Here is a 144,179-nt window from a genome sequence, read left to right as displayed (position 1 = left end):
CACTGTTCTGTACCTCTCAAGGAACTCATTCGACGATTTGTCATGCCTCACCAAAGCCAATTCTAATCACACTTTTCCACGTTTACAATATTTAGGATTGTCTTCTCTCAACTTAACAAAGTTCCCGGATTTCCTACAAAACCAGAACAAACTTGTGCAACTTAATCTATCAGATAACAATATTCAAGGTATAATACCCAAATGGATGTATAATGCAAGTAAAGAAAACCTTCAAGATTTATATCTTTTTAACAACTTTCTCACAGGCTTTGAAAATCCTCGAGATGTTCTTCCTTGGCCTAATCTACGAGTGTTGGACCTCCACAATAACAGGCTGCAAGGATCTCTCCCGATTTCTCAAATTCCACCATCTATTCAACATTTAGATCTTTCCAACAACTTTTTCACAGGCTTTGAAAATTCTCGAGATGTTTATCCCTGGCCTAATCTACTAATGTTGGACCTTGAGAATAATAGTTTGCAAGGATCTCTCCCGATTCCACCACCATATGTCCGATATTATCAAGTCAATAAAAATGCATTTACGGGAGAAATTTCACCATTGTTTTGCAATCTGAGTTCACTTTATGTGCTTGATTTTTCCTATAACAATTTGAGCGGCAAGCTACACCCATGTTTCCGCAACTTAAGCCAGTCTTTGATAGTATTCGAATTACAAAGCAATAACATTGGTGGAACCATCCCAGATGCATGGGCAAAAGGGTGCAGTTTAAGGCTGATCCACTTGAATCACAATCAATTACAAGGTCGGCTCCCAAGATCATTGGCCAATTGTAAGGAGTTAGAGTATCTTGATGTTGGTTACAATAAGATCCATGATACCTTTCCCTTGTGGTTAGGAACTCTTCCCGAGCTGAAGATTTTCATTCTTCGCACTAATGGATTTTACGGTGCAATAAGAAATATCCAAATCAATTGCACACTCTCCAATTTGCATATCATCGATCTCTCCCACAACAATTTCTCTGGAGATTTGCCCGCAGAATGCTTCCAACGGTGGAACACCATGAAATTATTTGGTGCAAAAAAGTTGCAATACGTGATGGATGACTATGTTGGCATCCTTTACTCAATTTCACTAACAGCCAAGGGTACAGAGTTGGAGTTTGAGAGGATCCAAGATGAACTCATAGTCATTGATTTATCATGCAACAAATTTGAAGGAGAAATTCCAGAAGTAGTGGGAAGTCTAAAAGGACTACACATTCTCAATTTCTCCAACAATGCTCTCTCCGGTCATATCCCATCATCGTTGGCGAACTTGACAAGTCTAGAATCATTGGATCTTTCTCAAAATAAGTTGTTTGGAGAAATACCCCCACAACTCGCCCAACTCACTTTCTTGGAAATTTTTAAAGTGTTCAACAATTGTCTCACAGATCCCATACCACATGGAAGTCAATTTGAGAGGTTTCCGAACAGTTCTTTCGATGGTAACCCAGGATTGTGTGGAAGCCCATTGTCAAAAGCATGTGGAGATTCATTGCCTAAACCTCCAAATGAAGGAAATCAAGATTTAGTGTCTCCATTTGAATTTGGGTGGAAAGTAGTTGCGATCGGGTACGGGTGTGGATTTGTAATAGGAATTGTTATTGGACAATGGGTGATTGCAAGGAAGCAAGATTGGTTTGTAAATATCTTTAGAATTAAGAAGTAGCAACAAACTCGAGAATGAATTAGTAATATAATTAATATATAAGTGTGTGTGCTGGCTTCTAGGATTGTAATTGTATCCACCCATCGGATACAAATTTATGTATAGCCATAATTAGTATTTCTTTAAATTTGAAAAAATACTATTTACTCTTCAAATATTATTTTACTATTTTTTCTCTCTCCTATTCATTAAAATCAATTTTATAAAATTTATATTAAGATGATTTTGATGAAACATAAAATTTGTATTAAGTTGATAATACAAAGTGGATGCTAATTGTAAAATATATATAAAAAATTAATTTGGAAACAAATAAAGAATAAAATAATAATAATACTTTATAATCATTTGGTTAAGAATGCATAATTTAATGTGAGAGTTTTTCTTGATATGCAGAATCAATCTTTCAATGATGTGATTTTGAAGATGCTGAAGATGCATATAGAGAAACCAATGCTAGTGCTCTAGTCATTTATTTCCACGACTCTACTTGTGTTTTCTTCAAAACCTCACTAGTGTACAACGAGCCTTTTTGATAAGTAGTTTACATATAGCTTATGCTGCGAGATTAATTTGTACATTCAACTATTACATATATTATGTAAGGTTTATTAATCGTATCAATGTCGGTGTCAGTGTTGGTGTTAGCAGTGTTCTTGGTATACATCGAGCAGGTGGTACATTCTCTTTGATTTAATTGTCTTCCCATCAGCCGCTGAAAAGAAGCACTCAAGAATCACGGTAAACTGGCTGTGGCATCCAGTTGCGATGCAAGTTCAGTTTTCCTGATTTGGCTTCATCTAGCTGGAAGCACTCTTTGAATTCCCCTTCCAATATAGCCCTAGTTAGTGTCAAGATGCATCTCCCCATATAATCCTACACATTATAAAAGCCGCCATAAGCAAAAGCATCTATAGTTGACACCAAACAAAAGCTAGAGCCAACAACGTTATTTTATTTTAATTGTAGAAAATCTATACCTTTCCAAATGTGTCGTGGTCCCAGACTTCAAGAATTAACATATCGTGTAAACCATCCTCAACAACAAAGTCAAAAGTTTGATTCCAAACTGGATTCAAGCTCTCATTCACAACCTGAGAAACAAAGGAACTTGGAAGTGAATCTAAAGCCAGTGTAACTAGAGATGACTGTACTCTGTTCACAAGAATCTAAGACCAGAATGGGACACCCAAGGGTCTAGGATTCCACTAAAGATACTAAACAAATGCCCAAGGGAAAAACATAAAGGAAACAAGTGAAGGAAGATAAAATGGGCAACCAAGGTGTTACCCGAGTTTTGTTTCTCATTTCTGATTTATTCAAAGTGATTACAACATAGGGATCAACCTTCCCCAATAGATCCACCGCTGGCAACTCTTCAGCAGATATCACAGTAACAGAAAGAACGCCTCTAACAATAACCTCATTTTTTTTCTGTATGACTCCTCTATCATTTTCAATAGCTTCTGCTCCATTCACCCCACTTTTGAGAAACCTCTCTAATGAGGTCATTGAAAGATCTGGGGCAAAAGGGTTGGAATATCCATTTGCCATCCCAAGAGGACAGTATAAAAGTTCCAAATGCACCTAAAGCACAAAGAAGAAAGTTAATATGGTTAACATAAACATAGAGTAATTCTAGATATAGTCATAGAGTGTGCAAACCCCTCCCATTCCCTTTGAAAAAGAATAGGGCATACTATTAAAAAATGATTTTTCATATAGATTTCAGATTTATCCATTTTTTTTCAAAAGGAGTGCGCAGAGGGCTTGCATATTGTAGGACTTTAAATATCATTTCTCAATTGATAATTCTCCTACAACAAAAGGGCCCAACTGAGTTAAAGATGGACCCCACTATGCACACAAAAGAGTCAAATGTATAGATCATGAAGGTTGGTTTCTAGGATTTTAGACAGAGAAAGTGAGTGTGGCTACAAAGAATCTTCTAGAGATAAGAAGCTTTCATCTTTGAAACCTCACAGGGATGACACTGTTGGTCAAACCATGATTGGCCTTTTTTATTTAGACAAAAATTATTTCCAGACAATATACAAAATACTTCTTTGACACTTTATAAAGTCGGTCGATTTTTGTTATGCAAGTAAAGCCAACCAAACTCTCTTTTTTTATACAAGTAAAAGCCAGCTGATTTTTTTAGAAGTCTAAAGGGACACTAGGCATATATCTTGTACACGAGAAATCACCCCAGTAGGAAGAAGGAAAACAATAAAGAGTAATATCTTAGGCCTCACTAAAAAAAAAATATAAAATAAAATAAAACTTAAGAGAATATTGAAGCCTCTATGGCAAAAAGAAGTTTAAATTAAAATCAGTGGACTATTCTCAACCAGATAAAGAGGGGTGGGTGTTCTTTTTTCTTTTTTTCTTTTTTTCTTTTTTGAGGGGGAAGGGGAAATGGATGTTAGAGAAGGAAAGAAAAAAACAGTGAAGAAATTAACATGAATGGGACAAGATGCCATCTTATAAATCTCATCCTCAGCCAACTCAAACCAACCTGTGGACTCATAGTATTTTGGGTACCTCTGCCATCCTCGGTTGAGCCAACTCCATTAGTGATTATATTAAAGTCTTCAGCGATCACCCCCAACACAATCATTTTAGAATTAATCACCCTTGAGCCAACAAGCAGGTTTCCATTTGGATATGTTTCCAACATTTGACAAGCTTTGGGTTTTTCAAGAATTTATTGCTAGGACTAGAAGACAGGTTGGCAAGATTATCCTCCATCCCAAAAAGCACTTACAGTGTGGATGCAGGAAGTAACCTTCTTTTTTTCTTTTTTGTCAAGGGAAGTAACCTTCTTTTAAGAAGAAGAACATAAAACATTGTAGGTTATTTAATATAGCAGGGGTGGCAGACAGAAACTGCAATCTCTCAAAGTTAGGTATAACAAATAATTGCCAACCGAAAAATAAAGATACTCGTGGTGCGTACGGGGTGAGTTTGTAGAAGTTCATTAGAAAAGGATGGGGGTTTTTTCAAATCATCTTAGATTGAAGGTGGGAGATGAGAATAGGAGACTTTTCTGGCATGACTTGTGGTGTGGGGACTCTTTACTTTAGCTGGACTTTCCCTCTCTTTCCAGAATTGCAAGGGATCAAAATGCAGTCGTAGGAAAGTCTTTCTGTTGCATTGACAATAATATTCAGTAGAATGTTATCTTTATCAGGGATGTTAATGACTGGGAAATGGATGATGTTAAGGCTTTTCTAGAAAGAATTTATAGCTCAAAGTTGATGCTAGGTAGGGAGGACAGCATGCGGTGGATTCAAACAAAAAATTCTAAGTTCTCAATCTCCTCTTTTTATAGAATATTAACCAATCATAGGAGTTGTGAATTTCCCTGAAAATACATATGGAAAGTGAACGTTCCTTCCAAGGTTGCTTTTTTCTATTGGGTGGTATCCTTGGGCAAAGTGTTGACAACTGAAAATATATATATATTTTTTTATAAGTAAAAAGAAATATATTAAGTCATGAAAATAGGCAAGGCCTGAGTATACGGGGCAACAACTAAAAACTGAAAATCTTAGAATGAGATGTATGTACATTGTTGATTGGTGTCTCATGTGCAAGAAGGATGGGGAATATGTTAATCACCTCTTTCTTCATTATGAAGTGGCCAGGTTCTTGTGGAATGAGGTTTTGAATCGGACTGGTTTAGTTTGAGTAATGCCCAAGGAAGTGGTGGATTTATTGGTAGGGTGGAAGAGTTTGAAGGGTTGCAAGAATGTGATTCGTGTTTGGAAGATGATTCCTTTTTGTCTCATGTGGTGCATATGGCTTGAAAGGAATAGGAGATGCTTCGAAGTCAAAGAATGTTCATTGGGAGAACTTAGGGATTTTTTCATTACTACTTTGAGTTTGTGGGCTAAAGCTTTTGTAATGGAAGATAATTTCCAAATATGTTTTAGTTTTCCTTTCGTTTGTGGAAAGTAGTAGGTATTTCCTTTGTATACGTCCTGTGCACTTGGGTTTTTGCTTATTTCTTGGGAATAAAAGCTTTTATTACTTATAAAAAAACAAACATAATGATCAAAAGAAAGGATTTATCTTCTCACCTGCCCCCTGTTTTTATTGTCTCTATGGACCTCCAAATCACGGTACCTCAATTTTATTGATTGTCCTCATTTGTGGCGGAGGAAAATCGTGATTACAAACACGACACCTGGGAGGTACATATAATCTATGAAATTCAGAAACCAGACATCAAAACCATTATATTCATATAGTCCAAGTACACAGCCAAAATAAAGACACTTAACCTAAATTAGAACAAACCAAAAATATGGCAACCTACAAGAAAACCAAGCAAATTAAGCGAAACTTACCTAGCACAAAGCCTTTTGAGACCCTCAAGTAGGGCATACCCAATTTATCCAAGTAGAGAAAACCCCTCAACGGGCTAGGCAAAGTTTGATTTTCAGACCAGTTGGAGTTCAAACCCTCAGCCCTATACTTTGCTAGAAAATCAGCCAGAACATTTCCTTCACGAAAAATTTCATTCACAGTATACTCCAGGCTATTAAGATATTCATGTAAATCATCCCAAAAACCTTCTAAATACCAGATAGAACAATTGTCCTTAGTAATTCAATTAACCTCCAGTTGGGAATCAATCTCTATTTGAACACGATAAAACTAAGAGCATGACACCTTCAAATGCCTTCCAATAAGTTACTGATTTCGACAAAATTATTAGTTCCAGGACCAGGGGAATAGAGTAAGCCAGAAGTAACCTACCATTATCATCCCAAATAACACCTCCAGCACCAGAGGCACCTGGGTTTCCGAAACTACTACCATTAGTATTGAGTTTAACCCAGCCCTATTGAGGCCGATGTCATCTATCCACCCGAACCCTCTTAGGCTTTTGAAACAAAACTGGGATATACAGTCTATTCAGAATATCAATATCTCGGGAGAAACAAAAAGTATTTTCATAATCTGATCCATGATACGATAGAGCCATAATTTAATAGCGTGCCAAACTGACTCTGCCGTATGAATCTTATCCTCGTACCGGGCTTTACAGCACCTCTCCCAAAGTTTTCAGGTTATAATAGAAGGAAGAAGACCAAAAATAATTCTAATTTGTGAAGACCTGCTTGCACGGCGAAACCAAAAATTAGTTTGTTCCTTCCAAGTGTGGAAATAGGCCATATGAACCCCTGATTGTGTGGCCGCTAGGCGCCAAATGTGTCTAGCAAAAAATCCCCTCGCAAAGCACATGATTCAAGTCCTCAATATGACCCTTTTGACAACAATTACATTTGGAAGCCATTGAAACACCCACCATCTTAATATTCTCATCAACATTAAGGCAATTATTAGTAGCCTTCCACATCATGATGGTAATCTTCTTAGGGAGATTAGTAATCTTCTTAGGGAGATTAGTATGCCATATCCACTGAGCCCAAGGTAAAGGAGGCACCCGGACCCTAATACAATCCTAAGTGCTCTTAGTAGTAAAATTGCCCTCATTGTCTTTCAACCAAACAAGCACATCTTGACCCTCCATCTGTCTAGCCAAAAAGTCATACAGAGTCTTGGCTTTCTAATGGCCCACTAAGCTGTTCAGAAGAGAGATATCCCACTCATTTTCGATGTGACAATATTTATCTTAATCAAAGGGTGAGCAAAAACAGGAAATTGACCATTGAAGGGACCTCCCTCATCCTAATTGTCATACCAGAAGGAGATATTACCCTCTTTCACAACCCATTTGGAACTATTTATCACCTCTGAAATAATGCGAACAATCGATTTTCAAAAGTGGACACCTTTTGTAGGCTCCAGGAGGGATAAATGACTTCCTTTAACATATTTACCTCTGAAGAAATCCACCCAAAGAGAGTTGCCCTTAATAAGATTCCAGGCAAGTTTCATATGTAAAGCTCTCTACACCTCTCCAAAGTCCCTAATGCCCAATCCACCTTCATCCATGGAAGTACATATATTCTTCCAAGAGATCCATTTATTCAAGCTTATTCAATGAAGGAGCTCAAAAGCTTATTCAAGCTTAGAATCACCACTTTGGAGACATCTAAAACAGCAAGAAGATGGGTGGCCATGCTAGATAAAATGTGATGCAAAAGAATAGTTCTACCACTAGCAGAGAGTATTTTTATCTTCCAGCCTGCAATCTTTGTATTCACCTTGCCCAGCAATTTACCAAAATCACAAGCTTTCAGCATGCGGTCCACTATTAGCACCCCAGGTACTTAAAAGCAAATGAACCCTCCTAAAAGAGAAACCGAGTGTTAAAAATGCGACTTTTATCCAATAGAATGGCTTTTGAATAGTTATCAATAGTTAAGTCCATGAGGAGAGAGAAGACCCATGAGGAGAGAGAAACCCCATCGTCGCCATAATCCTGCGAGTGGTTGCTCATCGCCTGCACAGACTTCTTCATCAGCTCAGGCAACTTCGTCGAGGGTCTTCCGGAACTATTTTGCCCTATTGCCTAACATCTTCGGGCTCAAGAGCATCATTGGCTTTGATTCGGCTTTGGGCGGCATCCATCTCACCGGCGAAAACTGGGTTGCCGTAGCCTTGTGAGGAGAAATCTTTCGGCACTGTTGTGACCTGATTTTCCTAACATTTGGGATCTAGTCGCTTCATCAACAGCTCTGCTTCAACTTTGGGCGGTGACCATCTCCTGGAAACAGAGTTGCTGCAGCCTTAGAAGAGCAAATTCTCGTTGGAAAGTTGGTGACTGTCCCTTCTCAGCTGGCTAAGGATTTGAACGTAAGTTTTTATTTCTTCTGGTTATTTAAACGAATCATATGGGCTGTTCTCTTTTTGCCGTATAATAGAGTAGTTACAAAGTAGTCAGGTCCTGTGCTAGGGTTGTGTTAGGGCCCCGATGGTGGCTGTCGAGGCCTCCATGGTAGGGGGACCCCTCCGACAGGCCACCAATCCTTTGTTGAACTACTCCAAACAACTCCCCAACCTCTTCTAGAGGTTCAAATAGCGATGAGACCTCCAAGAACCATCGACAGAGAGCTTTGTTTTCTCTTTTCTCAGGAAGAGATCGACAAAGCGGCTTTATCCTTTCGGTTCTCCATGGTCATCAAGTTTCAACTTAAGAGGCCTTCATTAGGCATGATAAGAGCTTTTATCCAGGCAAGATGGGGTCTTTCTAGTACGTGCCTGGTTTCTTCTATGAGGAGATTTTGAAACGTCTTGGTGAGGATGACAAATGAAGAAGACTTTAACAAGGCCTTCTTGAGAGAGTCTTGCAAGATGGAGGGGGGGTTATTGTGCTTTCCAATGGACTCCAGATTTCAATGAGGACTCTGAAGCCCCTCTGGTCCCTATATGGGTCTTTTTACCAAGCTTGCCGCCGCATTTCTATCACAACTCGATGCTCAAGATCCTCACGGCAGGTATTGGAACATTTATTAGATGAGATAATGCTACAAAATGTGTCACACGCACTGATGGGGCAAGAGTCTGTGTGGAAATGGATGCTTCAAAGTCACCGCCTCAATCATTTTGGATTGGTCATCCAGGAAGGTCATCGAGCCGTTTGTAAGAAGCGGTCTACGAGACCTTGCCAGCCTATTGCACAAAATGCAACCAACAGGGTCTCAATTATTCCACTTGCAGGAAAAATGGAAAGAATCTGAACAAAACAGAGTATGGGGAAGTCCAAAAACATATCTGGCAAGAATACCGCATCAAACACAATGACGACGTTTTGCTAAAGGAGAAATGAGGGGGGAAGGAAAAAGCTCTCACTCCAGAGCAAGAAGGGGCCTTGGTTATTTTTTCGGAGGATGCACGAAAGCTCTTAGCCCAAACTAATGAACAAGCGCAGTTGAGCATGATTGATAATCAGGAGCCTAATGGGACATAAATGCCCCCCGAAGCTCCAGGTCAAGGACAAAACAATTCTAGTATTGAGGCTTAGCTGAACGACAATCAACTAGAGAAACCTCTTTCCCCCTTTACGCTAGCACTTGAAGATTTGGTTGTTGAAGACACAGGGAAAGTTTTATATGATCAAGAGAGTCTGCAAATCATAAAATCAACTTATCCTATACCAGATTCACAAGAGATAAGCACAAAAGTTATTAATCTGGTTGCAAACTGAGTAACAAAGTTGGGTGAAGAATGGGAGAACCATCTAAGAAGCCTAAAGTGGAAATCGAAGAAGAATAAATCAAGGCCCCCGGCAACCAATTTAAATGAGAAGAAAGTTGAATATGAAGCAAGAGGATTGTCGACTTTCCAAGCTCTGATAAAAAACACGAAGACATGTCGCATGATAAGGATGTTTCTACAGACGGGTCAAAACTGGATGGGATATACTTTTCCCACTCTGATCACGAAAGTGAGAGAGACGAATTAAAGGAAGATAAAAGTGTCTTTGGTAGTTAGAAAGCACATGTTTTTATTTTGTGTGTATGCGTGTTTGATGTTGGCTTGGTTGGGAAGCCACGGGTCAGAAACTTGATGGCTAGGCAGGACTTATTATATATGGAGATCATTTTCAGCTATTCAATCATGGAAATCATGGCAAAAGGCATGCGAATATGAGATTCATTCAAGTGATAGATTGCTCACATGAGAATGCATGATATGTGTTCAAGAGTTGACTGTCTAATTTCATTATATAAAGACCAACTACTACAAGTTAATAATTTCTGGCTCTACGTGGTTTCCTGAACTTCGCTTCGGTGAAAATAATGTTTCCATAGTAGTACACCAACATGCATACTGCCCATGTGAGGGTTGGTAGAATTTAGAATAAAAAAACAACATTACTCGTGATCTCTAAGGAAGGTTGTGTTTGCTTGCGTTGAAACGAACTCAACTCATGATCTCAAATTAATTATTGATGGGACTCACTACTTTTTTAACTTCTCATAAAAAAGTTGAAACTCATCTCAACCTAAAAAGTTAAGCACATCTCAACCTGAAAAAAATTAAATTCATCTTAATAAGACTCACAAAATATTATTATTCACAACTCAATTCATCTCAACATCTAAATATAACCTAAATAATTAGGAGCTCATATCCTCTAGAGTTCTAACCCGAACTTTGATTTAGGACTAGAATGAAAAAGATATATGTATGAAGTGTGCCTTATAATATTTATAATTGTCTAAATAAATTTATTAGACAACATTATATACTCAATAAATGCTATAGGATTCAGTACTTCATCTGTGTATCTCTCTCTCGCTTGCTCTAAGCTCTAAAGAGAAACTTTAGGAAATCCAAATCTTTAAATGAGTTCTCTTAGCCCTTTCTGAGATTAAAATCCATGACATTTTATCCACCCTTAATCCGTGACAATATTAAAACTTACTTGTCAATCTAAAGCTGATAGAATATGAAGTGCAGCACCTTTTCTAAGGGTAAAAAATAAACCCGTTTCACCGGTAAATCTTATATTAACGCTGTCGAGATAGCCGTCATAGAAAACATGAAAATTACGAGTCATCTGGTTGTCGTGTACGTAATCCAGTGTCTTATAGCGCTAGCATGTGAGCTATCCATTTGTAGTAAGTATTACTATCCATTTGTTATGTGAGCTAGTTTTGCATACCGATCATCGAGCAATCACTCACTCCTATTGTGTTTCAGTATATATGAAGCATATCTGAATACTAGAATAGATTAGTGCAGGCCGAAATTGTGGGCCAACATGTTGATGATGCAAATTTTGAGGATTTGGAGGTAGATGGAGGAGTTTGTGTATTTAGAATTGCGGGTTGATGGATATGTGTCACATAGGTCCGAGTATGACTTGGTGCAATGGTCAAAGCGGGTTGGCAAGAAGCTGGGCAAGGTTAGACATATGTTTTCTTGACTCTTAACTTTCTTAATTATTTTCCGAATGTTTTTTACTAGGTATTGGCTCACACCCCTTCGGATCATTCCCCTTTGGTGATTCAAATGGGGGAGGACCCCTTCAGGTATGGTCCTAGCCCTTTTTGCTTTCATTTCATGTGGACTAATCATACTGCTTTTCTTAATCTGGTGGAGGGGGTGTGGAAGTAAGAGGGGTTTGGTTTTGGTCTTAATAATTTATCTTGTAAATTAAAAATGGTTAAGACGGTTTTAAAGGATTGGAATCATCGTGTTTTTGGTAGGACTACTGTCATTATACAAGAGTTAGAGAATCGTATTGAGAGATTGGAATCCAATATTCAAAATTGTTTTAATGCGGAAGATGATCATGACCTTATGGTGGCTAAGCTGGAATTATCGACCTGGATGGGCAGAGAGGATATGTGCTTATCTCATATGGCAAAAAAAAAAATTCGTTGCAAGATGGGGATCAAAATTCTAAATTTTACCATGCTATCTTGAATGCTAAGAAGCATAATAGAATTAGTGAAATGGGCTTGGTTGATGGTACGTTCTTAAATACTCTTGTTGATATTCACCAAGCTACTGTTGAGTATTTTCATGATTTCTTGGGCCAATGTAGTAGTCGTGATATGCCTAATTTAAGTCATTTAATATCTCCCGTCATTTCTACTGAGGAGAATTTAATGATTTGTAAATGCCCTTGTCTAGAGGAAATTAAGAATGCTCTGTTTAGTATTCCTAATGATAGTAGTCCTGGCCCAGATAGTTTTGGTTCTGATTCTTTTAAAGCCTATTGGGAGGTTGTTAAGGAAGATCTTTTGGAAGCCATCTCTGAATTTTTTCATACTAATTCTCTTCCTAGGTTCTTCTCTGCTTTGTATATTGTCTTAATTCCTAAGATGGATGAGCCTTCTAGATTTGACACATTTTAGTCTGTGCTCTGTCTTCTATAAGATTTGTGCTAAAATCATTGTGGGTCGCATGACGAGTCTTCTTTCTAAGTTGATATCCCAAGAGTAAGGAGCTTTTATTCCTGGTCACAGTATTTTTGAAAATATCAGCCTAACTCAGGAAATGGTTCATTCTATTAATAAAAAATCTATCGGGGGCAATGTGTTGATTAATCTTGATATGTCTAATGCCTATTATAGAGTTGAATGGAGGTTCCTTCTACATGTTTTGGCTGCTTTTGGTTTTTCTGCTCCTGTCTGTGCTTTAATTAATACTTGTATATCTTCACCTTGGTATTCTATTATGATGAATGGCACCCCTTTGAGTTTTTTTAAAAGTGATCATGGTCTTAGACAAAGTGACCCTCTTTCGCCCTATTTGTTTATTGTTATGATAGAGGTTCTTTCTCGTCTCCTTAAGCACTCTTTTAACATTGGTAATATTGGTCAATTCTGTCAAGCTAGAGGTACTCCCCTTGTTTCTCACCTTATGCATGCAGATGACATTGTTATTTTTGCTAATGGTGGGAAAAGGTCTATAAGAGGTTTAATGAAGGTTTTAAATCTTTACGAAGATTGGTCCGAACAAGTTCTTAATAAAGAGAAAAGTGTTATCTTGTTCTCTAAGCATATTTCTATCCCTAGAAAGAGATCGATTCTTCGTATTACTAGTTTTTCTTAATGCACTTTTCCTTTCAAGTATCTGGGTGTTCCTATTGTGGTTGGCAGATTGAAAGCCTTTGACTTTGGTGATTTATTAAGGAAAGTTAAGAAGAAAATTATAGGTTGAAGATGAAATTACTTTCTGCAGGTGGTAAAACTATTCTCCTGCGTCATGTTCTCTCTATTATGGTTACTCACCTTCTTGTTGTTTTACATGTTCCAAAGGTAGTGCTCATGGAGTTGAATCAGTTTCTGAGTTCTTTCTTTTGGGGTGAAGCTGATGGCAAAGGTAAAAGAAAATGGATTGCATGGAAATGTATTTGTAGACCTGTTGAAGAAGGTGGTTGGGCATTAGGGATTTTGGCGATATTCAAAGGGCCTTACATATGAAACTTGCTTGGCGTCTGATATCAGGTCAGTCCCTTTGGGCAGATTTTTTCAAAGGCAAGTATGCTAGGGATAATCATTTATCGCTTTTGGACCCAAATAAGGGTACTCGTTTCTGGAAGTCGAGTGTCCAGTGTATCCCAAATGTTTTAAATTATACTAAGTGGGTCGTGCAAGATGGTAATATCTCCTTTTGGTTTGATAATTGCGAAGAGGGTGGTCCCCTCAATTCCCATTACCCGGTGAGTGATCAATCATCCATTGATTAAGATAAAAGAGTTTCGCATTGATAATGGGTGGGATATTCCTCTCTTGGAAAGGCTTATGGGTCAACAAAAAACTTCTGATTTGTATTAGTTCTCGGCTAGGCGGAAAGAGGGTCAAGATGTTTTAATTTGGATGAGGGAGAACAATGGTATGTTTTCTAGAAAAAATGCTTGGGATTGTATTAGGACTCGGATGGATCCTTTAACTTGGGCACATTGGATTTGGCATAATAAAATTCCTAAGTTTCAATTATGATGTGGAAGGCATCTAATAATTGTTTGAGTGTGGATGCTAAGATTCAAAAGGCTGGGATTCCTATGGCATCTAAATGTAATTGTTGTTCTTTGGGCCATAATGAGGACCTTAATCATATTCTTTGTACTGGTGAGTTTATTAGACAAATTTGGTGTATGGCCTTAGTGCAGTTAGGTGTGCATATGGGGAATTTATGTACTTGGCAGGAGCAGACTAATTTTTGGTTTCGATGTACTGGTAAGTCGTCCCAGGTTCAGACTATTTTTGTCCTTATTCCTTTCATTGTTTCTTGGAAGCTTTGGGAAAGGCGTTGGAAAGTCAGGCATAATGGTAAGCTAGACACGGTGGACTCAGTTTGGAATGCTATTAAGATTTGGATTAGTAGAATTATGCAATTAAACATGAAATTTGTTAGGCTTTCAAGTGAGGATGTTGCTATTTTAAAGTGATTGGATATTTTGGTTTCAGCTCCTAAAGAAAAGAAGGTTTATGTGGTGGAGTGGATCCCACCATTGCAGGATTGGGCTAAGTTTAATACCAATGGAAGTAGTTTTGGTAATCCTAGTTCGGCAGGTGTGGGTGGTGTCATTCGTAATTTTGGCGGTAAGATGTGTGCTACTTTTTCTATCTCCTTGGGTCAAGGCTCTAATAATTTTACTTAATTAAAAAGTTTATTAGAATGGGTCAGGAGGTGCTGCCAGTTGGGTTTTTATCAAGTCGATATTGAGATGTACTCTCAAATTCTTGTTAACTGGATCAAAAAAGGAGAGTGCAACATTTGGTACCTTGAGTATTTTTGGGATAACCTTCAATTTCATCTTGGCTTTTTGGAGCATAGTGTGAAATATGTTTTTCGTGAAGGTAATGTTGTAGCTGATTACGTTGCTAAGCAGGGAGCGGGTGGTGTTAATATGGATTGGTTTCAAGAGAGGGATCCTATGCCCAATAAGCTAAGACTGTAGGTGTGAGGATATAAGCTGGACTTTTTTACTGAACGAATTAATTCGATACTGCCTTTGTCCCAATTATCATATTTGCTTTTGTTTATTTATTGTTCAATGATAATTTAGGATATGGATGAACCCATAATTTGATGCTTTTCTATCTAACGCATAAAAAATTATCCTATTTCTTTAATTTGTTGGTTGGGTGGGTGGGTGGGTGGGAAGATCAAGGTGGAGGCATGTCTCATCATCACTGGAAGAACGTATTTGATTCTTATTTTACTGGCAAAGATGGGGGGTGCCCAGGAAACATTGAAATACCAAATTTCAGACTATTTTTCTTTTGTTTTCAGTATCGAATCTCAAATATACACCACAATATATCAAGTGGTGACAACAACCCTGTACCACACAAACCAGCAGCTTTACATAACAGTTAGAGATGGAGGAAATTAATCAGGAAGGTTTTGCTGAAAGGCAAGTTTACTTGCATGATTCAATGAAATTCACTTCCCTTGTTTGTTTCCTTAAGGATAATGAAATTTACTTGCTGGTGCTGCAGGCTTAGAGATCCACAACCAGATTGTTCTGCATTCTCAGAAGCCAGTTATGGACATTCTACACTGAAGATTAAAAATACGACACATGCATTCTACCGTTGGAACTAATGATGATGGGGAAAAAATGGCAACTGAATCGTTTCATATTCCACCATCATTAATGGTGTGCAAAACCATTCCTTGCTTTTTTTCAGTTGAAATCATCAGTCGGAAGAGAGAAAGAAAGAAAACTTCAGCTATTCAGAACTGAGCCCACAATTTATGCTGAGTTCACACACACTGAATTCTAACATCAAAATGTAGTATGAAAAGCCAGCTTCAGTCATTGAACATAAGTGTCATTGGCTATGAGGACATGCAGACTATTTATTGATTAATTACAAGGCATGCATATTGATAGACAAGATGATGAGGATTGATTACATCCAGCCTAGTCTGCTTTAGATGTATGACAAGATGTATGATATAGGAGGGTATTCACTTTTACTGGTCTCAGTGAAACTAGCCTGCAATGTGTTGTCCAACTTTCACCAGCCGTTAAATTCAAAATTAAGGAACCCTACTGTGACGCTGATATTTAGGCTACATCGGGTAGCAAAGTCTTCTCAACACTCTTCAAGTATTTTCGTGCTTATGAAAATATTTCACATGCCAAACAATTTAAAATATTCTCAATGGAACCCACAAACCCATTTCAATATCTACTCATAACTATTCACTAACATTCTCAACACTTCTCAGGTATTTCCACTACCCAAACGTAGCGTGAATTGATAATCAATGATCTAACTATACTGGTCTATAGGATAGCAACTACTCAGTTAATTGATAATTAATGATCTGTTAATTTTTTCTTCTGTGATGCTGATACTTAGTGAATTACCCTCTATCTTTATGATAGGAAAATATCTTTAACATGTTTGATTTCTGAAATACATGGCAAGCAATACTAGAAGGAGAAAACTTAAGAAGCATTATCCAAGGAGCATGGTTGGCCTCATTGCCATTTAGGATAAGAGTTAAAGCACCTCAATTATGCTGGATTTATACATTTTCACAAGGGAGTGGAGTTGCAGAGAAAGATATGATTGACCCGAGGTACATCTCATGATATAGTTGTTATCTCTCTTATATGATATATGATATATGCATTCTTCAGCTTGTGCCATCGAGCCTGTTTAGAGCTGTTATGGGAACACGACACTCATATGGCAAATTGGCAGCAATGAAAATTAAAAATTATCAAAATTATAAATAAATAAAAAAACCATAGATAAATTTTTAAAAACGAAAATCATAAAAAGTGAAGAGTTAATTGTAAAAACGTTAAAATAAATGTCCTTTTGGCTTAAACAACTATTTTTGAAAGTATTTTATTAAAAGGAATCATTTTGTAACTTTTGTCTTTCTAAGAAAATTCGATATATTACAACTGTTTGATGGTATGAGGGTGATTGCAAATTGAACCAGATGGATCGTAGTAGGGTAAGATGCAATCACTCACACGATGTTGTAATTAACTCCAAAAGGTGCAAAAGGCACAGCATTTCGCATAGCCAATCAACTCAAGCATTTACAGCGATCCAGCTGAGGTGCAACTTTTGAGAAGGCGAAAATTTCAGGTAGGAACTTCAGAGAAGCAATTTGCAAACCAAAACACTGCCAGGAATGTAAAAATCTCATGCAGCTAGATTTAGATTCGGAATCATCCATATGATTCCATGCGATTTCGGCCCTTCGGGCAAAACGATAGGGTCCTTTACGATAGGGTCCTTTCGGGCAATCTGTGCTACGTAAAACTAATTCATTGCACGCTTTCCTCTTAGCTTGGTTGCTGTCTTTTGTGAAAGGAGTGTGAGTGGAAGTGAAACTCTGTAGTCTGTAGTAGTAGTCTGGGCAGGAGGAAGGAAGAATCTGAAAAGGGCGGCAGAGGAAGAGAAGTTCCATCTCCAGGATGGTCAAACCATCACGCAAGTGCTTTCTCTTCGAGTTCTTAGAACCGCAGTGGGAGTTCAACTTGACCTCCAATTTTAATCAGAATCGAACGTCGAAATTGGATATTCGACTCTGTCGGTTAGAGCTCAGCCCCAGATACAAGAAGAGATTTTCTTTGATTTTCACTTAAAAAATTCTTTGGCAGCCGGATGCGGATGCTCTTACGCTCTGTAAAAATCACGCGCGCCCGGACCCCTTTTCTCTATCGCTTGGCTTTTTCCTTAACGCTCTCTCTCACTGTCTCTGCACCACTGCCGAAGATCAACCTCGTCTCTCACGCCATCCCTACACATAAAAGGCAGCTCTTCTTCTCTTTGCCTCTCGCTCGGTCCTTCCTGCCGGAAGTAAACTCCCGCTGTCTCCCTATCTCGCACGGCCGGAAGTAACTCTCTCACGCTCGGACTCCTGCATCGCTGAGAGCCCAGGTGATCTCTCTTTCTGTCTCTGTCTCTGTCTCTGTCTCTGTCTCTCGCTCTCGCCCTGTCTGTCATCCCAAAGTGTGTGCATAGCCGCACCAACGAAGACCAAGTGTTTGTGTGCTGGTGTGTATGGCTGTGCAACCAGCCTTGTGGCTGTGGAGTTTTACCCATTCTAACTCCTTCGTATGGCTCAATACTTCGGTAAGAAAAAATATTTATATCAGCCTACTATTTATCACACACTCAACACACTTAGTGTATTGAATTAAAAAAAAAAAAAAATTTGAATGCATGGTGTGTGGAGAGTGTAGGCTGATATATAAAATTACTCATTCGGTAATATATGCGATTGCAAGATTGAGGTTGCGTTTGGATGTTGAAGTGAGTTGAGTTGAGTTGAGTTGAGATAATAAAATATTGTTAGAATATTATTTATTATTATTATTATTATTTTGAGATTTGAAAAAGTTGAATTGTTTATTATATTTTGTATTGGAATTTGAAAAAGTTGTAATGATGAGTTGAGATGAGTTGAGATAAGTTGTGATTCCAAACGAAGCCTGAGTCATTGGGGTTAAAAATTATATTTTTTATAGGTAAATTGGGGTTAAAAGTTACAGGATTGAACTCTCAATACAGCCCCCACAGAGGGTCTAAACAGCCACGTCTATTGGATAATAATGCTGCAGAATTTTCTATAGTGGCCGAGTCTTACCCTTAGCAAACCTGAATTCGCATATCTATGTATGATGTAGTGATGCCACTTGAGTGGACTTGATTTAGAAACGTTCCTTGCACTTTAGAGCCTTAGGGTTTTGTGTAGACGTAGAGAAACAGTTAAGAACAAGCTAGGATCACAAAAGATCTGGAATTTTAAATTTTAGAATGTATGCCCCTTCAAACTTCTTCAATTTAAAGATTGTGCAGAAAGTTGCAGCCTTTAGGAATTGAAGGATGTGGTTTAAAGGAAGTTGAAAACTTTTTTATAGTCTTCTTTTTTCATCATTAATTTGAAAACTTAGTTAACATATTGATTAGAGATGAAATCCTAATCCTTCTTACCAACTACGGAAGGAAACAGATGAATTTTAGGGCAATCAGATTTGAAATCTGAAGGTTTTTGGTTACCTATGGCTGCAGGCCTTGAGGAGGGTTTACAATACTTTTTCCATGAGTTTCTTGATGAACTTAGCGAAAAGCAAGCTGAGAAGGGTGCAGACTTGGGAGAAAACAGAGTGTGTGCTCCTGGCAGCAATGCTAGGGTTTTATAAGGGTTAAACTGGCGTGACACCAGTTCTGGAACTCCTGTAATTGGGAGTTTTCTATTTCTGAGTTCAAATAAGTTTATTTCCTAAGTTTTTTGAGAGACAGTACATAGTTGGATCAATTTAATAGGTGGTCGGTTCACATGGTCGATGCTCGGGAGCCGAGCTCCTATGTGATCTGATCAATTTTTGGCACACTTTACAATTCATTCTTGTTAGGTTTAGGTTCATAATCACCATTCTTTGCGATTTCAGGTAAAACGATAGGGTCCTTCTGGGCAATCCATGCTGGGTAAATTCATTCATTGCATGCTTTCCTCTTAGCTTGGTAGCTATCTTTTGTAAAAGGCATGTGAGTGAAACTGTGTAGTAGCACTCCGGGCACATGAAAGGAGGAAGGAAGAATCTGAAGAGGGCAGCCAAGGAAGAGAAGTTCAATCTCCAGGATGGTCAAGCTATCATGCAAGTGCTGTCTCTTCGAGGTTCTAATCTCATTGAGGTACTCTTTTTTTCCTTAATTTTTTCCTCAACTGTTACTTTTACAGTTGCCTCTCTCTGTTTGCGTGTGTGAGGAATTAGCGCTAGCCCGACAAAGTTCTTAGCTTTTTGTGTATGATGTTAGTTAGATATTTGATCTTTTTATCTGCATTGCAAACGAGTTCTTAGCTTTTTGTGTATGATGTTAGTTAGATATTTGATCTTTTTATCTGCATTGCAAACGCATTTATGGGAATTTGTGAGTCACTGGGATTTCAAGTTACAAGTTTGAAATGGGTTTACCAAGGTCCTTGAATCTTTCTAGGAAAGCTGCTACAAAATGCCTTGGTGCAAAGATCCTATCAGTTTGAAGATCCCAAGCCTCGTGAATTTATGATTTTCTATTTTATTTTACCATGCTTCTACCCACACACACCCCCATCTCTCTATACCTAGCATTGATTAACTGGCACCAAGAAAAAGAAGGAAAAAATAAATATATATATTTTTGTTTGATAATTACCTTCTACATTTTGACGACTTTCTATCTTAGACTTATAAATAATTAGAAGTTGAGTGGATTCAAGCAAAGTCCATATACTACATAAAAGTGATCGGCTTGGGTGAATATTGAGCTAGGTAGTTTGCCAAAAAGTTGTAATGCTGTTTATCTACTCGTAATTCTTCTTCCTTGCCCTCTTTTTGAAATAGTTTTGTTTCTCTCTGTACACAATATGTCTCCACCTCCAAGTTTTAATCCTGATAGCTTTTTTTATCCATCTCTCTCAAGGTAATGGTTGGGCAAGGCGAGTAATCAATGGCATTGTTTCCGTCTAAGCTTCAAAAGAGCATGTGGATAAGACGAGGTGTGCTTCACATTAAAACTTCAAAATCAGAAAATTCTCGAATCCCATCTTGTTAAAGCTTTATTCCAAATACAGTTACAAAAAGGAAAATGCTACTTGGCCCCCTCAAACCTACCGCTCAAATTTACCGCTTGAATGTTTTATTTTATTTATTATTTTTTTCTTAATGGTTAAGGAAATGACTATTAGTGAAATTGTATATTTTTTTATTTTTTTTTAATGATTAAGGATGTTAAAAAATGTTTAAAAAAAATGAAAAAAAAAAAATTGCACTAGTGGTATGCCCCGCGGTAAACGCTGGGCAGCTGAATAGCACTACCCTTTACTAAAAGTATTTTGATGACATGGAATCTCACCGAGGCAGGGCGCTTCGAACCCATCCCTAGAATGTAAACTCCGGATTACATTTACCAAGAAAATTACCTGTCATTGTCTGGAATCTGAGGGTTAAGTCGTTCCCTCCAAGAAATCTGTAGAACTTCTAAATTTTCTTTAATTCTTGTAGTTGGTTATTATTACGTACCTCCAGTGGATCAATCATTGTACTTCAGTTTTTTACATTCATAACCTTACATGTGAAAAAAATAAAGCATTTCTATCATTGCATTAATTATTCGATGGACCTTAAACTCTATCATGGTATTGGTAACTACCAGTTTTTTCTTTAGGGGAACTGGGTAAACAAAAGTAGGGATCAAAGCGAATGGTAGTTCACTGGTTCTGTATTTTCTCTAGAGGTGCTGGACTCGAACCTGCATGAATTCCTTGAGGTTTTATTTTTTATTTTATTTTTTTATTTTTTGTCTATTTAAAAGTATGTTTAGGCCTTTTGACCATTCACTATCGATGGCAAGGTGCTCTCAAAAATGAATCAGGACTTTATTTCTATTAGAGTATTTAGGTATCACATTTCCATACTTGTATGGAAAAGAAAAGATATAGTAAATTTCCATTTGTTTTTGTTACTAAAGATGGTCCGAAGTGATTGAATGTATAGAAGATGGTGGAAGGGTGGGCGAGCGTTAAGATGGTTTATTATTTTTTGTTGTGATATTCTTGTAGCATCTTATAAGGACTAAATAACGAAATAGAGTAGCTCTTTCAATGTGCAGGTAGTTTTGTTGTGGTTGACGTAGGTGGAAAGGAAAAGGCTCTGGAATCAGGTAGCAAGGTGGCATGCCTTGTGTCCCAAGTTCACTTTTATGAACAAGTTCGCCCTCTTCAGAAATCTCCGGAAATTGGAATGGTGTATTTTCTTCACATCTTTACAACTGCAACTGATAAAATTATACTTGTTTAACCAATTATGCAAACCTTGTGAGGATGACGTGATTGGACTGAAAGTTTGATGTAAATGAATCAGTTAAATAATAGTAGCCGTAGCAGTTCATTTTTTCAATGCTCTCACTGGGAAACAGAAGCAAGTAAGCATCGCTGAATCATTTCATGTTTGCTATTTTTACGTTGCTTGTATTTTGCATCCCTCAACGCAGGCCCAAAATCTTCAAATCTACTCATTTGGAGGATTCTAGTGGAAGTTTGCGTGGGAAGACCTCCCTCCAAGCAAGAAGAGGATGAGCTTGAATCTAGTGATGAGGACTAGGGACTTGTAAAGACTGGCCATGATGGATCATTTTGAGCAAGAGCCATATATCTGTTCCTGCTTTCGCGTTCAGCATCTTGTAGAAATTTATCTTGCTTTGTGATCCCGTGTTGTGGTTTATAGATATGGGCTTTGCTCAGTGGTCCCGAACAAGAGCTTATTTTCTTTTTTCTCGTTGATTTCATGCAATGGATTGAAGAGTTGGCCTTAATCGGAGATCCTGAGGAATGACTTGTTTTATTTCTTCATCTGAAATTTGCAAGCTAGAAGAGTTGGCCCTGCTCATTGATCCTCAACAAGGGCTTATTTTGTTTCCTACTCAAAAACAATTTGCGAAAAAATTCATGTTTTTTGTTGTGATCTCATGCCCCTCTGCAATATTTTAAGACTATAGGTTAATCTGATCAAAAAGAAAAAAAATAAATGGTTGGTTCCTTAACTGTTCGATTATCCGATATGTAAGAATGATATCATGTGCACATAACACAATAGATCCGAGCTTAAAATTTCTAGTAGCATGTTATTTTATAATTGAACTTGCATAGAAAACTATCAGTATTTTGACTATTTTTATGAATACAATAATCCCATAAAAGTTGGAGTGTTGCATATCAAACTTGTGAATAGCTGTATGACTCTTCTAAAGTGAAAGGAATAGCTTACAAGAATATTGAGGTTGTTTTTTTTTCTCAGAATGGAACTGATTTAAGAAGGCTTCCAAAATTTACAATCTTCTAGCAGATAAGTAATCCAGTCATAAAATAAATTCTATTAAAATAAATTCACAAACTGACATGGATTCATCTAATACATTAGATCTATTTTACAATAAAAATAACTTTATAATCTAATATTATATCGTATCAAAGCATGTTAGTTTTTAAATTTATTTTTGTAGAATCTCTATAACATTTCTTCAATTGAAAATTTTTATTCATCATCTTCACACAACACACACTATACTTTTTTTTATTTTTTTTATTTTTTTCTCTTACCAAATGTGTAGTGTATGAATGATGAGTAGAAGAATTCAATTGGTTTAAGATATATAAAACCAAAATAGATTTTAAAAAAAAATGTGGTGTGTAGTATGTGGTGTGTATGGATGATGAATAACAAAGCTCTTCTTAATTAATATACAAAGATATTATGTCATAGATCAACATCAGAATTATTGATGCTATTTTATTTATATATATATATATATATATAGCTTAGAAGAATCGTTAGAATGTCATTGTTGACTAATTAATGCAAGTCTCCCATGGTCTCTATCTTCTAAAACGCATTATGAACTTTCCAAGTCTTCTTCTCTTCTTATCCTCAACTTATTGATTTTTTTTTTATTTATAAAATTTCATTGGCAATGTGCAATTTGTATTTTTTTTTTTTTCCTTTTTGAAAGGAAAATAAGCGTCATTTTGACGCTACGACGACTATGACTATCAGAGAAGAAAGTTCAGTATGAAACTTTTTTATTTGTCTTTTGGCCACAATGCATTGCATTATGAGGTTGCAGAGTATATGGGGAATTCCCCAAGCAGAATTTTTGCACAGATTTCACACAAGTTCTCTATTAAGTTACAATTCTTTCAATCTCCTGCAGACTGATTATCGCATGAATTTCTTTCAACTTCCTCACACGATTTGCAAATTCTTGAGATGTTCTAACATTTACTAATTTAGAAAATATTAGACCTTGGTCATATTAAGATATAAAATAAATAATAAAATCTAACTCTTTTCATCAGCTTAAGATTTTAGGATTAGTTGGGATTTTACATAGTATCAAATAAATCATCACTAATCTCAAAAGCTTCAGCTGATGGGGGACCTTGAGAACAATAGTCTACAATGATCATTCTCGATTCCTCTAGTTCTACCGTCTATTTGGGGTTTATATCTTTCTAACACCTTTCACACGAAATTTGAAAATTCTCGAGATAGTTATTCCCAAACCTAATCTACAAGAATTAGACCTTAAGAATAATTGCATGCAAAGACATTTCTCTCCCAATTCCCATCACCATCTATTCGACTACACATTCTCATTTTTTCCAACAATAATGCTCTCTCTAGTCATATTCCATCATTGTTGGAGACCTTGACAAAAATAGAATCATTGAATCTTTCTCAAAACAAGTTTTTCGGAAAAATATCCCACAACTAACCCAACTTGCTTTCTTGACAACTGTTCAACAATCTTCTCACAAGTTCAACACTGCATGGAAATCAATTTGAGAAAGTTTCCGAACAATTCATTTGATGGCAATCTAATAGACGGTACAATTAATTTGTAAAAGGCCTTAAGATGTTTTATTGGATTTTGAAAAATGAGAAAAAAAAACTGAATCAAAATATTACAAACTTTAAAAATTGTTTGAATATAATTTTTTAATATTATTTTTGTTTTGAAATTTGGAAAAGTTTTTATTTTTGTTTAATGATTAGATAATTGTTTGAATGTAAAAGGCCTTAAGCTTGCTTGAGCACTGCTAATTACAGAGATTTTGATATCATGATCATAATTAAAGAGATTTTTAAAAGGAACGCGTGTTTGACTAATCATATCAAAGTTTGTTAATCCTTGTCGTGAGTAGTTGTATGTTTCTTTCCTTTCTTTTCCACAACAAGTAGTTATCAAGTAATTTCCAAGTCTTTTCATCTTCTTGTCGGCATATTAAATTGTAAGTTGATAATTTTTCTTGTTTAAATCTCAGGTCTTGGAAGAGATCGACATTGGAATCTCTTTGTTAGTTATTACATGTCTCCCATGATATCTTATTTATGATAGAATTTTTAATTACACATAAATATTATTTTTTATTTATGAAAAAATAAAAAATAGAAGTGCATTTTAGAGTTTTATTAGAAAATTCGAAATTTATAAGTTATTAAAAACAAATCTACAACATAATTTATATATTTATTTATTACAATAATCAAAATTATTATAATTTATAATTAGAATAAAAAATGATGAGTTTCTTATATATGGAAAAATAAATAGATAAAAATAGCTTTTAAAAAAGAGAAATTATAAATTTCGGCCAACAATTTTCTAATATATTTTGGGATTTAAATTTGTTTATGATAGAATTTTTAAATGTTTTTTCTTTTCTTTTCTTTTCTTTTTTTATTTTTTTCTCTTTTTTTATGCATTTGTTTTATCATTTTTAATATATGGTACAATTAATTTATGTACAGAGATTTTGATATCACGATCAGAATTAAATGTATTTTTAAAAGGAACGCGTGTTTGACCTTTCCTTTTTTTTTTCATGCATTTGTTTTATCATTTTTAAATATTTTTTTTAAATCACAACATCAATAAAAACTACTTACTTAATCATTAAGTAAAATAAACCAGGCGTTACTTACTTACTACTGTCTCCGTTTGAGTTTTGTTGGAAATTAAGTAGTTGTGATTGGCTATGGATGATGTGCGTTCATAATAGGACTTGTCATTGGACAAAGGGTGACCGCAAGCAAAAGCAGCATGATTGTTTTGTAAAAGACCTTCGCAAAGAAGTTCTAATTAAGAACATTTTAAATGCATGGCTTGAATCAAAACTAAATATTGTTTTAAAAACACAAGAAATTTAAAATGAATCAAAATTATTAAGCTGATCTCCACACAAAAAGGCCGTTTTCATTTCAAAACAAATGAAAATATAAGATCTCGTCGGTATTAACGAAACCAAGAAGTCAGTATATCCAAACTATATATATATATATATATATATATATATATATATAAGAAAATGCTTTTTCCATCCACCGCTATTAAATCAAGATCAGAATTAAATAAAAAATTAAAATGATTATCAGACTCTAGCTAGCTAGCTATTCCTTGACTTCAGTCTTCAAGTTTCCTTTCTTTTCCACAACAAATTAATTATCAAGTTTCCTACCCACTACTCCAGTACTTGCTTCATTGCTTGCTTGAGCACTGCTAATTACTATATAAATAAAGAGCCCTTCGCTTCTTCTTCTCTCACTATCTCATCAACACTCTTAAAACATTATTAGTCCGAAACCATGCCTACATGTTTCCGCTTTCTCTTCTCTGATCTCTTAGTGTTGTTCCTTCTTTTACTCACTGCCTCTTTGTCTTCTCCGCATCCACTTTGTCATCAAGATGAGAGCTTAGCTCTTATGCAGTTCATGGATAGCTTTATCATAGACAATCATACTTTTCTGTCATCTTGCTATCCCAAGACTGCATCATGGAGGGTTGAAGCAGAGCATGGTAGATCAGATTGCTGCTCTTGGGATGGGGTTGAGTGCGACCCCCACACAGGTCATGTTATTGGCCTTGACCTTAGTGAAGGCTGTCTCCATGGTTCTATCAACTCCAACAGCAGCCTCTTCCGCCTTTCTCATCTTCTGAGCCTTAATCTTGCTTTTAATGACTTCAATTACTCTAAAATCCCATCTACAATTGGCAATCTTTCAAGGCTAACAAATCTTAATCTCAGCCTGTCTTTTGTTTCAGGAGAAGTCCCCTTAGAAGTTTCATACCTCTCCAAGTTGTCGTCTCTCGATCTATCTTACAATTATAATTTATTTTATATTGGAAGTCTAACAAGGTTAGTCCAAAACCTAACCTACCTCGAAGAGATTCTTCTTACTGGAGTCAACATATCGTCCAAAGTACCTGAAAGCTTGGCAAATCTGTCTTCTTTGAGGACTCTAAAGCTAGATGATTGTGGATTGTACGGGGAGTTCCCAATTCGAATATTTCAGCTCCCACAACTACGAGTCCTTAGGATAGCAAACAATGAAGATCTCACTGGTCAGTTGCCCGAATTTCATTCCAGCAATGTCCTTCAAGCTTTATCGCTTTATTACACAAACTTCTTTGGATCGATCCCAAATTCTCTCTGGAACCTTACCCAACTCACTGTTCTGTACCTCTCAAGGAACTCATTCGACGATTTGTCATGCCTCACCAAAGCTAGTTCTAATCACACTTTTCCACATTTACAATATCTAGGATTGTTTTCTCTCAACTTAACAAAGTTTCCGAATTTCCTACAAAACCAAAACAAACTTGTGCAGCTAGATTTATCAAAAAACAATATTCAAGGTATAATACCCAAATGGATGTTTAATGCAAGTAAAGAAAACCTTCAAGATTTATATCTTTCTAACAACTTTCTCACGGGCTTTGAAGATTCTCGAGATGTTCTTCCTTGGCCTAATCTACGAACGTTGGACCTCCAAAATAACAGGCTGCAAGGATCTCTTTCGATTTCTCAAATTCCACCATCTATTGAATATTTATATCTTTCCAACAACCTTCTCATAGGCTTTGAAAATTCTCGAGATGTTCTTCCCTGGCCTAATCTACAAAGGTTGGACCTCCAAAATAACTGGCTGCAAGGATCTCTCCCGATTCCACCACCATATGTCCAATATTATCGAGTCAAGAAAAATGCATTTACGGGAGAAATTTCACCGTTGTTTTGCAATCGAAGTTCACTTTATGTGCTTGATTTGTCCTATAACAATTTGAGTGGCAAGCTGCACCCATGTTTATGCAACTTAAGCCAGTCTTTGATAGCACTCGAATTACGAAGCAATAACATCAGTGGAACCATCCCAAATGCATGGGCAAAAGGGTGCAGGTTAAAGGTGATCCACTTGAATCACAACCAATTACAAGGTCAGCTTCCAAGATCATTGGCCAATTGTAAGGAGTTAGAGTTTCTTGATGTTGGTTACAATAAGATCCATGATACATTTCCCTTATGGTTAGGAAATCTTCCCGAGCTGAAGATTTTCATTCTTCGCTCTAATGGATTTTATGGTGCAATAAGAAATATCCAAATCAATTGCACACTCTCCAACTTGCATATCATCGATCTCTCCCACAACAATTTCTCTGGAGATTTGCCTGCAGAATGCTTCCAACATTGGAACGCCATGAAATTATTTGGTGCAGAAGTGTTTCAATACTTAGATTACAATTCTAGCATCCGTTACTCAATTACACTAACAACCAAGGGTATAGAGTTGGAGTATGCGAGGATCCAAGATGAACTCATAGTCATTGATTTATCATGCAACAGATTTGAAGGAGAAATTCCAGAAGTAGTGGGAAATCTAAAAGGACTACACATTCTCAATTTCTCCAACAATGCTCTCTCTGGTCGTATTCCATCCTCGTTGGCGAACTTGACAGGTCTAGAATCATTGGATCTTTCTCAAAATAAGTTGTTTGGAGAAATACCCCCACAACTCGCCCAACTCACTTTCCTGGAAATTTTTAAAGTGTTCAACAATTGTCTCACAGGTCCCATACCACATGGAAGTCAATTTGAGAGGTTTCCAAACAGTTCTTTTGATAGTAACCCAGGATTGTGTGGAATGCCATTGTCAAAAGCATGCGGAGATTCACTGCCTAAACCTCCAAATGAAGAAAATCAAGGTTTAGTGTCTCCATTTGAATTTGGGTGGAAAGTAGTTGCGATAGGGTACGGGTGTGGATTTGTAATAGGAATTGTTATTGGACAATGGGTGATTGCAAGGAAGCAAGATTGGTTTGTAAATACCTTTAGAATTAAGAAGTAGCAACAAACACGAGAATGAACAAGTAATATATTTAATATATATATATGTGTGTGTGTGTTTGCTGGCTTCTAGGATTGTAATTGTATCCATCATCGGATACAAATTTATATATAGCTATGAATATTGTTTTTTGAAATTTGAAAAAATACTATTTACTTTTCAAACATTATTTTATTATTTTTTTCTCTCCCCTATCTATTAAAATCAATTTTATAGAATTTATATTAATGATTTTGATACATAAAATTTGTATTAAGTTGATAGAACAAAATGGATGCTAATTGTAAAATATATATATATATATAAATAATTTGGAAACAAATAAAAAATAAAAAAAAATATTTTTTCATTTGGTTCAAAAATGCATAATCTAATGTGGGAGTTTTTCTTGATATGCAAAATCAATCTTTCAAAAATGTGATTTTGAATATGCATATAGAGAAATCAATGCTAGTGCTCCAGTCATTTTATTTCCATGAGTCTACTTCTGGTGTTTTCTTCAAAACCTCACTAGTGTACAACGATCCTTTTTGATAAGTAGTTTACATATAGCTTATGCTACGAGATTTTGTACATTCAACTATTACATATATGGTGCAAGGTTTCTTAATCGTTTAATTCGTATCAGTGTCTGTGTTAGTGTCGGTGTTAGCAATGTTCTTGGTATACATCGAGCAGGTGGTACATTCTCTTTGATTTAATTGTCTTGCCATCAGCTGCTGAAAAGAAGCACTCAAGAATCACGGTAAACTGGCTGTGGCATCCACTTGAGATGCAAGTTCAGTTTTCCTGATTTGGCTTCATCTAGCTGGAAGCACTCTTTGAATTCCCCTTCCAATATAGCCCTAGTTAGTGTCAAGATGCATCTCCCCATATAATCCTGCACATTATAAAAGCCGCCATAAGCAAAAGCATCTATAGTTGACACCAAACAAAAGCCAGAGCCAACAACGTTATTTTATTTTAATTGCAGAAAATCTATACCTTTCCAAATGTGTCGTGGTCCCAGACTTCAAGAATTAACATATCATGTACGTAATCCATCCTCAACAGCAAAGTCAAAAGTGATTCCAAACTGGATTCAAGCTCTCATTCACAACCTGAGAAACAAAGGAACTTGTAAGTGAATCTAAAGCTTGTGTAACTAGAGATGACTACTCCGTTCACAAGAATCTAAGACCAGAATGGGATACCCAAGGGGCCAGGATTCCACTAAAGATACTAAACAAATGCCCAAGGGAAAAACATAAAGGAAACAAGTGAAGGAAGATAAAATGGGCAACCAAGGTGTTACCCTAGTTTTGTTTCTCATTTCTGATTTCTTCAAAGTGATTACAACATAGGGATCGGCCTTCCCCAATAGATCCACCACTGGCAACTCTTCAGCAGATATCACAGTAACAGAAAGAACGCCTCTAACAATAACCTCATTTTTCTTCTGTATGACTCCTCTCTCATTTTCAATAGCTTCTGTTCCATTCACCCCACTTTTGAGAAACCTCTCTAATGAGGTCATTGAAAGATCTGGGGCAGAAGGGTTGGAATATCCATTCGCCATCCCAATAGGACAGTATAAAAGTTCCAAATGCACCTAAAGCACAAAGAAGAAAGTTAATATGGTTAACATAAATATAGAGTAATTCTAGATATAGTCATAGAGTATGCAAACCCCGCCCATTCCCTTTGAAAAAGAGTAGGTTCTTCTATTAAAAAATAATTTTTCATATGGATTTCAAATTTATCCATTTATTTTCAAAATGAGTACGCAGAGGGCTTGCACATTGTAGGACTTTAAATATCATTTCTCAATTGATAATTCTCCTACAACAAGAGGGCCCAACTGAGTTAAAGACGGACCCCACTATGCACACAAAGGAGTCAAATGTATAGATCATGAAGGTTGGTTTCTAGGATTTTAGACGCAGAAAGTGAGAGTGTGGCTACAAAGAATCTTCTAGAGATAAGAAGCTTTCATCTTTGAAACCTCACAGGGATGGCACTGTTGGTCAAACCATGATTGGCCTTTTTATTGAGACAAATTATTTCCAGACAATATACAAAATACTTCTTTGACACTTTATAAAGTCGGTCGATTTTTGTTATGCAAGTAAAGCCAACCAAACTTTCTTTTTTATATAAGTAAAAGCCAGCTACTTTTTTTAGAAGTCCAAAGGGACACTAGGCATATATCTTGTACACGAGAAATCACCCCAGTAGGAAGAAGGAAAACAATAAAGAGTAATATCTTAGGCCTCAATAAAAAAAATATAAAATAAAATAAAACTTAAGAGAATATTGAAGCCTCTATGGCAAAAAGAAGTTTAAATTAATATCAGTGGACTATTCTCAACCAGATAAAGAGGGGGTGGGTGTTCTTTTTTTCTATTTTTCTTTTTTGAGGGGGAAGGGGAAATGGATGTTAGAGAAGGAAAAAAAAAAACAGTGATGAAATTAACATGAATGGGACAAGATGCAATCTTATAAATCTCATCCTCAGCCAACTCAAACCAACCAGTGGACTCATAGCATTTTGGGTACCTCTGCCATCCCAGGTTGAGCCAATTCCATTAGTGATTATATTAAAGTCTTCAGCGGTCAACCCCAACACAATCATTTTAGAATTAATCACCCTCGAGGCAACCAAGCAGGTTTCCATTTGGATATGTTTCCAACATTTGACAAGCTTTGGGTTTTTCAAGAATTTATTGCTAGGACTAGAAGACATGTTGGCAAGATTATCCTCCATCCCAGAAAGCACTTACAGTGTGGATGCAGGAAGTAACCTTCTTTTTTTCTTTTTTGACAAGGGAAGTAACCTTCTTTTAAGAAGAAGAACATAAAACATTGTAGGTTATTTAACATAGCACGGGTGGCAGATAGAAACTGCAATCTCTCAAAGTTAGGTATAACAAATAATTGCCAACCGAAAAATAAAGATACTAGTGGTGCGTACAGGGTGAGTTTGTAGAAGTTCATTAGAAAAGGATGGGGGTTTTTTCAAATCATATTAGATTGAAGGTGGGAGATGAGAATAGGAGACTTTTCTGGCATGACTTGTGGTATGGGGATTCTTTACTTTAGCTGGACTTTCCCTCTCTTTCCAGAATTGCAAGGGATCAAAATGCAGCCATAGGAAAGTCTTTCTGTTGCATTGACAATAATATTCAGTAGAATGTTATCTTTATCAGGGATGTTAATGACTGGGAAATGGATGATGTTAAGGCTTTTCTAGAGTGTTGCATATCAAACTTGTGAATAGCTGTATGACTCTTCCAAAGTGAAAGGAATAGCTTACAAGAATATTGAGGTTTTTTTTTTCTCAGAATGGAACTGGTTTAAGAAGGCTTCCAAAATTTACAATCTTCTAGCAGATAAGTAATCTAGTCATAAAAAAAAAAATTCTATTAAAATAAATTAATAAATTGACATGGATTCATTGAATACAGTAGATTTATTTTACAATAAAAATAACTTTATAATCTAATATTATATCGTATCAAAGCATGTTAGTTTTTAAATTTATTTTTGTAGAATCTCTATAACATTTCTTCAATTGAAATTTTTTATTCATCATCTTCACACAACACACACCATACTTATTTTTATTTTTTTCTTTTATCATATGTGTAGTGTATGAATGATTAGTAGAAGAATTCAATTGGTTTAAGATATATAAAACCAAAATAGATTTAAAAAAAAAAAAAAAAAAATATGGTGTGTGGTGTGTGGTGTATATGGATGATGAATAGAAAAGCCTTTCTCAATTAATATACAACGATATTTTGTCATAGATCAACATTAGAATTATTGATGCTATTTTGTTTATATATATATATATATATATAATTAGTTAACAATGATATTCCAACATTTCTTCTAAGCTATAATTAATGCAAGTCTCCCATGGTCTCTATCTTCTAAAATGCGTTAGAACTTTCCAAGTCTTCTCTTCTTATCCTTGACTTTTCGAAAGGAAAATAAGCATCATTTTGACGCTATGACGACTATGACTATCAGAGAAGAAAGTTCAGTATGGCACTTTTTTATTTGTCTTTTGGCCACAATGCATTGCATTACCAAGTTGCAGAGTATATGGGGAATTCCCCAAGCACACACAAGTTCTCTATTAAGTTATAATTTTTTCAATCTATCACAGACTGATTATCTCATGAATTTATTTCAACTTTCTCACACGATTTGCAAATTCCTGGGATGTTTTAAAATTTTCTAATTTAGAAAATATTAGACCTTGGTCATGTTAAGATATAAAATAAATAATAAAATCTAACTATTCCAATCAGCTTAAGATTTTAGGATTAGTTGGGATTTTACATAGTATCAAATAAATCATCACTAATCTCAAAAGCTTCAGTTGATAGGGGACCTTGAGAATAATAGTCTACAATGATCATTCTCGATTCCTCTACTTCTACCGTCTATTTGGGGTTTATATCTTTCTAACACCTTCCACACAAAATTTGAAAATTTTCGACATAGTTCTTCCCAAACCTAATCTACAAGAATTAGACCTTGAAAATAATTGCATGCAAAGACCTCTCTCTCCCAATTTCCATCACCATCTATTTGACTACACATTCTCATTTTTTCCAACAATAATGCTCTCTCCAATCATATTCCATCATTGTTGGAGACCTTGACAAAAATAGAATCATTGGATCTTTCTCAAAACAAGTTCTTTGGAAAAATATCCCACAACTAACCCAACTTGCTTTCTTGACAACTTGTTCAACAATCTTCTCACAAGTCCAACACTGCATGGAAATCAATTTGAGAAAGTTTCCGAACAATTCATTTGATGGCAATCTAATATATGGTACAATTAATTTGTAAAAGGCCTTAGGAAAGAATTAAGTAGCAACAATTAACTCGAGAATGGATAATTATATATGGAATTAATTTCTAGTAGCATGTTATTTTATAATTGAACTTTTAAGTATTATGAATTAGAACAAATATTTTTCATTGGAACAAAACGGGTTCCAACTCAAAAGGTACAGACCTTTTCTAGATTAAAATCCTCGGAATTGAGAGAAAAATGAAGTGGATCATACAATCATCTAATGCTACTTTATAGAGATGATAAAATGGTCATGAATATCATTCCTCTTAAAATTGTATTTAATCCTTTCTTTTATTTAATTTTGTAAGGAGCGCTAAGATGTAAAGTGAACATTCCCACAAAAAAATAAGTTTAAATTGTATTAATGCTGTCAATACTCACAAAGAATAAGGCCTGGTTTGTTTTCTCATTTCATCTCATCACATCTCATCATTACAAGTTTTTCAATCTTTCAAACAAAACATAAATAGCAATTCAACCCTTCCAATTCTAAGAACAAAAATTATATTAAAAAATTATATTCTAACAATGTATATTTTAATTTTATAATATTTTTATTCAACTTTTATAATCAAACAAAGCCTAATCTATTTACAAACTTAATTGTTGACACCAAAAACATTGCTGATATCGAAGCCTGCAGACACATTAGCTTGCATAGAAAACCATCAGTATTTTGAGTATTTTTATGAATACAATAATCCCATAAAAAATGGAGTGTTGCATATCAAGCTTGTAAATAGCTGTATGACTCTTCTAAAGTGAAAGGAATTGCTTAATACAATATTGAGGTTTTTTTTGTCAGAATGAAATTGGGTTAAGATGGCTTCCAAAATTTATTAGAGAAAGGTTTGGTTTACACATGAATCTTACAAAATAAAGCTTATAAGTTAAAATAGTTTGATATGTCATGTAAGATTTTACAATATTTTTTTATTATAAAATAGATATGATATATCACATGAAGCCAAATTAATGTGTAAACTTACTATTATATATTTTAGTGGCACATGGCACTACCATGCAAATTATATGTTTTGCAATATGTTTGTTTGGAAATGAAGGAGTCGTAGAAATATTACTCCTTTCTAATAGGCTCTTTTGACGAGTATATCTGTGACTGCTTAGAATATTTCAGTACATCTGTAAATAGTAGTGAAATTATTTAACTTATGATGTTTTATTGGATTTTGAGAAATTAGAGAAAAAAATTGAATCAAAATATAATTACAAACTTTAAAAATTGTTTGAATATTATTTTTGTTCCCTAAATGTATGTATGCATGTATGTATGCATGCCCAAACTATAACAATACTCTTTTATATGTACAGAGATTTTGATATCACGATCAGAATTAAAGAGATTTTTAAAAGGAATGCGTGTTTGACTGATCATATCAAAGTAATTTGTTAATCCTTGTCGTGAGTAGTTGTATGTTTCTTTCCTTTCTTTTCCACAAGAAGTAGTTATCAAGTAATTTCCAAGTCATTTCGTCTTCTTGTCGGCATATTAAATTGTAAGTTGATAATTTTTCTTGTTTAAATCTCAGGTCTTGGAAGAGATATTGAATGATCTCTTTGTTAGTTATTACATGTCTCCCATGATATCTTATTTATGGTAGAATTTCTAATTACACATAAATATTATTTTTTATTAATATATTAATAACTATTACTCAATCATTAGTGGAACTCACCCATTTATCAAAGTGTTCTTCTACACCCACACATGGGGGATCCTGACTGGATGCCGCCCAATGTGTTTCCTTTTTTTTTTCATGCATTTGTTTTATCATTTTTTAAATATTTTTTTTAAATCACAACATCAATAAAAATTACTTACTTAATCATTAAGTAAAATAAAAATAAAAATCCAGTCAGGATCTTAGTTGGGAATACCAAGTTGTGGTTTTAATATTTTCCTTTATCAAATTCTAAAAAGTTAAAACTATCTCATTTCATCTCGTTAAACAAACGTATACTTTTTTATAAATTATATAATCTCATCTTAACTCAAAAAATATCACTACTATTTAAAATATCTTATCTTAACTATGTATCCCAACCGGGCGTTACTTACTTACTACTGTCTCCGTTTGAGTTTTGTTGGAAATTAAGTAGTTGTGATTGGCTATGGATGATGTGCGTTCATAATAGGACTTGTCATTGGACAAAGGGTGACCGCAAGGAAAAGCAGCATGCATTGGTTTGTAAAAGACCTTCGCAAAGAAGTTATAATTAAGAACATTTTAAATGCATGGCTTGAAAAAAACTAAATATTGTTTTAAAAACACAAGAAATTTAAAATGAATCAAAATTATTAAGCTGATCTCCACACAAAAAGGCCGTTTTCATTTCAAAACAAATGAAAATATAAGATCTCGTCGGTATTAACGAAACCAAGAAGTCAGTATATCCAAACTATATATATATATATATATATATATATATATATATAAGAAAATGCTTTTTCCATCCACCGCTATTAAATCAAGATCAGAATTAAATAAAAAATTAAAATGATTATCAGACTCTAGCTAGCTAGCTATTCCTTGACTTCAGTCTTCAAGTTTCCTTTCTTTTCCACAACAAATTAATTATAAAGTTTCCTACCCACTACTCCAGTACTTGCTTCATTGCTTGCTTGAGCACTGCTAATTACTATATAAATAAAGAGCCCTTCGCTTCTTCTTCTCTCACTATCTCATCAACACTCTTAAAACATTATTAGTCCGAAACCATGCCTACGTGTTTCCGCTTTCTCTTCTCTGATCTCTTAGTGTTGTTCCTTCTTTTACTCACTGCCTCTTTGTCTTCTCCGCAGCCACTTTGTCATCAAGATGAGAGCTTAGCTCTGATGCAGTTCATGGATAGCTTTATCATAGACAATCATACTTTTCTGTCATCTTGCTATCCCAAGACTGCATCATGGAGGGTTGAAGCAGAGCATGGTAGAGCAGATTGCTGCTCTTGGGATGGGGTTGAGTGCGACCCACACACAGGTCATGTTATTGGCCTTGACCTTAGTGACGGCTGTCTCTATGGTTCTATCAACTCCAACAGCAGCCTCTTCCGCCTTTCTCATCTTCTGAGCCTTAATCTTGCTTTTAATTACTTCAATTACTCTAAAATCCCATCTACAATTGGCAATCTTTCAAGGCTAACATATCTTAATCTCAGCCAGTCTTATGTTTCAGGAGACGTCCCCTCTGAAGTTTCATGCCTCTCCAAATTGTCATCTCTCGATCTGTCTTACAATGATGATTTAAATATTGGAAGTCTCACAAGGTTAGTCCAAAACCTAACCTGCCTCGAAGAGATTCTTCTTTCTGGAGTCAACATCTCGTCCAGTGTACCTGAAAGCTTGGCAAATCTGTCTTCTTTGAGGACTCTAAGGCTAGGTAGTTGTGGATTGTACGGGGAGTTCCCAATTCGAATATTTCAGCTGCCACAACTACGAGTCCTTATAATAGCAAACAATGAAGATCTCACTGGTCAGTTGCCCGAATTTCATTCCAGCAATGTCCTTCAAGCTTTATCGCTTTATCACACAAACTTCTCTGGATCGATCCCAAATTCTCTCTGGAACCTTACCCAACTCACTGTTCTGTACCTCTCAAGGAACTCATTCGACGATTTGTCATGCCTCACCAAAGCTAGTTCTAATCACACTTTTCCACATTTACAATATCTAGGATTGTTTTCTCTCAACTTAACAAAGTTCCCAAATTTCCTACGAAACCAAAACAAACTTGTGCTGCTAGATCTATCAGGAAACAATATTCAAGGTATAATACCCAAATGGATGTTTCATGCAAGTAAAGAAAACCTTCAATATTTATATCTTTTTAACAACCTTCTCACAGGCTTTAAAAATTCTCGAGATGTTCTTCGCTTGCCTAATCTACGAATGTTGCACCTCCACAATAACATGCTGCAAGGATCTCTCCTGATTTCTCAAATTCCACCATCTATTCAAGATTTAGATCTTTCCAACAACTTTCTCACAGGCTTCGAAAATTCTCGAGATGTTCTTCCCTTGCCTAATCTACGAATGTTGGACCTCGAAAATAACAGGCTGCAAGGATCTCTCCCGATTCCACCACCATCTATTCAATATTTATATCTTTCCAACAACTTTCTCACAGGCTTTGAAAATTCTCGAGATGTTCTTCATTGGCCTAATCTACGAGTGTTGGACCTCCGCAATAACAGGCTGCAAGGATCTCTCCCGATTTCTCAAATTCCACCATCTATTCAATATTTATATCTTTCCAACAACTTTCTTACAGGCTTTGAAAATTCTCGAGATGTTCTTCCCTTGCCTAATCTACGAATGTTGGACATCCAAAATAACAAGCTGCAAGGATCTCTCCCGATTCCACCACCATATGTCCAATTTTATAGAGTCAATAAAAATGCATTTACGGGAGAAATTTCACCGTTGTTTTGCAATTTGCGTTCACTTGTTGATCTTGATTTGTCCTATAACAATTTGAGCGGCAAGCTACACCCATGTTTCTGCAACTTAAGCCAGTCTTTGATAGTATTCGAACTACGAAGCAATAACATTGGTGGAACCATCCCAAATGCATGGGCAAAAGGGTGCAGTTTAAAGGTGATGAACTTGAATCACAATCAATTACAAGGTCGGCTCCCAAGATCATTGGCCAATTGTAAGGAGTTAGAGTATCTTGATGTTGGTTACAATAAGATCCATGATACCTTTCCCTTGTGGTTAGGAACTCTTCCCGAGCTGAAGATTTTCATTCTTCGCTCTAATGGATTTTACGGTGCAATAAGAAATATCCAAATCAATTGCACACTCTCCAATTTGCATATCATCGATCTCTCCCACAACAATTTCTCTGGAGATTTGCCCGCAGAATGCTTCCAACAGTGGAACGCCATGAAATTATTCGGTGCAAAAAAGTTGCAATACATGATGGATGACTATGTTGGCATCCTTTACTCAATTTCACTAACAGCCAAGGGTATAGAGTTGGAGTATGAGAGGATCCAAGATGAACTCATAGTCATTGATTTATCATGCAACAGATTTGAAGGAGAAATTCCAGAAGTAGTGGGAAGTCTAAAAGGACTACACATTCTCAATTTCTCCAACAATGCTCTCTCCGGTCATATCCCATCATCGTTGGCGAACTTGACAGGTCTAGAATCATTGGATCTTTCTCAAAATAAGTTGTTTGGAGAAATACCCCCACAACTCGCCCAACTCACTTTCCTGGAAATTTTTAAAGTGTTCAACAATTGTCTCATAGGTCCCATACCACATGGAAGTCAATTTGAGAGGTTTCCGAACAGTTCTTTCGATGGTAACCCAGGATTGTGTGGAAGCCCATTGTCAAAAGCATGTGGAGATTCATTGCCTAAACCTCCAAATGAAGGAAATCAAGGTTTAGTGTCTCCATTTGAATTTGGGTGGAAAGTAGTTGCGATCGGGTACGGGTGTGGATTTGTAATAGGAATTGTTATTGGACAATGGGTGATTGCAAGGAAGCAAGATTGGTTTGTAAATATCTTTAGAATTAAGAAGTAGCAACAAACTCGAGAGTGAATTAGTAATATATTTAATATATATGTGTGTGTGCGTGCGGGCTTCTAGGATTGTAATTGTATCCACCCATCGGACACAAATTTATGTATAGCTATAATTAGTATTTCTTTAAATTTGAAAAATTACTATTTACTCTTCAAATATTATTTTACTATTTTTTCTCTCTCCTATCCATTAAAATCAATTTTGTAGAATTTATATTAAGATGATTTTGATGAAACATAAAATTTGTATTAAGTTGATAATACAAAGTGGATGCTAATTGTAAAATATATATAAAAAATTAATTTGGAAACAAATAAAGAATAAAAAAATAATAATATTTTCTAATTATTTGGTTAAGAATGCATAATTTAATGTGGGAGTTTTTCTTGATATGCAAAATCAATCTTTCAATGATGTGATTTTGAAGATACTGAAGATGCATATAGAGAAATCAATGCTAGTGCTCTAGTCATTTATTTCCATAAGTCTACTTATGTTTTCTTCAAAACCTCACTAGTGTACAACTAGCCTTTTTGATAAGTAGTTTACATATAACTTATGCTACGAGATTTTGTACATTCAACTATTAGATATATGGTGCAAGGTTTCTTAATCGTTTAATTCGTATCAGTGTCGGTGTTAGCAATGTTCTTGGTATACATCGAGCAGGTGGTACCTTCTCTTTGATTTAATTGTCTTGCCATCAGCTGCTGAAAAGAAGCACTCAAGAATCACGGTAAACAGGCTGTGGCATCCACTTGAGATGCAAGTTCAGTTTTCCTGATTTGGCTTCATCTAGCTGGAAGCACTCTTTGAATTCCCCTTCCAATATAGCCCTAGTTAGTGTCAAGATGCATCTCCCCATATAATCCTGCACATTATAAAAGCGGCCATAAGTAAAAGCATCTATAGTTGACACCAAACAAAAGCCAGAGCCAACAACGTTATTTTATTTTAATTGCAGAAAATCTATACCTTTCCAAATGTGTCGTGCTCCCAGACTTCAAGAATTAACATATCATGTAATCCATCTGCAACAACAAAGTCAAAAGTTTGATTCCAAACTGGATTCAAGGTCTCATTCACAACCTGAGAAACAAAGGAACTTGTAAGTGAATCTAAAGCCTGTGTAACTAGAGATGACTCTACTCCGTTCACAAGAATCTAAGACCAGAATGGGATACCCAAGGGGCCAGGATTCCACTAAAGATACTAAACAAATGCCCAAGGGAAAAACATAAAGGAAACAAGTTAAGGAAGATAAAATGGGCAACCAAGGTGTTACCCTAGTTTTGTTTCTCATTTCTGATTTCTTCAAAGTGATTACAACATAGGGATCGGCCTTCCCCAATAGATCCACCGCTGGCAACTCTTCAGCAAATATCACAATAACAGAAAGAACGTCTCTAACAATAACCTCATTTTTCTTCTGTATGACTCCTCTCTCATTTTCAATAGCTTCTGTTCCATTCACCCCACTTTTGAGAAACCTCTCTAATGAGGTCATTGAAAGATCTGGGGCAAAAGGGTTGGAATATCCATTCGCCATCGCAGTAGGACAGTATAAAAGTTCCAAATGCACCTAAAGCACAAAGAAGAAAGTTAATATGGTTAACATAAACATAGAGTAATTCTAGATATAGTCATAGAGTGTGCAAACCCCGCCCATTCCCTTTGAAAAAGAGTAGGGCCTACTATTAAAAAATGATTTTTCATATAGATTTGAGATTTATCCATTTTTTTTCAAAAAGAGTGCGCAGAGGGCTTGCACATTGTAGGACTTTAAATATCATTTCTCAATTGATAATTCTCCTACAACAAAAGGGCCCAACTGAGTTAAAGAGGGGCCCCACTATGCACACAAAGGAGTCAATTGTATAGATCATGAAGGTTGGTTTCTAGGATTTTAGACAGAGAAAGTGAGTGTGGCTACAAAGAATCTTCTAGAGATAAGAAGCTTTCATCTTTGAAACCTCACAGGGATGGCACTGCTGGTCAAACCATGATTGGCCTTTTTTATTTATACAGAAATTATTTCCAGACAATATACAAAATACTTCTTTGACACCTTATAAAGTCGGTCGATTTTTGTTATGCAAGTAAAGCCAACCAAACTCTCTTTTTTATACAAGTAAAAGCCAGCTGATTTTTTTAGAAGTCCAAAGGGACACTAGGCATATATCTTGTACACGAGAAATCACCCCAGTAGGAAGAAGGAAAACAATAAAGAGTAATATCTGAGGCCTCAATAAAAAAAAATCTAAAATAAAATAAAACTTAAGAGAATATTGAAGCCTATATGGCAAAAAGAAGTTTAAATTAATATGGACTATTCTCAACCAGATAAAGAGGGGTGGGTGTTCTTTTTTCTTTTTTGAGGGGGAAGGGGAAATGGATGTTAGAGAAGGAAAAAAAAAAAAACAGTGAAGAAATTAACATGAATGGGACAAGATGCAATCTTATAAATCTCATCCTCAGCCAACTCAAACCAACCAGTGGACTCATAGCATTTTGGGTACCTCTGCCATCCTAGGTTGAGCCAATTCCATTAGTGATTATATTAAAGTCTTTAGCGGTCAACCCCAACACAATCATTTTAGAATTAATCACCCTCGAGGCAACCAAGCAGGTTTCCATTTGGATATGTTTCCAACATTTGACAAGCTTTTGGTTTTTCAAGAATTTATTGCTAGGACTAGAAGACAGGTTGGTAAGATTATCCTCCATCCCAGAAAGCACTTACAGTGTGGATGCAGGAAGTAACCTTCTTTTTTTCTTTTTTGACAAGGGAAGTAACCTTCTTTTAAGAAGAAGAACATAAAACATTGTAGGTTATTTAATATAGCACGGGTGGCAGACAGAAACTGCAATCTCTCAAAGTTAGGTATAACAAATAATTGCCAACCGAAAAATAAAGATACTAGTGGTGCGTACGGGGTGAGTTTGTAGAAGTTCATTAGAAAAGGATGGGGGTTTTTTCAAATCATATTAGATTGAAGGTGGGAGATGAGAATAGGAGACTTTTCTGGCATTACTTGTGGTGTGGGGATTCTTTACTTTAGCTGGACTTTCCCTCTCTTTCCAGAATTGCAACGGATCAAAATGCAGCCATAAGAAAGTCTTTCTGTTGCATTGACAATAATATTCAGTAGAATGTTATCTTTATCAGGGATGTTAATGACTGGGAAATGGATGATGTTAAGGCTTTTCTAGAAAGAATTTATAGCTCAAAGTTGATGCTAGGTAGGGAGGACAGCATGCGGTGGATTCCTACAGAAAATTCTAAGTTCTCAATCTCCTCTTTTTACAGAATATTAACCAATCACAAGAGTTGTAAATTTCCCTGAAAGTACATATGGAAAGTGAAAGTTCCTTCCAAGGTTGATTTTTTCTATTGGGTGGTATCCTTGGGCAAAGTGTTGACAACTGAAAATCTATTTTTTTTAATAAGTAAAAAGAAATATATTAAGTCATGAAAATAGGCAAGGCCAGAGTATACAGGGCAACAACTAAAAACTGAAAATCTTAGAAGGAGATGTATGTACATTGTTGATTGGTGTATCATGTGCAAGAAGGATGGAGAATATGTTAATAACCTATTTCTTCATTATGAAGTGGCCAGGTTCTTGTGGAATGAGGTTTTGAATCGGACTGATTTAGTTTGAGTAATGCCCAAGGAACTGGTGGATTTATTGTTAGGGTGGAAGAGTTTGAAGGGTTGCAAGAATGTGATTCGTGTTTGGAAGATGATTCCTTCTTGTCTCATGTGGTGCATATGGCTTGAAAGGAATAGGAGATGCTTCAAAGACAAAGAATGTTCATTGGGAGAACTTAGGGATTTTTTCATTAGTACTTTGAGTTTGTGGGCTAAAGCTTTTGTAATGGAAGATAATTTCCAAATATGTTTTAGTTTTCCTTTCGTTTGTGGAAAGTAGTAGGTATTTCCTTTGTATACGTCCTGTGCACTTGGATTTTTGCTTATTTCTTGGGAATAAAATCTTTTATTACTTATAAAAAAACAAACATAATGATCAAAAGAAAGGATTTATCTTCTCACCTGCCCCCTGTTTTTATTGTCTCTATGGACCTCCAAATCTTTTTTTTAAGAAGAGGACGGTACCTCAATTTTATTGATTGTCCTCACTTGTGGCGGAGGAAAATCGTGATTACAAACACGACACCTGGGAGGTACATATAATCTATGAAATTCAGAAACTAGACATCAAAACCATTATATTCATATAGTCCAAGTACACAGCCAAAATAAAGACACTTAACCTAAATTAGAACGAACCAAAAATATGGTAACCTGTAAGAAAACCAAGCACAGAAGAAAAAAAACCAAGCAAATCAAGCGAAACTTACTAGGCACAAAGCCTTTTGAGACCCTCAGGTAGGGCATACCTAATTTATCCATGTAGAGAAAACCCCTCAACGGGCAAGGCAAAGTCTGATTTTCAAACCAGTTGGAGTTCAAACCCTCAGCCCTACACTTAGTTAAAAAATCAGCCACAATATTTCCTTCACGAAAAATATGATTCACAGTATACTCCAGGCTATTAAGATATTCATGTAAATCATCCCAAAAATCTTCTAAATACCAGATAGGACAATTGTCCTTAGTAATCCAATTAACCTCCAGTTGGGAATCAATCTCTATTTGAACACAATAAAACTAAGAGCATGACACCTTCGAATGCCTTCCAATAAGATACTGTTTTCGACAAAATTATTAGTTCCAGGGCTAGGGGAATAGAGTAAGCCAGAAGTAACCTACCATTATCATCCCGAATAACACCTCCAGCACCAGAGGCACCTGGGTTCCCGAAACTACTACCATTAGTATTGAGTTTAACCCAGCCCTATTGGGGCCGATGTCATCTATCCACCCGAACCCTTTTAGGCTCTTGAAACAAAATTGGAATATCCAGTCTTTTCAGAATATAAATATCTTGGGAGAAACAGAATGTATTTTCATAATCTGGTCCATGATACGATAGAGCCATAATTTAATAGCGTGCCAAACTGACTTTGCCACATGAACCTTATCCTCGTATCGGCCTTTACAGCACTTCTCCCAAAGTTTTCAGGTTATAATAGAAGGAAGAAGACCAAAAATAATTCTAATTTGTGAAGACCTGCTTGCACAGCGAAACCAAAAATTAGTTTGTTCCTTCCAAGTGTGGAAATAGGCCATATGAACCCCTAATTGTGTGGCTGCTAGGCGCCAAATGTGTCTAGCAAAAAATCCCCTCGCAAAGCACACGATTCAAGTCCTCAATATGACCCTTTTGACAACAATTACATTTGGAAGCCATTGAAATACCCACAATCTTAATATTCTCATCAACATTAAGGCAATTATTAGTAGCCTTCCACATCATTATGGTAATCTTCTTAAGGAGATTAGTATGTCATATCCACTAAGCCCAAGGTAAAGGAGGCACCCGGACCCTAATACAATCATAAGTGCTCTTAGTAGTAAAATTGCCCTCATTGTCTTTCAACCAAACAAGCACATCTTGACCCTCCTTCTGTCTAGCCAAAAAGTCATACAGAGTCTTGGCTTTGTAATGGCCCACTAAGCTGTTCAGAAGAGAGATATCCCACTCATTCTCGATGCGACAGTATTTATCTTAATCAAAGGGTGAGCAAAAACAGGAAATTGACCATTGAAGGGACCTCCCTCATCCTAATTGTCATACCTGAAGGAGATATTACCCTCTTTCACAACCCATTCGGAACTATTTATCACCTCTGAAATAATGTGGACAATCGATTTTCAAAAGCGGGCACCTTTTGTAGGCTCCAGGAGGGATAAATGACTTCTTTTAACATATTTACCTTTGAAGAAATCCACCCGAAGAGAGTTGCCCTTAATAAGATTCCAGGCAAGTTTCATGTTTAAAGCTCTCTACACCTCTCCAAAGTCCCTAATACCCAATCCACCTTCATCCATGGAAGTACAGATATTCTTCCAAGAGATCCATTTATTCAAGCTTATTCAAAGAAGGAGCTCAAAAGCTTATTCATGCTTAGAATCACCACTTTGGATACATCTAAAACAGTAAGAAGATGGGTGGCCATGCTAGATAAAACGTGACGCAAAAGAATAGTTCTACCACCAGCAGAGAGTATTTTTATCTTCTAGCCCGCAATCTTTGTATTCACCTTGCCCAGCAATTTACCAAAATCACAAGCTTTCAGCATGCGGTGCACTATTGGCACCCCAGGTACTTAAAAGGAAATGAACCCTCCTAAAAGAGAAATCGAGTGTTAAAAATGCGACTTTTATCCAATAGAATGGCTTCTGAATAGTTGTCAATAGTTAAGTCCATGAGGAGAGAGAAACCCCATCATCGCCATAGTCCTGCGAGTGGCTGCTCATCGCCGGCACAGACTTCTTCGTCGGCTCAGGCAACTTCACCGAGGGTCTTTCGGAACTGTTGTGCCCTATTGCCTAACATCTTCGGGCTCAACAGCATCATTGGCTATGATTCGACTTTGGGCGGCAGCCATCTCACGTGTGGAAACTGGGTTGCCGTAGCCTCGTGAGGAGAAATCTTTCGGCACTGTTGTGACCTGTTTTGCCTAACATTTGGGATCTAGTCTCTTCACCAACAGCTCTACTTCAGCTTTGGGCAGCGACCATCTCGTGGAAACAGAGTTGCCGCAGCCTCAGAAGAGCAAATTCTCGTCAGAAAGTTGGTGACTGTCCCTTCTCGGTTGGCTAAGGATTTAAGTGTAAGTTTTTGTTTCTTCTAGTTATTTAATCGAATCATATGGGCTGTTCTCTTTTTGCCGTATAATAGAGTAGTTACAAAGTAGTCAGGTCCTGTGCTAGGGTTGTGTTAGGGCCCCAATGGTGGCTGCAGAGGCCTCCCTGGTGGGGGGGACCCCTCCTACAGGCCACCAATCCTTTGTTGAACTACTCCAAACAACTCCCCATCCTCTTCTAGAGGTTCAAATAGCGATGAGACCTCCAAGAACCATCGACAGAGAGCTTTGTTTTCTCTTTTCTTAGGAAGAGCTCGACAAAGCGGCTTTATCCTTTCGGTTCTCCATGGTCATCAAGTTTCAACTTAAGAGGCCTTCATTAGACATGATAGGAGCTTTTATCCAAGCAAGATGGGGTCTTTCTAGTACATGCCTGGTTTCTTCTATGAGGAGATTTCAAAACGTCTTGGTGAGGATTACAAATGAAAAAGACTTTAACAAGGCCTTCTCGAGAGAGTCTTGCAAGATGGAGGGGGGGTTATCGTGCTTTCCAATGGACTCCAGATTTCAATGAGGACTCCGAACCCCCTCTGGTCCCTATATGGGTCTTTTTACCAAGCTTGCCGCCGCATTTCTATCACAACTCGATGCTCAAGATCCTCACGGCAGGGATTGGAACATTTATTAGATGGGATAATGCTACAAAATGTGTCACACGCACTGATGGGGCAAGAGTCTATGTGGAAATGGATGTTTCAAAGTCACCACCTCAATCATTTTGGATTGGTCACCCAGGAAGGTCATCGAGCCGTTTGTAAGAAGCGGTCTACGAGACCTTGCCAGCCTATTGCACAAAATGCAACCAACAGGGTCTCAATTATTCCACTTGCAAGAAAAATGGAAAGAATCTGAACAAAACAAAGTATGGGGAAGTCCAAAAACGTATCCAACAAGAATACCGCATCAAACACAATGATGACGTTTTGCTAAAGGAGAAAGGATGGGGGAAAGGAAAAAGCTCTCACTCCAGAGCAAGAAGGGGCCTTGGTTATTTTTTCGGAGGATGCAGGAAAGCTCTTAGCCCAAACTAATGAACAAGCGCAATTGAGCATGATTGATAATCAGGAGCCTAATGGGACATAAATGCCCCCCGAAGCTCCAGGTCAAGGACAAGACAATTCTAGTAGTGAGGCTCAGCTGAACGACAATCAACTAGAGAAACCTCTTTCCCCCCTTTATGCTAGCACTTGAAGATTTGGTTGTTGAGGACACAAGAAAAGTTTTATATGATCAAGAGAGTCTGCAAATCATAAAATCAACTTATCCTATACCAGATTCACAAGAGATAAGCACAAAAGTTATTAATCTGGTTGCAAACTGAGTAACAAAGTTGGGTGAAGAATGGGAGAACCATCTGAGAAGCCTAAAGTGGAAATCGAAGAAGAATAAATCAAGGTCCCTGGCAGCCAATGTAAATGAGAAGAAAGCTGAATATGAAGCAGGAGGATTGTCGACTTTCCAAGTTTCTAATAAAGAACACGAAGACATGTCGCATGATAAGGATATTTCTACAGACGGGTCAAAACTGGATGGGATATACTTTTCCCACTCTGATCACGAAAGTGAGAGAGACAAATTAAAGAATGATAAAAGTGTCTTTGGTAGTTAGAAAGCACATGTTTTTATTTTGTGTGTATGCGTGTTTGATGTTGGCTTGGCTGGGAAATGCAACCAACAGGGTCTCAATTATGAGATGCATTCAAGTGATAGATTGCTCACATGAGAATGCATGATATGTGTTCAAGAGTTGACTGTCTAATTTCATTATATAAAGACCAACTACTACAAGTTAATAATTTCTGGCTCTACGTGGTTTCCTGAACTTCGCTTCGGTGAAAATAATGTTTCCATAGTAGTACACCAACATGCATACTGCCCATGTGAGGGTTGGTAGAATTTAGAATAAAAAAACAACATTACTCGTGATCTCTAAGGACGGTTGTGTTTGCTTGCGTTGAAACGAACTCAACTCATGATCTCAAATTAATTATTGATGGGACTCACTACTTTTTTAACTTCTCATAAAAAAGTTGAAACTCGTCTCAACCTAAAAAGTTAAGCATATCTCAACCTAAAAAAATTAAATTCATCTTAATAAGACTCACAAAATATTATTATTCACAACTCAATTCATATCAACATCTAAATGTAACCTAAATAATTAGGAGCTCATATCCTCTAGAGTTCTAACCCGAACTTTGATTTAGGACTAGAATGAAAAAGATATATGTATGAAGTGTGCCTTATAATATTTATAATCGCCTAAATAAATTTATTAGACAACATTATATACTCAATAAATGCTATAGGATTCAGTACTTCATCTGTGTATCTCTCTCTCGCTCGCTCTAAGCTCTAAAGAGAAACTTTAGGAAATCCAAATCTTTAAATGAGTTCTCTTAGCCCGTTCTGAGATTAAAATCCATGACATTTTATTCACCCTTAATCCGTGACAATATTAAAACTTGTCAATCTAAAGCTGATAGAATACGAAGTGCAGCACCTTTTCTGGGGGTAAAAAATAAACTCGTTTCACCGGTAAATCTTATATTAACGCTGTCGAGATAGCTGTCATAGAAAACATGAAAATTACGAGTCATTTGGTTGTCATGTACGTAATCCAGTGTCTTACAGCGCTAGCTTTGTCATGTGAGCTTTCCATTTGTAGTAAGTATTACTATCCATTTGTTATGTGAGCTAGTTTTGCATATCGATCATTGAGCAATCACTCACTCCTATTGTGTTTCAGTATATATGAAGCATATGTGAATACTAGAATTGATTAGTGCAGGACAAAATTGTGGGCCAACTTGTTGATGATGCAGATTTTGAGGATTTGGAGGTAGATGGAGGAGTTTGTGATAAGGCTCTGAATGTGGAAGAAACTCAATTTGAATATGAAGCTGAGTGAGATAAGTTGAGTGTAGATTTGCAAAAATATTATAACACTGACTCAGAAATCCCAAAATACAACTCTGGCAAGTTTCAGAAACGAAGTTCTACTAGGGCAATGATCCGTCCTTCTAAGTTTAATTTATGATTAGTCCTATTATTTTTTGGAACCAAAGGGAAGTGGGCACTTCTCAAATGAGGTTGCGAAAGATTATAAAAAAGTACAAGCCTAATATTTTAGCTTTAGCTAAGCCTTTTTTGTTGGAGGACAGCATTCCAGGTTTTTTGAGTAAGTTTCATTGTGATTCTTTCATTTCTAATGAAATGGATGATGGCAAAATTTGGCTACTGTGGAACTTAGTAGTTTCTGTGCAAAAGGTGGCTAGCCCTAATCAATTTCTGACTGTGCTAGTGGAAGAGAATGGGCATGATTTCCTCCTTACTGTTGTGTATGCTAAATGTAGTCAAATTGAGAGGCAATCTCTGTGGGAGGAATTGGAGGTCAATGGTAGTGGTAATATTCCATGGGTGCTTTGTGGAGATTTTAACATTATCAAATATGACTCTGAGAGAAGAGGGGGACGTCCTCGTCAGTTTGCTGCTATGGCTAAGTTTAATATGTGTATTCAGAATTGCAGGTTGATGGATATGTGTCACAAAGGTCCGAGTATGACTTGGTGCAATGGTCAAAGCGGGTTGGCAAGAAGCTGGGCAAGGTTAGACACATGTTTTCTTGACTCTAACTTTCTTAATTGTTTTCCGAATGTGTTTTACTAGATATTGGCTCACACCACTTCGGATCATTCCCCTTTGGTGATTCAAATGGGGGAGGACCCCTTCAGGTATGGTCCTAGCCCATTTTTCTTTCAGTTCATGTGGACTAATCATACTGCTTTTCTTAATCTGGTGGAGGGGGTGTGGAAGTAGGAGGGGTTTGGTTTTGGTCTTAATAATTTATCTTGTAAATTAAAAATGGTTAAGACGGTTTTAAAGGATTGGAATCATCGTGTTTTTGGTAGGACTACTGTCATTATACAAGAGTTAGAGAATCATATTGAGAGATTGGAATCCAATATTCAAAATTGTTTTAATGCGGAGGATGATCATGACCTTATGGTGGCTAAGCTGGAATTATCGACCTGGATGAACAGAGAGGATATGTGCTTATCTCATACGGCAAAAAAAAAAAAAATTCGTTACAAGATGGGGATCAAAATTCTAAATTTTACCATGCTATCTTGAATGCTAAGAAGCATAATAGAATTAGTGAAATGGGCTTGGTTGATGGTACGTTCTTAAATACTCTTGTTGATATTCACCAAGCTATTGTTGAGTATTTTCATGATTTCTTGGGCCAATGTAGTAGTCGTGATATGCCTAATTTAAGTCATTTAATCTCTCCTGTCATTTCTACTGAGGAGAATTTAATGATTTGTAAATGCCTTTGTCTAGAGGAAATTACGAATGCTCTGTTTAGTATTCCTAATGATAGCAGTCCTGGCCCAGATAGTTTTGGTTCTGATTCTTTTAAAGCCTGTTGGAAGGTTGTTAAGGAAGATCTTTTGGAAGCCATCTCTGAATTTTTTCATACTAATTCTCTTCCTAGGTTCTTCTCTGCTTCGTATATTGTCTTAATTCCTAAGATGGATGAGCCTTCTGGATTTGATAAATTTTAGTCTGTGCTCTGTCTTCTATAACATTTGTGCTAAAATCATTGTGGGTCGCATGACGAGTCTTCTTTCTAAGTTGATATCCCAAGAGCAAGGAGCTTTTATTCCTGGTCACAGTATTTTTGAAAATATTAGCCTAACTCAGAAAATGGTTCATTCTATTAATAAAAAATCTGTCGGGGGCAATGTGTTGATTAATCTTGATATGTCTAATGCCTATTATAGAGTTGAATGGAGGTTCCTTCTACATGTTTTGGATGCTTTTGGTTTTTCTGCTCCTGTCTGTGCTTTAATTAATACTTGTATATCTTCACCTTGGTATTCTATTATGTTGAATGGCACCCCTTTGAGTTTTTTTAAAAGTGATCATGGTCTTAGACAAGGTGACCCTCTTTTGCCCTATTTGTTTATTGTTATGATAGAGGTCCTTTCTCGTCTCCTTAAGCACTCTTTTAACGTTGGTAATATTGGTCAATTCTATCAAGCTAGAGGTACTCCCCTTGTTTCTCACCTTGTGTATGCAGATGACATTGTTATTTTTGCTAATGGTGGGAAAAGGTCTATAAGAGGTTTGATGAAGGTTTTAAATCTTTATGAAGATTGGTCCAGACAAGTTCTTAATAAAGAGAAAAGTGCTATCTTGTTCTCTAAGAAAATTTCTATCCCTAGAAAGAGATCGATTCTTCGTATTACTAGTTTCTCTTAATGCACTTTTCCTTTCAAGTATCTGGGTGTTCCTATTGTGGTTGGCAGATTGAAAGCCTTTGACTTTGGTGATTTATTAAGGAAAGTTAAAAAGAAAATTACAGGTTGGAAGATGAAATTACTTTCTGCAGATGGTAAAACTATTCTCCTGCGTCATGTTCTCTCTATTATGGTTACTCACCTTCTTGTTGTTTTACATGTTCCAAAGGTAGTGCTCATGGAGTTGAATCGGTTTCTGAGTTCTTTCTTTTGGGGTGAAGCTGATGGCAAAGGTAAAAGAAAATGGATTGCATGGAAATGTATTTGTAGACCTGTTGAAGAAGGTGGTTGGGCATTAGGGATTTTGGCGATATTCAAAGGGCCTTAGATATGAAACTTGCTTGGCATCTGATATCAGGTCAGTCCCTTTGGGCGGATTTTTTCAAAGGCAAGTATGCTAGGGATAATCATTTATCGCTTTTGGATCCGAATAAGGGTACTCGTTTCTGGAAGTCAAGTGTCCAGTGCATCCCCGATGTTTTAAATAATACTAAGTGGGTCGTGCGAGATGGTAATATCTCCTTTTGGTTTGATAATTGCGAAGAGGGTGGTCCCCTCAATTCCCATTACCCGGTGAGTGATCGATCATCCATTGATTAAGATAAAAGAGTTTCGCATTGATAATGGGTGGGATATTCCTCTCTTGGAAAGGCTTATGGGTCAACAAAAAACTTCTGATTTGTATCAGTTCTTGGCTAGGCGGAAAGAGGGTCAGGATGTTTTAATTTGGATGAGGGAGAACAATGGTATGTTTTCTACAAAAAATGCTTGGGATTGTATTAGAGCTCGGATGGATCCTTTAACTTGGGCACATTGGATTTGGCACAATAAAATTCCTAAGAAAGTTTCAATTATGATGTGGAAGGCTTCTAATAATTGCTTGAGTGTGGATGCTAAGATTCAAAAGGCTGGGATTCCTATGGCATCTAAATGTAATTGTTGTTCTTTGGGCCATAATGAGGACCTTAATCATATTCTTTGTACTAGTGATTTTATTAGACAAATTTGGTGTGTGGCCTTGGTGCAGTTAGGTGTGCATATGGGGAATTTATGTACTTGGCAGGAGTAGACTAATTTTTGGTTTCGATGTACTGGTAAGTCGTCCCAGGTTCGGACTATTTTTGGCCTTATTCCTTCCATTGTTTCTTGGAAGCTTTGGGAAATGCGTTGTAAAGTCAGGCATAATGGTAAGCTAGACACGGTGGACTCAGTTTGGAATGCTATTAAGATTTGGATTAGTAGAATTATGCAATTAAACATGAAATTTGTTAGGCTTTCAAGTGAGGATGTTGCTATTTTAAAGTGATTGGATATTTTGGTTTCAGCTCCTAAAGAAAAGAAGGTTTCTGTGGTGGAGTGGATCCTGGTTTCTGTGGTGGAGTGGATCCCACCATTGCAGGATTGGGTTAAGTTTAATACCGATGGGAGTCGTTTTGGTAATCCTAGTTCAGCAAGTGCAGATGGTGTCATTCATGATTCTAGTGGTAAGATGTGTGCTGCTTTTTCTATCTCCTTGGGCCAAGGCTCTAATAATTTTACTTAATTAAAAAGTTTATTAGAATGGGTCAGGAGGTGCTGGCAGTTGGGTTTTTATCAAGTCGATATTGAGATGGACTCTCAAATTCTTGTTAACTGGATCAAAAAAGGAGAGTGCAATATTTGGAACCTTGAGGATTTTTGGGATAACCTTCAATTTCATCTTGGCTTTTTGGAGCATAGCGTGAAACATGTTTTTCGTGAAGGTAATGTTGTAGCTAATTACCTTGCTAAGCAGGGAGCGGGTGGTGTTAATATGGATTGGTTTCAAGAGAGAGATCCTATGCCCAATAAGCTAAGAGGTCTTCTTCTAATGGATAGAATTGGTCTTCCTTATCTGAGAATATCGTAGTGAGGTAATTTGCAGTTTTTTACTATTTGCTTCTGGTGGCTTTTTCTTGCATGGTGCAATTTTTTTTATAGTGTTGTTCTCTTAGTTTTTTTTTTCTTTTTTTTTTTTATGAATTTGGTAATATGGTTTTGGTTTATTTAGTTTTTGGAGCCTGGGTTTTGGTGTTGGTTTGGGTTGGGTTTTGTAGCCCCCAAGTTTCGGTTTGTAACCATGATTTTCCTGTCACAAATAAGGCATATCAATAAAATTAGGGTTCCGTCCTCTTTCTTAAAAAAAAATGAATACTAGAATTGATACAAGATATTTGTGTAATTAAACACTTGTTCCAAATGCTTATACTGATGGAAAAAATATAGATTTAATTATTTATGAGTAATTCTACATACAACCGTAAAGTGTGTAAACGCCACGTAATCGCTTTGAAAAAGAGTGGGGTCTATTATCAACAAATTAATTTTTTTCATGTAAGTCCCATGTTTTATTCATCTTTTTCAAAGCGATTACGCGGCGGTTACACAATTCACAGTTGTAAATATCTTTTCTTATTATTTATATTCTTAACATTATATATATATATATGTACAAATGCGAAAGCTTGGAAACTAAAGACAACTAATGCAATAATAGTTTGTGATATTGACTTTATTCGTGTCTTAAAAATTTGCTTTGTGAGCATGATGCAAATCTCTTCATAAAGGAGAGATGGAAACCCCCCAACTTGGTTCTGCAGCATGCATGGTGTAGAAAATTGTTGAAGAATAGTTATCACTCAAAGCGTTTTGATTATCTATTTGAATTACTTCACCAAGGCTTGTTAATTGTTACATCAAAATATCTATGCAGATATGCGTATTGTTTATTTTCTTGCTATCTGGATTCATTGAGTCTATGATACTTGAACAAACTAAGATTGTAGGTGTGAGGATATAAGCTGGACTTGTAAAACCAGTGATACTTTCACTTTGTTTTAACATTATTAGAAGTAGGAACGTATATGGTTTTGGGATACTTTTTTACTGAACGAATTAATTCGGTACTGCCTTTGTCCCAATTATCATATTTGCTTTGTTTATTTATTTATTGTTCAAGGATAATTTAGGATATGGATGAACCAATAGTTTCATGTTTTTCTATCTAACTTATAAAAAATGAACCTTCTTCTTTAATTTGTTGGTTGGTTGGGTGGGTGGGTGGGAAGATCAAGGTGGAGGCATGTCTCATCATCACTAGAAGAACGTATTTGATTTTTATTTTACTGGCAAAGATGGGGGGTGCCCAGGAAACATTGAAATACCAAATTTCAGACTATTTTTCTTTTGTTTTCAGTATCGAATCTCAAATATACACCACTATATATCAAGTGGTGACAGCAACCCTGTACCACACAAACCAGCAGCTTTACATAACAGTTAGAGATGGAGGAAATTAATCAGGAATGTCTTGCTGAAAGGCAAGTTTACCTGCATGATTGAATGAAATTCACTTCCCTTGTTTGTTTCCTTAAGGATAATGAAATGTACTTGCTGGTGCTGCAGGCTTAGAGATCCACAACCAGATTGTTCTGCATTCTCAGAAGCCAGTTATGGACATTCTACACTGAAGATTAAAAATACGACACATGCATTCTACCATTGGAACCGTAATGATGATGGGGAAAAAATGGCAACTAAATCGTTTCATATTCCACAATCAGTAATGGTGTGCAAAACCATTCCTTGTTTTTTTTCAGCTGAAATCATCAGTCCTAGTTAAAAGGAAGAAAGAAAGAAAGAAAGAAAGAAAACTTCAGCTATTCAGAACTGAGCCCACAACTTATGCTGAGTTCACACACACTGAATTCTAACATCAAAATGTAGTATGAAAAGCCAGCTTCAGTCATTGAACATAAGTGTCATTGGCTATGAAGACATGCAGACTATTCATTGATAGACAAGATGATGAGGATTGATTACATCCAGCCTATTCTGCTTTAGATGTATCATGTATGACAAACTAGTCCTGCCTTCAGCCATATCTCAAACAGGTATAGTGGGGGATTCACTTTTACTGGTCTAAGTGAAACTAGCCTGCAATATCTTGTCCAACTTTCCCCAGCCGTTAAATTCAAAATTAAGATACCTAGATAGCAACTATTCAGTTAATTGATAATCAATGATAACTTAATTTTTTCTTCTGTGATGCTGATACTTGGTGAATTACCCTCTATCTTTATGATAGGTAAATATCTTTAACATGTTTGATTTCTGAAATACATGGCAAGCAATAGTAGAAGGAGAAAACTTAAGAAGCATTATCCAAGGAGTATGGTTGGCCTCATTGCCATTAAGGATAAGAGTTAAAGCACCTCAATTATGGTGGATTTATACATTTTCACAAGGGAGTGGAGTTGCAGAGAAAGATATGATTGACCCGAGGTACATCTCATGATATAGTTGTTATCTCTCTTATCTGCATTCCTTTCTAACCAGTGAAATTTATGATTTAATTTACTCATCAAAAGATATAGTTGTTGGCCAGATTGCCTTTAAGCGTATAATCTCTGACCTTTCTTTGCTAATGATTGCATCTTTACCCAAAAAAGGAATAGTTCACAACTTGTTTCACATGTATTTGGTCCTTTTTAACAAATGTCCAAGATCTAACAACTGCAGGGTATTCATCTAACAACTGGACTTGCTGCTTGCTCTGCTTATGGCGTATATGGTTTCCAAAGGAAATGACCGGAGACCGAACTTGACTGAGCTCACTCATGAGTTTATTCTTTACACAATGACCCTTGTGCAATTTATATAGAGAATAAAGTCATTCATATATGATATATGCATGCTTCAGCTTGTGCCATCGAGCCTGTTTAGAGCTGTTATGGGAACACGACACTCAAATGGCAAATTGGCAGCAATGAAAATTAAAAATTATCAAAATTATAAATAAATAAAAAAGAAAATAAAAAACCATATAGAAATTTTTAAAAACGAAAATCATAAAAAGTGAAGAGTTAATTGTAAAAACGTTAAAATACTATTTTTGAAAGTATTTTATTAAAAGGAATCATTTTGTAACTTTTGTCTTTCTAAGAAAATTCGATATATTACAACTGTTTGATGGTATGAGGGTGATTGCAAATTGAACCAGATGGATCGTCGTAGGGTAAGATGCAATCACTCACACGATGTTGTAATTAACTCCAAAAGGTGCAAAAGGCACAACATTTCGCATAACCAATCAACTCAAGCATTTACAGCGATCCAGCTGAGGTGCTACTTTTGAGAAGACGAAAATTTCAGGTAGGAACTTCAGAGAAGCCATTTGCAAACCAAATTACTGCCAGGAATGTAAAAATCTAATGCAGTTTCATATGGATGATTCCACGCGATTTCGGGCAAAACGATAGGGTCCTTTACGATAGGGTCCTTTCGGGCAATCTGTGCTACGTAAAACTAATTCATTGCACGCTTTCCTCTTAGCTTGGTTGCTGTCTTTTGTGAAAGGAGTGTGAGTGGAAGTGAAACTCTGTAGTCTGTAGTAGTAGTCTGGGCAGGAGGAAGGAAGAATCTGAAAAGGGCGGCAGAGGAAGAGAAGTTCCATCTCCAGGATGGTCAAACCATCACGCAAGTGCTTTCTCTTCGACTTCTTAGAACCGCAGTGGGAGTTCAACTTGACCTCCAATTTTAATCAGAATCGAACGTCGAAATTGGATATTCGACTCTGTCGGTTAGAGCTCAGCCCCAGATAGAAGAAGAGATTTTCTTTGAATTTTCACTTAAAAAAGTCTTTGGCAGCCGGATGCGGATGCTCTTACGCTCTGTAAAAATCACGCGCGCCCGGACCCCTTTTCTCTGTCGCTTGGCTTTCTCCTTAACGCTCTCTCTCACTGTCTCTGCACCACTGCATAAGATCAACTTCGTCTCTCAAGCCATCCCTACACCTAAAAGGCAGCTCTTCTCCTCTTTGCCTCTCGCTCGGTCCTTCCTGCCGGAAGTAAACTCCCGCTGTCTCCCTATCTCGCACGGCCGGAAGTAACTCCCTCACTCTCGGTCTCCTACATCGCTGAGAGCCCAGGTGATCTCTCTCTCTCTCTCTCTCTCTCTCTCTCTCTCTCTCTCTCTCTCTCTCTCTCTGTGTCGGTCTCGCCCTGTCTGTCATCCCAAAGTGTGTGCATAGCCGCACCAACGAAGACCAAGTGTTTGTGTGCTAGTGTGTATGGCTGTGCAACCAGCCTTGTGGTTGTGGAGTTTTACCCATTCTAACTCCTTCGTATGGCTCAATACCTAGGTAATATATGCGATTGCAAGATTGAGTCATTGGGGTTAAAAATTATATTTTTTATAGGTAAATTGGGGTTAAAAGTTACTGGATTGAACTCTCAATACAGCCCCCACAGAGGGTCTAAACAGCCACGTCTATTGGATAACAATGCATCAGAATTTTCTATAGTGGCCGAGTCTTACCCTTAACAAACCTGAATTCGCATATCTATGTATGATGTAGTGATGCCACTTGAGTGGACTTGATTTAGAAACGTTCCTTGCACTTTAGAGCCTTAGGGTTTTGTGTAGACGTAGAGAAACAGTTAAGAACAAGCTAGGATCACAAACGATCTGGAATTGTAAATTTTAGAATGTATGCCCCTTGAAACTTCTTCAATTTAAAGATTGTGCAGAAAGTTGCAGCCTTTAGGAATTGAAGGATGGGGTTTAAAGGAAGTTGAAAACTTTTTTATAGTCTTTTTTTTCATCATTAAGTAGAAAACTTAGTTAACATATTGATTTGAAATGAAATCCTAATCCTTCTTACCAACTACGGATGGAAACAGATGCATTTTAGGGCAATCAGATTTGAAATCTGAAGGTTTTTGCTTACCTATGACTGCAGGCCTTGAGGAGGGTTTACAATACTTTTTCCATGAGTTTCTTGATGAACTTAGCAAAAAGCAAGCTGAGAAGGGTGCAGACTTGGGAGAAAACAGAGTGTGTGCTCCTGGCAGCAATGCTAGGGTTTTATAAGGGTTAAACTGGCGTGACACCAGTTCTGGAACTCCTGTAATTGGGAGTTTTCTATATATTTCTGAGTTCAAATTAGTTTATTTCCAAAGTTTTTTGAGAGACAGTACATAGTCGGATCAATTTAATCGGTGGTTGGTTCAGATGGTCGATGCTCGGGAGCCGAGCTCCTATCTGATCTGACCAATTTGTGCCACACTTTACAATTCATTCTTGTTAGGTTTAGGTTCATAATCACCATTCTTTGCGATTTCAGGTAAAACGCTAGGGTCCTTCTGGGCAATCCATGCTGGGTAAATTCATTCATTGCATGCTTTCCTCTTAGCTTGGTAGCTATCTTTTGTAAAAGGCGTGTGAGTGAAACTGTGTAGTAGCAGTCAGGGCACATGAAAGTAGGAAGGAAGAATCTGAAGAGGGCAGCCGAGGAAGAGAAGTTCAATCTCCAGGATGGTCAAGCTATCATGCAAGTGCTGTCTCTTCGAGGTTCTAATCTCGTTGAGGTACTCTTTTTTTCCTTAATTTTTTCCTCAACTGTTACTTTTACAGTTGCCTCTCTCTGTTTGCGTGTGTGAGGAATTAGCCCTAGCCCGACAAAGTTCTTAGCTTTTTGTGTATGATGTTAGTTAGATATTTGTTCTTTTTATCTGCATTGCAAACGCATTTATGGGAATTTGTGAGTCACTGGGATTTCAAGTTACAAGTTTGAAATGGGTTTACCAAGGTCCTTGAATCTCTCTAGGAAAGCTGCTACAAAATGCCTTGGTGCAAAGATCCTATCGGTTTGAAGATCCCAAGCCTCATGAATGTATCATTTTCTATTTTATTTTACCATGCTTCTACCCACACACACCCCCATCTCTCTATACCTAGCGTTGATTAACTGGCACCATGAAAAAGAAGGAAAAAATAAATATATATATATATATATTTTTGTTTGATAATTACCTTCTACATTTTAACGACTTTCTATCTTAGACTTATAAATAATTAGAAGTTAAGTGGATTCAAGCAAAGTCCATATACTACATAAAAGTGATCGGCTTGGGTGAATATTGAGCTAGGTAGTTTGCCAAAAAGTTGTAATGCTGTTTATCTACTTGTAATTCTTCTTCCTTGCCCTCTTTTTGAAATAGTTTTGTTTCTCTCCGTACACAATATGTCTCCACCTCCAAGTTTTAATCCTGATAGCTTTTTTTATCCATCTCTCTCAAGGTAATGGTTGGGCAAGGTGAGTAATCACTGGCTTTGTTTCCGTCTAAGCTTCAAAAGAGCATGTGGATAAGACGAGGTGTGCTTCACATTAAAACTTCAAAATCAGAAAATTCTTGAATCCCATCTTGTTAAAGCTTTATTCCAAATACATTTACTAAAGGAAAATGCTACTTGGCCCCCTCAAACCTACCTCTCAAATTTACCGCTCGAATGTTTTATTTTATTTATTATTTTTTTCTTAATGGTTAAGGTAGTGACTATTAGTGAAATTGTATATTTTTTTTTTCTTAATGATGATGTTAAAAACTGTTTAAAAGAAAATGAAAAAAAAATTGCACTAGCGGTATGCCCAGCGGTAAAAGCTTGGCAGCTGAATAGCACTACCCTTTTGCTAAAAGTATTTTGATGACATGGAATCTCACCGAGGCAGGGCGCGTCGAACCCATCCCTAGAATGTAAACTCCAGATTACATTTACCAAGAAAATTACCTGTCATTGTCTGGAATCTGAGGGTTAAGTTGTTCCCTCCAAGAAATCTGTAGAACTTCTAAATTTTCTTTAATTCTTTGTAGTTGGTTATCTCCAGTGGATCAATCATTGTACTTCAGTTTTTTACTTTCATATCCTTACATGTGAAAAAAATAAAGTATTTCTATCATTGCATTAATTATCCGATGGACCTTGAACTCTATCATGGTATTGGTAACTACCAGTTTTTTCTTTAGGGGAACTGGGTAAACAAAAATAGGGATCGAAGTGAATGGTAGTTCACTGGGTCTGTATTTTCTCTAGAGGTGCTGGACTCAAACCTGCATGAATTCCTTGAGGATTTATTTTTTATTTTTTGTCTATTTAAAAGTATGTTTAGGCCTTTTGATCATTCACTATCGATGGCAAGGTGCTCTCAAAAATGAATCAGGACTTTATTTCTATTAGAGTATTTAGATATCACATTTCCATACTTGTATGGAAAAGAAAAGATATTGTAAATTCCCATTTGTTTTTGTTACTAAAGATGGTCCAAAGTGATTGAATGTATAGAAGATGGTGGATGGGTGGGAGAGCGTTAAGATGATTTATTATTTTTTGTTGTGATATTCTTGTAGCATCTTATAAGGACTAAATAACGAAATAGAGTAGCTCTTTCAATGTGCAGGTAGTTTTGTTGTGGTTGACATAAGTGGAAAGGAAAAGGCTCTGGAATCAGGCAGCAAGGTGGCATGCCTTGTGTCCCAAGTTCACTTTTATGAACAAGTTCGCCCTCTTCAGAAATCTCCGGAAATTGGAATGGTGTATTTTCTTCACATCTTTACAACTGCAACTGATAAAATTATACTTGTTTAACCAATTATGCAAACCTTGTGAGGATGACGTGATTGGACTGTGAAAGTTTGATGTAAATGAATCAGTTAAATAATAGTAGCCGTAGCAGTTCATTTTTTCAATGCTCTCACTGGCAAACAGAAGCAAGTAAGCATCGCTGAATCATTTCATGTTTGCTATTTTTACGTTTCTTGTATTTTGCTTCCCTCAACGCAGGCCCAAAATCTTCAAATCTACTCATTTGGAGGATTCTAGTGGAAGTTTGCGTGGGAAGACCTCCCAGCAAGAAGAGGATGAGCTTGAATCTAGTGATGAGGACTAGGGACTTGTAAAGACCGGCCATGATGGATCATTTTGAGCAAGAGCCATATATCTGTTCCTGCTTTCGCGTTCAGCATCTTGTAGAAATTTATCTTGCTTTGTGATCCCGTGTTGTGGTTTATAGAGATGGGCTTTGCTCAGTGGTCCCGAACAAGAGCTTATGTTCTTTTTTCTCGTTGATTTCATGCAATGGATTGAAGAGTTGGCCTTAATCGGAGATCCTGAGGAATGACTTGTTTTATTTCTTCATCTGAAATTTGCAAGCTAGAAGAGTTGGCCCTGCTCATTGATCCTCAACAAGGGCTTATTTTTGTTGTGATCTCATGCCCCTCTGCAATATTTTAAGACTATAGATTAATGTGATCAAAAAAGGAAAAATAAATGGTTGGTTCCTTAACCGTTCGATTATCCGATATGTAAGAATGATATCATGTGCACATAACACAATAGATCCGAGCTTAAAATTTCTAGTAGCATGTTATTTTATAATTGAACTTGCATAGAAAACTATCAGTATTTTGACTATTTTTATGAATACAATAATCCCATAAAAGTTGGAGTGTTGCATATCAAGCTTGTAAATAGTTGTATGACTCTACTAAAGAGAAAGGAACTGGTTTAAGAAGGCTTCCAAAATTTACAATCTTCTGGCAGATAAGTGATACAGTCATAAAAAAAATTCTATTCAAGTAAATTCACAAATTGATATAAATTCATCTAATACATTAGATCTATTTTACAATAAAAATAACTTTATAATCTAATATTATATCGTATCAAAGCATGTTAGTTTTTAAATTTATTTTTGTAGAATCTCTTTATGGCTAAAACATTTCTTAATTGAAAATTTTTATTCATCATCTTCACACACCACACTTATTTCTTAATGGATGATGAGTAGAAGAATTCAATTAGTTTAAGACATATAAAACAAAAACAGATTTTTTTTTTTTTAAAAAAAAGGTGGTGTGTGTATAGGGATGATGAATAGAAAAGTCCTTCTCAATTAATATACAACGATATTTTGTCATAGATCAACATTAGAATTATTGATGCTATTTTGTTTATATATATAGAATATATAGAATATATATATATATATATATATATATATATATATATATATAAAGCTTAGAAGAAACGTTGGAATATCATTGTTAACTAATTAATGCAAGTCTCCCATGGTCTCTACCTTCTAAAATGCGTTACGAACTTTCCAAGTCTTCTCTTCTTATCCTCAACTTTTGGAATAAGCGTCCTTTTGACGCTATGACGACTATGACTATCAGAGAAGAAAATTCAGTATAACACTTTTTATTTGTCTTTTGGCCACAATACATTGCATTACGAGGTTGCATAGTATATGGGGAATTCCCCACGCATAATTTTTGCACGGATTTCACAGAAATTCTCTACTAAGTTACAATTCTTTCAATCTCTCGCAGACTGATTATCTCATTAATTTATTTCAACTTTCTCACACGATTTGCAAATTCTTGAGATGTTCTAACATTTACTAATTTAGAAAATATTAGACTTTGGTCATATTAAGATATAAAATAAATAATAAAATCTAACTCTTTTCATCAGCTTAAGATTTTAGGATTAGTTGGGATTTTACATGGTATCAAATAAATCATCACTAATCTCAAAAGCTTCAGCTGATGGGGGACCTTGAGAACAATAGTCTACAATAATCATTCTCAATTCCTCTAGTTCTACCGTCTATTTGGGGTTTATATCTTTCTAACAACCTTTCACACGAAATTTGAAAATTCTCGAGATAGTTATTCCCAAACCTAATCTACAAGAATTAGACCTTGAGAATAATTGCATGCAAAGACATCTCTCTCCCAATTTCCATCACCATCTATTTGACTACACATTCTCATTTTTTCCAACAATAATGCTCTCTTCAGTCATATTCCATCATTGTTGGAGACCTTGACAAAAATAGAATCATTGGATCTTTCTCAAAACAAGTTTTTTTGGAAAAATATCCCACAACTAACCCAACTTGCTTTCTTGACAACTTGTTCAACAATCTTCTCACAAGTCCAACACTGCATGGAAATCAATTTGAGAAAGTTTCCGAACAATTCATTTGATGGCAATCTAATAGACAGTACAATTAATTTGTAAAAGGCCTTAGGAAAGAATTAAGTAGCAACAATTAACTGGAGAATGGATAATTATATATGGAATTAATTTATAATTGAACTTTTAAGTACTATGAATTAGACCAAATATTTTTCATTGGAACAAAACGGGTTCCAACACAAAAGGTACAAACATTTTCTAGATTAGAATCCTCGAAATTGAGAGAAAAATGAAGTGGATCATACAATTATCTAATGCTACATTATAGAGATGATAAAATGGTCATGAATATCATTCCTCTTAAAAGTGTATTTAATCATTTCTTTTACTTAATTTTGTAAGGAGCGCTAAGATGTAAAGTGAACATTCCCCCAAAAAAATAAGTGTAAATTGTAATGCTGTCAATACTCACAAAGAATAAGGCCTGGTTTGTTTTCTCATTTCATCTCATCATTACAAGTTTTTCAATCTTTCAAACAAAACATAAAAAGCAATTCAACCTTTCCAATTCTAAGAACAAAAATTATATTAAAAAATTATATACTAACAATATATATTTTAATTTTCTAATATTTTTATTCAACTTTTATAATCAAACAAAGCCTAATCTATTTACAAACTTAATTGTTGACACCTAAAACATTGCTGATATCGAAGCCTGCAGACACATTAGCTTGCATAGAAAACCTATAAAAAAAATGGAGTGTTGCATATCAAGCTTGTAAATCGAATATTGAGGTTTTTTTTTTATAAAATAGATATGATAAATCACATGAAGCCAAATTAATTTGTAAACTTACTATTATATATTTTAGTGGCACATGGCACTACCATGCTAATTATATGTTTTGCAGTATGTTTGTTTGGAAACGAAGGAGTTGTAGAAATATTACTCCTTTCTAATAGGCTCTTTTGACGAGTATATCTGTGACTACTTAGAATATTTCAATATATCTGTGAATAGTAGTGAAATGGTTTGACTTAAAATTGAAAATGTTTTGTTTTCTAGTGATGTTTGGAGCGAAAATATTTAAGAATACTTTAAATATGCTGTGTTGCCAAATAGAAACTCAATCATGAATAGAGTAGACCATGTTGTTAATTTTGAGTGACGACCTTACGCATTGGTTTTGCATATAGTTTTAACAAATATTCTTTAAATATGAGATTCATAGAATGTACTTTTAACAAATAATTGTAGATCATCATATAGTTTCTTATATATAAGATAATAAGATTAAGATACAACAACTCTTTATTATTTTTGTAGATAGATGCATGTTGATCATTTTTTTTTTTTTAATGTTTGGTCCGGTAGGGACAGTTTTCTATTGGTTTTGTTACTAGCGATCAAGAATTCTTTATTTTATTGTGTAAAAGGTTGTGAAAAATGATCGCATGTCTTTGATTACTATATTTATTATTACAAGGATTTTATTATAGATAGAGGGTAAGTATTTTTTTACAATCTTCTAGCAGATAAGTACTACAGTCATAAAACAAATCTATTAAAGTAAATTCAAAATTTGACATAGCTTCATCTGATACATTAGATCTATTTTATAATAAAAATCACTTTATAACCTAATATATCATGTTAAAGCATGTCAGTTTGTAAATTTATTTTTGTAAAATCTCTTTATGGCTAAAACATTTCTCAATTGAAAAATTATATTCATTATCTCCACACACTACACAGCATACTTATTTTTATTATTTTTATTGAATTCAATTAGTTTAAGAAGAATAAAATCAAAACAGATTTTAAAAAAATAAAATTAAGTGTAGTGTGTGTGATTGATGAATAGTAAAACTCTTCTCAATTAATATATGATGATATTTTGTCATAGATCAACGTCAAAATTATTGATGTTATTTTGTTTTTATATAAATATAGCTTAGAAGAAACGTTGGAATATCATTGTTAACTAATTAATGCAAGTCTCCCATGGTCTACACCTTCTAAAACGTGTTATGAACTTTTTAAGTCTTCTCCTCTTCTTATCCACAACTTATTGACTTTATTTTTTTGTTTGATAAAATTTTATTGCCAGTTTTCAATTTGTAGGGTTTTTTTTTTTCTTTCTTTTTGAAAGGAAAATAAGCGTCTTTTGACTCTATGGACGATTCCTCTAATTCTACCGTCTATTTGGGGTTTATATCTTTCTAACACATTTCACACGAAATTTGAAAATTCTCGAGATAGTTATTCCCAAACCTTATCTACAAGAATTAGACCTTGAGAATAATTGCATGCAAAGACCTCTCTCTCCCAATTTCCATCACCATCTATTTGACTACACATTCTCATTTTTTCCAACAATATTGTTGGTCCGGTTATATTCCATCATTAATGTTGGAGAGCTTGATAGAAATAGAATTATTAGAACTTTCTCAAAACAAATTGTTTGGAAAAATATCTCACTACTAACCCAACTTACTTTCCTGACAACTTGTTTAAGAATCTTCTTGTACTTATCACACGTGAGTAGTTGTATGTTTAAAAATATCTCACACGTGAGTAGTTGTATGTTTCTTTCCTTTCTTCTCCACAACAAGTAGTTATCAAGTAATTTCCAAGTCTTTTCGTCTTCTTGTCGGCATATTAAATTGTAAGTTGATAATTTTTCTTGTTTAAATCTCTTTTAGTGGGTCTTGGAAGAGACATTGGAATCTCTTTGTTAGTTATTACATGTCTCCCATGATATCTTATTTATTATAGAATTTTTAATTACTCGTAAATATTATTTTTTATTAATATATTCATAACTATTACTCAATCATTAGTGGGACCCACCCCTTTATCAAAGTGTTATTCTACACCCACACATGGAGGATCTGACTGGATCCCTTTATCAAAGTGTTATTATTTATTTTATTTATTTCTCTTTTTTCATGCATTTGTTTTATCATTTTTAAATATTTTTTTTAAATCACAACATCAATAAAAACTACTAACTTAATGATTAAGTAAAATAAAAATAAAAATCCAGTCAAGATCTTAGTTGGGAATACCAAGTTGTGGTTTTAATATTTTCCTTTATCAAATTCTAAAAAGTTAAAACTATCTCATTTCATCTCACTAAACAAACGTATATTATTTTATAAATTATATAATCTCATCTTAACTCAAAAAATATCACTACTATTTAAAATATCTTATCCTAACTATGTATCCAAACCGGGCCTTACTTACCACTGTCTCCGTTTAAGTTTTGTTGGAAATTAAGTAGTTGTGATTGGCTATGGATCATGTGCGTTCATAATAGGACTTGTCATTGGACAAAGGGCGACCGCAAGGAAAAGCAGCATGATTGTTTTGTAAAAGACCTTCGCAAAGAAGTTCTAATTAAGAACATTTTAAATGCATGGCTTGAAAAAAACTAAATATTGTTTTAAAAACACAAGAAATTTAAAATGAATCAAAATTATTAAGCTGATCTCCACACAAAAAGGCCGTTTTCATTTCAAAACAAATGAAAATATAAGATCTCGTCGGTATTAACGAAACCAAGAAGTCAGTATATCCAAACTATATATATATATATATATAAGAAAATGCTTTTTCCATCCACCGCTATTAAATCAAGATCAGAATTAAATAAAAAATTAAAATGATTATCAGACTCTAGCTAGCTAGCTATTCCTTGACTTCAGTCTTCAAGTTTCCTTTCTTTTCCACAACAAATTAATTATAAAGTTTCCTACCCACTACTCCAGTACTTGCTTCATTGCTTGCTTGAGCACTGCTAATTACTATATAAATAAAGAGCCCTTCGCTTCTTCTTCTCTCACTATCTCATCAACACTCTTAAAACATTATTAGTCCGAAACCATGCCTACATGTTTCCGCTTTCTCTTCTCTGATCTCTTAGTGTTGTTCCTTCTTTTACTCACAGCCTCTTTGTCTTCTCCGCAGCCATTTTGTCATCAAGATGAGAGCTTAGCTCTTATGCAATTCAAGGATAGCTTTATCATAAACAATGATACTTTTCCGTCTTGCTATCCCAAGGCTACATCATGGAGGGTAGAAGCAGAGCATGGTAGATCAGATTGCTGCTCATGGGATGGGGTTGAGTGCGACCCCCACACAGGTCATGTTATTGGCCTTGACCTTAGTGACAGCTGTCTCTATGGTTCTATCAACTCCAACAGTAGCCTCTTCCGCCTTTCTCATCTTCGGAGCCTTAATCTCGCTTTAAATGACTTCAATTACTCAAAAATCCCATCTACAATTGGAAATCTTTCATGGCTAACATATCTTAATCTCAGCCACTCTTATATTTCAGAAGAAGTCCCCTCCGAAGTTTCACATCTCTCCAAGTTGTCGTCTCTCGATCTATCTTCCAATTCTAATTTAATTATTGGAAGTCTCACAAGGTTAGTCCAAAACCTAACCCGCCTCGAAGAGATTGTTCTTAGTGGAGTCATGATATCGTCCATAGTACCTGAAAGCTTGGCAAATTCTTCTTCTTTGAAGACTCTAAAGCTAGAAGGTTGTGGATTGTACGGGGAGTTTCCAACTAGAATATTTCAGCTACCGCAACTACGGGACCTTTGGATAGGAACCAATGAAGATCTCACTGGTCAGTTGCCCGAATTTCATTCCAGCAATGTCCTTCAAGCTTTATCGCTTTCTTACACAAGCTTCTCTGGATCGATCCCAAATTCTCTCTGGAACCTTACCCAGCTCACTATTCTGGACCTCATAGGGAACTCGTTTGATAATTCTTCATGCCTCACCAAAGCCAGCTCTAATCACACTTTTCCACATTTACAATATCTAGGATTGTCTTCTCTCAACTTAACAAAGTTCCCAAATTTCCTACGAAACCAAAACAAACTTGTGCAGCTAGATTTATCAGAAAACAATATTCAAGGTATAATACCCAAATGGATGTTTAATGCAAGTAAAGAAAACCTTCAAGATTTATATCTTTCTTACAACCTTCTCACAGGTTTTGAAAATTCTCGAGATGTTCTTCCCTGGCCTAATCTACTAAGGTTGGACCTTGAAAATAACAGGCTGCAAGGATCGTTCCCGATTTCTCAAATTCCACCATCTATTCAAGAGTTATATCTTTCCAACAACCTTCTCACAGGCTTTAAAAATTCTCGAGATGTTCTTCCCTGGCCTAATCTACAATTGTTGGACCTTGAAAATAACAGGCTGCAAGGATTGTTCCCGATTTCTCAAATTCCACCATCTATTCAAGATTTAGTTCTTTCCAACAACCTTCTCACAGGCTTTGAAAATTCTCGAGATGTTCTTCCCTGGCCTAATCTACGAATGTTGGACCTTGAAAATAACAGGCTGCAAGGATCGTTCCCGATTTCTCAAATTCCACCATCTATTGAATATTTATATCTTTCCAACAACTTTCTCACAGGCTTTGAAGATTCTCGAGATGTTCTTCCCTGGCCTAATCTACGAATGTTGGACCTTGAGAACAACAGCTTGCAAGGATCTCTCCCGATTCCACCACCATCTGTCCTAATTTATCAAGTCAGTAAAAATGCATTTACGGGAGAAATTTCACCGTTGTTTTGCAATCTGAGTTCACTTTATGTGCTTGATTTGTCCTATAACAATTTGAGCGGCAAGCTACACCCATGTTTCTGCAACTTAAGCCAGTCTTTGACAACACTCGAACTACGAAGCAATAACATCGGTGGAACCATCCCAGATGCATGGGCAAAAGGGTGCAGCTTAAGTATTATCGACTTGAATCACAACCAATTACAAGGTCGGCTCCCAAGATCATTGGCCAATTGTAAGGAGTTAGTGTATCTTGATGTTGGTTACAATAAGATCCATGATACCTTTCCCTTATGGTTAGGAACTCTTCCCGAGCTGAAGATTTTCATTCTTCGCTCTAATGGATTTTACGGTGCAATAAGAAATATCCAAATCAATTGCACACTCTCCAACTTGCATATCATCGATCTCTCCCACAACAATTTCTCTGGAGATTTGCCCGCAAAATGCTTCCAACAGTGGAACACCATGAAATTATTTGGTGCAAAAGAGTTTCAATACATGAGGGATTACAATTCTGGCATCCTTTACTCAATTTCACTAACAACCAAGGGCATAGAGTTGGAGTATGAGAAGATCCAAGATGAACTCATAGTCATTGATTTATCATGCAACAAATTTGAAGGAGAAATTCCAGAAGTAGTGGGAAACCTAAAAGGACTACACATTCTCAATTTCTCCAACAATGCTCTCTCCGGTCGTATCCCATCATCGTTGGCGAACTTGACAGGTCTAGAATCATTGGATCTTTCTCAAAATAAGTTGTTTGGAGAAATACCCCCACAACTCGCCCAACTCACTTTCCTGGAAATTTTTGAAGTGTTCAACAATTGTCTCACAGGTCCCATACCACATGGAAGTCAATTTGAGAGGTTTCCAAACAGTTCTTTCAATGGTAACCCAGGATTGTGTGGAATGCCATTGTCAAAAGCATGCGGAGATTCATTGCCTAAACCTCCATATGAAGGAAATCAAGGTTTAGTGTCTCCATTTGAATTTGGGTGGAAAGTAGTTGCGATCGGGTACGGGTGTGGATTTGTAATAGGAATTGTTATTGGACAATGGGTGATTGCAAGGAAGCAAGATTGGTTTGTAAATACCTTTAGAATTAAGAAGTAGCAACAAACACGAGAATGAATTAAGTAATATATTTAATATATATATATATATATGTGTGTGTGTGCTGGCTTCTAGGATTGTAATTGTATCCATCCATCGGATACAAATTTATGTATAGCTATGAATATTGTTTTTTTAAATTTGAAAAAATACTAATTACTTTTCAAACATTATTTTACTATTTTTTTCTCTCCCCTATCTATTAAAATCAATTTTGTAGAATTTATATTAATGATTTTGATACATAAAATTTGTATTAAGTTGATCATACAAAAGGATGCTAATTGTAAAATATATATAAAAAAATAATTTGGAAACAAATAAAAAATAAAAAAATATATTTTTTCATTTGGTTTAAAAATGCATAATCTAATGTGGGAGTTTTTCTTGATATGCAAAATCAATCTTTCAAATATGTGATTTTGAATATGCATATAATAGAGAAACCAATGCTAGTGCTCTAGTCATTTTATTTCCATGAGTCTACTTGTGTTTTCTTCAAAACCTCACTAGTGTACAACGAGCCTTTTTGATAAGTAGTTTACATATAGCTTATGCTACGAGATTTTGTACATTCAACTATTACATATATGGTGCAAGGTTTATTAATAGTTTAGTTCGTATCGGTGTCGATGTCAGTGTCAGTGTCGATGTTAGCAGTGTTCTTGGTATACATGGAGCAGGTGGTACATTCTCTTTGATTTAATTGTCTTGCCATCAGCTGCTGAAAAGAAGCACTCAAGAATCACGGTAAACTGGCTGTGGCATCCACTTGAGATGCAAGTTCAGTTTTCCTGATTTGGCTTCATCTAACTGGAAGCACTCTTTGAATTCCCCTTCCAATATAGCCCTAGTTAGTGTCAAGATGCATCTCCCCATATAATCCTGCACATTATAAAAGCCGCAATAAGCAAAAGCATCTATACCCACCCATCTGTTTAGGTAGGATTTCCACAGTTGACACCAAACAAAACCCAGAGCCAACAACGCTTTTTTATTTTTTAACATTCCACGTTGCTTAATGTAGGAAATCAACCAGTTAGAACTATGGATTCAGAGTATCTTGATGGAAAAATTATACAAAAATGTAAAAATAATGATAGTTGCAGAAAATCTATACCTTTCCAAATGTGTCGTGGTCCCAGACTTCGAGAATTAACATATCGTGTAATCCATCCTCAACAACAAAGTCAAAAGTTTGATTCCAAACTGGATTCAAGCTCTCATTCACAACCTGAGAAACAAAGGAACTTGTAAGTGAATCTAATGCCGTGTAACTAGAGATGACTCTACTCTGTTCACAAGAATCTAAGACTAGAATGGACCAAGGGGCCAGGATTCCACTAAAGACGCTAAACAAATGCCCAAGGGAAAAACATAAAGGAAACAAGTGAAGGAAGATAAAATGGGCAACCAAGGTGTTACCCGAGTTTTGTTTCTCATTTCTGATTTCTTCAAAGTGATTACAACATAGGGATCCGCCTTCCCCAATAGATCCACCGCTGGCAACTCTTCAGCAGATATCACAGTAACAGAAAGAACGCCTCTAACAATAACCTCCTTTTTCTTCTGTATGACTCCTCTCTCATTTTCAATAGCTTCTGTTCCATTCACCCCACTTTTGAGAAACCTCTCTAATGAGGTCATTGAAAGATCTGGGGCAAAAGGGTTGGAATATCCATTTCCCATCCCAATAGGACAGTATAAAAGTTCCAAATGCACCTAAAGCACAAAGAAGAAAGTTAATATGATTAACATAAATATAGAGTAATGTTAGATATAGTCATATAGTGTGCAAGCCCCGCCCACTCCCTTTAAAAAATAGTAGGGTCTACTATTAAAAAATGGTTTTTCATATGGATTCCAGATTTATCCATTTTTTTCAAAAGGAGTGCGCAGATGGCTTGCACATCATAGGACTGCAAATATTATTTCTCAATCAATAATTCTCCTACAACAAAAGGGACCAACTGAGTTAAAGATGGACCCCACTATGCACACAAAGTAGTCAAATGTATAGATCATGAAGGTTGGTTTCTAGGATTTTAGACAGAGAAAGTGAGAGTGTGGCTACAAAGAATCTTCTAGAGATAAGAAGCTTTCATCTTTGAAACCTCACAGGGATGGCACTGTTGGTCAAACCATGATTGGCTTTTTTATTTAGACAATTTATTTCCAGACAATATACAAAATACTTCTTTGACACTTTATAAAGTTGGTCGATTTTTGTTATGCTAAAGCCAACCAAACTTTCTTTTTTATATAAGTAAAAGCCAGCTGATTTTTTTAAAAGTCCAAAGGGACACTAGGCATATATATTGTACACGAGAAATCACCCCAGTAGGAAGAAGGAAAACAATAAAGAGTAATATCTTAGGCCTCAATAAAAAAATATATATAAAATAAAATAAAACTTAAAGAGAATATTAATGAAGCCTCTACGGCAAAAAGAAGTTTAAATTAATATCAGCGGACTATTCTCAACCAGATAAAGAGGGGTGGGTGTTCTTTTTTTTTTTTTTTCTATTTTTTTTTTTTTTGAGGGGTGAAGGGGAAATGGATGTTAGAGAAGGAAAGAAAAAACAATGAAGAAATTAGCATGAATGGGACAAGATGCAATCTTATAAATCTCATCCTCAGCCAACTCAAACCAACCAGTGGACTCATAGCATTTTGGGTACTTCTGCCATCCCAGGTTGAGCCAATTCCATTAGTGATTATATTAAAGCCTTGAGCGGTCAACCCCAACACAATCATTTTAGAAATAATCACCCTCGAGGCAACCAAGCAGGTTTCCATTTGGATATGTTTCCAACATTTGACAAGCTATGGGTTTTTCAAGAATTTATTGCTAGGACTAGAAGACAGTTTGGCAAGATTATCATCCATCCCAGAAAGCACTTACAGTGTGGATGCAGGAAGTAACCTTTTTTAGTTTTTTGACAAGGGAAGTAACCTTCTTTTAAGAAGAAGAACATAAAACATTGTAGGTTATTTAATATAGCACGGGTGGCGGACAGAAACTGCAATCTCTCAAAGTGGTATAACAAATAATTGCCAACCGAAAAATAAAGATACTAGTGGTGCGTACGGGGTGAGTATGTAGAAGTTCATTAGAAAAGGATGGGGGTTTTTTTCAAATCATATTAGATTGAAGGTGGGAGATGGGAAGAGGAGACTTTTCTGGCATGACTTGTGGTGTGGGGATTCTTAACTTGAGCTGGACTTTCCCTCTCCTTTCAGAATTGCAAGGGATCAAAATGCAGCTGTAGGAAAGTCTTTCTGTTGCATTGACAATAATATTCAGTGGAATGTTATCTTTATCAAGGATGTTAATGACTGGGAAGTGGATGATGTTAAGGCTTTTCTGGAAAGACATTACAGTTCAAAGTTGATGCTAGGTAGGGAGGACAGCATGCTGTGGATTCCTGCAGGAAATTCTAAGTTCTCAGTCTCCTTTTTTACAGAATATTAACCAGTCACAGGAGTTGTGAATTTCCCTGGAAAAACATAGGGAAAGTGAAAGTTCCTTCCAAGGTTGCTTTTGTCTGTTAGGTGGTATCCTTGGGAAAAGTGTTGACAACTGAAAATCTTAGAAGAAGAGGTATGTGCATTGCTGATTGGTGTGTCATGTGCAAGAAGGATGGGGAATCTGTTAATCACCTCTTTCTTCATTGTGAAGTGGCCAGGTTTTTGTGGAATGAGGTTTTGAATCGGACTGGTTTACTTTGGGTAATGCCCAAGGAAGTGGTGGATTTATTGGTAGGGTGGAAGGGTTTGAAGGGTTGCAAGAATGTGGTTTGTGTTTGGAAGATGATTCCTTCTTGTCTCATGTGGTGCATATGGCTTGAAAGGAATAGGAGATGCTTCAAAGACAAAGAATGTTCATTGGGAGAACTTAGGGATTCTTTCTTTAGTACTTTGAGTTTGTGGGCTAAAGCTTTTGTATTGGAAGATAATTTCCAGAATCTGTTTTAGTTTTCTTTTTGTTTTTGGAAAGTAGTAAGTATTCCCTTTATATACGTCCTGTGTACTTAGGCTTATGCTTATTTCTTAGGAATAAAATCTTTTATTACTTATCAAAAACAAACATAATGATCAAAAGAAAGGATTTATCTTCTCACCTGCCCCCTGTTTTTATTGTCTCTATGGACCTCCAAATCTTTAACAAGCTTCAGCCACACATCCTTCACTTTACCAGGCTGAAGTTCACTTAGTCGTATGTGAGCACACCCAATGAGCTCAGATGTTTGAACCCCCTCATCATCGTAAACTTTCACCACCAAATGTTGAGTGGATGCATCTTCAACAATAAATTCATAGTGTTCGTTCCAGATTGGGTTTAGATCATTGTTCTGAAGCAACAACATAGGATTTCTTCAAAACCCAGGTGAGAAAACAGAAATAAAGGAAAAGTAGAACAACTTACAATTATTTTGCTAGTTTTTATCCTGTCACGTAAAGGCCGTACATATAATTCAGCATAGGGATCCGACTTGCCAATGATATCTTTATTTGTTAGCTCCTTTGCTTGCACAAGCTTCACCTCTAATATCCCCACAGGCCTCAACTCCAGGTCACTAAACAACAAAAAAACCAACTGCTAAACCAAATGCAATCACACAATGAATCAATGTGCAGAGACCACCACACCTCTGCCCCTCCAGCTTAATTTAGCTACCTAATGTATGTGTAACTTGGTGTAACTTGACAATAACCAATGAGCAAAGAACACCTCTCCTCTCTCCCTCTTAACATCTTCATTTGGTGACTTAATTGCATGTATGTCGACACAGTGATCAATGGGAACAGTGATCATCGATGAGCAAGGATCACCTCCAGTATCACCTGTGCGTGCGTGAAGACTAAACAACTACAAGCATCAGCATATATATTCATTGCACAAATTGTATGCAATATGAAGCCCAGCTAAGTACAAGAATAAAAGCAATTGCTAAAAGTTCAACTCATATCCTTGTCCATATGTAGGCCTACCTATAATCCCCAGGCAAGATAGGTATAACTTTTCGAGCAGGCCACATAAGAGTATCTTCTATAGCATCCCGTATTGTACCCTGAATACAGAAACATATTCCTTTAACAATGAGATTTGTTATAATCCAAATCCAAACAGTATATAAGATAAGATACACCTACTCATGTTGTTGAAAAACTATAGTGAGTGCATGACATTATTATTGCAAAAGAAAAAATGCAGACTATGGCAAACACAAGCACTTTTAAATGGCACCAGCACATATTTAAATCCCTTAATTTAGCGTACTATCACATTATTCTCAAATTTTCAAACCAAAACTTATCGACTTATTCCTCCCATGGTGCAAACAAAGTTCAAATCCTTTTTTCCCCACTTCATATAAACATAGAAGGATTACAGTCGATCATGCACTCACACTCGTTCAAATATGCATATTTAACATTAACCCATGATTATAGGTTAAAACCTTGACACCGAATAAAGGTCACGCTCTAACAATGACTCCGGATATAACCAAAATTAAAGTTAGTCGGTCCTTATTGCAAATGAAGTTTTGGACGAACGACTTAAATCTAGAGAACCCAGATTGCTTTGCAAATTAGACATGGAGAAAGTATATGAACATGTCAATTGGTAGTTCTTACTTCATCTATTTGCAAGATGTGGCTTTGGGGGGAAATGGCAGAAATGGGGTAGAATTTTGCATATCTTCAGTTTCGATTCTCTATCTTGGTGAATGACTCACCTGTGGGTTTCTTCAACTCCTCTCGTGGCTTGAGATAGGGAGATCCGATTTCTCCTTTACGTTTTTTCTTTGTCATGGAAGTTCTCAGTAAGATGATTGAGGGCCTGGTGGACGGTGGGCTACTCTATGTTTTTTCGGTAGGGAATGGCGATCTTAACATTTCTCACCTGCTATTTGCCGATGACACTCTCATCTTTTGTTGTACACATCTTGGGCACATTCAATCCTTGAGGGCTCTACTCCTTTTTTTTGAATATGCATCAGGCTTGAGAATTAACCTTTCAAAGTCTGAAGTAGTGCCAATGGGGGCAGTCCATGAAGCGGAGAATTTAGCTTCACTCTTGGGTTGCAAGGTATCATCTCTGCCTCTTAAGTATCTTGACTTACCATTAGGTGCTTCCTTTAAATCTGAAAGGATTTGAAATGGCATGGTTGAAAAGGTGGAGCGCAAATTGGCTTCTTAGAAGAAGTTATATTTGTCGAAAGGTGATAGGTTGACTTTGATTAAAAGCACTCTTTCAAACTTACCCACCTACTTTTTGTCATTGTTCCCACTTCCCACAAAGTAGCTAACCGCATTGAGAAGTTACAAAGAGATTTCTTTTGGAGTGGATTGGGGAAAGAGTTCAAATTTCATCTGGTTAATTGGTCAACGGTTTGTACTCCAATTTCTAGGGGAGATTGGAGATTCGCCACTTGATAAAATTCAATCAAGCCCAATTGGATAAATGGTTGTGGAGGTACCAACACAAAAGGGGGGCCTTATGGAAGTCTGTTATAGATTCACAGTTTGAAAAGGCTTGGGGAAGATGGTGCTCGAATGAGATACGAGGCACACATCGGGTGGGGTTGTGGAAATATATTAGGAGACATTGGGAGACCTTTCGAGAACATGAACATATTGTGGTGGGCGATAGTTCTCGTATCAAATTTTGGTATGACAAATGGTGGGGTAACCATAGCCTCCAAAACACCTTTCCCTGCTATCTTTGAGCTCGGAAGAGAAAAGGATGCAGCGATTGCCGATCTTTTGGTCTTTTCCAATGGCTCCCCTCAATGGAATATTGATTTCATCAAGGCAGCCCAAGATTGGGAGTTGGAGACTATTATAGAGTTCTTTGCGGAATTGTATTCAGTAAGTATGCTAGGGGGCACCAGCAATAAGATGCACTGGAATCATACCAAGAAAGGTAATTTCATTGTTAGATCATTTTACCAAGTTCTAACAAGTTCTGGAATGACCATGTTCCCGTAGAAGAGTATATGGCAAATGAAAGCTCCTTGAAAAGCGGCTTTTTTTGTTTGGACAGCATCACTGGACAAGATCCTAACTACAGATAATCTGAGGAAACGCCAGGTAATTGTGCTGGATTGGAGTTGTATGTGTAAGAAGCATGGGAAATCAATAGATCATTTGCTTTTACATTGTGAGGTGACTAGGATCATGTGGGATGATTTTTTTCACAATAATCGGATTGTCATGGGTCATGCCTCTTAGAATGGTGGATTTCCTCGCAAGCTAGAAAGGCCTTCACAGTAACTCACAGGTGGTGGCCATTTGGCAAATGGTTCCTATTTGTATGTGTTGGTGTATTTGGAGGGAGAGAAATGCTAGAAGTTTCGAAGATCGTGAGAGAACAACGGATGAGCTAAAAATTTTCTTCTTTAAGTCATTGTTCTTATGGGTGAGGGCCATAGTTTGTAACGGACTAAGTGTTCATGACCTACTTTCGATTGTAACCTCTAGCTAGGTGCTTCTCACATATACTATGTGTACCTGGGCTTTGCCTATTTCTATGAATAAAATTTCTTGATTACCTATAAAAAAAAATGGTAAATAATGCAAATTAGCTTCACTCGAGGAGTTAAATTTATGAATTAGTTCTTCACCTTAAGAACAAGTTCAAAACATAGTGAGCATGAGCTAATGCTTTTGCTAATTATACACTATGCTCCAATTCCATATTGTGAGAGCACATCAGGGAATCTTTCTATTTTTGTTTAATCAACCTAATAAATTGCAAAGGACATTAAGCTTATGAAATTGTTAAGTACAGCACAAAACATGTTTTATCTAATTTCTGTGAATTACAAAATTGAGACCATACTTACCAAAGCCATATTCATGTGCAAGACCAGATGTTATCGGAACATCTTAAACAGCATTTTCTTATAAACAAGTCATATTTTAAGTAATAATGTGACAGTTTTTCAAGTACTTTGGGAAAAAATTATTAGCAACTTTTGGTTTACGATTAGACCTGTTCAAACTTGAAAAGCATAAAACTCAATTAAAATTTTTTGTATATTCTCTTATAGTATGCTTATCTATTTAATTATATAAAAGCCAAGTTTCCAATTGCTTACTTGGCATTCATACCATAAAATTCGGGAATAAAAGGGTGCAAAGTTGATGAGCGCGAAAAGAGATGGAAAGCCAAGTGGTGAGTCCAGAGGGGGAGGGGCAATTACGTGAAGCGGTCCCAGTGCTACCAAATTATCGTCTGGCAGAGCAACCGTTTCTTCAAAAATGGATGTGGAGGAGGAATGGAGACAACGCACTCAACATCCTGCCCTGTCCCAAGACAATCAAAATCAACAGGTTCATTCTCCTTTTCTTCAAATTTGATGTATGTGCCGCCGATGCATTTGACAATATTCTTCAAATTTGAGAGGGAGACCCAGAAGAGGAAAGATTTGAAGGGTTTGGATTGGAGGGAGAGAATTGAGACGAAGAGAATGGAAGAAAAGGAAATGGTAGCGAAGAGGAATGGCTTACTGGGTTTTTGGTAAGTTTGCGTATTGGGGAGTGAAGAAGGGGTTGAACGAGATTGGAAGAGGAACCTTGGCCTGCTCTCTTCGTCCAAGAACTCCATCTCTAGTCAGAAATCTCTGTGTCGGTCTCATAATTGATGGGTAGACTTTCTCCATCATTCAATCCCATGTGCCATTCTCTTTTCAATCCCCATACCTTCCTCTCCTCTATAAAAAACGATATTGATCCTCTCTCTCTCTCTCTCTCTCTCTCTCTCTCTCTCTCTCATTATCCAATATACTTTCTAGGGTTTTGAAAATTGAAAAACCAGAGCCAATCACCTTCACCTACACAACACATAGATACCCATAATATATAAACCCTCAATAAAGGCACTACTGGGAAGAAATTGAGAGAAGATTCTTCATTGTCACATTTTATGGGAGCCAGAGCCACTCATGGATCACCACGGGACGGGACGGGACGTCCAGGAATGGAGTTGCTTTGTCCCCACCATAGAAAATTTAGGGGAATTCTTCCAATGGTGGGAATGTGCAGAGATCCAAGAGCTCTGCTTTTAGGGTACCCCAGGAGAGTTTTACAATTCAAGATTTTGAGCTAGGCAAGATCTATGGCATCGGTTCCTATTCCAAGGTTTATATTTTCTTTTTTCTAAATGTTCATCTTGGTGAATTATGGCTTTTATCTTTGTTTAATTTGTTCATTTGCTTTTTTTCCTTTTTTTCCTATTCAGTTGTTGTTGTTGTTGTTGTTATATTTTGATTGTTACGTTTTGATGGTTGAGTGGTATTGGGTACTGAATGTTGTACATTTATATAAGCCATTTTTGGGAATATTTATAGATGGGAAGTAGTTCTCTGATGATGATCAGTTGGGCATTGCTGAATAAAATTATGCGGGTTCGTTGGTATTTCTATAGCGGTTTCCATTCATATGTTAAAAAATGTGATTTTTAATTATGATAAACCCAGGTGGGTATAGCACAATAGGGCAGTTGGATTACCAGTAAGATTGTTTGATAATTGGGCCTTGAAATGGGATGTGACGGAACATGGGACTTGATATCAAAGCCTCCTTCTTAGGTTGCTGAGAACTCAGGCAAAGATTGCATTTTTTGGTTGACAGAACATGGTGATTTTTTCGTGATTGTATATAATGCATGTATAAATATAAATCTATAAAATTATAAAATTCAATATACACAACAATCTGCGCATTGCGCAGGTTATAGGCTCGTAATTTCTTATACAAGAACAGAAAACTCATAGCACTCAGCTAAGATATTTGCACCTGATGGTATAAAAAAATCGTGAAAAAGTGCAAGAATAGTTAAACGTGATAGAATTCTCTCCTACCTCTATAGCATCATAAAGCCCAGGAATTGTTGATATGTCACCACCAACAACTTTAAGTGTAAAATCCAAATTTTTCTGCAAGAGAAAATTTCAATGTTACATATATAATCAAATGTATTGCTTGTAGATTTTGGGGAGGGGGAGGGGGGAGAGAGAGAGAGATAGAGAGAGATTTGAAAAACCCAAATGATAAGGTCTTTTAAACTGATTAGATCAAGCATAGGCATCAATAGTGAAGCTCAAACTATTTTGCTGCAACTGGGTAACTGAATAGGATATATTAAAGTCTAATTGCAGTCAGATGAATAGGTTACCCATTGACAGTACACTAGCTTGATTCCATTATAACAGATTCGCATATTTATGTGCCTAAGGCACACATCAGCTTGCATTCATCACATCTGCACTTTTGTCAAACACTCTTTTGATATGCATAATGAAAGCATATTAACTCCATACTTCCAATATCTTACAATGATTTATTTTCTTTTTTTGATAGATATACAATGATTTATTTTCTTACTTATAAAAAAATATATATCTTATAATGATGGCTTTAGAAGGACATGCAACACCTTTTCTCTTAGAGAACAACAAACAGCTCCAAAGCACGGAAGCTCCTCAACCAGTGGCTTAAACATCAACCTGAAAACCCCTGTGAATCCGATATTTTTTACCTAAAAGTTGAAAATAATACAAACAAAAATCAAAGTATTCAGTATGGTAGCTCAATAAGATAAACATGAGGGTACATAACAAGTAAACCAATTGCAGCCAGCCCTAGTGACAAGCATTCCATTTAACCTCATTGCAGATTCATGAAAACGGGAAAAAAATAAATATCATTTTTACGATTACCCATTTGGTTAGCACAAGAGTTTTCTGATAATGTCCCAGAAAAAAAGCTGACATTTCTAATGAAATAGAGGTGCGATTTTTTTGTACTTCCTCACCACGTTCAAATTGGAGAAATTTATGAGAACATAAAAGTTGATACTTTAAAATCCACCTTTGAGAAATCCCATCCTAGATTAAAAAGTAAAAAGCATATACCCACCAACTCCCCAACCACCCCGAATACATGTAAGGGGCAGTTCACTTTATGCTTGAATGGGTAGCTAAATGAAAGGTTCGGAATTCAATGCAAAACAACTAGGAAAAACATTATAGAAAAATAGATTGAAAGGATACAGTAGATAATAAAACAATTCGCATCTGAATAGTATGGTTTATTGTACTTACATAAACAAGTAAGATTTCCGGTAGTAGCTATGTTCAAATGTAGAATACATAAAATGAACAAAGAACAAATAAAGGTAAGAAAATGATTACAACAAAATAAGGCAAGCAGATCATTATATTTTCAGAGAACTACAGATCAAATGGTCTATTTATCATACATTGAATTGTCTCTTAGTAAGCAGTGAGAATGTATTTAGCTTATTTAGTATATGGGACCTCTATGATAGATAATTGTAGAGGAACTGATGCTAGAACCAGTTGTGGAGGAGTGATATTCAAACATTCAAAATATTATTCACTTTTCATAATAGATACTTGGTTGAGCATTGCTCCCATTTCCCTCTCTTTGTCAATTGTTGCCAAATACTTCCTTTCTGAGTCCTTCCAACCCTCATCAAGTTTGGAAATATTATCAGACGAGTGGCTTAAATATAGGTTTAATGGTTGTTCAGGTGAATTGGAAAAGCAAAGCCTTGACAGCATAGACATGGAGATCAATCCCCAGAAGAGGATGTGGCGCTTTAGACTTAATTAGAAAAAAACATCAAGAATAACAGTCATCAACAACACAATCAACAACAAAGGAGATGCTCTACGAGACTCAAAGGCAATCCATCAGTCACTAGTAAGCAGATGCAAGTAGGTGGTAACTTTTACATTACCTGCACTGGAAGTCCTACACCAAGTCTAGTCTTGATATCAAGTACCATACTTGGATTCCCATCCCAGTTCATTTCCAACTCCATGGTAACACCATCTTCTCCGTTTTCAATGATAGAAACTCCTAAAAAATAACATCGATTGGTAAGAAATTCAAGATAAATATTTAACATCGATGTAGAGCACAAGACTATATTCTTGTCCATCTGATAGACCTTCATTCATTTGGACCATAAAAAGGGCGAATAAAGCATAAAACACTTAGTGATTACTCACTAAGGAAGAATCATAAGGTTCTAACAATGAGCTCTGTGGCAGAACTCTATACAATAAAAATCAATGTTAACAAGTTGCATTAACCAAGAGTGATCAAACTAGTAAGTACAAACAGCAAAGAATTGTGTATGCATTATAACACGCAGCAAGAGCATAAATAAGAAAAAAGACAAAAAATGGATAGGATAATGAATGAAGGTAATTAACCTGTAAATTGTGGTGCCACAGTTCCGAGAGTGAACTTGGAAAATTTGAGCGAAGACAATATAAACGGTCTATATTGTTCCAGAACCGGCTCAACAGAAGCCTTGATTAGCTCAGACGCTGCCTGCACACGACAAGTTCATCCTAAATCATTATCATTAAAAAAAATCCGTAATCTTTTCTTTGTAACTAAGATAAAATAAAACCTCATTAACATAGGGCCAGATCTTTGTAAGATGAAGATTTAGCCAAGTCAACTGTATCCATAAAAGAAACAAAAAACAGAAATATCAGCATCTATACGATTATGTAAGAGACGGGAAAAACATAGAGAGGTGGGGAGGGAGAGAGAGCTCAACTTCTGGCGCTGAGAGAAGACGACCCAGGAAGGGTAGTACTCAGGAGCGAGGATCTTTCTGGAATCTTCGACAGTCATCCTGGCAAAAGCGGCGATGGTGGTGGCGAGTGCGGACCGACGCTTGGACCGAACGTTCTCGCAGCGGACGAACCCAACTATCAGCGCCAGTCCCACTGCAATTCCTAGTATAAGCCCCGTAAAAAACCCCATTTTCTCTCTTCGTATCTTCTTAAGTGGGGGGGATCGGAGAAGCGAGAGATTTTTGACGAACGAAGAAGAAGAAGAAGAAGCAGAGTAAGATTAGAGTTGAATGGCAGATGGCTATTAGGATTCTCGTTGTAATCAAAGGTTTGGGCGGACTAAACGCGCAAAGCTTTTTTCTTCAATCTTTATCCTTTTCAAGTGTCGGGAACTCGCGAAGGACTCGAAAAGGAGAGCTCTGCCGACAAAGCATTACAAAGTATTGAGACCTTCTTATTTGGGCTTAAAAATGTTGGACGGACGGCCTGACCAATCAAATCTTCACACGTAGGATCATTGTCATTTGACATTGATTTTTAACTCTATAAATAAGGGATAAATAAACTGCCTAAGATTATTAGGGACAGATGGTCGTATTGTTGGAGAATTGACAGGGAGAAACAAAACAAACAAAAAACACAGAAAAGTGCAACGTTTGATGGCATGAATTGATGTAGAAGTGATCAAAAGATGATGTTAGTTGGTTGTATGACTCAAGTGTGGAAGTGCTTGCAATGGAGATGTAAATGAAGAAAGTAAGTGAAAATAATAAAAATCATGTTATTATGTCATTTTATTTTATCTCATCATTTTGATCGTTTATGTATTTAATTTTTTTTTTACTTATTTATTAAGAAAGTGACTATTAATGTATTGGTGTATTTTTATTTTTTTAAAAATATTTAAATATGTTAAAAAAAGTAAATAAAAAAATAAAATTTGTAATAGTGGGTATGCCAGCAGTCAAAACTGAACGGCACACTAGAACTACCCAAATAATAAAGGAATTTTGCTTATATCTCACCCCGTATATCCAGCGAAATCTTAATAAACCAAACTCATAATAAAACTAGAAAGATTTAACAAAAAGACATTTTTTGTTCCTTTTTTAACAAAAAGAATCCTATCTAATGGATAAATAAGGATGGGATTGTTATAAAATTTGTAGACTCCTTTAAATCCCAACAATTATTTTCAAACTAATTATGTATAAATAATTATATAACTTAATAGTTGGTATCCTTTTTAAAATGTGATAAAGTTGAATAAAATTAAATCATACATGTGAAGTTGGTAAAATAATAAATAATGATATGGCAAAATCAATCTAAAAATTAAGATGATAATTATAATGATTATTGTAAGAAATATATTAATTATATTGTGTGTCTACATCTCTATATTTCTTCAATCTTAAGGCACTCTCCCAAAATATAAAGTCTTTATATATATATATATATATAGAGAGAGAGAGAGAGAGAGAGAGAGAGAGAGAGATGGGGATTCGAATCTGATTTTCCTATTTGGAAACCAGGTTTTATGCCATATTTTGACCCCAAAATATAAAGTTTTAATTAGAAGTTTAGATGCAAACCTCTTATTTTAGTATAGATTGGAAAAAGTAAAAGGCAATACCATAAAAAATAATACAAATATTGAAAGTGTAAGTACAAATAAAACAGAATAGAACTGAAGATGTTTGCAGGTGCACATATATTATTAGTTCATAATTCCAGCATTTCCCACTTGGCTAAGTATCATATTTAAGGCTATTTTTTAGTATCATAACTCTTGTGATGATCAATGCCAATTAATTCAAGACTCCGTTTGGATAGTGAAAATATTTCATCTCATCTTATCTTATTACTATAATTTTTCTAAATTTTTAAATAAAATATAATAAATAATTTAATTTTTTCAAATTCTAAAATAATAATATTAAAAATTAATATTTTAATAATATTTTATTCAACTTTCAACTTTTATATAAAATCATCTCATCTTATCTTACTATGTAAATCGCACGAAAGTATTTTGATAGATTTACACACGTTATCACAAATTTGTAACCCAATTTAATTGTCCATTTCAGTCTTTCTGACTTAGGGAGCAAGATTAATCTATCTCTATTTTATTCATTCAAAAGATTAATCTATCTCTAAGACCATAGCATTCAAAAAATATATTAAAAAAATTATCTTTATCATTTTTTTTAATATTTTTAATGTAACATAACATGAATAGAAAATAAGTGAAATATAATAAATAATTTTTAATAATTTAATATCACATTATCCTGTGATGATAATAATAAAGAAGATGATGAATAACATTGTTTTAAAAAATATGCACATCATTGGAGTTGTATGACATTTAAATGTAACGTAAACATTTATATATACTTTTTTAATATTAGATGAATTATAATTGATATTGAATATATGCTAGTGTCTAAATGCTTGCACAAGACAAATATGTCTGAACGAGACTGAGATGCACGCGCACAAGTTCCACGCCTCTTTCATTCACGAAAGAATGTTTCCTGTTAGGTATCCATCACCATCAAAACCCATCATGTGCATCCTCTTTCTAGTAAATTCTATCGGTAAATATTGGGGATTGAAAAATCCCTTCTGCTACGTACAAGCTGGAAAAAAAAAAAAAAAAATGCTACTCTCACTGTTCTATTCTACCGTTTTATTCTATTGTTGTAATTTTTTAATTTTTTTTTACTTAATAATTAAAAAAATATTTTTTAATAATATTATGATTTTTTTATTTTTTTAAAAAATATTTAAAAGTAATAAAAAAATACATAAAAACAAATAATCAAAAATAAATAAATATGCTTAATGGTGGCTTTCAATAAAAAAATATTTATTGAATAGATATTCGGAACTACTCCAAATTCCGATGACTCTAACGATTACACACGGCGATTGTAAATAATTTTTTTTTTTTTTAAATATTAGTATCACTCCTAAATGTGTTTATTAAACATGTCTATTTATATTTTTTAATATTTTAATGATTAATTAAATATATTTTTTTTTAATAATTAAGAATTTCTAAAAAATACTTTTAAAAAAAGAGAAAATAAATCATTTACATTGACGGGCATATTTAGAATATGCATTTGGTATCCCCGTAACATTGTGGTTCCGAATTATTACTTCCGTTAATGTATTCCACGTGTCTGCTCGCATGCACACTTCCAGTCAGCATCATCTAAAAAAACAAAAGACAAAAAAACAAAATGTAAGACCTATTCGTTCCTAAATTAAATTTTCCATTCAATAAAACTAAAAATGTATGAAAAATAAAATAAAATGTATAAAAGGAAAGTAATCACCACTCAAAGATAAGAACGACCATAAAGATTTATTTTAGTGCCCTGTTTTTTTTTAAAGAAAATTTTATATATTATATTTTTATTTTATTTCATCTCATTAAATAAAATGTTATATATTTATTATTATTAAATAATTATTTATTATATATTTTGTTATTATATAATAATAATAAAGATGCCATAAATTATTTAATATAATTAAAATAATATGAAAATATGATATATAGTATTATTGTCAGGCACGATTGACGTTTTCGTGAAAGACGGTCAATCAGTATTGGAAAGCTCAATGCGTGCTAAAAGCTTTAGGACATGAAAAAGAAAGAATGGTAGTAAAAGTTGGGAAGGACGATGCCTTTATTGCTTTTTCAAAATTTGGCAGAGAAAGCACGTGAAAAGGACTCTCATTTTCGGCTGATTCCAACGACAGAAAATTAGTGCCCCATGCCCTTTTCAGAGCTGTCCAAGTCCATGTGGAATCCCCATACTATTGCAATGAAAGAGCCGAATCAATGATGGAGTACTTCCATCTTGTACAAGTGCACCAAAATTTGCCACAATCCGAAAATTTTACCAAGTTTTAGCTGAAGTTTTTCTAGAGGGAGGAGGAGGATGAGGATGTCATGGATGATGGGGCCAAATGTACCAATCATGTTGTTGGTTTGAGTGTTGAGAAATAATTACATATTATTTGTGAATAAGTTCTTTGACATATTTATAAGGAATGAATAATCATATCTTATTGAACTGGTTTTATGAGATGAGTTGAGTTTATGAATTTCTTTATGGTATCAAAGCTTGACACATGACTAATGGGGGTCTACACTACTTATCCCGTGATAAGGACCAGAAAAAAAAATACTGATTTACACGTGAGATAGGGTGTTGAAAAATAATTTCACATTGCCTGTGAACAAGATATTGGATATGTTTATAAAAATGAACAATCATCTCTTATTAAATCGGTGTTATAAAATGAGTTAAACCCATGAAAAAATTCATGGGATACCTCGAGGGTGAGACATATGATCCCAAATTTACACAATACGAGATGCATGGTTCTTCCGATAGAGTTCATGATTAAGCAATGTTTTTGTTAGAGAAGGTGAAGCCTTTGGTAGGAGTAGAAGCAAATCCAACCATGAATGGAAAGATCATGCATGGAGCATAGAAACTGTAAAGAGGCCAATGACTTTCTCTCAAGATGGTGTGGGCAAGGCAACAATGGAGTAATATATGGTCAAACGATTATGTTTCTTGATTGTATGGAAGTCAATGGGTATTGAGACGTAGGATTTGGTCGGTAAATTTGTGAATATGTTCCAATCTAAAAGACTGGTTGTATTTGGATAGTTAAGTAATCTCAAATATTTTATAAATAATAGTAAAAAAATAATGATAAATTATATAATAGTAGTGAAAAATATGTGTAAAGTAATAATAAAATAATAAATATTAATATAGTATTCTAAGTATATCCAGAATTAATATGATTGAATGTTGATTTGATTATATTTGTTGGAATATAAATTAAATGATTAAATTTATATTTTTGTATCAAGTTAGAATTTTAAACAAAATACTATTACAAGACATCTCCAATAATTTTCACAAAAAAGGTCAAAAAGACAAAATCATTTGTTTTACGAATTCAACCCATTATCAGATTGAAGAGATTAGTCATCCGATACAAAGTTAAAGAGTCTAAGATCGACCATTTGACGAGTACGGGTGAGTTTGGTTACCAAACTCATCTCAACTCATCTTAATTCATCATTACAACTTTTTCAAATCCCAATACAAAATATAATAAATAATTCAACTTTTTCAAATTCTAAAATAATAATAATATTAAAAAATAATATTCTAACAATATTTTATCATCTCAACTCAACTCAACTCAACTCACTTCAACATCCAAACACAACTTACAAGTGATGTATTTTAATTTTTTTTTGTTCAGTATCTTCGGAACAAAAAATAGTAATTAAATAAATAAAATATTATTTGTACTTATAATTTTTACTTACAGAACAATAAATACTGACATGTGTTATTATTTATATGCTGAAAATTATGCTAAAAAAGGAAAAACTGTTAAAATGAGTCTTTTACTCAATACATATAATATTGTATGTAAAATTCTATGTACATGTAGCATTACTCATTAAATAATAAATAATATATGTTTTCTCTTAAAAAAAAAAAGGTTTAGGAGATCTCAATTAGTAGGTATAGTAATATGTGACACGACCTGTTAATCCAACATTAACATGATATAAAATTAACAGGTTTGAGTTTAATATAAATAGGTTCAGCTTAAAATGGGTTGGCCTATTAAGACAAGATTAATAAACAAATAATAACAGACCAAACTACTTAACCCGAATTCAATCTGCAATACCTCTTTTAAATTTTATTTTAAAATTAAAATTTTATTATTGTTGGATTATAAATTTAGATATCTTAATATGCTTATATTTTTACTATTGAAAATTATAATTCTAGATTTATGCTCATATATGTTATTATTTGATTTGTAATATTAGTTTTATTATAAATTATAATTTAAAAAATAGAGATATTTTTTGTTGTTAGATAGTTTTATTGGTTTTTTAGAAATTGTGGCTGCTAATAAATATAAATTTTGATTTTTATATGAAATTATTTTAATTAAGTCAAATGGGTTATAATAAGTTATATGAATTAGTTCAACTCATTTATATGAAACGGGTTGAAATGAGTTGTGTCATGTCAACCTATTTCTAATTAGTTATTAAACGAATAACACGATATGACCCGTTATTTAAATGAGTTATGTTAAGATTTAAAGATTTGACTTATTTACCTTGACAATTTATATTCGGATTGATTCATATAATCAAATATCCATAACTTAACACAACTCAAAAATAATTCAAAAATTCGAACTGCAACCCATCCTACGAGTGATGCAAGTGTATAGGTTATATTCATGAGCTAAATAAAATGTAAGGCTTATTGGTTTGATAATGAAATGAGATAAAATAAAATGAAAGTTGAATAAAATATTATTTTTTAATATTATTTTTATTTTAAAATTTTAAAATTTTAAAATTTTAAAAAATTAATTAATTATTATATTTTATTTTAAATTTTAATAAAATTTTAATAATTAAATAAGGATTGATGTGTCCTGCCGTTCTTATCCAATATACTTTATAATGCTCTAACATTGTCTCCAGTATTATGAATTGTCAGCGCTAGTCAACCGCGAGTCACTCAATTCGGACCTCCTCTATCCTGCCGGTCTTATCCATTTCCACTGCATTACCTTCTTCCCAAATTACAGATAGGTGTTATTTTAGATTTTATGTAACTTACGGTTATTGTTTAAATAGTAAAAATTAAATTTATAAAAAATAAACTAATAAATTTACATGACTTTATCTTATTATATAATTTATATGTTTTTAATAAAATAAATTTTTATCATATTAAATCACGTCAATTAATAAATTTATTTTATGCATTAAAATTATTATATAATTTTTATTCAAAAGATCTATATTAAAATTAAAAATTATACGAGCTATATTTCGTCATCAAATTAGATTTTATCATATGAACGAAATAAATGGTGTATATTATGCATCAGATTTAAATAAAAAAGTCTTAGTAAAAAATATAGGTATAAAATAGATATTTCAAATAAATTTGTGCAAATAAAAAAAATGACATATGTAAAAGAAGAGTACCATAATTTATTTAAAACTCAAAACTCAAAACATCACATTATTTTGTATTGGTAAAATTTTATTCAACATAATTTATGTCATAATTTGAAGTTTGAGGCTTCTTTGAGACTCATATGATCATGGTTATAACTTTTTTAAATTTATAAAAAAATATAATAAATAATTTATTTTTTTTTAAATTTCAAAATATTAAAAAAAAATATTTTAAAAATATTTTATTTAATTTTCAATTTTCATTTTAATTCAACTCATTATCCAAACTTCTCCGGTCTCAATATTTTTTCTACCTAGTTTTCTAAAATTATTATCAAAATTTAAAGATTTATTTATAAAAAATATTTATAGAAAGACAATAAATCTATCTGTATTTATCTTTTTTCCTATCAAAATCTTTAAAATTGATACACAAATTTTAAAGAGGAATTTTATTTATTAGTTATTATTTATTTTAATATTTTATATTTATTTTTTTATAAGATATATAAGTTTTTTATTTTTAAAAGAAGTGAGAATAATTTTATTATTATTTATTAGACATGAGGTGTATAATAGTAACTGATGATGATAAGATATTTTCAATTCTAAAGCACATTCGTCGGCTGTGGTCCCGTGGCATCCGACAACGCAACGTGACATTAATGTTCTGCTTCAAACAACTTCAATCTTCTTCGCAAAACTCGAGAGGAGAGGTTGAATTAGCTTCTTGACTCCCTCTCCATCTCTGTGTTCTTGGACTAGATGGTGTCCAATGGAATCACAGCAGGAAGCATGTCCAGTATCATTCTCACCAGCGCATCCGAGCTCAATGCCGACCAGGAAGACTCCGTCTTCGTTCCCTTACTCTCCCCCCCAAACTTCACCTCCCAAGTCGCCATTGTCGGCTCCAATGTCTGCCCCATCGAGAGCCTCGATTACGAGTGTGTTCCAACGACCTTCTTCCTGTACAAATCGGAATTGCGTGAAAAAATATTGATTTTCTTTTTTCGTTTTTTTTTTTTGGAAAATGAAAAATGACAGGATATTCGAGAACGAGCTATTCAAGCAGGACTGGAGGAGCCGGGGAAAGATGCAGATATTCCAGTACACGCTTATGAAGTGGCTCTTGTGCTTCCTCATCGGTCTGATTGTCGGCCTCGTCGGCTTCTGCAACAACCTCGCCGTCGAGAACATCGCAGGCATCAAGTTCGTCGTCACCTCCAACATGATGTTGAAGAGCAGGTTTTATTTAATTTCACTCTGAATTATCCGCTTTGATGCTGTTTGATTCGGTGGAAACTGTTCAGTATTCCTAGAGAAAACAAAAAAACAAAAAAGAATGATACTGGGTCTCTTCTCTCTTTTTGTGTTGTGTTGTATTGTTTTATCGAGTTTTGGGGGAAACTATTGACGGGATTGTGAAATGTCGTGGCAGGTATGGGATGGCATTTCTTGTATTTTCGGTGTCTAATTTGCTTCTGGCTTTGTTTGCATCTATGATTACGGCTTTTATAGCGCCGGCGGCTGCCGGTTCCGGTATTCCGGAAGTGAAAGCATACCTGAATGGCGTGGATGCGCCCGAAATATTTTCCGTACGGACTTTGGTTGTTAAGGTATGGAATTTTTCTGTTTCTCGGATTGTTATTAAGTACTTTGGATTCTTTGGCTGGTTTGTTTTCCTTTCCGAAAAGACCGGAGGCATAGCTTTATTTTTTACTATAAAAGAAAAACATAAAGCTCCAGTTTTCTTTCTGCTAAACGCATGTCGAGGTATTTTTGCCGGATTTCTTGAACCAGCTACTCCGTAAGATTAAAAAACACGAAATTTTCCTTCCGGAATCTACAAAAGAGACGAGAAACATCTACCCAATGCTCATCTTATGTTATCCACCGGTGCTTGAGGTGTTGACCACGATGAAATACCTCAAATATTTAGAGTTTAGACCTTTAAACTTGCACATAGAAGGCATTCCTTGGGCAAAGGATGTAATGTGCATGTGTTTGTTGAATTTAGTCTCCTACTACAATCTCTGCAGCCGTGCGGTTTGATTCCCAATTTTCTGTTGAACTCGTGGAGTGACTTCTAAGACATTGACTCTGCCTTGCTCAATATTTATCTTACAAAAAAGCATTCAGTCCTTGTTTTGGAAAAGGGCAGGTCTCTAATTTTTGTCTGCGAACAGATAGTCGGAAGCATTTCTGCGGTGTCATCATCTCTTCTCGTGGGAAAGGCAGGGCCTATGGTCCATACTGGCGCGTGTATTGCATCGTTGCTTGGTCAAGGTGGGTCAAAGAAATTTGGTTTAACATGGAAGTGGTTACGCTTTTTCAAGAACGACCGAGACCGACGAGATCTTGTAACATGTGGATCAGCAGCTGGAATTGCTGCTGCTTTCCATGCCCCTGTTGGTGGTGTACTGTTTGCTCTTGAAGAGATGGCATCTTGGTAAGTTGAACAGATTTAGCTGATCTCTCGTGTTCTATCCATCATCATAATTTAATATATCTCAAGTTTGCTTGTGGTGATTGGATCCAGTTCAAAACCAGAAATTTTACAATTGTATGGTAGTGCTTGGAATTTAATTCTTTTTAATTTGTTTATGTATAGAAATAAGTGTTTATACTTGAACATTTCAAATATATATACTCTGGAGCTTTTCCCACGTTACATGTAACAAGGGTATGATTTATCATATCATGACTTCTTAAAATGTCATGGCATAAGCGAATCTGATTTCCTTTTTCTCTTTTCTTCTTCTTTTTTTTTTTTTGGGGCTTGGCGGCTTTGAGGAGCTCAGATTTCATCCCTAAGGTTCCCTAGTAAGACAGAGGCTTTAGTAGCAAGCAAGTAGGCCCTTTTTGGTGCAATTTTTATCTGTCTTGTTTTTTGGTCCACATGCATAAATCAGTGTTCACAATATGATAAAGCTGGCAGCAAGTGCATTGTTCGGGTTTTTTTTCCACTCATGCTGGCCATGGCTCATCATCAATGTCCTAAATGATGCCAAAATATCAATCTTTTATTTGACTTATGTGTAGTGATGCAGGTGAAAAGGAGCAGCATCTTTATTCCATAAAATACTAAGCATTCAGTTCTGTTTCAACAGGTGGAGAAGTACCCTTCTATGGAGATCTTTCTTTACAACAGCGGTTGTTGCAATTGTACTCCGTGCTTTCATCGATCTCTGCTATAGTGGCAAATGTGGGCTCTTTGGTACAGGGGGCTTGATAATGTACGATGTCTACTCGGAAACTATTTCATATGACCTTATGGATGTACCTCCTGTGCTTGCCCTTGGAGTTATTGGCGGCATATTGGGCAGTTTACATAGTTTTCTTCTAGATAAGGTTCTCAAAATATACAATCTCATTTATGAGTAAGCTCCCAGTTTAGTTTTCTGATGTGTGCACAATTATTTTGTTATAAAAACAGTCCGGAAACATATTCACCAAAATAATTTTTAGGTGTCAACTTTTTCAGGAAAAGCGTTGCTTACAAAATCTGCCTTGCTTGGTTGATCTCCATTTTCACATCCTGTCTTCTTTTTGGATTACCATGGCTTGCAAAGTGCCAACCTTGTCCGACTGACACATCTGAAGCCTGCCCTACAATAGGCCGCTCTGGTAACTATAAGAAGTTCCAATGTCCTGCTGGTCACTATAATGATCTTGCCAGCCTCATTTTTAACACAAACGACGATGCTATCAGAAATCTTTTTAGCAAAGACACCAATGATGAGTTCCAATACTCCTCAGTTCTCATATTTTTTGTTACCTGCTTTTTCTCAAGCATTCTTAGCTATGGGATTGTTGCTCCTGCTGGCCTCTTTGTACCTGTTATTATTACTGGTGCATCTTATGGGCGTTTTGTTGGAATGTTAGTTGGTTCAAAATCAAATCTTAACCATGGCCTTTACGCTGTGCTGGGTGCTGCCTCCTTGCTTGGTGGGTCTATGAGGATGACAGTTTCTCTCTGTGTAATTATCCTAGAATTGACTAATAATCTACTGTTGCTGCCATTAATAATGGTGGTACTTCTTGTTTCCAAGACTGTAGCTGATGGTTTCAATGGCAGTATCTATGACCTTATAATGAAAGCCAAGGGTTTCCCTTATCTTGAGACTCATGCTGAGCCATATATGAGGCAGCTGTCAGTAGGTGATGTAGTCACGGGCCCACTTCAGCTCTTTCATGGCATTGAGAAGGTTGGTAATATAGTACATGTTCTCCGAACCACAAGGCACAATGGCTTCCCTGTAATTGACGAGCCTCCACTTTCTGAATCCCCCATCTTGTTTGGTATAATCCTACGAGCTCACCTTGTTACACTGTTGAAGAAGAAAGCTTTTTTATCCACTCCAGCCTTGACAGGAGACACAGGAGGCATTGATGCCTCTATTCAGTTTTCAGCGGGGGATTTTGCCAAGAGGGGTTCAGGCAATGGTGACAAAATAGAAGATATAGTATTGACCGAGGAAGAGATGGAAATGTTCATAGATTTACATCCTTTTACAAACGCTTCACCTTATACTGTTGTGGAGACAATGTCACTAGCAAAGGCTCTCATACTTTTCCGAGAAGTTGGTTTAAGGCACCTGCTGGTGATACCCAAGCTCTCTGGTGTAAGTAATTCTGCCTAGTCTTGTTTTCCCAATTTCACACCTTTCATGGGAGATAGGGTGATCAGAGACACCTGTAGATTATAATTTGATGATTGTATGCATACTTGGTTGCCTTGGCCTTGTATTTCTTACCATAGTTCCTTTTAATGCTTTCGTCCTGAGTTATGGACTATTTTTTCAACAAGCGTATGCTACTTGATTTATGTCATGTTTCAATAGTTTGACAATTATTTTCTCTTACCCTGAAAGGTGCAGAAAGTTTGAGTCTTCCTGAACTCATTATGCCTTAGATTGTGTCTTCCTCTGCCAAAGTAAACATCTTTGCTAATGTAATTTTCAAGTTTGCGTGTCTTCCTCTGGCGATTTAAATATCTTTGCTATGTATTTTTTTTTTAAGAAAATCCGTTTTTTTTGCGGTTGTCACATTAGTTTCCTATTTCTCCATCTCGTTTTATTCATTCAATTTAATGGGCCTTACCAAACCCTGCTTTGGCTGATGTGGCGTGTGGTAATGACTGGAACAATTCGTAGCTGCTATTGCTTGTGTGGTCCTGAGGAACAACACTTCTTCATTATCTATTAAACACTCTTCCCACTTACTATCTGCATCTAAATGTGGTGCTTTTCAATTGCAGAGATCTCCAGTGGTGGGCATATTGACAAGGCATGATTTCATGGCAGAACACATATTACGTTTGCACCCTCTACTAGTTAGGAGAAGGTGGAAAAGATTAAGATTCCGGTTCCCATCTCTGAGAAAACTCTTTTGGGGCAACTCGGCGAGTATCAAAGCTTAACAATATTTTTGTAAATAGTCTTCTTGGATCTGCTCAGATCATAGAATCATTTGGGGAGTGCTTTGTTTTATTCTTTTCCAACATTTTTTTATGAAATCAAGAGCAGAAGAGAGTCACCAGACAAGGACAAATCATGTTTAACTATCTTACTATATTTGATACATCACATGATGTAATGAGCAAGGTTATTGTTTGATGAAGCATTAGTTGTGACAATTCTTGCATTGTTGTCTTCTAGAGCTTTTGAGCAGTTGAGTTTATGGGCATTGTTCAGGTATCCTACTTCTTTTCCTATGATAAATTATACTGCTAATATTGCTTGCAAAATGATCCCTACAGAGTTAAAATATTGCCATACAGGGGAACTACAGGAGTTTAAGCAGATTAAGCTTACTGGAGTCCTGTCTGCCACTGTATTTTTATTTATTTATTTATTTTCTTTTTGGGCACATGCTAGACAGACAACTAATGCAAATGTTCTAGTTTTGTCTTCAGTTCAATGGATAGATATCTATGGACAACTCATGCTGATGTTGTGTGTATTAATTTTGCCTGTTTAACTTCCACTTGAACTCCTACCGTTAATGACGATTTCCACGTGCCCATCTGAGAGATTAGTAATTTGAATGCATAAATTGTCAGTAATTTACAATGTTTAGCAAGACTTTTTTTTTCAGCTACTCTTCATCCTAAATTATCTATTAATGTTAGATACGATTTTAAGGTACGCAAATTTCACGTATTTCCTTTGAAGGAAATGGAGTTAATATTTTTTCATATGAATCTTAAATTTTTACTATTTTTTCAATAAAAATATACGGCCCTTATACTCTAAGACCGTATAAATTATTTTCCTTATCATTTCTTTTTTAGGTGAACCTGTTAAAAGGACAAGTTACTTAAAATGTGACACAATAGTCGAAGTGACTGAGGATAATAAAATTCAGGAAAAAAAAATAAAAAAACCTAAACCTGAATTAAATACTAAAATAGTCCACATGACTTGATCATTAGACAAATTACTCTTTGATTTTTCATCTTGGACTTTTTCATCCATGTACTTTCAACTTTAATCATACATATAGTTCCACCCCAAATAAATTGTGAACTTAATTCTGAGAACTTTTTTTTTTTTCAATTTATAAAAATTAAAAAAATTGTTTTCAAACACAAAAACAACCTGCAATCTCTTTACTTAGAAGTACTCCCAATATGCCGAAAGACAAAAATAAAAAAAGTGATTCCAACTCCCCAAACACCTAAATGATTCATCTACTACAGTCCTTAAAATATATATATATATATATATATATATATATCTTGAGCCAGAACAATAGCATCACCACCAAAGTCGAATATAGCAATTTTTATACCAAAATTATTTTAATTTCTCCCCTATTGCTGTTCAATAAATCCCCACACACCATACCTACTTTATTTTTTTTTTCATTTTTTCTATAACAAGTATGTGGCGTATGAATGATAAGTAGAACAACTCAATTAATTTAACAAGAATAAAATAAAATAATTTTAAAATGTGTAAAATGTGTGGTGTAGAATGATGAGTAGCATCTCTCGTTCAATAATGGCTGGTTAGTTTTCTAGCAAAACCTGTATTACTGGTAAACTCTGCCACACATCCTTTTTTATAATATGAGTGATGAAATGATTATTATTATTAGAGGAAAATTTTTATTTTAAAAAAATAGCATCGTAAATTTTTATTTTATTTTTATCAACTACATATGCTTTTACAAGTACAATGATAAGCTGGAAAACAATACAAGTCTTCATATGTGTTCATGAATGCAGAGTAAAGCAAGGAATTAAGAAAAGCTCCAAAGTAAGGTTTATTTCGTAGGAAAAATCTGCTTCATGGTGTAAGCTAAAGACAACACAACTGATTTACAAATGCCAACTCTCGGATTTCAGTCAATGCCCTCTCCTTGCACTCTTAGGGTACTCTGCCCTTATTGCCCACAACTGCTCTCCCACTGATTTCATGTCCGGGCGATCATCTCGACTACGTGCTGCACAGTGGAATGCCAAAGAAAATATTTTCGTAAGTATCTCAGAATCAACGACTTCCTCCATCAAAGGATCCGCCAATTCTACTACGCTTCCGTCATTATACTTCTTAATGGCCTGCACAATATAGAATCCAAATGATCTGAGAGCTTAAATAGTTGAATTTTAGCAGCAACATTAATCTGCATGTAAAAGATAACTGAGCAAAAGTAACCAAAAAGTCACTTTGGATTGATGGTTGTATGGAATTGGTCCAAATCAATGGACAAAAGATTGAGTAATCATGCAGTCATGTGTACCTCTATCTTTTATGAACTAGGGCACCATCTAGACAGTCACTATCTATAGCCTATGAACACTGTGCAAACAAAAGTTAACTTTTCCTCACCCAGGATGGAAATTATTCTTTTGAAGTTTGAACAATGTTGGGATTATTTCTCCCCTAAACCTTAAGGCCCAAATGTTGTACCCAAACAAGCCTGTGATAATTGTTTTGTCTATAGGAATGTTCTCATCCTTACCAGAGAATCTACCAAACATCAGACATATCATAATCGTAGGACCAATTAAGATTCCTAATATAAATACACTATATACTTATCCCAATGCTTAGGTCTTGCTCCAGTCAACATGAATAGATTTAACTGGGCAAGCAAGATTGTGGGGAAGGCTGACCCTTTGTGAGGATTAGACTACCTATGGGAGGTGGGAGGAGAAAGAACTTGCCCTTGTCAAGCACATGTGCAGCTGAATTTACAAAATTCAGTCACCTCCAAAGCACATAACTTGCCCTTGTCCCTTTCACTTTAGTCAAGGATACATTGCACTTGTTTTGAATGCTATCCCATTGCTGAGTATAATATGAGGTTCCATCGTACTTGATAAACAGCCACAATTGCCCCAAAATAATTCTTTTCAAAGAATCTGCAAATGGATTGGAAAGCAAGCTTACCCATCTAAGTGTCACCCGCTCTTCAGCAGGTCTTTTCATATCCACAGGACGGTGGCCTGTCAGAATCTCCATGAGTAAAATCCCAAATGAGTAGACATCACTCTTGGTGGTGAGTTGATAGGTCCTCATGTACTCAGGATCTAGGTAGCCAACTGTCCCTTTCACTTTGGTAGAAATGTGTGTTTGATCAGACTCCATTGGACCAAGCCTTGCAAATCCAAAATCAGCCACTTTGGCTCTCATGCTTTCTGTAAGAAGGATGTTGGACGATTTCACATCCCGATGGATAATTTGCTTCTCTATAGGAAAATGAGAAAGATGGGCTCAATTAGAATTACAAAAGCAAAGAAAGGACATAGGCTATAGGATATCAATGTTACATTAACACGGGAAAATGTCTAAATCACAAGCAGAACATTATGGGCTTATTCGGAATAGAAATGTGTTCGATAGTCTACAATGAGACATGCACCCAAAAGGCAGCTCAGGAAGAGAGGAATATGCTCAAGTCGCATGAGGTTTCATGCAATCACGATTCCAAAATATGAGACTATGAGCAACCTCATTGGTTGTCTACAGTACAAATAGAAACCATTGGCTGTGTGGAAATCATGGCTTGTCAATCTAATACATGGATTACAGCCCCTAGAATATTTCACTCCACACTGAAACAAGGGGTAATTGTGAAATCTAATATAGTCTATGGCAAAAGTATTCTGCTACGTTCAATTTCTTTGTTGATAAGTTGGAGAAAGAGCAGGAAAAATACGGAATGCTACATAAAGTCCAAACTTGGTTGTAAGATTCCAAATTCAATTCCCCCCCAACAAAAAAAAAAAAAAAAAAACCAAAAGAAAAAACAACAAAAGAGGATAAAAGTTGATTTAGCCTTAATAATCAGATGTTCCAAGACACAAGTCAATCAAATGGAAAGTAAGACACCTGCATATTGATGGAGATAAGTTAGGCCATGAGCAATATCAATGGCAATTTCGAGTCGCTGATTGAAATCCAGGATCTTCCCACGCTGACCTGAATAGCAACAAAACAGTTAAAAAACCAATGTTGTCATCTGGATTAAGATATTTGCCAATCTTATAATTGAAGTAATCTTACCATCCAAATGTTCTCTTAGAGTACCGTTTGGCACATGTTCTGTGATGATAAGGCATTCATTTCCTCTGTCGATATAACCTAGCAACTTGACTAGATTTCGATGATCAATTTTGGCTAGAAGTTCAACTTCACTACTGACAAAGAGTTCCTGCATAATTGTTAAATGTTAACACAAAAAAAACTACTTCAGAATAACTTGAATCATTAGATAGAGCAAATGACATGAGATGTTATGACTGAAATTCCTTTAAGCATTTCAACCCAACTTGAGCTTAAGGTAACATGAGCCTCTTACAAAATTATGAAAGAATCCGAATAATTGGCCCTCATCACCCAACACCCAAAACTGACTGAGCCCATCCCAAAATATTTCCACTGAAGTTACAATCTTCATATGGAAATAAATACCAAAGCCTCTATGGTAAGTCCCAGGCAAATTTTGATCAAACTTGATGAAAGATGCCAGGTTAAGGAGTCAACCTTGAGATTCCTTGGCGAAAAATAAAGTTACAAAAGCATTCTACTGTATAGAAAATCCTATTTTTACACTACTGAAGCTGACTCTTTTAGCATGGAGAAATTTAACAAGTTTTGCATGTCTATTAGGCACAATGTGCACAAGATATCAATCTTTTTCATTGGCCATTAGGCACTACAGTTCATACTTAAATCTTCCACCAATGTTCTGGTTGGAACCACCCTATTCTGTTCCAGCCAACCAAAGAGTACCAAAGTTTTGTGCCTATTCTGTTCTTTAATAAAACGAAAACAGGGAAGACGGATGGTTTCATGATAGGTCCAAGGACATCATTTGCAAAACTTGACTAGCTTCTACAAGTCACAATTTTGCTTGAGAGAGCAAGTTGCATCTCATTTTAATAAGAACTATCCATTCATCAGTCAAGTTCCAAGGAGATGCTAAATGCACAGAATATTCCACTAATGATGTTTCCTTCTTTATCCTTTACTTAATCAGGGTAAATAATTCCTACTCCTTATATTATGCCCATATCAAGTTCCTCCATATTTTGGAGACAGCTATATAGTTCTGATCAAAATGCGGCGGTACTTTTCTTGATCATAATGTTCTACTACACTAATTAGTTCAAAGGCTCCAAACAATTTCTTCTTGACTACTCAGAAGGTAAATTTTACTACTAATTATAAACTTTGAAATTCCTAGCATCCTTCTTTTATAGGTGAAACTCCTTACATACTGCAAATGATGTTGCATAAGAAGTATATTCAACAGCACTTAAAGGAACCAATGCTACCTTCTTTGCCCGTTTTATGGCAACCACCTGGCCATCTTCTAGTCGGGCTCTGTAGACAGTTCCAAAGCATCCTTCACCTATTCGTGATGATGGTGAGAAATTGCCTGTCGCTTTGACAACCTGACTAAAATTGAGGTGTAATGATCCAAGTCTTGTGAGTTTTGGTGATAATGAGAATCTGGAAGGACTAGGTGGTACTGGCATGGTAGGAATCTTTTCAGAAGCAGAATTCACATCAGAAGAAGAAGCCGAATCTACTGCAAGAACAAAACTACTTATTACTCAACTATAGCCTTAAAATGATTCAAGAACATTTCATCAGAGCAAGCTAGCAAAGTAGGACAACCAGGAGAAGAATACCATAATTGCAAAACACTGTAAATAGTCGAAATGTACAGGCTTGAGAACTTTTATTGACTCTTGCTTCTAGGGATCCAAATTTAAAGTATGGTATCATTAGGAAGCTTAGCCATAGAAATTCATGGTTGGAGAATTTTTTATTAACACAGATGGCAAGATTCATATTAAAAAGTTGTACTCACTTGAATATGGGTCCTTAGCAAGAACAGCGTGGGAAGCTGCTTTTTTTTTCTTATGAAAGAAGGCACAGAGGAAAATACAACACAAAACCAAAATTCCTGTTGTTGCCATGCCAGCTATTTTTGGGGATGACAGCCATTTGGAACTATTGAGATGACTTCTCTGAGTGTCAATTGCTAATCTTTCCCTTAGCTCCTTTTGCAAAAGTTTCCTTCCTATCTTAAAGGCCAAATAAGCTGCAACAACAGTAAGACTTACAAAGGATTGTCTATTTTAATTGTAAATTCTGAAATGCTTTATAACGGTAGAATTTTACTAAAAACGATCAGATTACATTTTTAAACCAGAATTGAAACTGACAACTCATATTGGTGCATACCTGGTGAAAACTCCAATCCACATTGATTACTTCCGAGGTATCCCTCAAATATGCAACCATTTGCACGATAAGTTTGGAGGGCATCACAGAACAAAACTTTGTCGACTGCATTTCCATTTATGTAAAACAGTTCACAACCATTCGAATATGAATAGGCTATGTGATCAGCGCCACAACAAACCTTTGACTCGAAAAACTCAGAGGAATATATTCTTGGTAATTGCATCAACAACAACAGACTTAACACAGTCATATCCATTGTCAACGAACAATGCACTCAATTTCCAAGTTTGAGGGCTAAATAATAATCAAAGCATATCTGCTTTCTGTTAGTCACCACCATGCAAAGACTGAAAGGGAGATGCATAAATAGAAACCCTTATCCCCCAGAACTTAAAGAGTCATCCAGAAGTCCATATCAATTACACCAAAGCCATAACATTGATAATCCGGATAGGACGAGAGCCAGAAATGCAGCCTGCATCCAAATCCTTTTTAGTTCATGGGTTCAAGTGCGCAAACCTTTCCACAATCATCATGATACCCAGTTCACCAAATTGGACAATGGAGAAAAACTGTGATAGTACCTGATAGTTCAACAGCCACTGATAACTTTAACTCAAGGCTTCAAATAGCTTCAACAAAGGCAAGTTCAATCTCATACAATCAATACGAAACTTCAAGATCCAATTTATCATACTGCAGTTAAAACTCAGATAAAAAAATGAAAATACAAATGAGTTTCAAGTCTTGAAAGTGCTTACCATACATGTAGGTTCAACTAGTGTCTAATTGTAAGCTCAATCTTTTGCTGTCTACTGAGAAATCAAGAAAAGCATCCACCACCTAATTCACAAAATTGAGAGATATTCAACACCGACCCGGCACAAAAGCTAAAAAAACAAATCCCAAGAATTGAAAAGGTCCAAGATTCTCGAAATTGTATGAATAGGCCAGAAACGAGACAACCCCATATCAACAGAAACCCCTAAAACGCAAGAATCCATAACATACAAGTTGGAAAGAAGAAGGTTCAACAGGTGATACCAGTGAGCGGCTTCCAAAGATGAATCCACAAGTACACCAAAAGAAACTGTATTACATGTTAGAGAACCAAACGTGAAGTGAACAGAGGCAGCTGAGGTTGGACGGAGCAGGGAAAAACTGGGTTTGGATTATTCTCAAGCATCAAAAAGCGAGCATCATAGATGTAAAGTAAGAACGGCCTAACACGTCGAGGAAAGCAGAGTATGGACTCTGGTGTAAACAAATGGCAGGCGCTACTTTCGATCGCTCTCGTTTTGCACAATACAGCACCGTTGAACTATGTAACTACATGTTGACCCGTTGGGAAAGTAATTTGGATTGGTGAAGAAGGGCTTTTTGGTCATTCAGTTGGTCGTCCACGCGTGAAACTTTTGTAAGGTATGGTCACGTATATTCTATACTATTTGCGGATAGAAGCTGCCATCCTGCCAGCTCTATTCCTGCAATCCAATAATTTTTTCACCTTTAATATCATGAAATATAATAACGACAAATGTTTTATAAAAATTTTAAATAAATAAATTTTAAATAAATTTTTATAAAATAATGTATTTTATTTAAAAGAATATAAAAAAAATTATTTTTTATTAATAAGACTCACTTTTTTTACAAATAATTTATCTATTTAAGACTTATACTTAATATTATTCAATAAATATTAATAAAAATCTCTATAAATATTGACGAAAGAATCTTTGAGTATATATAATGTAAAAAATAAAATAAAAATATATGTGATGTATGATTATTGAGTAGAGAAACTGATTTATATATATATATATTCAATAATATTAAATACAAGAGAGTCCAAAATCATTTTCCATATTCATTTGGATTGAATGGAATGGCTTCTATATTCTGATAGGTGCCACGTGAATGGTGACAATGGATGGGACAGTGAGGGGAGTTTTTGTTGGAAACACATGATATACTTCCTCCATTTGCTTTGATTGATTGGTTTTGGCGTGTTGTGTTTGATTCCTTGAATGAATTTCATGGAAATGAACAACGTTATTTGAAAATTTGTTTAGTTATTTCAATTGTTGTTTTGGTTTTCACATTGAAGAAAGTCTATACAAGTCCTGACTTTGACAATGTCAAAAATGGAAAGATTTGAATTTAAAAATGAGTTGAGATGGTTTATGAATAGTAGAATATAAATTAAATTATTTATTATATTTGATACGAGAATTTGATAAAGTTGTTTTGAGATTTAAAAAAATTGAATTATTTAGTATATTTTGTATGAAAATTTGAGAAAATTGTAACGATGAAATGAGTTGAGATGGATTTTGAATCCAAACATCTCCTGTCACTATCTTGTTATATATAATGAAAGAAAAATTATATTTACAAAGAATATATACTTTATTTTCGGTATGACAGTATTTGATTTACAATAAATTTTTTTAATTTTAGGATCTGTTTGATTTACTATCTCGCTTTGTTTAATTTCAATTAATAATCTCACAACTATTCATAAACCATCTCAATTCATCTCATCTCATTATCCAAATGGCCTTTAAACTATTATTGTTAATTAAAAATTTTTAACGTATACGAACAATCATGTCAATTGGATGATGTGTTGCAAGGATTGAAACTAATGGTAGAAAAATAATAATAATAATATAAGCAATTTCTTATAGCATACCCTTTATTTTTTCTATGTTTAGTTTCATTGTGGGGATGGCATTTACTCTTCTAAGGCTGGCGTGAGATTGAATTTTGTAGACCAAGTGGAGAAGTTGAAGGTGACATTTCCTTTAATCTATCATTAGCATTACTGATTTAAGCCAAGTGGGGGAATTTATTTATTTATTTATTTATGTATTTATTTATAGCATAAGGATTTCGTCATTTTGTGATGCATCAAAAGGCTGCGTGTTCAAAGGGTGGTGATGGGTGTGTTATGGCCCCAAACAGCGTGTGGGTACAGATATCAATGGAAAGAATATCTGGCTGGGACAATGCATGCATCTCAACTGGTCCTATTCATTCTACATTTTCTTCAATGAGCTTTGCTACACAACCTCCACCACATTCTACACTCCACAATTTTTTAAAATTTTTAAATTTTTAATATTTTTTTTAAATTTTTTTTTGAGTTTATTCTTTTTAAATTATTTTAAATTATTTATTCATTATTTATATAATAAATATTTAATAAAAGAAAAAAATAATAAAAATTAAAAATAATGTGGAGTGTGGAGGTTGTATGAATAGTAGGAGGTTGAGTAGATTTTTTGTTCTTGAATATTGAGATATTTTCTATTTGAATTTAGATTTTACATAATTTAATTAAAATAAAATTATAAAAAAAAATTAGGTATATCAGTTATTCGAGTAGTTCTACTTAAAAATCAGTGTAGAGAATAAATTTTAGAGGAATGATATGTATCAGTTACTATTTATTTTCGCACTTCACGCTTGTAACTTTTTCATAAGATGTGAGGTGTGAGGTGATGAATAGTGACTGATGAAAAGAATTTTTTGAACTTTATAAACAATTCAACTTTTTCAAATTCTAAAATAATAATAATATTAAAAAATAATGTTCTAATAATATTTTATCATCTCAACTCAACTCAACTCAGTTCAACATTCAAACGCAGTTTAAAAACTCCTCTTACAAATCAAAAGCTGCCATGTCAACATATAGAACAATAATTAAATAATGGAGATAGCTAGGTCAGCCCCAAAAATGATTTGAAATTATTTCCAACTAATCATGTTAATTATCACATGCCACATGTTTAATGAATGCAATTTGCTTATAGACAGATGCATTTAAATATTTCGTATGTTATCATAATAAATACTTCATATATATATATATGGACCGTCCAAAATCATCGCATAAATCTTTTTTTTTTTAAAACAAATGCAACATTTTCATCAATAAAAGTGTTTTTTATAGTTACAATCGTTAATTATGTGTCATTGAATGTTTGTATCACTTTATATATGTGTGTGTGTTGAACTTTAATTTTGTAGATGAAATCCCATGTGTAATCTAGAGCCACTGGGAGCTACAGTTGGTTCTAACATGAGTTTTTTTATGTGTTTTTTTTTTTAAAATTTTTTATATAGATTTTTTTCACAATTTTAAATATTTTAAAAAATAAAAAGTTCATAATATCATTAAAAAAATACTTCCTTAATCACGAAATAAAATAAAAAAAATAATTTATTTTACTTTCTAATTAAGGAAATATTTTTTAATGATTTTTTTTTTTACTTTATGATTAAAGAAGTGTTTTTTAATAATTTTCTAAATTTATTTTATTTTTTAAAATATTAAAAAATTCTCTATAAAAAATAACTGAAAAAAATACATGAAAAAACACATGCCAGTTGGAGCTACTAGCGGTGGCTCTAGCAGTACTATTCCTCTAGATCTTTCTCTTTATATAATTTGGAAAACAATAAAATAAAATTGTTATTCATTTTATAATATGATCTTTAAATTATTGAGATTATTATGTAATTCATGACTATGATATGACCATAAAATAAAAGGTGATGCGATACCTTATTGATGATTGAATCTTAAAAAAGAGGTAATTTATGGGAAAAAAAAGGTTTATTTAGGAGATGAAGTAAGACAAATTATTAAATGAATAGCAATTTGAAAAGGTAAAAGTTCAGTTAAAAAAAAAAAGAAGATAAAAGTGATATTTGCAGTGAAATTAAAATAGGTATTCTACATAGTATATATTCTGGGATCCACGTAAATATATATTTTTATTAATTAATTTAAAGTAATTATTAGATGACTGAATAATTTAATAAGTACCGCGTCATTCGCACTCTAAAATAATTTAATAATTTTGCAGCTATTTTATAGATTTCACATTTTCCTTTTAAATGGTATATATATAAGAAGGAATATTCATGATTAAAAAAAAAAAAGGAATATTCTTGTAAATATAAAGTAGCACCATGATTGGGTTTGACCCGACCCATTAGGCAGTTGAGATGTATTTGTTCATGTCAACTCCCTGTGGACATTTATAAAAAGGTATTAGACTTTTTTCGGTATCTTTGATTTCTAGGAAATTACCTTTGATTTTTGGTGTATAATCAAAGCTATTCAATTATAATAATTGCCTATGTACATTTATTCAAGTGTGTAAGCAAAGCTAGGTATAACATGAGTATTAGAGTCTGCAGGTCTCGTTTGCCTCTGTATATAGTTTCCCGCGTTTTGTACTCTTGTCCCTCTAATGTTGAGGGCTCAGGCCCCTTTATCGTCCGCCTTGGAATAATTAAACTTAGATTGAGGTGGGCTTGGCTATCTGGCCTAAATCTATTTATAATGGGCTAGCTAGGAAATATCCTTCTCAATTATCTCGTCAATTCTGTTGGACTTGCTCGGCAAGATTTTTATTCTCGTTTCCTTTTCTTTTTTTTTTTTATTTGGCGGGCGGCATGTTCCTGATAGATATGACGTGCACTTGATTGTGCCCGTTGGGTTCCTCTCACGTGGGTTAATCAAAAGACGATCCCTCTCTCACGTTGCTTCGTGGAGCATGTGCAATTGTTTGGCTCCCGTCCAATTCCCTATATGTAGTGTGTGTAAGAAAAGGACACCCATTCACCTTCTCTTGTAGGCTGGCTTTTAAACTATTTCATGAGACTTGATGGTTAACTATTAAGGACTAGCCGGAGGTTACACTTAGATGAGCTATTTACATAGTCATTCCCCTTGTGAATGACCACTTGACTCAAAAAGAACAAAAAATCTATCTCTTATTTGGTTCTCTCTAGTCCTAGCATCTAGGTTATGGAATATGTGGGTGTTGCTCTGATATATTACCACATAGCACACTTCACCATCGTCGAGAAGATTAGGATGAACAATGACGACGACGAAGAATCTGTAGAACAACTGCACTAAATCTAAGATATTTCCAATGAGGTAATATCGCTTTCGTTGTATATTTTGATCTAGTATTTCTAATATTGGTATCAGAGCATGATCAATTGTTCCTGATTTATATTTTGTTGTGCGTGTTGAGATTTCTTTTACATAATATTTTTCTGTGATGAGGAAATGTTTTTCCTGTAACCATGGCTAGCTACAACCGAAATTCTCAACTAGTCTAGTTTGCGAAATCTTGATTATAAGATAGCAGTCTGCATAGCACCAAAGTGCTGCAAGCACCAAAAGAGGCAGTGGCACACACCGCATGGGTGCTACATCGTGTTTACTGCCTCGGTGCAATGACCACTCCAAAGAGCAGCACCTTGTGCCTGAGGGGCTGTGGTAGATTCGTGTATTAGGCCGCACAAAGAGCTACGTGCTCTACCGCTGGTGGCTGTTGAGCATCATTAATGCAACCACAAGACCGCTGCACAGGCAGTGGCTCTGGCCACATGCAGAGCGGTGCGGGGACCCATGTACTCGAAGATGTTACACACATTAGTGCTTGGAGCGCCTGAGGCAGAGCGAGTACTAGTGGTGCAGCACTCACCTTGGTGATGCCCTCTATTTTTTTTTTTTTGGAGTTGTGGCAACAGGTGACGTCGCCCGACGTGGCCGCGTCTCTTAAACAAGGTTGGTGATGCAATAGCACTGCTGTAGAAGGAGCTGCCGATTGCGTGCACTGCAGTCGCTGTGCGTAGTGCAAGTGAGCATTGCAGTGTGGGCACACCAGGAGGGTGCTTGGCATCCCATGGCACTACCCACACCAGTTGGATGCTGCACAGCCAGCGTTGGTGCAACGCTATCACAGTACAGTGCTGGTAAAATGCTGCCGCAAGACAGAGAAACCCACTAGCACGGTGCAAAAACCAACGTCGGTGCACATCAAACCGTACCTCATTGCTACAGTGCAGATCACACCAAGAGGTGCGAGGAGCACCTAGATGCCTTGTGCCTGGCTTTGTTGTGCGAAGAACTGCGCAATAGGCCCAGCGGCAAGTGGCACTGTTGCAGGCTACAATGCCTTGGGAAGTGAAGGGCGGTGGCAGCAAGCACCGGTGCACGAGTGAAGCGCTGCCAATTGCCAAGACATGGTGGTGATGACGAGGGAGCATCACTAAGTCTGCCATGAAGGCAAGAGCCCCACGGAGTGACGTTGAAAGGGTGGCCATAATTGTTTCTTCCGTGCATAAGGGTCGGTGGTGATGACTCTGTGCATTTTTTTTTTTTTTGTTGGATGAAAAGTAATCGTTGGTTACAAATGAGTAAGAAGATGAACAATTTGTGTTTCATATATATGGGCTGTAAGCTGCAAATCACTCGGGCTAGTTTGTTTTATATTTTTTTTTTCCTTAGAATGGCCTATATAAATTTTTGTAATCAAGAAGAAAAAGACTTTAGGCAAACTGGGCCGTGGGCCCAGCAGACAAATGCCTGCTCTACATTTGGGTACCCAAAAGGGTGCAGCCCACTGATTGTAGGCAAGCCCAATGGTGCTAGAGGAAGTTTGAAAATATTTTTTAACTAAAAGTTTTGTAGTGTTTTGAACTCAAGACCTCACACACAATGGCTATAAGCTCAATCATTGGGCTAAAGCTTATTGTTAGTGTGTTTGTTGATTTTATTTACTAATTCAACATATAATTGTTGCATAAGATATTTATTTTTTTGAAATATATTTTTGCATGTGCTTATTGAATACACGCATGCCATGATATTATGAAATATTTTATCGCATTTGTTAGATATTTTATTTTATGTTATAAATTGCCTAGATTATTATTTCTTAGTGAATAATAATTATTTGGGCAACATGTGATGAATTTTTTGTACATGTATTATGTTTACATGTCAAAGTATGAGTTTATTTTATCACTTGTATTGTTAGATTATTTTTAAGAATTAGTCTTCAATTTTTTAGAATGTGATAAACTAGAGGATCAAGTAGCCCGAGTTTGATTAATCCATGCTTATGATTGACTCAAATTAATTTCTTCGATTTAGGAAGAAATTATTTTTTTGCATTTGATTGACTCAGTAGATTACTTATCCTAGTGGAAGTATAGTCGAGATTAGTTTAGAATTAATCTCCTATACAATATTAATTTGTGCGAAAATTAAGTTAGAAATTAATAATTACACATTGTGGCACAAGAAATGATTAGGAAGTACAGCGAATTTTCCATTTTGCAACATGTATTTATTATTTTTTGTTCTAATTTAGATTAACATGGCAAATTTCTTAGATGTGTGTGCGATTAGATGCGCATAGATTAGTAACTTTGAGATAATTGAGAAGAAAGCCCAGAGATTATTTATACGACTTAATCGTTGCATTAATCTTCTCCATGAGCAATGGTTGGAAATGAATTAAGGTCATTATGAGTGTCAGATAGTCTTAGACCATCATTATTGTAAAAACATCTAAAAGGTCTAGAATAAAATTGACAGTACGAGTAGGATGCATCCACTGTAATTTTTCATAGAAGTTGATAGGATCAACTGTCAAATAGTGTCCAACTGTCAAATAAAGGCTAAACATTATTTTGCCTTTGAGAATCTTGTGGGTAATAACGAAAGTTGCACATTGTTTTCGTAAAGCAAAGATCAATTACTCTTATATTTGAAGTTGAGCATTATAATCTTGAAGTAACTTAGATTAACTCAGATATAAATACATACTCTCTAAAATTTGCTAATATATTTGACAAATAAGACATTAAAACTTGATGTACAGGAGTGCTAAGGAGTCAGGACATTCTTAATTGACACATTCATTTGAAAGGTTTTATCAGTGCACTTTTATGTCATATTAGTACTGTCAATCTTGTTCAAGTTTTATTTCTCTCTAGCAAGAACAAATAGGTTCTTGCAGATATATAAATTTTGGAGCACCCATTGAGAATAATGTAATACCAGGCACTTTGGAGATTTGCATGGTAATTATGACAAAAATTTGAATACTTAGGTATGACATAATTAAGTCTAAAAATCTTGCTCGTGATTGCACTGCTATAAGATAGATTTAAGACAATTTCTCACAAAATTTTTTCTTTTCTCTTCTATAGTAGATTGGAAAATATGAAAAATATTGGAAGTAAGAAATTGAAATATATCACTTGTTAACAACTAAAACATCGCATACTACATTTGTTACTCAAAAATATATTTTTAATTAACACTTTTAATTTGATATTAGCGAAATCTATACTTAATTTGATTTAAGACTCATTGAAAACAGTGGTGTTAGTGAGAGTTCTTAGAGGTTTTGAAGTTGAATGGTCATTCCTTAACTCAGTGATATTATTTTTCGGGTGGAGAGATGATATACTAAAATGTGCCGTGGAGGCATAAGATGATGTATGTGAAACTTGAGAAATTGAAATCTTTCTCGCTAATAAGATCTCTTTCCTTTATTTAGAAGACTCAGAGAGAAAATATAGTTTGAGCATTTTCTATGTGAAAGTTCTTATACGTGCACATTAAGGACATAGGTAATAAAAACATTGTTTTTTTTTATATAAATGTGATTCAAAATTTTTTAAGGAAAAAATATATTTTTTCAATTAAAATTTTCAAAATCGCAATTGTATGAGTTATATGATGAGAATAATTATCTTGCAGTTTAATGATTTACTGATAATGAAGTTATAAATGAATTATGGCGCAAAACAGATGTTACATCACAGTTGGGTTGATGTAATATGAGATTGCGACCTTAATTCTGATTTGTCGTCTTTAAATTGAGTTCATTCACCTTTGAGAAATGATAAGTGACTATTTTGTACAAACGTGAATTCTATTAAAATCTAGAGAATCTAATCTTGATAATGTTTTGGTTGAGTTAGGAAAACTGCTTGTATTTTCGACGAGAGTGGGGAATTGTGGATTTGAGTAACACTTATTTTTTTTTAAATAACGTTTCATTCTACATTACCTTAGTTTCATTCCACATTACCTTAATATTAATATTCTCAATTTTTTATTTTTATTTTTATAAAAGATTGTTGAAAATAGTAGAAATAATTCAACAACTAATTGAGAATACCTTTGAGTGATGGTGTACCACTAGTGATAGTGACTTTCAAAAGTTATAGAATATAAAAATCCTCATAAATAACGTGTAAGCAATATCAATATAATCTTATCATTTAGATATTAGAAGAGAATATTTGTAATATACCTCCACTAAAAGTATTGAATTCACATAGTAGGAATCTCAACATAGGATCTTAGATTCACTTTACTTATATGACCTAACCTGGGGTTGTTGATCTAATTGACAAATGAAAAGTGGAGTTATTAGAGATATAGATCCATCTCTTGGCATTAATTGAGTTGTATTTAGATAACTATTGATCGCACATTTATTGAACTTTTCTTGAAAGAGTCAAATAGTTGATTCTCGCAAGAGAATTAGATGGTTAGTTTTTTGTGATTTTTAGGCACAAAGTACTGGAGCGTATGGTTGTTGCTTGTATTATTTTGGTACAAAAAGCAAATAAATGTTGCTGGTACTGTTTACATGCGGCCTAAACAAACCATTTATTCAAAGATATCCAATGTACCTAGTCATTTTTTATTATGACCTGTTGAATAAAATGAGGTTCTTTGAACACTGTTGACAATCTTAGAAAAGTGTCATCTTAAGAGATATGAAGATCGAGTTGTCTTATATTATTAATTATCGCCTAATGAGAGGTTTTTCATACTACGAGATAGTAGACATGGGTTTATAAAAAGTAGCTCAGACTTCATGTCTTGTTAAACTATTTAACTTGTAAACAGTTTCTAGGAGCGTTTGTTCAAAATCCATAGATAATTAATAAGATGTAAAATACTAAAAAATCTAATTTTGCCTATACTATTTTGTGTTTCCATTATAGTTTGCTCATAGGAGTTAGATATTTAGATTTTGTTAAGAGTGTGAATATGACTTACTCTATTAAGTAAGTTTGTGATGCGATTATCTTTAAAAGTAATGACTAGACTATTGTGATTGTCTTTGAGGACAAAGGTCCTAATCACTTTACCCTTAATGAAAAATAAATTATGGTTATCTTATGTTTTTGTTGAGTACAAGAGATTTATATGAAACCTTGAAGTCACAAATTAAGTTTGCTGAATGACATTTGTGGTCACCTTGTAGATTCTTAAAAATTACAGTTGGATTTGCTGACTAGAATCTAAGATTTATATTGTGAGTTTGACCTAAATTAGATTTGCGATGAGTCTTCGCTGACTTTATTAAGTACACACATTCACCCTAAATTTTTTCAAGTACACACATTCACCATAAATTTAGGAGTTATGATGAAAAAAGTATGTTGACAGGCATAGATCGGCTCACTCACACGAGTGATCGTCTTTAGCGCTACAAACATGTAGCAAGTAAAGATTAGACAATTTGTCACTCGGTATTTGTCTAGAAATGGATAAGTTGTAAGACACAAAAGATATGCCTTTTTAGTGGGAGCTAAGATGAGGTCCATCATGTTTAAAAGGACTGTGCATGGTTACCCACAATCCATGTAACCTGTGGTTTAGCCAGATGAGAGAACCTCTTTGGCGCTTCGAATATCGAGCAAATGGAGGAACTCAGGTTAGCCGCTGAGATAGCGACTAGACTAAGATCTGTACAGTGTATTAAAACTAGATATATGTTTGTTCTTTTTTAAAAGAGAACTCCACCGTAATATGTATTTCATACTACATGTACTTTTGCAACTAACTTTAGAGGTAAATGAATAAATCCTTGCTTCCTCACTGTGTGAGTCTTGTAAGTCATAATTGATGATCTTAATTTATTTATACCCTTAGGAGACCTTTGACTATGTTGATAAGTATTATTTTTATTTATGAAAAGTGTCAGTTTACCTTTAGTTCTATGGATTTTATTTTATTTCTATTATTTTTCTTTATTTTCTTAGATTTGAAAGAATGAGAAGATTTAGTGCAAAATGAGTACATTTTGATATAAAAGAAGAGTCTGGGGAGCCAGACCAACAAGAGGCGACGAGATCTGAAAAGGCAAGAAGACTTACCCCTTAGTAGGCGAATAGTCTTTCCTCTCGGTAGGCGAGAAGACCCAACTGCGATCAGTATAAATGACAAACTAAGAAACCAACCTAAACGACATCGTGGGCAACAACTAGAAAATGTGAGGAGACCAGTTATATTCAATGCACACGACATCTACCTGGTGGGACCCTTCTAAGTCCCGCAATCAATCTTTTGGCAACCAAATCCTCCCGAGCTCTGCAATTCAATCCACATATGACTGAATCTTCCATTTTAGACAAATTCCGTTATTCTTGGGATAATTTTCTTTTATGTTAACATTTATTTTTAGAAAACTATTTTTCAGATCTTTAGACTAGATTATAGCTACATTTATCTTATTTTCGGATTTGAATTTTGATATATATTTAATCCCTTCTTGTGGGATGAATAGGAGGAAGAGTCTGAGTTTTAGAGTAAAAATAGTCCAGAATTTATTTTTTAAATTTCTTTCAAAGAGGTAGATTTGGGAGAGTAAAGATGAGAGCCGCACGCTTCATCAATTGACTCCAACGAAGAACGTTACTTTTATTATTTTTCTTCTCAATTTCATTATGAATTAATTATATTTTCTAGAATTTTGATGTAATCTAGCATTAAACACACAATTTATATTCTAAGTTATTTTATTTCAATATTTCCATGATTGAATGTTTACTCATTGTTCTTAATACTTGCAATTTTCTAACTAATTATTGTTCGATTTATTGAATTGCAATAAGACCTAGAGGTGATTTGTGATTAAATCTCTAGGATTAAGCATCATTAATTGAGTGAAAATAGAGAAACTTTACCGTGATTAGTGTGATTTTCAAGAAAAATCCAAAAATTTAATAAGTCTCCAATTAGTTAAATTCACATAGAGGAAATTAATCTCCATTTTTTGAGTAACTCACCAAACAGATAAATCCAACTATTTAAACTAAGACTAAAAGGATCTGATAAGATCTACTTGAAATAAGCAAGAAGGATGAACTTTGCAAGTCTACAAGGCCAAACTGTAGAAGATCTGCCATAGTAATGAGGCATTATTGAACTCATCGATTCCTAATTACTAAAACATTATAGTTGAACAGTGTCCGACATTAATGAGCTTTGATATGGGTCCAATACACATCCATCGGTGCTGAATGTGGACTCGGATGCAACAGTGGAAATAGGGTTTGTCAATACATTATGTGCAATTTCTGCAAGGATGAGATATCTAAACGAGTTCCTTTTCCACCGAGTCAAAATTTTAAGCTCGGGTGTTTTTGATTCAATCATATCCGATAAATGCCTATCCATGTTCAAGCTAAATGCCGAATTATTTTGCTCCTCAATATATTACTCTAAAACTGTATCAAAATCTTCACAGTCCGGATTGTCACCAATAATACTTGAAGAACTTCTATGGAGCACATTTGATTTTCCACTACCTAGCTTATGAAACTTGTGGTATTGCTGAATCAAACGATTCATGAGCAATTTCACTTTGGCCTCAATTCTATTTTCGCATTTATCCATCTGCACATTTTTAACTAATATGCCAAGGTTGTAATCTTATATCTAGGGCCAAGGACAAAATTTACATAAACAATTATGTTCATCCTATCCATATTCCCCCCATATTTATCAAACTTAAGTTTTATATTAGACGCCATGCTCATCAACATACCATCCTCATTTAGACACATTTTGTTCAAAGAGTGCTCGATTGTAGAAAGTTACTAAAATAGCATATTTGAGGTCATGTATAATGAACCTGAGATTTTCAAGGTGACATCATAAAATTTTTTTAGAAACTTAATAAAAATCTGAGTCATTTGCCAATCCTTGCCAAAAGTTGTGCATCCCTCACTCTCATTAGTACAAAAGTTTTTTCGTATTTTTCAGCAACACTCATAATTATGTATGTTGAATTCTATCTAGTATGAACATCTAGACACACCATTTTCTCACACTCAATGTTCAACTTGTTTGCACATGTTTTAAACATATTAAGTCTTATCAGTGAATACCTCACATCCTTTGAACTCCTTATTTCTTATGCTCCCCCTCACATGATTAATAACGACATCATTAGAGGAGGCATTATCTACAATGATCGTACAAATGCAATCAATCTCCCAATCCATCATGTAGGAATCCAACATCCAAGCAATGATCTCACTCTTATGATTAGGAATATGGTAAAACATTATGATTTTTTTTTTTGTTCAATACCCAAATCCGATCAATATAATGACACGTAATACACATATAATTCTTGTTTTGCACCGATGTCCATATATCGGTGGTCAAACAAACACTTTGACCGCTCAACAAAGCCTTCGACTTTTCTTTTTTCCAAATTGTATAAACCAATACACTCTTTTTGAAAGGTGATTCGGAATGTCAAGGTGTATCTAGGCTCTAAAATACCTAGGAGTTCAACAAATATCGAATGCTTTATAATTTTGAATGGCAATGTACACTGGATAAAAAAAATTGGCAATAATTGCCTATAATTTTTCAGGATCATATTTTCTTAACCCTTGAGGACTAGATCCTTTACCATCCATTCTAACTCTAGAGTGTGATGGTGATTTATCCTTCCTAATTTTTTTTTTCTCTCTAATGAGAGAGTCTTAACAAGCAAATTTTAGGTGGTGTGATATTGATAAAGTGTCATTTTTATTTTTAATGACATCCATAAAGTTTCAAGTAATAATTGCATTGGACTTTAAGTTCAATGGGATCAACATGCTCAATCCTTGTAAAATGATCACATACTATAGATTGTTTGGTAGCCTTCTTGAGTCTTTTTGTCTTAGGAGTTTGTGGTATTCATAGTGGAATGTATTAAAGGAATAGTGTTTTCCTCCATATCTAATAAAATATGAGCTGAACCACCAACACTACTACTCAAACTATATTCTATTTATTTTAAACATACAAAATAAAAAAAGAAATATAATAAAAATTAAATGAACAGCAAAACAAATATATATATATATATATTTATATATATATATATATATCCCAACAAACACCCAAAACACCATGCATTTGCATGAGATTTTGGTTGTATGAGATGATCCTAAGATTCCTACCTATACTTATAGATTAGTTTTTCTACATGCACATCAAAATGGCACTGCCAACAGGATAAACATTATGTGGCATCATTACATATATTGCTGAACTTCTTTCTTTCATTTTTTTGAAAGCTTTAAAACAATGCCATTCTCTGTACAGTAGCCAAAGAGGCCCATTCTCCTGATTTTTTTCATTAGGGAAAACTTCATAAAATAGAATTATAAAAAAAGAAAAAGAAAAAGCAAAACAAGAAGGAAAAAGGAAATAGTCATTCTCTTGAAATAGTGATTTAGAATATCCTCATTGGATTGATCAAATGAGAAGGATAGCCAAAATTTAGATAATCTTTGTCAAAAAGACTCCACATTAGGTTGGACATAACTAAAATAATTTAGATTTCAGCTACAGTGGTTGGCCAAAGTAGAAGATTACTGTTGGTTCATCAAAAATTAAAATACTAGTTTCTCACTCAAAGCAAAAATACTATTTGATTTGAAATTAAGAAATTTAGATAGAAATTTAGATGAGTTTAATCAATTTTTTTTGTTATTAGCATTAAATGACTTTTGAAAATATGATTTTTTAATATTAATTTAATTAGAATATAATTATTATTAACATTTAATTGGTAGAACTACAAAATGTGATAAAAATAAATTAAATAAAAAATTATTAAATTAATAATATTTTATTATTATATAGAGAGTGAATAGATAATCTAATGTGAAAATTAAATTTAAATAGAATATGCAACAGTAAAGAAATGTGATATTGATTAAATTTTGAAGATGAATTTGAACAAACCAATGAAGATGCTATAAAATATACCCTCGAAGTAGTCATTCTCAGCATTGGGGTATAAAGAAATGGAACTCGCTAGAAGTCTGATAATTTTATTTCAAAGCTTGACAACATGGGCATTGATCATTGGAGATGTGGAAAGAGGGCATAAGAAAAGAAAAGAATCTATTTTCAAGTGAGGTCATTCGTCCTATGTGCTTAATTATTACTATTAGATGATTAAATTTATATAAACAAAAAGTAATGTGAGCTTTAGTCATGCATCGTCATAAACTATGAAACGACAACAATATGTGGACAAACCCAACAACATCGCCTATTTTTCAATTCAACAAAATCATCAATCTTACAGCAAGAGATATGGCAAATCACAATAAATGACAAGAAACCCAAAAGTAGGAGGACAAAAAATTACAAATTCAAATCACAATAAAACACCTACAAATCACAACTAATGACAATAAATCACCTCCTTTCGAGCTCAAATAAGAAATCTAGGATTACTCAAGAGATCACTCAATCGGACTTCACAAAGGGCCGTGAGAATAGAATGACCAGACTTGGAGAGCTACAGAAGATCAATTGTGAAATAGACTGCCATTAACTTGTAGTTTGAAGAACAGTAGAGAGAGAGAGAGAGAGAGAGAGAAATCTAGGGCTTATGTGACTTTAAAAAGGATGGTGACCACTACTAATCACCGGTGGCGATGGATCTCATAGGGATGCTAGGGTTTTGCTGTTCTGGGGGGCGAGAGAGGGAGAGAGATGAGATTGTAGATTTGAGAGAAAGAGAGAGCGGAGAGTGACGAGAAGACTTCACGAGAGTTTAATCCTGAGTTGCAAACGACGTCGTAGTGTTCTTCATATATGAAAACGACGTTGTTTTGCAACAAAATTCATTTTTTAAAAAAAGTATCTGGTTATGGATAATAGGGTTAAAAACCGAATACGTAACGGAGTCCGGATAGATAACAGTTCAGATTCACCCAATTTTTCGAATTCTAAAAAAAATCCGATTCGATTCTACACCCGTATTAATAATTTTGCAGCTATCTTATAGATTTCACATTTTACTTCTAAATGGTATATATAAGAAGGAATATTTATCATTAAAAAAAAGGAAGGAATATGCATAATTAAAAAAAAAAAGAAGGAATATTCTTGTAAATATAAAGTTGCACCATGATTGGGTTTGACCCGACCCATTAGGTAGTTGAGATGTATTTGTTCATGAGATTTGCAGTAACTACAATGGATTTGTCTATTCTCTGCCGACGTTTATAAAAAAGGTATACGACTTTATTCGGTATCTTTGATTTCTGGTAAATTACCTTTGATTTTTGGTGTATAATCAAAGCTATTCAATTATAACGACTGCCTATATACATTTATTCAAGTGTGTAAGCAAAGCTATTATTAATCTTTGATATATTAATTTTGAAGTTTTAAGATTTTATAAAAATAAATTCATAAATTAATATGTGTTCATGTGATATGTTAAATCTATCTTATAATAAATATTTTTATAAATAAAAATAGTTTTCTCCTATTTATTATTTATTTGTTTGTTTGTTATAAGGATATCGTAAAAGAGATCTAGAATAAGGATATCCCATTCCTTATTCTAAAAAAAGTGCAAGTATAAAAGGAATGGATCGTGCTACACCACGAGAGAATCTACCGACAAGATCAAATGTTTTTTTTTAAATTTCTTTTCATACATCATTTTATATCCTTAAATATTTTTTTAAAAAAATAAATTCACAATATTATTAAAAAAACACTTCTTTAAATCATTAAATAAGTATTCATATTTTCAAGATTTATAAAAAAAGATGTTTTCGATCAAATGAAAGTAGAATTTCTCATTCATTAATATCCTTATCTTTATTAATACGTCTAATATAATATTTTAAAAAGATTAGTCAATATTATAATTAGAATTATTAATAAAACTTAAGATTTATGAAATTACCATTCCTTTACAATTATGTTTCAAAATAAAGGTAATTATGTCAAATTGAAGTTATTTTTAATAAAGCGGCATAACTATTTCTTGATTATAAAATGAGTTGTAAAATAATTATAAAATAAATTGTAAAAAATAAAGATGGTTGTGAAATAGTTGTAACATTATTTTTGATCTTATTTATTTGGATCCTATGATGCCATGGTCTGAAATGGAGATACAAGACTAGTGGCCTATTGTAATTTTGTTTATAATTATAGATAAATGATATTTACAGTCTTAAAATGAATAACTTTTAAAAAAATGATATTTATAATGATGAATTCTAATTTTTTTTAAAAATATACGAAAATTGTATATCTTAAAATTATATTTAATATTACTCGTAATTATAATATTAAAGGGGGTTTACTGCCGGCTTATAAGATATTTTATTTTATAATTATAATATCTAAAGGGAGTTTATTTACAGACCAATTTATTTTCCGTAATACACGTGTAAATCTTACAACCAAAGAGATCTGATAAATTTTATTTTATTTTTGTCTAAATTAGATGTATTAATAATCTGGTGCTAATTTTTTGTATCTGTCGTTGGATCAGTGTTGTAAAGGTATCAGCCACGGCATTGAGGTAAAACTAACAAAACTTCGAACCCGACTTTGTATTCTTCCCCTCTCTGTGTGTCTGGTTTTTTAGCTGTTCCGTACAGCTGAGCAGAGGAATTCGCCGGGAGGTCCAGAGGAGAAAGGGTGCAGAATGGCCGGGAATGATTGGATAAACAGCTACCTGGAAGCAATCCTAGACGTGGGTCCAGGCCTAGACAACGCCAAGTCCTCTCTGCTGCTCAGAGAGCGAGGCCACTTCAGCCCCACCCGCTACTTCGTTGAGGAGGTTATCACCGGCTTCGATGAGACCGATCTCCACCGCTCCTGGGTTCGGGTCGGTGCACATCTCTTTACCTCATATGATTGTCTCTCTCTCTGTCTCTCTCGGTGACTATGTCTATGTGTCCCTGTAATATACAATTCACGATGAGGCGTGTGATGTAGGCTGCGGCGACGAGGAGTCCGCAGGAGAGGAACACAAGATTGGAAAATCTGAGCTGGAGGATTTGGAACCTGGCTCGCCAGAAAAAGCAGGTTCCTTTTTTTTTTCTTCTAAGAAAATAATTTGATTACTGGCTTTAGTTGCTTGCTTCTTGTCATTGGATTTACCCGAATCGAAGTGATCGTTTGTTTTATTGAAATGAAATATTTTTGATATATGTGAAGTACAGGTGAAGGTGCTTGATGGACTTTGTGCATTTATGTATATTTGTTCATGTAGTACGCATGATTAGTCTGTGCAGAGTTTGATGTAAAATTTTGTGCAGGTATGGTTCTGATTGGCCTGTTGATTCTGATATCAGAAGGGATTCTGATTGACCGTAATTTCGTTCTTTTTTTCTAAAACATTATTTCAATGGATTTATTTTCTCCATTTGGAATTTCAAATTGCTGACTACTGATCGGTACAGATACTGATACTATTTTTTGAAGAACTTGGTACTCTTTTCCAAATTTTGTTGGAAAATTTGAAGTCTCGTACTTTTTATTTTGAGTGGTATTGCGGAATGCAAAGTATTGGCTATCCATGACATTTGAATTCTGTTGGGCGATGCCTCTTATATCAATAAAATTTTACTTTTACCTATAAAAAAAGAAAAGAAAAAAGAATTCTGTTGGTATTAATTGTAGTCTTTAAAAGGAGTGTCTAGTTTTAATCCTATTTGTCTTACAAATTATTACTCTGCCAGTCCTTTACAACTTGAATCTATAATGACAAGAAGTTGGGATGTCTTATGTTAAAGATGGTGGGTGGCGAGGAACCTTGAACTCGTTCTCAACTATGGCTTATCAAAATATTTATTGGATGAGTAATGCTAGGTACAAGTCCCAATTGTACAAGTCTTTTGTAAAAATGTTGGCCCCACCAAGAAAAAGTGAGTTTTTCAAACTTTTCTATGGTGGGGTCCACTTTTTTTATAAAGGGCTTGCACGGGGCTTGTGCATTGATTTGGGGCTTGTATATATTTGGAGAAGACATCATATACCGGTCCTATCTATTGTTGTCTTATTGTAGCATGAGGGAGAAGAAGCCCAAAGGATGGCTAAACGTCGTCTTGAACGGGAACGGGGCCGCAGAGAAGTAGCTGCTGATATGTCTGAAGACTTATCAGAGGGAGAGAAAGGAGATGTAGTCAGTGACATGTCAGCTCATGGTGAGAGCAACAGACCCAGATTGCCAAGAATCAGCTCTGTTGATGCAATGGAGACATGGGCTGCTCAACAGAAAGGAAAAAACTTGTACATAGTACTAGTAAGGCATGGACTGAACTTTAATGCTAAATTCATCACATTTGCCTGCAACAGGATTGTGAATGGAATACCTGGTGTTGCTCTATTACATTGTATTAAAAATATGCTTACAACTTCTGTTTTATTTACCTTAACCATTCTTCAGCATCAATTGAGTTGCTGCTGAAGAGAAACTAAGCATACAACATGCTGCAATGATAATTAATACAATTATATTGCTCAATGTTGAGGTGTACAAACTTTTTGATATCTCTGTTGTACGCATGATGGTTTTTAGTTTTTTTTTTAACTACTAGTATATGTGCAGCCTTCATGGTCTTATACGGGGTGAAAATATGGAGCTTGGCCGTGATTCTGATACTGGTGGTCAGGTAATCTTTAGATGTTGAAATCTCAGTTGCGAATGTGCTCCTGATCATATATTTGCGGTTGCATTGTATACATTAATACATTAGCTTATGTTGATTTCTAAATGAACTTGGTTTTTGTTCTTTTAGGTTAAGTATGTTGTGGAACTTGCAAGGGCCTTGGGCTCAATGCCAGGGGTGTATCGAGTTGATTTGTTGACTAGACAAGTATCTTCACCAGAAGTAGATTGGAGTTATGGTGAACCCACGGAGATGCTAACTCCAAGAAACTCAGAAGGTTACATGGATGACATGGGAGAGAGCAGTGGTGCCTATATTATTCGAATACCATTTGGTCCAAAAGATAAATATATTCCCAAGGAACTTCTGTGGCCGCACATCCCAGAATTCGTTGATGGTGCACTTAATCACATAATACAGATGTCCAAAGTTTTGGGTGAGCAAATAGGTGGTGGGCATCCAATCTGGCCTGTTGCCATCCATGGGCATTATGCAGATGCTGGCGACTCTGCTGCTCTTTTATCTGGTGCTTTAAATGTACCAATGCTTTTTACTGGCCACTCACTTGGCCGAGACAAGTTGGAACAACTTTTAAAGCAAGGCCGCCTATCCAAGGATGAGATAAACACGACATACAAAATTATGCGTCGGATAGAGGCTGAGGAGTTATCCCTTGATGCCTCTGAAATACTCATAACCAGCACTAGACAGGAGATAGAGGAGCAATGGCGTTTGTATGATGGTTTTGATCCAGTGCTGCAGCGTAAACTACGGGCAAGGACCAGGCGTAATGTTAGCTGTTATGGCAGGTTCATGCCTCGCATGGAGGTAAGTAATGGGAGTCTTATATCGTTGTGGAAACAGTAGTTGATTTTTCTTGATTAAAAAGTTAGACATGTCAGAGTTTCCTGCTATCAAGCTGCCATTCATATTTCCCGAGCTATGGTTTCTTTGACTTAGTTAAAAGAAAAAAAGAATCCTGAGTGAATTGCCCCATGTTTATGTTAGAGGATGCAAAGAGGTGGTATACTTTTATTGCTTCCCCTCAAGAAAAAAAAAAAAGAAGCTTTAATTTGTGTACGACATGTGAACGTAGCTTGGACAACTGTGACGGCTCTAGACGGCTTCATTTTCTGGTCATTACAAGGCCCTTAGGGAGGATTGTGATGCTTGCTCAAATTGAGCTGGGAAGACAGGCAGCGTTTTGTTTACCATCCTGATTCAAAGTAATAGTTAAAATCTCATATACATAAATGGGGTCCTATTCCTGTCATGTTATGCTGACGTTTCTTAGGTAAATTTCCTTCTTATACATTAGTATATTTTATCATTTTGTACATCTTTGCAGGTAATTCCTCCTGGAATGGAGTTCCATCATATTGTTCCTCAATGTGGTGATATGGATGGTGAGATAGAAGGAACTGAGGATCATCCTGCATCTCCAGATCCACATATCTGGTCCGAGGTTCAAATGACTCCTTTTGTTATTACTTTGATGTGTCCTAGATGGAAGCCAATAGATGCTTGAAGATATCCTGCTCCGTTAAATGTTCTTAAGACCAGATGTTATGTTTTCATAGTCTATTTGGTTGGTGAATTTGTACCATTCTTAAACTCAGTATTTTACAGATAATGCGCTTCTTTACCAACCCTCGCAAGCCTATGATACTTGCCCTTGCTAGAGCAGATCCCAAAAAGAACATCACAACTTTGGTCAAAGCATTTGGAGAATGCCGTCCACTAAGGGAGCTTGCTAACCTTGTATGTTGGATCACCTCATGACACTTGTTTGGTGGACATATTATTGATTGTGTTTTTTTAAAATGGATATGTACCTCATTTTTTGTCCTGTACCTTTTCTCTCTCTGTACTATGCAGACACTTATTATGGGTAACCGAGATGGAATTGATGAAATGTCAAGCACAAATTCTTCTGTTCTTCTCTCGGTGCTTAAGCTTATTGACAAATATGATCTCTATGGGCAAGTGGCATACCCCAAACACCACAAACAGTCTGAAGTTCCTGACATATATCGTCTGGCAGCAAAGACAAAGGTGCTCCTTCTAGTTCATATATCAGTTGTATCAGATTGAGATAAGAGATGCTTTCACCTTAGGCTTTAATTAGGAAAAATGGCATGTTGATATAGTCCACCTATGAAGCTGTGCAGTGTGCAGTCAGCTGACTATATATATTTTCTTAGTTGGTTCATTTTTGCCAAAGTCATGAAGTCCTACAGTGACTGCACTCTACATTTTTTTAAAGATATCTGGAACTATAACTGTTGATTTTTCCCAACCGTGGTTATTGTGGTATCTAGTGATATTAGAATTTGATATGACCGCTGTGCTCCAGTTTATTTATTTTTTAATTAATTAGTGCTCTGATGATAATGGATGTTTTTATTGCATTTGTGGAGATGCATTTTTGCAGTAATTTTTATTGGAGTTTTCATTCCGATTTTAATGCAGGGGGTTTTCATTAATCCAGCTTTCATCGAGCCATTTGGGCTTACTCTACTAGAGGTGCTTGTTTTGTACTTGAGAAGATTTAATCTTTCTCAGATTACTCAAAATACAAAACCAGTATAACTCCTGCTCGTCTTTTGCCGCAGGCATCCGCTTATGGTTTGCCTATTGTTGCCACCAAAAATGGAGGTCCTGTTGATATACATCGGGTAAGCCTACTAGTTGGTTGTATTTGGTAGTAGATTGTATGTCTATTATGTAAAACAGAAATGGAGGAGGTTCAACCAGTGTCCTTAAACTAATTGGAGGTTCACAGGTACTTGACAATGGTCTTCTAGTGGATCCCCATGATCAGCAGTCCATTGCAGATGCTCTTTTAAAGCTTGTTGCAGATAAACAGCTTTGGACAAGATGCCAGCAGAATGGTTTAAAAAATATTCATCTATTTTCATGGCCAGAGCATTGCAAGACGTACCTATCTCGAATAGCAAGTTGCAAAGCAAGGTATCCACAGTGGCAAAGAAATGATGATGAAGATGAAAATTCAGAATCAGAGTCACAAGGAGATTCCTTGAGAGATATGCAGGATCTCTCTTTGAAGGATCTATCTTTGAACTTAAAATTTTCATTCGATGGGGAAAAGAGTGGAGCTGGTGGAAATGATACTTCTTCAGAATCTGAAGGAAATGCTGCTGATAGGGGTAGTAAATTAGAGACTGCTGTTCTGACATGGTCAAAGGGCATTTCAAAGGATGCGCGTAAGGCTGGGTTCACAGAGAAAGCAGATCAAAATAGTAGTGCAGGTAGGTTTCCAGCATTGAGGAGGAGGAAATATCTCTTTGTCATTGCTGTGGATGGCGATAGTGATACAGGTCTACTCGAAACCGTCAGAAAGATTTTTAAAGCTGTGGAACAGGGGAGGAGTGAAGGCTCTATAGGGTTCATACTGTCAACATCCTTGACCATATCTGAGATATATGAAATCTTGGTCTCGGGGGGCTTGAAGCCTAATGATTTTGATGCTTTCATTTGCAACAGTGGCAGTGATCTCTACTATTCATCTCTTAACCTGGAGGATGGACCCTTCGTCGTTGACTTATATTACCACTCACATATCGAATACCGTTGGGGTGCAGAAGGATTGAGGAAGGCTTTGGTTCGTTGGGCAGCATCTATAACTGATAAAAATACTGGGAATGAGGAACAGCTGGTTACTACCGCTGAACAACTTTCAACAAATTACTGTTATGCTTTTAAAGTGCAAAAGCCCGGAATGGTAATTTTTTTGTTTTGTTTTGTTTTTAGCTGGGAATTGTGGTTTAAACAGGTGATATTGTCTACTTGAATGGAGATTGAATTTACTTTTTTGTTTTTTTCTATAATTTTTAAAATTTCGAGTAGTTTCACATGTATGAGGTGCACTACTGTTGAGGTTACATAATGAGAATCATCTTTGATTTCTCTCGATATTATCTTTGCAGCTGCCTCATGTGAAGGAGCTTAGGAAGTGGCTGAGAATTCAGGCTCTGCGTTGCCATGTTATTTGTGGTCAAAATGGGACCAGGCTTAATGTGATTCCTGTTCTGGCATCTCGTTCCCAAGCCCTTAGGTATATTATTTTTTTATTAGTAGCTTAATTATTTTTTACAATGTAGATTAAATATTTTGCAACTCTCTTTTTCCTCTCTGAAATCATACAATTCTAGATTTTGAAGAATCATGACTTGAGTTGATTTAGGTGCCTTCTAATATTACCAGTTGCCCTAGGCCCAATGGCATTGATCTTCGTATCTCATGGGTGAGATCCGATGGTTGAACTCCCCCTCTCTGTTGCTTTAAACAAAGTGTATTCTTTTGTCCATGGTTGAAAAACTCATAACTACAAGATCTAATTAATTTTCATGCCAATAAATGGATTGTGAAAAGTTCACGAATAATTCATGGCAGTCGTGACTTTTACTTTGTTATGAAAAGAAATAGATTTTGGAGTAAAGGTGCATCTACGATTCTTTTGGTAAATCATATCCATGTTAGACAATATATATGTGTGTGCGCGCGCGTGTTTAGAATTGCAGAACTGCTTTCATTTACTTGATAGGAAAAATTGTGAATTAGTAAGTTGGCAACCATGAGCTGTTCCTTCATGGTTGAATCGACAAAGTTTAAAGATCTTTGGGGCCACCTATTGAGTGGTGGAACTGGCCCATTGCATGTTTCACAACGAAGGCAGAGGTTTGAACTTCTTATAGTTTTTCCTATTCCTTAGTATCAAAGCTCCAGACTTCCTTGCACAATATCAGAAGCTTGAAACTTCCTTGCATAATATATCCAAGCCTGGAATTTTCTTCAGGTATCTATATGTTCGGTGGGGTGCGGAGCTTTCGAAGATGGTTGTTTTTGTTGGAGAATGTGGGGACACGGATTACGAAGGATTGCTCGGTGGACTTCACAAAAGTGTAATATTAAAGGGAACTTGTAGCAATGACGGTTCTCAACTTCATGGTAACAGAAGCTACCCACTTTCGGATGTCTTACCATCGGACAGCCCCGGCATTGTTCAGACGATTGAAGAGGGTGCCAGCGATGATGATATCCGGGCTGCCTTGGAAAAACTAGTTCTTCTCAAAGGTTAGTAGTTGCAAGCGTATCCTCCTCATTACTTGTCAATGGAAGGCCCTCATTCCTTGCAAAGCCTATAACAGAGTGGCAGCAGTTGCTGTTTTTTACAACTTCCTCATAAGAATTCCCTTATTCTTTAACGTTCTCTTTCATGCTTTCCTTTACATTTCCTGGTATAACAATCTAAAACTTTCAGTTGTCCGTGTGTTTCTGAATAAGAAGCCTACTTTTCTCCTGTTTGTATAGCTGGCCGGCTGTTGTAACTTTTAATATGTATATGGTTGCTGAGCTTCTGCATGGGATGACATGATCTCTCTCTTTCTCTTTCTGCAAAACACGGCATGGGAATAAAAGAAAAAGAACTACTTGCTTGCTAGCTTTCTGGTCGCCGATTTCATTTGTTCTGATGTGAGTATGTTTCTCCGATGCCTGAAGTAAAGATACTGGGCAGTGGGAGGAGTCGGGACTAGTTGAGTAGTGAGTACCATTCGAATTTAGGAATTATCCAAAGCAGGAAATCATAAGAAATTAGAACGTCTGCTTAAAATACATTATATATATATATATATTTATATATGTATAAAGTTTAGTAGAAATTAGAATAAAAAACAAACGTATACTGGATATATATATATATATATATATATATGCATAGTATAGTATAGTTCATGTTATGAGATCACGTGTAAACATGAGTAGTAAGGATATTTAATTAGTTTCCATATTCATTGTTAATAATTAATAAACTATTATTGTGATTATAAGAAGAAAAAAAAAGTGTATTTGCTTTGGTATTTTTATTATTATTGTATGGTTGATTGTTTATTTTGAATAATTAATAAAATCTGTTATTTATTAAACTTTATTTTAGTTTCTAATTTCTCAAAATCTTATACAATATATGAGCTTAGCCAAATTGTAATTAATAGAATTGGATGTAAAATACTTAGCCAATATATGAGCTTGGTCTTGCCAAATATACACAGATGAAATTTGAATAAAATATTATTAAAATATTATTCTTCATTTGATATTTGAAAAAGTTGAATTCTTTATTATATTTTGTTTGGGAATTTAGAAAAGTTGTAATGATTATATGAGATGAGACGAAATGATTAATCTGTGTAACCAAACCAGGCTTTAATGCACTTCATTGACCTGCTGCCTTTGGAGTTTTATACTGTATTTATATTTATTCAATTTAGACAACTAAAGAAGAATCAGATGGGAAAATTGCCAAATTGTAGCGCCTACCCAACCAATTATCAATGCTATTTAATTGGAAGATAGGAAATCAGATGAGAAATCGCTGAACTTCCCCAACTTAAGAGGAAGACAAGATTTGGAAGCAATCACTTAGCCTGTTGGCATCTGAGTGTTATATCTTTTTCTTTTTATTAATGGGGATAAAGGGTTTATGATATTATTTCAATGCGAATGATGAGTCGATCAACTTTTTCCAGATGACTATATTAATTTAGCAAAGTCATTTTCCATTGGATGCAAATAATTTTTAAGGACTATTGGATAGGTAGATTTTTTTTTTTTTAATTATCCGAGATATATTTGAAGGAAACTCCTTGTCGAGAGTCTGTACATCTTTGAGATTAATCGAGACGACGTTGTTCGACACCCAATGCTAATAATAAAGAGACATCTATGTTTCTTTTAATATTTCTAGAAAAAAATGAAATTTAACCGTACTATCCAAGAAAAAACATCAATCAATTATCTGGGCTCGTTTGTTTTCAGAGACGAGATGAGATTAAAGTTAAAAAGTTGAATAAAGTATTGTTAAAATATATTTTTTAATATTATTTTTATTTTGAGATTTGAAAAAATTGAATTGTCACTACAAGGGAAACCACATTTTCCAACGATTCATTTTCGCTGGGAAAAATTATAAAATCGTTGCCAATCACCTTTCCCAGCGATTTATAAATCGCTGGATATTCGCCAGTATTAAACCCCCACTTTTGATCTACTCCAACGGAAGCCAAAAATCGCCGGGACACAATTTTCTTTACCGGCGATTTTTATTCGCTGCCAAAAGGACATTTTATCGCTGCAATTACAAGATACGATACAATTATTAATCGTTGGGAAAAATTAATTCCAGCGATTTAATACTGTTGCAAAAAGAGGAAAAATCGCCGGAAATGAGTTTCAGCAACGATTTTTTGAAATCGCTGCTATTGACTAAAATGTTTTGAAATAACAATTGCAGCGATAAAAATGTGCCGGTATAGATCAATACCGGCGATTTTTAAATCGCCGGAACTTAGTTATTAGTCAACAGCAGCGATTTCAAAATAGCTGGTAAAGCTTATTTGCGGCGAATAATATTCGCCGCAAATAAGCTTAAATTGACGGAAGATACATTTCCGGCGAATTTTAATCGCCGGAAAAGATATTTCACAAAATAAAATAAAAAAAAAAATCCCACAAAATTAATTCTGATGAATTAATTCGAAGCCACAGTCGACTTCAAAGTCTGCAAAACGAAGTATTCAACAACTTTAGAAGGTGATATTAAAGCAACAGCGCGTTCACCATTAATAAAAGCAGGGAATGTAATACATGAATATACACATCTCCAACAGATATACACATATACACATCTAAACTTGTAGGGACCTTAAGGTAGCTGATCATATGTAACTTAAATTCAAGGGCAACACAACCAGCTTGTACTAAACTAATACATGGAGTAGTATATATACATGGAGTAGTATATATAAAAGAACCAACATTGGCTTAAGTTGAGTGATCCTTTATCCTCCAGAAACCATACTACAGGTAATACAAGAATTACATTGTACTTTGCACACCTATTGAACTAACAAAAGAAAGTAAATTAAAGAGAAGGGAATAGGTGGGATGCAGAAATTAGAGAAACAAGAAAAGTAATGTACCTGCCATTTGGAAGTACCTAAAGCAATTTGCAACTCTGTACAGAGTTCATCCGAATCCTCTGGTGATAGTATTTCTCGCCTCTCTCTCAGGTTTTATCATAACAATAATAAAACCTGAACATGGAAACTAGTTAAATCTTAGGCACATGTTGAGCATTGACAATAAGATTGAGGGTTCAATAATAACAATAAAAATCGTTTAATAGCAGTTCAATCAGATTGCATATTTGTGCAATTTGATTCCTTTAGAATGGAAGGAATGGTTCTCCTTTGGAACTCTCCAAAAGAAGCTGGAATACACAATTATGCAACACAACTACTCAAGCTAATCAGAATCGGAGGATTTTGCACTAATGTGCTCAGAGATACTGCTACTTCCTCGGCAACACTGCCAGAAATCTAATAGTCAGATGTTTACATAAACAATTATTTTTTATGTAATGATATACACAAGTCAAAAATTATAAATATGAATTGACCAGGAAAACATAACCAAAAGTTCCCTAGAAAGTATAACAAAATAATCATGATTAACTCGCCAATCTGCACTTCATCCTACTGTTAGTAAGATACCAAAGTACACAAATTTAAATAAATCTGTCCTATACTAAAAGTTCTTATAATTTGTATTGATATGGGCAACTATACTTTTAATAACTTAAAATTACATGCAGAAGATATTATGCAACAAAAATTAAGCATTTAGGAAATCATTAAGAAAAGGGGCTACAATAACTTAAAATTTTTGAGATTACTAACAGCAAGCAAGGCAACCATATAAAATAAAGAATTACTAAAATAGTCCCCATGGACTTGAGCACATGACCTGAGCGGCACAACCCAAGCAGAAAAGTTTTGTTTTTTATAATATTAGTATTTAAACAATTATTAATGACATGTGGCAGCAATTCATTGGTGCTAACATGGCAATGTGATTGATTTGATTTGATCAACAACTTACTTTCTTTACTGATTTTAAACCAAACCTTTGAGCTGATGGTGTGGATGAAGTTGAAAACTTCCTGCTACATAGTGGTAAAATCACTTAATAAGAGACAGATTTGCAAAAAAAAATCGCTCATAACATCCATAGGCTGGGAGATCTACGCACCATTTAATTTAGAGTGGCCATTTATCGTCAAAGCTTTATGGTTTTCTGAGATAAGAGGAACAAGAAAAAGGATCAATGACATTAATAGTTTCAACCATAAAGTACCAAGGAAGAAAGGAAGATTGCTTATAGCTACTAAACCATCCAAACCTTCCATCAATGGAGGTTTAATGTTCTCGATATGTTCTGTAATAATTGAAGGAAATGTGTCAACCTCACTTGAACAACTAGAAAACAATATAAAAATGATTATATCCCAAAAGTAAGAGCAATAAAAAATAACAATTATAACATTATCTCCATTATGATAGTGACTTGTAGATAAAATAAACATGCATATGTATGAAGATTAACAAGGCAGGACAAGTATCCATCTCCTCCCCCCTCCCCTCTCTTCTCTCTCTTACTAACAAGTACTCATTTATTATGGAAAAAGGTTAATGCTAAATTTGCATGTGTCAAAACTTTACAGTAAATTAAGAGCTTTGTTTTTCAAAAACTAATAAGGATATATATATATATATATATATGTATGGAGTAACACACATGAAAATTCTGAGCTTAGTACATGACAACTAGCTGAAATGCATTAAAGTCAAGGCTTTTTTTTTTTATTTTTTTACTGAAACATGCATGCATGCTGATCATCATGCTCATTCATTGGCTTCAATCTCACCAACTTCAATTTTGATGTGTACTTTCGAGCTTTCTCTTTTTTTTTTTTTTAAATTTGGAACCCATTTTCATTGAATGAGAGTGATTGCTGTGACACTATGTATAAACTACTTTTTTCAAAGAAAAGATTAGGGTAATTAAGGGCCTAAAATGGGTGTTAAGTCTGATTCATTGCCATCTCTGTCATATTTGGACAGCTGTCAACCTCGAGGGCAAGATGTGGCTAATGACCACAAGTAGCAAACATTAGGAATTGTTTAATGTACTTTGAACTCTAACAAGTGGGTTTAAACCTATTTATAGATCCTTCTTTCCTTATGATTTTACACTCAAATACACAAGATGTGAGAAATGGAAGGTGAAACTCACTACCCAAATTCTAGACAGCAGAAGAAATTCAAGAAAACCCCACAATTGACCATTGCATGCTATATTGGACCATTGCATGCTATGCTCATTGTCAATTGACATCACACAGTCAGTGTATAAGAGCAACAAAATTCAACCAAATCAGTGTATAACATCAACAAAATTTACCAAATCAGTGTATAAGAGCAACAAAATTCAACCAAATCAGTGTATAACATCAACAAAATTAACCAAATCAGTGTATGTATAACAGCAACAAAATTCAACCAAATCAGTGTATAACATCAAAAAAATTAACCAAATCAGTGTATGCATAACAACAACAAAATTCAACCAAATTAGTGTATGCATAACAACAACAAAATTAAACAAATCAGTGTATAACTTTCAATGAGGAAACCAGGGATCCTTACAGGGCTCGGTGAGAGATCCAGAGGACTCGGTGAGAGAGAGAGAGAGAGAGAGGCTCGAAGGGGGTGAGGGAGATGGAGCTGCAGTCTTCTAGGGTTTCGGGGACTGAAGGGACTGGGTGGGGGGAATTCGCAGAGAAGGAAGAGTGAGGGTAGGGGGCTTCGGGCTTCACAGAGAAGGGAGAGTGAGGGTGGGGGGCTTCGGGCTTCGTCTGGGTGAGTGAAGATTGAGGGCTTCGGTGGCCTTCGTCTAGGAGGGGCTGCGCAGAGCAGGGAAACTGGGTCGGGTTCGGTCCTCGTCTAGGTGAGTGAGGATTGAGGGCCTCTGTGGTCTTCGTCTGGGAGAGGCTGCGCAGAGAAGGGAGAGTTTCGTTGGTCTTCGTCTGCGTCTGGGAGGGGCTGCGCAGAGAAGGGATGGCTTCGATTTCGTCTGGAGGTACTTGTACTTGTGAGTGAGGATTGGGGAGTGGCTGTCGAGGAGAGGTGGCGGTGGCGTGGTGGGGGGTTGTGCGCGGTGGCGTGGGTTGAGGGAGAAGAGGGATTGGGATTCGGGAAGGCAGAGCGGGAGAGGGAAAGAAATGAGGAGAAATGGTTAGGCGGGTTGTTTAAATTTAATTTAATTTCACTTTTCCGGCGATTTTGATTTGCCGCTAATAGTATATCATTTACTAGATATGCTCTTGCGGCGAAATTATTGAGAATATTTTCGTTGCAAAGAATATATGTTGTTCAATTTGCGACGATATTAAAATCGCTGCAAAAAGTAAGAGTAATTTCTTTTCCATCGTTGGCAAGCGGCGACTTAGAAATCGTTGAAAATAACGTTTATTAGTGGTATTTTTGTTCCAACGATATTAAAATCGTTGGCAAAGGTCTAAATTTTCTAGAAGACTATTTCCAGCGTTTTTTATTCGCCGCAAAATTAGCTATTATGGCGATTTTCCCATTCGCCACAATTAAAATATGGCTACAGTTCTAGTATTATTTGCGGCGATTTTAAAATCGCCGCAAAAGATCAAATAGTCGCCGCAAAATAGTGAACAGTAATTACAACATCAGATTTCGTATACATTGCTTTAAATTTCAGCGACGATTTTAAAATCGCCGCAAATAAGGGTTAATTGCAGCGATTTTTTTGGCGGCGATAGTAAAATCGCTGGAAAATGCGTTATTTCTTGTAGTGTGTTTATTTTGTATTGTATTAGAAGTTGAGAAAGTTGTAATGATTAGATGAGATGAGATGTTTTCTGAAAACAAACGAAGCCTAAGACATACTTGGATTAATTGCTTTGAATTTTTCATGAATCAACCAAGTTAATTAAGCATTACAATTTACGTGTGGATCATGCAAAAGTTAACCAATTCGTGTCCTTTTTCCAAAAATCTCCATCTATTTAGTTAGGTGGGAAAAGAGACGTTTTATTAATAAGAAAGGTATAGTCAAATCATTCCATCTGGCATATCATTTCTACAAGAAATTAGCCTAATACTGCCAATCTGCACCTAACGATCAGAATTCAGTTGCCTGATCTTTAATAACTAACTTGGCGTAACCCAACAATCACCAAAATTAAGGGGATCGATTACTTAAATGATCATATATACACACATGTAAGTTGCTTCCATGAAGAATGTAAGCAACCCCAATACTGCATGCACACTTCACGCATCACCTATACATACACATATACATATATATATATATATAGAGAGAGAGAGAGAGAGAGAGAGAGAGAGAGAGAGAGAGAGAGAGAGAGACACACACACACAAACACACACATAGAGCCAACAATGCAGAAGAACAAAGCACATGATACGTACGGTAGTAGCAGCTCATGTTGTGAGTTGTAACTTCTGAAAGTAGGGTTTCAGCTTATAAATCGATTGATCAAAGTTGTGGTTATGGCATGATCAGGTTATTATGGTCGTCTGGTTCAATACTAATTAATTAATCTGTTTTGCCATGTGTCGTTACAGGTGACCACACGAAGACAATATCATCAATTAATATTAAGCAACTAACCAACTACCCACGCTAGCTAGGGCTGCTGGCGCTGTACCTTGGAGGCCAACCCAACACAGAGCCAGAGTCTTTATGTTTGGCAGTTGGTAGTTGTGCGTTATTTTAACTAGAGAGAGAGAGAGAGAGAGAGAGAGAGAGGGCTTGCTTTTGGATTATAATCTTAAAAGGTGTTGAAAGGATCTGCCATGGTCCAATTCAGTACTCGTTCTGGTGAGTAGTGCATGTACAGGTAGGGATCGAATGAGTTACAGCAAATTAAGAGCTGTCTGGAAGAAGAGAAAAGGAAAAGAGTCAATGGATCAAGCCCACCACCAAACATCATCTCTTGATCATCATGACACAAAGAGGAAGAAGACGAAGGATCATGTACTGGACCGTACTGAAAAATCGAAGCGGTTCACTCTGGTGTCGTTCCGGGAGTTGCCGGATTACATGAAGGACAATGAATTCATTCTCCATTACTATAGAGCCAACTGGCCTCTCAAGGAAGCCCTCTTCAGCATATTTCGTTGGCATAACGAAACACTCAACGTTTGGACGTACGTCAAAATTAAGCCAGTTTCTTATCTTCAAAAACTTCGAAATCGATTCGATTCACATTTTCTTTCAGTATTTTTTTAATTTAATGATCAACTTGATTTTGATTTTGATGGGTTTTGCTTATAATTATTAGCTTACTTCGTTTGCTTGTTTGCTTACTTTCTAGTTAACGTACTTGCAGGCATTTAATTGGGTTTGTTTTGTTTTTGGGATTGACTGTGGCAAATTTGATGGAAGTGCCTCAGGTTGCGGATCTTCTTGGCTTCTTCACCAGGTTAATTAAAATATTTGTTTAAATTGTTCTTATTTTTGGAGTAAACTTTCGTTGTGTACTTTAATAGATTTTGCTTTTGCTTTTGTTTCTTTCTTTAACGTACACGAAAGATAGATAAAAATAGGAAGATACCCTTGTTTAGATCGATAATGGTGCAATTGGACCTTGGAGGGGAATATATATATATATATATATATATATATATATATATATATCCCTGAGTTTTTTCTACCCTTGGATCACTGGCATTGGACTAACAAGCCAAATGTCAGTTATAGTCTAAATTTTGACTAAATTTTTAGAAAATCGGTTGTATTGGACTAGCTAAATCACTTCAAGTCAAGTTATGAACTACAAGTTATGAACTACAGTAAATAAAAAATAAAAGTCATATTGGGTTAGTTACTGTTCACCAACCAAAAGAATATTTTATTAAAAAGTATTCCATTTCTCTTCATTTCTTCTTCATGTTAAATAATTTGTTTGGACAATAAAAATTAAATTATTAATTTATATATGGAGTGTATTTATAAATATAAAAAAATTATTAAAATATATAATATTATATTATTATTTTGACTTTGGAATGGTTAACCTCTTCAAAGATTTTGACTAAAGCCAAAACCTCAAATTTTAATTAAAATTTGGACTTGGGAATGGCTAGCCATTTCTAATGCTCGATCTTAGTTTGTTTTTCCTTGTAAAAAGATTAGAAGTGTCGCACACAGATCATCATTAATATGACTAATTATGTTTAATTATGTGGAACTCATGTTTTGTTCACTAGATTGGATAATTTGGTACTTAATTATTATCCAATTAATTAAGGTTCTCTTGTGCTAATTAATGATGATTATATGCCTAATGCATTAATGGCATGGGTTTGTACTTAATTAAATAGATACGATCAGGATTCTAAGGGAAATCTCAATCAATGGCTTAAGAATGATAATGCATTGCACTATTTTGATATATACCATTTTATAAGTAGTTTACCTAGTTTCCAGAAGTGGATTTACTCAAATTAATTGGTAGGATCCGGTAATGAGTAAACCAGAAAAAAGCTTAATTAATCATGAATGCTATTGAAATGATATATACGACCCTATACATATCAAGTTGAAATGATACGACCCTGATGATCATTCCCTTCCCTTCTGTTCTTGCAGGTCTATAAATAGTACTGCAGAAACAAATATTTCTCATGATTATTTCAAAGATTTGACTGTAAGCTGTCATCATCTTCAATCTTACCAGATCAAAGCATGAGTTTCAATACTAATTCTATTCCTTTTTGGTTGGTTTGAGAAAATTAAAGCATTAATATGATCAAAATCTTGCAGGATAGTTCAAAACACAGAGATTTGAAGCAAGCAACATCTCCGGGAATGGATATTACCAGGCGTACTCATGATGAGTTAGGCACACGGTGGCCATTCTTTGTCTTCTTGAGTGGCTCTATGTTTTGCCTTCTCTCGAGCAGCATCTGCCATCTCTTTTCCTGCCATTCTCACCACGTAAATCTCTTACTATTACGAGTAGACTATGTTGGAATCACCATCATGATAATCACCTCCTTTTTCCCTCCAATCTACTACATATTTCAATGTGACCCTCACTGGCAATTTGTCTACCTCGGGGGCATAACGGCAATGGGCATGTTCACCATTGCCACGCTGCTTTCACCAACACTTTCTAGCGGCAAATGCCGTGCTTTTCGAGCCTTGTTGTTCTCATCCATGGGGTTGTTTGGAATCATCCCTGCAATCCATGCAGTTGTTGTGAACTGGAGAAATCCCCAACGCAATGCCACCCTTGCATACGAGTCAGCCATGGCCGTATCCTATTTGACCGGGGCCTTGTTTTACGTTAGCCGAATCCCAGAGAGGTGGAAGCCGGGGTGGTTCGATTTGGCAGGGCATAGCCATCAAATATTTCATGTTTTGGTGGTCATGGGTGCATTAGCACACTACGGTGCCTCGCTTCTAATACTGGATTCGCAAGACACTATCACTTGTGGATAAAGATTAATAATATATATGTAGCATCTCATGATGTTTTGCATGTGTTGTTATATATATGTAGTAGTATCATGCCTAATTGATTCATATATATAGAAACATAGGGACATTATTGTTGTGCACGTTGAAGTACTGAATTAGGTGCTGCATGTTGTACGTATAAGATCAGACTACATCATCCAAGAAAAAGGAAAACACAGATCAAAAGGCTATATAGAGTTCACATGCACAAGGATCAGCTGATTCAGACTCATGCCATTTTCGATCTTTGATTATTATTGCAACTAGCTTGTGTGTGTGTGTGTGTGTGTGTGTATCATCCAATTGTAAGTGAGCTTGTTCATTATACATATAATGAAGTTATGGTGTGACTAAATCTCTTGTTTTTTCCCTTTCTTAATGAGATCTTATGCATGTCTTGATGTGTTGAATGAAATCGATCAGATTGATTAAGAAATTAGTTGAAAATCTCCCTTCTCTTAAAACCCTTTTTCGAGTACAACAAGAGGAATAATTGGTACTTGGATGATCAGATGTTGAGCAATAATAAATGCATATTAATTATATATAATGTCATGCTCATGTCTCGCTTCGATCTTTTGACTTCTTGGCTTATAGATCAGTGGGATGATCTGATCAGCAGCTGTCTTAACGTCTAAGTTGCATTAACATTGGATGATTAAGATTGTCATTAATGACATCAAAATCATGATTTGCTTCATAAAACACATTACAAGAAAAACGAGCATTTGTGACGGATTATTTACGACAAGAATGATTATTTATGACAAAAACAGATTCATTTTAATAGAAAATAGTAATTTTTACAAGAAATAACTGGCCACAAATAAATAATTTTTTGTAGTGACAGAAGGGAATATCAGGAACATATATGGTGGACCAAGGCTGCACGAGAGAGAACATTTTATAAATTGTTTTCTTTTTATATTAATTTTAGTAGTAGTGAAAGATATATAAACCTATTTTTTTTGTTCAATTATTTTACAACCCTCTTTTAAATGGAGAGTATTTTTATAAGATAATGGTATTCTTATAATTTCTTTAGTTTTATATAAAAACATGCAGCTCTATTTAAAACAAAATTATAAAAGATAGCCATATAATCTCGATCTATATTTTCTTCCTATCTTTGTTTGGATACTAAAAGTATTTGAGATCAGATGATTTGTAAATAGTAGTGAGAATAGTAATGAAATAATAATGAATAATATGTAAATAATAATTAAATAGTATAAAAATATCTAAAAATAATTATATTTCTAAACAACCCTTAGTTTTTTTTTACTGAAAGGACACAATCGTCCTTTAATGAGATGGCTCATGGATTTGGAAGTGTCATGACTCATGATCATTCCCATGGCTTTAAACTGTTGGTGGCACGTTTTAACGGTTTCATGTGTCCACCTGGTGCATGGCTCATGTGATGTGTCATGTCTTTGATAAAATATATACCATGGATATTCTAGCTATGATATATTAAAAAAAAACTTCTAACATCATTGTAAATTGTGGGTAATTATAGGTGTGGCAATTCATGTTGATCAGTCGTTGGAATTCATGTCAAGTTAATTAATTGGGTCTCGATTATTAAGATAAAAAGAAGTCAATCTAAATATATAACTAACATATAATAATGTCATGTCTTGTATTAATCTTAGAAAAATACTTTAACTGCAAATAAATTACACAAGAATAATTTCACAGATTGAAGTAGTTTCATGTAGTTCGTCAGATTATAAAGTTACTAATTTTATTGTAAAGTAGATCTAATGGATTACATGAAACTACATCAATTTATAAAATTATTTTTTATGTAATCTCTTTGTGGTTATAGCAGTTCTCTTAATATTATCATTACCACTTGTATCATGCACACATTGTCACATTTCCAAGTTTATACCTTTCAAGTCCATAAGATTATTTATATAATATGAATTAATTTGAAAGGTTTAGGCCCGGTTTAATACAGAATTAAACGGTTTTATCTAATCTTATCATTACAACTTTTTAAAATTTCTACACAAAATATAATAAACAATTCAATTTTTTCAAATCTCAAAATAATAATAATATTTTATTCAACTTTTAACTTTCATCTAAAATCATCTCATCTCATCTCACCATCTAAACGGACCTTAAATTTTTATAAATTTAATTATAATTTGTTGTATTCAAAATAAGACAATTATTAATTTATTTTATAAGTATAAAACAACTAAATAGTTTTTGCAAAAGAACAAAAAGAAAATAGAGCATCTACTAGCTAGCTCTTGGTAACGAGGATTTTAAGTTTTAACGACAAGATGTCGGTCTTAACGATGAGAATCCTCAATTTTCTATAAGCCAAAGTTGAAGATTTCTATGGCCAGAATCAAATTAATTTGCACTTTTGGACTCTACCCGAAGAAGTCGAAATGAGCATCCATGATCACAATCCTAAAAGATAATTTTTACATATATATATATATATATATATTTTTTTTTGCATTTTATTGAGAAAAAAATATAAATTATAATAGTAAAAAATATGTTGAATACTTAGAACTTATAAGAGAGATATATACATAAAAATAATCTTATAATACTCATTAAATATGTAATATTACTCGTGAATTAATTCACTTATGCGGTACTAATAATTTGAAAATGTTTCAACATCACTCTCTTGTACTCGACTCGTTTGTATCATGAACTTAATTAGAGACCCAAAGAGTTATTAGATATTGACTAGAAAAATGAAAAATAATAAATAAATAACAAATAATAAATAAGAAATGAGTATAAGCTATAATAGATAATTTTCCGCTAAGCCTTTGAAAAAAATAGATCTCACCTTTAAAAATTATAAAAAATTATTATTTTTTAATGATACTTATTTTTTCTTATAAAAGATTTACGCAAGAATTTTTTATGAAAAAATATATTTATAATTATAGATTGTGCAACTGCCGATCGCTTTGAAAAAGATGAACAAAACATAAAATTTACATAAAAAAATTAATTTTTTAATAATAAATCTTACTCTTTTTTTTTAATATTTTATGATTATATATAGAATTAAATTCGAAAGTTGTCTATTTTTTTTTTTAAAAATGATTCACGTGGCAATCATTTAAGTAGGGTCTAGTAGGGGGACCCCTCCAATTCAATCGATGAAACTCAAGACGTTGTAGTTTGTCTGCTGGAGATGCTAAGGCCAGATTTCTGTAGTTTTTATCAAAAAGAAAGCAAGCAAAGGTCACACTCAAAACGTACATCTCCAAGACTGCCAGTTTAGTCTGATCTCTCGCTTTTATTAAGCAACTTCCTTTTCTTCGCCTTGTTCCAACACAAGTTTACATCCATCAACTGTTCTCAATTCTAACGAGTGTTCCTAAAGCTATCTAAAACAATTCATCAAAATCTCTTTCTAGTTTAACTAATCACTTTCACTGCTTAAAAATAAATAAAGAGATAAAAAATAAACTCAAAAAGAAGAAGAGAGAAATAATAAGAGAAAGAAAGAGTCAGAAGAGTAATGTTTTGTCGACAAAACATAAATGTATTTTAAATTTCCTTTAAATAATCAGATGGAGATGCTTTTTTGAGCACTTATTAATTAAGTATTTCAGGTATAAATATAGAATGCATAAATACTTCAAAAATATGCTTTTGAAAATAATAAATTTCTCAAAAGAGATATCTTTATAGTTTTTATTTGAATTCTGAAATTGAGAATGGAAAGGCAGGCATGCGGCGAATTTTCAGGGGAGAATAGAGTAAGAACAAAGCATAAAGACACTGCAGAAACGAAAAGAAAATCAAAGTCTCGTTTTTTAACTCCGAAGTGGCGGTGGTGGCGGTACAAAGTTCTTACATTTCCGTATTGTCCGACACGGACGGAGACTAGGAGACGGAGAAATAACATTAAATAAAGTAAAGCCAACAAAATAAAATGAAAAACATGTTGAAAAAGCAGTAGTCGTCGTATTTTATATGCCTACGACCCAACCAAAACCGAACTCATTTTCTGGTTGCAGACATACATACCAGTCTTCAACTCTCTCTCTCTGAATTTTTTTCTCTCGCCTTACCCTTTTCTCTCTGGTTGGCTCAGGTACAGGTAAACTCGAGCTCCCTGATCTCTATATGTCTCTCGGTTGTTCTATATTATATGTTCTTTTATTCCCGTGCTTAAACCATTGACTTGATTTTGAGTTGTTGCCTAGATTGCTTGCTCTTTCGCTGTTCCGTTCTTGTCAGATCTTTATGATTATGGGTGATGCTTCTGTTTGTTTGTAGTCGCCTCGTGTTCTTGTTCTATACATGCGCTCATGCTTCTGAATTTTTGTTTTGTTTTCATCCACAAATTTGAAAGCTTCTTTCTTTATTATTGAAATTAGAGTTTATCATCTCTAACTCAGATAACTTGTCCAATCTTTCTGCTCAATGTATCCATCATGTGGTCACCGATGAAATTCAATCTGGGTTGGATCTGAATACAGAGAAAAACCCCATTTTCGAATTAACAAAGTTGGGGGTATTAAACTCTGGAATTTGATGTCATTAGTCCTTAGATTTGGTTTTCGGGGAGTTGAGCCCAGATTAACTTGTTAGGATTTATTATAGAATATCAGGTTTGAGTGAGAGAGAGAAAGAGAATGTCTGGAGCAGGCACGCAAAATAGCTTGAGAAAAGCACTTGGGGCCCTCAAGGACACCACCACGGTTTCCTTGGCTAAAGTCAACAGTGATTACAAGGTATACTTCATTTACATACAGCACATTTTGATGGTTCTTTAAAAGGCGGATATACCCTAGTATCTTGGTGTGGTATAAACCTGTGCAGGAATTGGATATTGCTATAGTCAAAGCCACAAACCATGTTGAGCGCCCAGCGAAGGAAAAGCACATTAGAGGTGGGGTGCTCTTCCTTGTTCTCTATTCAAGATGGGATGCATGGGTCTATCTAGTTTATCTTTGTTCAATTATGCACTTGTACTATTGGTGATCTACAAGTAGAATAAAGTTGAATGGGGATCTGATGCAATTTGTTCATGTTTCCCTTTGCAGCCATTTTTTCTGCCATTTCAGCCACACGACCTCGGGCTGATGTTGCATATTGCATCCATGCTCTTGCCAGACGGTTATCAAAGACACATAATTGGGCAGTATGTGCATCACCTCAATGATATGTTATACCATGCGATGGATGAGCATAGCAATAAACCTTCATGATCCAAAGCAATCTAACGTTAAAATATCATTCTATATACTTAGTTGCCGAAACTTAATTTGTGATTTGATAAATATCAGTTTTGATGACATAGTTGGGAGACTAACTCGGATGCCCATCAATGGATATTGCTGCATTCCTGTATGCATGAGAAGTTAGCAACTGTACCTAGAAAACTTTATTCATGTTTGTATATAATTTTCTATCTATATTTCCAACGATCTTGGTCTTGACCATCACTGATGAAAAAGTATGGCCAATGGAAGCTACTTTAGACAAGTTATGACTAGAACATCTGGGCATGACATGCATTTTGCTGCCTTAAGAAAACTCTCTACTTTAGACATGAAAATTCATGATCTTTTTCATCGTACAAAATTGTGCTTTTGACCGGAACTTTTGGGTAGCACGTATGCTGTTGACTAAAGAAAACACCAATTAATAAACAAATTATGAAATAACAAGGAATGAGGGAGTGGTTAATATGCTTACCCATTGCTGTAGGTTCTTTTTTTTATGTTATATTCCACATACTCGTGTTTCCAAATGGAATTTATTTAAATTATTAATTTTTCATTTGGATTGGGAGATTTGAAATTTGAGCTTCATGAGACTATAGTAGTTGGGACATTTAAGCACTTCAGAATGGTGATGACTTTTGTTTTTATTTCTTTTTTTGTCCCGTGTTGTTTGTCCAATATATAGTTTGGGCTGTCCCAAAATATTGTGAGTTTTGAGAGGTTTTCTAACTTACCCTTTATTTGAGGTGCCAATAGCCAATAGCCATTTTCCATTATTCTAGTTAAGTTTAACGTAAGTACTGCAATTTTTGGAGATAGGTAGTTTTTCTTTAAAAAACAAGACTTTCCCTTAAACAAAAGATAGATGAGTGGATGGAGAGGTTGATATTTTTTAATTTTGTGGTTAACTTGATAATTGCCTTCATATCATGAATGATTGTTGGTTCAGACAAAACTGGTTTGTGTATGCTTGCTGTTGAAGCTTTGTTAACTTAATTGGTTGTTTAGGTTGCTTTGAAAACTTTAATTGTAATTCATCGTGCTCTGAGGGAAGTGGACCCCACATTTCATGAAGAACTTATCAATTATGGAAGAAGTAGAAGCCATATGCTTAACATGTCTCATTTCAAAGATGATTCTAGTCCTAATGGTACCAATCCTCCCTCACTTTCTTTATTATGTGAAAACATTGGTAAAAAACTGAGTTATTTATTTACAAGATTGTTTAAATCTGCTGCCCAGCATGGGATTATTCTGCTTGGGTTCGTATGTATGCCTTATTTTTGGAGGAGAGGCTGGAATGCTTCCGTGTGTTGAAGTATGACATTGAGACAGATCGCCCTGTAAGACATTTTTTCCTTTATTATGGTCTCTTTTTTTCGGCTTTTGATTTCATTTGAATTTTCTATTTATTCTTTTGGAAAGCAATCACTACTTTTCATCTGGATATTGCATTTTTGACACAAGACAAAGTGAAGATAAATCCGTCAACATCATAGTGGTCAAAGGGTGGGCTTGGGATAATTTGTAGACTCAGACGTCCTGGGTTTGATTTTGCATGAGAAGTCCTTCTGTATTACCCGATGCATGGTTCTGGTGGGTGGGGTCATATCTCCAGGGTTTACTCTCCTTGGGTGGGTCCAAAGGTGCTGCCCCTCTTATTTTATTAGCAGGAGGGTAACACTGGCATTAAGTCGGGAATTACTTGATGGAAATGTT

At 35.1% G+C, this 144,179-nt stretch overlaps 12 protein-coding genes and 2 pseudogenes across 18 annotated transcripts in view; 10 read left to right on the top strand and 4 right to left on the bottom strand.

The window, feature by feature from the left end:
- Nucleotides 1–1,748, top strand: part of LOC109012198 (receptor-like protein 7) — a 2,610-nt gene extending 862 nt beyond the window's left edge. Inside the window, exon 1 of the mRNA XM_035695250.1 lies at nt 1–1,748. This exon is cut by the window's left edge and continues 862 nt beyond it. Within this exon, the coding sequence (XP_035551143.1) occupies nt 1–1,678 (1,678 nt within the window). The 3' untranslated portion in view covers nt 1,679–1,748.
- A 412-nt stretch (nt 1,749–2,160) lies between these two features.
- LOC109012199 (synaptotagmin-5-like) lies at nt 2,161–3,095 on the bottom strand. Its single transcript, XM_035694915.1, has 3 exons — nt 2,969–3,095; nt 2,659–2,772; nt 2,161–2,554 (listed from the first exon to the last, which is right to left on the bottom strand). Exons 1-3 carry the CDS (start codon nt 2,984–2,986, stop codon nt 2,408–2,410), a joined length of 279 nt encoding a protein of 92 aa, XP_035550808.1. The 5' UTR covers nt 2,987–3,095; the 3' UTR covers nt 2,161–2,407.
- A 13,885-nt stretch (nt 3,096–16,980) lies between these two features.
- Nucleotides 16,981–22,486, top strand: LOC109014817 (annotated as a pseudogene).
- Nucleotides 22,487–26,228: 3,742 nt separating this feature from the next.
- Nucleotides 26,229–28,766, top strand: LOC109021231 (receptor-like protein 6). Its single transcript, XM_019003827.2, has one exon. It carries the CDS (start codon nt 26,229–26,231, stop codon nt 28,764–28,766), a length of 2,538 nt encoding a protein of 845 aa, XP_018859372.1.
- Nucleotides 28,767–36,352: 7,586 nt separating this feature from the next.
- On the top strand, nt 36,353–39,240 carry LOC108980550 (receptor-like protein 6). The gene has a single exon (XM_018951498.2). The coding sequence runs from the start codon at nt 36,368–36,370 to the stop codon at nt 39,185–39,187; it is 2,820 nt and encodes a 939-aa protein (XP_018807043.1). The 5' UTR covers nt 36,353–36,367; the 3' UTR covers nt 39,188–39,240.
- A 580-nt stretch (nt 39,241–39,820) lies between these two features.
- LOC108980551 (synaptotagmin-5-like) lies at nt 39,821–43,283 on the bottom strand. The gene is made up of 4 exons (XM_018951499.2): nt 43,248–43,283; nt 40,476–40,772; nt 40,166–40,279; nt 39,821–40,061 (listed from the first exon to the last, which is right to left on the bottom strand). Exons 2-4 carry the CDS (start codon nt 40,737–40,739, stop codon nt 39,915–39,917), a joined length of 525 nt encoding a protein of 174 aa, XP_018807044.1. The 5' UTR covers nt 40,740–40,772; nt 43,248–43,283; the 3' UTR covers nt 39,821–39,914.
- A 12,954-nt stretch (nt 43,284–56,237) lies between these two features.
- Nucleotides 56,238–61,521, top strand: LOC108983894 (annotated as a pseudogene).
- A 5,429-nt stretch (nt 61,522–66,950) lies between these two features.
- Nucleotides 66,951–69,838, top strand: LOC109018248 (receptor-like protein 7). The gene has a single exon (XM_019000413.2). The coding sequence runs from the start codon at nt 66,953–66,955 to the stop codon at nt 69,773–69,775; it is 2,823 nt and encodes a 940-aa protein (XP_018855958.2). The 5' UTR covers nt 66,951–66,952; the 3' UTR covers nt 69,776–69,838.
- Nucleotides 69,839–70,210: 372 nt separating this feature from the next.
- LOC108983891 (synaptotagmin-5-like) lies at nt 70,211–82,828 on the bottom strand. 2 transcript variants are annotated; one of them, XM_035694913.1, is made up of 12 exons: nt 82,386–82,828; nt 82,239–82,284; nt 82,036–82,156; nt 81,555–81,676; nt 80,226–80,327; nt 79,651–79,725; nt 74,771–74,850; nt 74,205–74,355; nt 73,900–74,130; nt 71,201–71,497; nt 70,896–71,009; nt 70,211–70,660 (listed from the first exon to the last, which is right to left on the bottom strand). In XM_035694913.1, exons 1-12 carry the CDS (start codon nt 82,598–82,600, stop codon nt 70,514–70,516), a joined length of 1,701 nt encoding a protein of 566 aa, XP_035550806.1. In that variant the 5' UTR covers nt 82,601–82,828; the 3' UTR covers nt 70,211–70,513. The 2 variants fall into 2 exon arrangements, with proteins under 2 accessions (XP_035550806.1, XP_018811223.1); XM_018955678.2 differs by having other exon boundaries at nt 82,239–82,289; nt 82,391–82,828.
- A 7,272-nt stretch (nt 82,829–90,100) lies between these two features.
- Nucleotides 90,101–95,095, top strand: LOC108986048 (putative chloride channel-like protein CLC-g). The gene is made up of 7 exons (XM_018958559.2): nt 90,101–90,417; nt 90,518–90,718; nt 90,912–91,089; nt 91,660–91,922; nt 92,584–92,853; nt 92,958–94,098; nt 94,734–95,095. Exons 1-7 carry the CDS (start codon nt 90,239–90,241, stop codon nt 94,893–94,895), a joined length of 2,394 nt encoding a protein of 797 aa, XP_018814104.1. The 5' UTR covers nt 90,101–90,238; the 3' UTR covers nt 94,896–95,095.
- Nucleotides 95,096–96,595: 1,500 nt separating this feature from the next.
- On the bottom strand, nt 96,596–102,498 carry LOC108986049 (calmodulin-binding receptor-like cytoplasmic kinase 3). 3 transcript variants are annotated; one of them, XM_018958561.2, is made up of 9 exons: nt 102,232–102,498; nt 101,949–102,030; nt 101,185–101,819; nt 100,808–101,041; nt 100,266–100,519; nt 98,992–99,139; nt 98,818–98,907; nt 97,876–98,174; nt 96,596–97,040 (listed from the first exon to the last, which is right to left on the bottom strand). In XM_018958561.2, exons 3-9 carry the CDS (start codon nt 101,441–101,443, stop codon nt 96,828–96,830), a joined length of 1,497 nt encoding a protein of 498 aa, XP_018814106.1. In that variant the 5' UTR covers nt 101,444–101,819; nt 101,949–102,030; nt 102,232–102,498; the 3' UTR covers nt 96,596–96,827. The 3 variants fall into 3 exon arrangements, with proteins under 3 accessions (XP_018814106.1, XP_018814105.1, XP_035550805.1); XM_018958560.2 differs by having other exon boundaries at nt 100,266–100,522; nt 102,232–102,497; XM_035694912.1 differs by having other exon boundaries at nt 100,266–100,522; nt 101,185–101,771; nt 102,232–102,497.
- A 17,158-nt stretch (nt 102,499–119,656) lies between these two features.
- On the top strand, nt 119,657–127,164 carry LOC108986051 (probable sucrose-phosphate synthase 1). Its single transcript, XM_018958562.2, has 13 exons — nt 119,657–119,993; nt 120,104–120,193; nt 121,176–121,417; nt 121,719–121,782; nt 121,909–122,607; nt 123,128–123,244; nt 123,409–123,540; nt 123,658–123,834; nt 124,252–124,305; nt 124,395–124,457; nt 124,565–125,524; nt 125,730–125,857; nt 126,599–127,164. Exons 1-13 carry the CDS (start codon nt 119,811–119,813, stop codon nt 126,879–126,881), a joined length of 3,192 nt encoding a protein of 1,063 aa, XP_018814107.1. The 5' UTR covers nt 119,657–119,810; the 3' UTR covers nt 126,882–127,164.
- Nucleotides 127,165–134,084: 6,920 nt separating this feature from the next.
- Nucleotides 134,085–137,590, top strand: LOC108982180 (heptahelical transmembrane protein 1-like). Of its 2 annotated transcripts, none has more exons than XM_018953478.2 (5): nt 134,085–134,187; nt 134,325–134,909; nt 135,092–135,184; nt 136,354–136,411; nt 136,528–137,590. In XM_018953478.2, the coding sequence occupies exons 2-5, from the start codon at nt 134,611–134,613 to the stop codon at nt 137,206–137,208; spliced, it is 1,131 nt and encodes a 376-aa protein (XP_018809023.1). In that variant the 5' UTR covers nt 134,085–134,187; nt 134,325–134,610; the 3' UTR covers nt 137,209–137,590. The 2 variants fall into 2 exon arrangements, with proteins under 2 accessions (XP_018809023.1, XP_018809021.1); XM_018953476.2 differs by having other exon boundaries at nt 134,085–134,207.
- Nucleotides 137,591–140,989: 3,399 nt separating this feature from the next.
- The window catches only part of LOC108982177 (putative clathrin assembly protein At5g35200), a 7,105-nt gene continuing 3,915 nt past the window's right edge, over nt 140,990–144,179 (top strand). Inside the window, exons 1-6 of one of the 3 annotated variants that reach the window (XM_018953473.2) lie at nt 140,990–141,322; nt 141,835–141,965; nt 142,054–142,123; nt 142,278–142,375; nt 143,469–143,610; nt 143,703–143,803. In XM_018953473.2, coding sequence (XP_018809018.1) covers nt 141,867–141,965; nt 142,054–142,123; nt 142,278–142,375; nt 143,469–143,610; nt 143,703–143,803 — 510 coding nt within the window. In that variant the 5' untranslated portion in view covers nt 140,990–141,322; nt 141,835–141,866. Of the gene's footprint in view, nt 141,329–141,834; nt 141,966–142,053; nt 142,124–142,277; nt 142,376–143,468; nt 143,611–143,702; nt 143,804–144,179 lie in introns of all 3 variants that reach the window. The other 2 variants (XM_018953474.2, XM_018953472.2) reach the window with 2 other exon arrangements.

This window comes from Juglans regia, chromosome 10 (assembly GCF_001411555.2).
Source record: "Juglans regia cultivar Chandler chromosome 10, Walnut 2.0, whole genome shotgun sequence".
Classification (NCBI taxonomy): Eukaryota; Viridiplantae; Streptophyta; class Magnoliopsida; order Fagales; family Juglandaceae; genus Juglans; species Juglans regia.
Note: the sequence above shows the minus strand (reverse complement) of the source record. Positions and strands in the feature narration are given on the sequence as shown.

Coding starts and splice junctions, on each gene's coding strand:
- LOC109012199 (XM_035694915.1), bottom strand. Junction 2,555..2,658: donor ACCACGACACATTTGGAAAG/GTATAGATTTTC, acceptor TATAATGTGTAG/GATTATATGGGGAGATGCAT.
- LOC109021231 (XM_019003827.2), top strand. CDS start 26,229: ATGCCTACATGTTTCCGCTTTCTCTTCTCTGATCTCTTAGTGTTGTTC.
- LOC108980550 (XM_018951498.2), top strand. CDS start 36,368: ATGCCTACGTGTTTCCGCTTTCTCTTCTCTGATCTCTTAGTGTTGTTC.
- LOC108980551 (XM_018951499.2), bottom strand. CDS start 40,739: ATGGCGAATGGATATTCCAACCCTTTTGCCCCAGATCTTTCAATGACC. Junction 40,280..40,475: donor AAATGAGAAACAAAACTAGG/GTAACACCTTGG, acceptor TTTGTTTCTCAG/GTTGTGAATGAGACCTTGAA. Junction 40,062..40,165: donor AGCACGACACATTTGGAAAG/GTATAGATTTTC, acceptor TATAATGTGCAG/GATTATATGGGGAGATGCAT.
- LOC109018248 (XM_019000413.2), top strand. CDS start 66,953: ATGCCTACATGTTTCCGCTTTCTCTTCTCTGATCTCTTAGTGTTGTTC.
- LOC108983891 (XM_035694913.1), bottom strand. CDS start 82,600: ATGGGGTTTTTTACGGGGCTTATACTAGGAATTGCAGTGGGACTGGCG. Junction 82,285..82,385: donor TCTCAGCGCCAGAAGTTGAG/CTCTCTCTCCCT, acceptor GATACAGTTGAC/TTGGCTAAATCTTCATCTTA. Junction 70,661..70,895: donor ACCACGACACATTTGGAAAG/GTATAGATTTTC, acceptor TATAATGTGCAG/GATTATATGGGGAGATGCAT.
- LOC108986048 (XM_018958559.2), top strand. CDS start 90,239: ATGGTGTCCAATGGAATCACAGCAGGAAGCATGTCCAGTATCATTCTC. Junction 90,418..90,517: donor ATCGAGAGCCTCGATTACGA/GTGTGTTCCAAC, acceptor GAAAAATGACAG/GATATTCGAGAACGAGCTAT. Junction 94,099..94,733: donor TGATACCCAAGCTCTCTGGT/GTAAGTAATTCT, acceptor TTTCAATTGCAG/AGATCTCCAGTGGTGGGCAT.
- LOC108986049 (XM_018958560.2), bottom strand. CDS start 101,443: ATGGATATGACTGTGTTAAGTCTGTTGTTGTTGATGCAATTACCAAGA. Junction 101,042..101,184: donor TGGATTGGAGTTTTCACCAG/GTATGCACCAAT, acceptor CTGTTGTTGCAG/CTTATTTGGCCTTTAAGATA. Junction 99,140..100,265: donor CCATAAAACGGGCAAAGAAG/GTAGCATTGGTT, acceptor ACAATTATGCAG/GAACTCTTTGTCAGTAGTGA.
- LOC108986051 (XM_018958562.2), top strand. CDS start 119,811: ATGGCCGGGAATGATTGGATAAACAGCTACCTGGAAGCAATCCTAGAC. Junction 120,194..121,175: donor TGGCTCGCCAGAAAAAGCAG/GTTCCTTTTTTT, acceptor GTCTTATTGTAG/CATGAGGGAGAAGAAGCCCA. Junction 121,418..121,718: donor TTGTACATAGTACTAGTAAG/GCATGGACTGAA, acceptor GTATATGTGCAG/CCTTCATGGTCTTATACGGG.
- LOC108982180 (XM_018953478.2), top strand. CDS start 134,611: ATGAGTTACAGCAAATTAAGAGCTGTCTGGAAGAAGAGAAAAGGAAAA. Junction 134,910..135,091: donor GAAACACTCAACGTTTGGAC/GTACGTCAAAAT, acceptor ACGTACTTGCAG/GCATTTAATTGGGTTTGTTT. Junction 135,185..136,353: donor CTTCTTGGCTTCTTCACCAG/GTTAATTAAAAT, acceptor CTGTTCTTGCAG/GTCTATAAATAGTACTGCAG.